Here is a 144,179-nt window from a genome sequence, read left to right as displayed (position 1 = left end):
GACTGGTGTGCTGCAGTCCTTGGGGTCTCAAAGACTGAGTGACTGAACTGAACTGAAGAACTGGTTTACTGTTGGAGACTTCAGCAGCAGGTATTCCTGAATATTTCAAAATGTCTGGGTTAGTCTAAATTTGTACATTCCAGAAAGTATTATTGGTCCAGCATGGATTCAGGTGTTTACTCCCAGAACAAATAATAAAACGACTGATTCTGCAAACCACTTCAATGGTGAGAAAGGGAAATCCAAAATTAGCAAAACAAAACCTAAATTTTGGTATCTGGCTATTATAGAATCCCAAGACAAAAGGGGTAGGAGAAGAGCAGAAAAAAACTTCAGTTAATTCTCTAGGTCTAGGGATTGCACACATATAAGAGATAAACTTCCTTAGCTCTTCCAATTTTCTAAGTATGTAGGGAAAAAAGCATATTCAGTACTGACCCATTCATTGGACTACTCTGCATGAAGCATTTTAATCTAGTACTGTACATTAAGAATTCTATGTATGATGGCAAGCATTTTTCAATGTTAAAACATTAGTACAATTATGTAGAACACTTGGATAGGTTGTATAATTGTGTTCCCTGAATGACTTGGTTAATATGCTAGTACGTCCTTTCATAAATTTTATATTCCAATACGTGGTACAGAAAAAATGATTGGGACAAAAACATGACCTATCTGAATGATTTTTAAAGATCAAAGCATTATTCTCATTTATAATATATGTACATGTTTACTATTCAAATTGATACTTTATGCCATGGATAAGTTTGTTGAAATAGACTGTGATTAGAGCTATGAATCATATAATTCTGCTGTATTACAATGATTACAAGACTGCAAGTTCATTTAAAAATATTTACTAATTCTTTGTTTACAAATTTTGCAAATTGTTGCCATTTGAGTTTGTTGTCTCAACTTTGGCATATGTTTTTTCTTTTTAAAATGCAATTAAAAATTGTTATGCAAAATATTTTAATTATTGAATAGTCATATTTATCAGTCCTTTTAAATAGAAGCTATTAAATAAATCTTTTATATTTTAAAAGCCCCTTCCTTATTGTTAATTAAGACACTATTAAATGCTGTTATTTTTCATTCTCCTGAACATTTCAGCATACTTATAAAGAGTATATTATACTTCTACTAACTGACAGAATCTATATATATCTGTCTATGTAAAACACACAAACGTAAGATTTACCATTTAAATCATTTTAAAGTACATAATGAGCAGCATTTAGTACATTCACAATTTTTTGCAGCCATCACCATTACCTAGTTCTAGAACATCTGCATTATCCCCCTAATAAACCATACCTATTAAACACACACCCCTATTTCCTCCTCCCCTCAGCACTCAGAAACCACTAATCAGCTCCCCATCTCTAAGGATTTGCATATTCTGGTAATTCCATATAAATGGAAACATACATTCTGTGTCTGGTTTCTATCATTTAGTGCAGTGTTTTATTTTTAAAAAAGCAAACAAAAAACAAGACACAATGTTCACTGGAATTTAAACATACTTTTTGAAAAAGTAAATTCTTATGCTGACAAAAACTGCAGTAGGGATAATAAAGTTGATACAAGAACATGCTTATTCTAAATATCTTTGTGTGTGTGTGTGTGTGTGTGTGTGTGTGTGCGCGTGTGTGTTTGTGCATGCATATAAGTAGAGAAAAAGCACTTTTGATTTATATCTGGTAAACCGTAGTAGATGTCCTTATTGTCAATGACATCGTGGGATAAATTATTTCTTCTTTTTTTTCCAGTCTTATTTTTGTACCAACCAGGCAATAAGAAAATGAGAATTCACTCTTTGATGGCTTAACTATAAAGTGCTTTCTAATATTCCTGTCATTGCAAAACTCTACCTATTGGCCACTTGCATTTTAAAATATACAAATAAACTACTTTAAGGTAAAAGTGTAAATAGATAACTGATATGCAACTTCCAGATAAATACAAAAGAAAATGTCTCAGAAGATAAGCAAGAAATACAGCTCTGTATTTATAAAAATATGGCTAGCATTATTTGTGACACTACCTCAGCTATGAAAAAGTGGTATCCAGCCTATATTGTCAAAGAAGTTTGGAAAGTTTTGTGTTATCTCTACTATTTACTTGTTTACTTGTCTAATAACTTACTATTTTTGCACTTTATTGATAAGATTGTGTGCTTGTGCATGTGCTCAGTTGTGCCCAACTCTTTGGGATTCCAAGGACTGTAGCCTGCCAGGCTCCTCTGCCCACAGGATTTTCCAGAATTTGGCAAGAACATGGGAACAGGTTGCCATTTCCTACTTCAGGGGTTTTCCTGACCCAGGAATCAAACCCATGTTTCCTGTGTCTCCTGCGTTGGCAGGTGTATTATTTATCACTGAGCCACCAGGGAAACCACGTAAGACTGTGATAACAAAAATAATGGTTTTAAACTGATGACTATCTACTTTTTTCTACTTTGTGAGGTTGTATTTTGCAATTAAAATGTTTCAAAGGCATCAGTATTAGAACAGAATCCAAAATGAGATCTGCATTTCCTGTATTCTTATCCCTAAATCTCAACCCTGAGGATGTCAGTTTTATCCCTAAACTCTAAAGTGCTTTTTTAAAGTGTATTTCTAAATAATACAACTCACACAAAAGAAAAAAATACAACCACATATGATGAACAATTAAGAAGTGGCACAAAAAGGAATTTTCTAACTTGAAGATAAAATAATTTTGTGAGCCAGATTAATAAAATCAGTGTGTGAAAATCTAAGAAAGTTATTTTAGTTAAAATTCATAGAAATGAAAGGTGATATTTCACAAATTAGAAAAAGAATATTAAAAATTATTTGAGACAGTAATCAACTCATACTTGAAAAGGGGTTTAGGTAAAAGAAACATCTACCTAATAAATTGCATCAGCAGATTTTAGAAAGAATTCCAACATGATAATACTTTTAAGCAAAAGGCTTAGATAAGGCGGGGTGCTGTATGATTTTATTTTTAGTCATAATTTTAAATGAGACACTAATATGTGTAAGTATTGCAGTTTTCCCTAAGTCAGAAAAAGTTCAGCATGCCTTGTTGTCACTTGAATGAAACGTTAGTCAAGATGATTTGGTTCTCTGATGGTTTTGATGTCTTACTTACTGACAACTTTCCCTAATACTCACTAATGTTTTTAATTTAAGCTAATCAGTTTATAAAATTCAAATAATTTTTTGAACTTTGTATTAAACTAAAAGTGTTTAATAATCCTATTGGAATTATCATGGTTCCACTTTTCAGGGGGAGATCCTTTCTTTTGCTGTTGAATATGAAGAGGATATATGCAAATCCAATGGCAACTTCCATGTACATAAAGGGACACTTCCTAGGGATGAAGAAATGATTGAAAACAAGAGACTGAAAATCTGAGAGAATATGCATTCTCATTGGCATATATAACTCTCAGACTCTCCTATTATTCTAACCATTTTTCCTTTGAACTCCAAATACAAAGAGCTATCAAATTCCCCATTTATGTAATCCAGTGTGAACTAAAGCTGAGAGTGAGGTAATTACTTCTCAATGAGTACATTCACTTGGGCAGAAATTTTGACTGTCCACAACAGTATACAATTGTCTCCTTCCTCTTTCCTGTATCAAAATATTGACTAAAGTTGCATTTTCTTCTCTATCTTGCAGTTAAGCATGGACATATATCTAGGTCCTGGCCAATGTGATACCAGCAGTAATACATTATTGGAGCAGAAGGTAAGAACATTTTAAAGAAAGGAATTCTTATCCTTTCTCCCTTCTGCTTTTTCTGATATGTAGATATAAAGCTACAGCCTTGAGGACACGTGTTTTACTTTATGAAGACATATGGGAAAGGACAAAGCAGTTGTGTTGTCACCAGATATTCATAACTGATTAGATGCTGATGATTTTTCACATGAGAGGGAAATAAATTTCTACTTTTTAGTTTTGAGTTTATGTATGGAAAGTCAAAACTGTTCATAGCTTACACTGAACAACAACAAAAATTGATTATTATTTGTGGTTATTTTAAAAAATAGGATTAAAATGTTCTATATATACTTCTATTACTATTTATTCATGAGTGTCCTGTACATTTGATTATGTGAATCTGTCCAACCACGGAACTCTATTAGTATCCATGCTCCGAAACTAATCTCCATCTTTCAGCTGTGTGACCTTGGGAGGATACTGAACTTCATTGGGATTTGTTTCCTCATTGTATCGCCAACAATGCATGCAAGCAACTCCTGTGTACAAACAGAAATCCTTTGATATATACTGCTGCTGCCACTAAGTCACTTCAGTTGTGTCCGACTCTGTGCAACCCCACAGATGGCAGCCCACCAGGCTCCTCTGTCCCTGGGATTCTCCAGGCAAGAACACTGGAGTGGGTTGCCATTTCCTTCTCCAATGCATGCATGCATGCTAAGCCGCTTCAGTCATGTCTGACTCTGGGCACCCTATGGACACAGCCCACCAGGCTCCTCCGTCCACAGGATTTTCTAGGCAAGAATACTGGAGTGAGTTGCCATTTCCTTCTCCATTGATACATGTTAGATGTTGCTATTTTAAGACTTGGGAGAAAAGCCAAATGATGCTGACTCAAGTGAATTCTTGACCATTCTGAGCAAGCAACTGATGTTCCACCACAGTTCACACAATTCTAAATTATATTGATTCCAAGAAGTGAAGAAAAATGTGGCTCTTCAAATATTCTACCCTGAGGTAAGGTATTCTAAAGAATTAAAATATTTTTACTGAAATGTAATTATTTTAAAGGATTTAAATATTTTTACTGAATTACTTTGCTATACACTTGAAACTAACACAACACTGCAAACTACATGCATACTTCAGTTAAAAAAATAAGTATTTTAAATAAAAAGTCCAAGCATTTAAATATAGTTCCCATAATAAGCAGAATTGATAGCATCTCATCCAGAGTGCAGAATTTTATGAGGAAGTAAATATTGCTAATAATGGGGGGAAAGTGAGGATAAAGGAGTACGATAGGCAGATTTCTAAGATTGTCCCTGTATTACTTTCTAGGGCTACTCTAAGAAGCTACCACAAACGGGACGGCTTAAGAGACATTTATTTTCTCAGTTCTGGAGGCTATTAGTCTAAAATCAAGGTGTTGGTAGGGTAGGTTCCAGCTGAAGACTGCAAAAGAAAAATCTGTTCCAAGCCTTTCTTGTCAGCGGACAGATGACTGTCTTCATATAAATAAAGCATTCTCCTTGGGTCTGTGTCCAAATATCCCCTACTTGTAAGGACACCTAACATATTGGATTAGAACCCACCCTAATGAACTCATTTTATCTTCATTACAAAGATTCTATTAATATCTCCAAATAAGGTCACATCCTGAAGTACTGGAGTAAAGATTTCAAAACATAGGAATTTTGATATGACACAATTCAACTGATAACATACAAGATCCCAGTCCCCAGTACATGTGTTCTGCACTAACCCATGCTCTAACTGTAACATGAGTAGCATGGGATAGCCACTCCCTTTGTTAGGTAATATTATACGGCAAAAAAAAAAAAAAAAAAGGAACTTTTCAGATCTCCTTGAGGTTTCTAGTTGACTGAATTTATCTTAATCAAAACAGAAATAATTCCATGAGAGTCTGACCTAATTAGCTTAGTATTTTAAAAGAGCATCTAAAGATCAGAGGCAGAGATGCTCTTTAAAGAATACTTTAGTTTACCTTGGAAAAGCAAATTGCCATGTTGTGGGAGAGGGTCAAATGACAGTGAATGGTGAGCAGACTCGAGCACTCAAGACCTTAGTGTTTTACCTGCAAGAAACTGAATTCTTCCAACAAAGAATATAGTGAGAAAATCCTGAAACTTTGAGATATGAGCCTCAACACACACCTTGATTTCAGCCTGGCTGGATAATGTGCAGAACACCCAGCTAACCTGCACCTAAGCTCCTGACACATGGAAAATGTGAGATAATACATCTGTGTTGTTTTAAGCTGCTAAACTATGGGAACTTGTTAAAACAAAGCAAAAAGTAAACTAATAAAGAGAAAGCATATGTTCAACAAGTACATACCATATGAAAGGTCATACATTTTTGAAAACATATTTTACATCAAAATGAATATACTTTACCAAGATATATATACTTTACCAGATGGTAAAGCATCTGCCCACAATGCAGGAGACCTGGGTTTGATCCCTGTGTCAGGAAGATCCCCTGGAGAAGGGAATGGCAACCCACTCCAGTACTCTTGCCTAGAAAATTCCATGGATGGAGAAGTCTGGTGAGCTATAGTCCATGGGGTCACAGACTCGGACACGACTGAGTGACTTCACTTTCTTACCAGGAAAAGTCCCATTTTCAGCACATGATAAGCCTACAGATTCATGTTCAGAGCGCAGGAGCTTATTTACGTACAGAATAGATTTAGTATGGGAAAGGGGGTACTGGGTATTTGGGTAAAAAGTTGATGCTTGCTTCATACAATATATTTCATGATTATATCAGATATATATTTTATCTATTTTTCATGGAAAGGTATTTTATTTTAAATATAGTAGTTTGCACATGTCAGTCCCAAACTTCCAAAATAGCCCTCCCCCACAACCTTCTTTAAGTCTGTGAGTCTATTTTGTAAAATAAGTTCATTTGTATCATTTCTTTTTAGATTCCACATAGAAGTGATATCATATGATATTTGTCTTTCTCTGACTTACTTCACTTATTATGATATTTTAGATTATAAACAAAATGGGGTAAAGGATGATACATGCCAACATGCAAACAGAACTTATCTTTGAGATATCAGATAATTGGTTGAAAAGTAAGAAGAGAGGGAGAAGACAATGATGATTATGATTATTACATTTTTGAAACTAGAAATTTGTTCATTATTAATTTGACTAATTAGGAACTCTGTTAGTAGAACTGACTTTAACCAAGTACTGACAAAAGAAATCAAAGCTATAAGATTAAAAAACAAAATCTGTACAGTATCACTGAGAAGAATCTGTTTCAAGATCAACCAGATTTTGTTTTTCAGCACTAGATTCTAAATTAGTTCTAGATACTAAATTTAGTAATAGATTACTGGTTGGTATGAAATTCATTTCTACCTATTGGCAAAGGAATTAGGGAAAAACAGAGTATTCCAAGGAATATGATAGGCTTGCCTCAAGCCCTCATTGGCATGTGATTTAATTCACAAACTATGAAATCTACACTTTAATATGTCACACTTTTTAGACTTTAGTTCAGTCACTCAGTCGTGTCTGACTCTTTGCAACCCCATGGACTGCAGCACACCAGGCCTCCCTGTCCATCACGAATCCCAGATTTACTTAAAATTTGTCCATCGAGTCAGTGATGTAATCCAACCATCTCATCCCCTGTCATTCCCTTCTACTCCTGCCTTCAGTCTTTCTCGGCATCAGGGTCTTTTCCAATGAGTCAGTTCTTCACATCAGATGGTCAAAGTATTGGAGCTTCAGCATCAGTCCTTCCAATGAATATTCAGGACTGATTTCCTTTAAATTGGACTGATAGGATCTCCTTGCAATCCAAGGGATACTCAAGAGTCTTCTCCAACACCACAGTTCAAAAGCATCAATTCTATGGTGCTTAGCTTTTTTATAGTCCAACTCTCACATCCATACATAGTACTGGGAAAATCAGTACTTTGACTAGATGGACCTTTGTTGGCAAAGTAATGTCTCTTCTTTTTAATATGCTGTCTAGTTTGGTCATAAGTTTTCTTCCAAGGAGAAAGTGTTTTTTAATTTCATGGCTGCAGTCAAAATCTGCAGTGATTTTGGAGCCCCCCAAATTAAAGTCCCTCGCTGTTTCCACTGTTTCCCCATCTATTACCCATGAAGTGATGGGCCCAGATGCCAAGATCTTAGTTTTCTGAATGTTGAGCTTTAAGTCAACTTTTTCACTCTCCTCTTTCAATCAAGAGGCTCTTTAGTTCTTCTTCACTTTTGGCCGTAAGGGTGGTGTCATCTGTATATCTGAGGTGATTGATATTTCTCCCGGCAATCTTGATTACAGCTTGTGCTTCTTCCAGCCCAGCGTTTCTCATGATGTACTCTGCACAGTAGTTAAATAAGCAGGGTGACAATATACAGCCTTGATGTACTCCTTTCCCTATTTGGAACCAGTCTGTTGTTCCATGTCCAGTTCTAACTGCTGCTTTCTAACCTGCATACAGATTTCTCAAGAGGCAAGTCAGGTGGTCTGATATTCCCATCTCTTTCAGAATTTTCCAGAGTTTGTTGTGGTCCACACAGTCAAAGGCTTTGGTATAGTCAATAAAGCAGAAGTAGATGTTTTTCTGGAACTCTTTTGCTTTTTCGATGGGATCTGATAGACTGCCTGATGAACTATGGACAGAGCTTCGTGACATTGTACAGGAGACAGGGATCAAGACCATCCCCATGGAAAAGAAATGCAAAAAGCAAAATGGCTGTCTGGAGAGGCCTTACAAACAGCTGTGAAAAGAAGTGAAAAGCAAAGGAAAAAACAAAAGATATAAGCATCTGAATGCAGATTTCCAAAGAATAGCAAGAAGAGATAAGAAAGCCTTCCTCAGCAACCAATGCAAAGAAATAGAGGAAAACAACAGCATGGGAAAGACTAGAGATCTCTTCAAGAAAATTAGAGATACCAAGGGAACATTTCATGCAAAGATGGGCTTGATAAAGGACAGAAATGGTATGGACCTATCAGAAGCAGAAGATATTAAGAAGAGATGGCAAGAATACACAGAAGAACTGTACAAAAAAGATCCTCACCACCCAGATAATCACAATGGTGTGATCACTCACCTAGAGCCAGACATCATGGAATGTGAAATCAAGTGGGCCTTAGAAAGCATCTGTATGGACAAAGCAAGTGGAGGTGATGGAATTCCAGTTGAGTTATTTCAAATCCTGAAAGATGATGCTGTGAAAGTGCTGCACTCAAAATGCCAGCAAAGTTGGAAAACTCAGCAGTGGCCACAGGACTGGAAAAGGTCAATTTTCATTCCAATCCCAAAGAAAGGCAATGCCAAAGAATGCTCAAACTACCGCACAATTGCGCTCATCTCACACGCTAGTAAAGTAATCCTCAAAATTCTCTAAGCCAGGCTTCAGTAATACAGATGTTCAAGCTGGTTTTAGAAAAGGCAGAGAAACCAGAGATCAAATTGCCAACATGTGCTGGATCATGGAAAAAGCAAGAGAGTTCCAGAAAAATATCTACTTCTCCTTTATTGACTATGCCAAAGCCTTTGACTGTGTGGACCACAACAAACTCTGGAATATTCTGAAAGAGATGGGAAAACCAGACCACCTGACCTGCCTCTTGAAAAATCTGTATGCAGGTCAGGAAGCAACAGTTAGAACTGGACATGGAACAACAGACAGGTTCCAAATAGGAAAAGGAGTACATAAAGGCTGTATATTGTCACCCTGCTTATTTAACTTCTATGCAGGGTACATCATGAGAAACGCTGGGCTGGAAGAAGCACAAGCTGGAATCAAGATTGCCTGGAGAAATATCAATAACCTCAGATATGCAGATGACACCACCCTTATGGCAGAAAGTGAAGAGGCACTCAAAAGTCTCCTGATGAAAGTGAAAGAGGAGAGTGAAAACGCTGGCTTAAAGCTTAACATTCAGAAAACTAAGATCATGGCTTCTGGGCCCATCACTTCATGGGAAATAGATGGGGAAACAAGGGAAACCGTGACAGACTATTTTTTTGGGCTCCAAAATAACTGCAGATGGTGATTGCAGTCATGAAATTAAAAGACACTTACTCCTTGGAAGAAAAGTTATGATCAACCTAGATAGCATATTCAAAAGCAGAGACATTACTTTGCCAACAAAGGTCCTTCTAGTCAAGACTATGGTTTTTCCAGTCATCATGTATGGATGTGAGAGTTGGACTGTGAAGAAAGCTGGGTGCCGAAGAATTGATGGTTTTGAACTGTGGTGATGGAGAAGACTCTTGAGAGTGCCTTGGACTGCATGGAGATCAAACAAGTCAATCCTAAAGGAAATCATTCCTGAATATTCATTAAAGGACTGATGTCTAAGTTTAAGCACCAATACTTTGGTCATCTGATGCAAAGAGCCCACTCATTGGAAAAGACCCTGATGCTGGGAGGGATTGGGGGCAGGAGGAGAAGGGGATGATAGAGAATGAGATGGCTGGATGACATCACTGACTCAACGGACATGAGTTTGGGTGAACTCCGGGAGTTGGTGATAGCTAGGGAGGCCTGCGTGCTGCAATTCATGGGGTCACAAAGAGTCAGACATGACTGAGCGACTGAAATGAAGTGAACTGAGCAGATGTTGTCAATTTGATCTCTGGTTCCTCTGCCTTTTCTAAATCCAGCTTGAATGTCTGGAAATTCATGGCTCATGTATTGTTGAAGCCTGGGTTGGAGAGTTTTGAGCATTACTTTACTCGCGTGTGAGAGGAGTGCAATTGTGCGGTAGTTTGAGCATTCTTTAGTGTTGCCTTGGTTTGGGATTGGATGATAAACTGACCTTTTCCAGTCTGTGGCCACTGCTAACTTCAGAAAGCCATTTTATTCTCAAGTTCAGTGAGGGTCATTTCATTCTTAAAGTGTAAGGTTCATGTTTTATTTAGCCTTGCTGGCATAGACTGAAATCAGAAAAAAATGAAAATTTCTTTACTCCTCAAATATTTCTGTTAGTTTTCTTATTTTTAATCTTTTTCAATATGGCTGTGGTTCTCAATGGGTTTTGAAGATGGCTCAGTGGATAAGGAATCCACCTGTAATGCAGGAGGCAAAGGAGACGCGGGTTTGATCCTTGTGTTGGGAAGATTTCCTAGAGGACAAAATGGTAACCTACTCCACTATTCTTGCCTGAGAACTCCATGGACAGAGGAGCCTGGTAGGCTATAGTTCACAGGGTGGCAAAGATTTGGACATGACTGAATATATGACACATGTTTCTGGTGACTAGTTTTTCAATCCAGTGCACACCTCACCAATACCAAAATTGTACACTCTTACACTCTCATGCAATTCAATGTTGGATCAAGAGAGAATGGATATTTTAGAATGAAGTTTTCCTCCCCAACTTCTGCCATATACCATTCTCTTCTCCCTGCAAGAACTAAATGGGAGAGGACAGGACCCAGTCATGTGTGAAGATATTTACAAGACTTTGAAGTGATTCTTAATGCTCAGAAGTGGGGTAAAAATAATACCCAGTGAAACAGAATAAATGCTATGCCATCTTTCAGGATTTTTTCTCACCTAAAACCTTTATTTTCAATATTTTCAAATACTGTTTCTTCTTAAATTCATCCCCACTTCCCCCAACCCACCCCATAGGCAGTCACGTTTTTGACCTTCTGGTTTTAGAAAATAATTCTCTTATAACCTCTTACTTTTCTTATAATGTGTGCATACTGGACTCAAGGCATTCCTATTAAAATTAATACACTAACATTTCACAGAATTTGGTTTATAATTTTCACATTTTATTAGAAATAGAAACTCCATCTCACTAACATCAACAATGCTTTAAAAAAAAATAAAGTAACTAAGCACACTTTTTAAGCCATCAGCTTTCAAGATAGCTAAAGCTCTTAGCTATTTAAAAAGCTTTCCAGCCCATTTTCTATTTGATCAATTTTCTTGGTAACATATTTTCTATTATACCAGTTGATAATTATAGCAGTACAACATAATCTTTTAATCACGGACATTAACTGAATACCTATTCTGGTCCATTCTGAAGTTAATATTACTTAATGCTAATCTGTTTGTATATGTTCTTCATTTCTAAAAGGACTGCATTGTCTTGCTTTATTTCCTTAAGTTCTGCAACACCTCTTTGGAAAATGCAAAATTATATCCTTACAGATAAAAATATGAAACTTCAAATACATACACTACATTGTTTTATAAATTACATTATGATTTAACACTTGAAGTACAAAACATTTTTCTTCAACTTTCACTGTTTCTTCTCTTTCATGAACAATAATGAAAAAGATAGTCACAAGAATATTTCATTCATTCTTCTTGATTTAAAATCTTATTCCAATTGACAATATAACTGCTAAGAATATAGATAAATCAAAAGCAGAAGGGATATGTAAATGATTTGTCCTAAGTTCATCTCAAAGTGAATCACCCAGCCTTCAGTATTTTATAGCTAATAGCCATTTTTTGTTTGATATGAATCTTCCATGACAGCTAAGTCATCTAGGAATGGGCATATTTCCCAAGGGCAGTCCAACCAAATTTCAAGGGAATCAATTTGTGCTGGTTAGTAAAGAGCTGAAGTGGAAGAGTCAGGATCCTTAATGAGCCAGGCAGGAGTGTTTGCAATTTCTTGTAATTAAAATGCCTAAGTAGAAAACTGAATAATGTTATTATCATTTATCTAAAATAATGCATAATTTAAAACTATTTGCCTCATAAAAAATTAAAACTAGAAAGTGTTAGAATCTTTAATCCATTAAGTAGAGTTCAAATACTTTTTGATTTCTTTTAAAGTTAATATTAAATATTCTTCTTATAGAACACATTTATAAAATACATATGTGATAGTTGAGACACAAAACTATTACATATAAGCTGGTATACATTACATATAAGCTGGCACATACACACATATGTATGTGTGTGTGTGTGTGTGTGTGTGTGCGTGTGTGTGTGTGTATATATAAATGGATGTATACATAGATGGATCATGAATAGTTTGAAAAGAATATCTGCACAGAGATATATCTATTATAACTCTATGTACTTATATTTTCAAGCCTTTTCCATTAATGACCTGTAACTAACATATCAGTTTGGTCTGTCCCACAAAGATGTTGTCAATTCATCTGGAACTGTGCTCCTTATTTTAGGGACACTAGTTTCTCAATTTTTAAAATTTCCTTTCAGGTTTCTTTTTCAATAGATAGATATGGTTTATATGTCATAAGATCTTATTCCCTGTTCAAAGCAAGATTATGAGATAAATATGTATAGTTTTATAATCTTTCTCTTACCATGTCTTAAATCATATATAATAAATCATGATAGAGATGTCAACTGGGAAATTTGAAAGCAAGAAGATCAATCAGTTAAGGATTGTTGAAGCATAGCTTTAAGCCAGTATTCTAGCAGATGTGAGAATTCTTATGCAGGAAAAAAGAAGTATGTTGTGATAGAACCAAATTTGGGGATTACAATAGAGAAATAGGATGGCAGTTAGAGGCATAATGGGTTGAATAAAAAATACTCATAGTGCTCTGCAATGTACTTTACTTTTTTCAAAAATTTATCATGCACATATAAAAAACCTTTTTGTTGCTTTGACTGAGTACTGGAAACCTATAATTTATATAAGTGATCCTCTATTGCTGGACATCTAGATAGGGTTCATCTAAATTCATGTTACAATAACTACTGTACATATATGACACCGACATATGCACATACGTCAATGTCTACGACTAAGGCTATATTTACAATGATCCATGTCTGTACTCACATACAGTAGGACAGTATCCATGATCTATGTTCCACTTGCTCCCATTTCACTTTTCCACTATTTCCTGACACTGCTGTGAAACAGATTCTTCAGGATAGAATTGATTTTAGGAAAAAAACTGATTAGTATAATACATCAGCTTGGAGAAATTATCACCATTGGTAAAAATAAACTTTAAGCACCCTAAGTCTATAATTACCACTAATTTGTTACCATAGTAATAATATTTAAAATAGCATCTATGTTTACTGAAAAGTATCATTAATTGCATGTTTATTTGGTAAGCCAGAAGAGGATTATGGTCTTTTTCCTCTTTTCCACATGTGTGACATTTGGAAAGAATGGGCTCATAGAAATTAGTAATAGACACCTAGAAGATATGAAGTTTAGTAAGAAAAGTAAATGTACTTAAATTCAGATAGATTGGAAAAAATTCCACAAAATGGCTTAAACCATTTACATTCCTATTAATAGTACATGAGGGGGTAACCTTCCCACACTAAGTACCCTTCCACTATATGAAGGGTACATAAGTACCCTTCCCAACTTATGTATATGTATGGCTGAGTCACTGCAGGACACCTAAAACTATCACAACATTGTTAATCAACTCTACTCCAATATAAAATAAGAGGTTAATAAATGAATAAAATTTAAAGAATTAAGGAAAAATAAATCAAGGAAGGCTTAAGGAAGGCTTTTGTAGAAACTGTATGTTTGTCTTTGTTAAAGGCTTTAAAATAGATATATTATCAGAAATAAAGATGTGATAAGAAATAAATCAGTAAAACATAATATGATAGAAGCCGAGAGAGGAGAAAATTAAAAGCAGTAAAGTGCATTTGACAATGCAGTGGAAGAGACAAGTGGACAAGACATAGATTGAGAAAATTGTACTGAATTCAGCAATTTTTAGGCTGTTCATTAAGGTAAGAGGTAATATCTCTTTTCTGGCAAGCTAGATACTAGACCTAAAGAGATTAAAAGCAAATTTAGAAGTTAGACATATATAAGTTTATACATATATATGAAAACTTTTTTACAGAAGCATAACTTACATACAGAAAACTGCAGAAATTATAAGTATACAATCAGAAAACTCCCCTTGTATCCTCTTCAAATCATTACCATTCTTTTTAATCAAAATTTAACTTCTTACTACTTTGACTTTTAATACTAGGATTTGTTTTGTCCATTTTGGAATTTCATATAAAATGAAAAGGACTACGTATATTATTTGATGTTTGGCTTCTGTTGCCCAGTATTATGAGATTCATCAGTATTTTTGCAGGTAACATAGATTATTTGGGGCATTCCTAGTAGCTGAGATGATAAAGAATCTGCTTGCAATGCTGGAGACCCAGGTTTGATCCCTGGGTGGGGAAGACTGTTTATTTTTCATACCTGTATAGTTTTCCACTCTATGAATGCCTTGCAATTTGTTTTTCATTGTACCACTGGTGGATATTTAAGTTATTGAACAGCATATACCTACTCTATTTCCCCTCAGATCATCTAAGTTTTCCTGTGCCTGTAAACTCTCTCTGGCTTGCTAAAGATTTCTCAGCTTGAGCTCCTCAAATTTGTATTTCTTCTCTACTGGAGGGCCTCTGTGACACTGAGGGAACTTGCACAGCTATGCACAGGCCCCATCTAGGAATGGAGGGAAATATACGCCACTGGAGCAACTCTCAAACCATGGGGAGTGGAAACTAGTAGAAATATATGCCACTGGAGCAACTCTTAAACCATGGGCAGTGGAAACTAGTAGAAAATGCTCCAGTTTTCTTATCTTTCTGAGGAATAATTCTGAGCTATCACCCACATGTCACAGAGGGTCCCTGGACGGCTGGTCTCTAGTGTTTACTATTCTAAATTCTATTAGCTTCCCTTTCTTCCTTCGCTCACTTTCACCAAGCACATTCTTGTTTGTGTTTCATAAGTAATCTGCCTCATCCATGTGCTTCACAGTGTGTCTGGTTTGGTGCTGGAGTGGGTAGGGCTAGGGGTGGGGGGAATCTAAGACTAGAGCAGCTAGTTATGGAACTTTCCTTAGAAAAAGGACATTAATATTTGATTCTGGAATGTTAATGATCAAGTGGGAGCAAAAAACACACTGCTGGTAGAAGTTAGGTTGACAGCAATATCTGGCATTCTGTCACAATACTGTCATTAAGACCTTCAGTTTTGGTGGACAGGGATGAATAGTAAGTGGACAAGTGAGTATTTGTTATGCAAAAGTTCTGGCAATAACAGATTTAAGGCAGAGAGTAAACGGATGGCTGGCTTATGTTAACTTCTCCAGAAGCTGTGAAGGAAGAGAATGCCATGTGTTAACTTTTTTCTCATATTCTTTTCTGTGCTTCCCACATTTTTGTCTCTATTTACTTGAACATGAGTATTTAACTACAAAATATTGTTCAAAAAACTAACTTTCTCTTTAGCTGTACCGAAAAACTACTAAACACATCTTCAGTTCAGTCACTCAAACACATCTTACATAAAGTTGTTTTCTAGTTCTTAAATTTCCATTTGATTTATCTTTGTAGTCCTTATTTTACTCCTGAAGTTCTCCACCTATGTTTTATTTCCTTGATTACACTATTTCAAAATCTGTATCCCAAATTCTCATTAGTTTTATTCCGTTTGTGTGTCAAATTACTGTGGTTTTCTTGAATTGTTAAAGTTCTCTTGCATATTTCATGGGTTTTGGATTAATGGTTTCAAAAGGTATATGAATACTTTCATACATCATTTTAGTTCAGACAAGAATATCCTTTTATATTTTGTTAAGAATGTTAGACTAGGTGACAAGCATATTAAGCCAATCAAAAACTGAAATGATGGTGAGCCTGATTTCAATTCTTGTGAGAAATGGTCTATTTCACAGATACAAGTAGAACATTCCTCTTCTAGATCCTTGCTAGAAACATAACATGATTTGCCAGCTTCTTCACAGATCCTGCACTTCTTTATTTGTTACCTATCTGTATGAAAGTGAAAGTGAAGTCGCTCAGTCCTGTCTGACTCTTTGCGACCCCATGGACTGTAGCCTACCAGGCTCCTCCATCCACGGAATTCTCCAGGCAAGACTACTGGAGTGGGTTGCCATTTCCTTCTCCAGGGGATCTTCCCGACCCAGGGATCGAACCTGGGTCTCCCGAAATCCAGGCAGACACTTTAACCGCTGACCCACCAGGGAAGCCCTATCTGTATAAGAGTGCAGAAATATCTGCTCAAGGTATTCTTGCCTTGAGAATCCCATGAACATGTAATATATTTATATATGCCCTTGCTTTTATTGAAGATATTTAGAGACTGGTAGTTTTTCCTTCACATCTTAATAAATAATCCTGTATGATAAACTCTCAATACTATTAGTATATTGATAAAAACTATATTTTTGTTGCTTTTGTGTATTGGTCTTTGTTCCCTTGATCCTCTTAAGCTAATGCTAAAATTGGATCTGTTCCAATTTAGCTAGATTTTTCTTGGTAATAAAAAGGATTTATTTTCATTTTACTCATCACTTTTCACTTCCTGATTTGCAGTTATAGAATCACATGTTATTTATCAAATTATAAAATATTTTTAGATGGCTTCAGCATTTGCTAATAACAGCCTACAATGATATCTACCACATTTGACTCACTTGCAAATTGTTTTTCTTATATGAAATATTCCATTAATAATAGCCTAATCCACCCTGCTGCTGCTGCTGCTGCTAAGTCGCTTCAGTCGTGTCCGACTCTGTATGACCCCATAGACGGCAGCCCACCAGGCTCCCCCGTCCCTGGGATTCTCCAGGCAAGAGTACTGGAGTGGGTTGCCATTGCCTTCTCTGAGGAAACAAAACAGTAGCCCTTAAATTGCACTTCCTAGGAGGCAATGGCAACCCACTCCAGTACTCTTGCCTGGAAAATCCCATGAGTGGAGGAGCCTGGTGGGCTGCAGTCCATGGGGTCGAGAAGAGTCGGACACGATTGAGCCACTTCACTTTCACTTTTCCCTTTCATGCATTGGAGAAGGAGATGGCAACCCACTCCAGTGTTCTTGCCTGGAGAATCCCAGGGACGGGGGAGCCTGGTGGGCTGCCGTCTATGGGGTCGCACAGAGTCGGACACGACTGAAGCGACTTAGCAGCAGCAGCAGTTTTGTTTCCTGAGAGGAAAAATTATTCCACTTTAAGATTCCAGGCAGTGCATGATGCAATCACCTGAAACTTTATACCTACTGGGTTTTATTATCGAAAAAAATCGAGCCAATTCTTAAATAATCTGAAGAATATGAACATAACAAAATTAGAATTGATAACTACTGTTCTAAGGACAACTAGCTTCTACTGCCTTTCAACAAAGTAACATGTATGTCAGTATGATATTCTAAAACTATTAAAATTATCCCACAAAAGATATAGTATTATATAAATTAAATGTTTAAGAGTGACTCAACAATGTTAATTTTATAACTTTCTTTAAAAGAAAGTTATTTTTGCAATATTTTATACCATTTAAAAACATTTTTTATCTTTAATAAATTTAGATATCTTAGATATCAACCTAAACTTTTTCTGCCTTAAGACATAAACTGTAAGTTTTATACATATTTCATGTAATTTGAGGTGAGATACATTGGATATATTCCTCTTAAAGATCTGCTTTAAAGGTAACTATTAATTACTAAATATTTATTTTATTATAGCCACTCATCTTCAAGGTAAATTGCTTGGATATATTTTTAAATAAAATTTCTTCAAGCATAACTTATTATAGTATGCCCATTTTAAATACACAGAGCAATACATTAAAAAAAACACATTTAGCTTTAGCTGTTTACTACTGCTGCAACTTCTCTGTTGACTATCCCCTTAGTCCCTTCGTAATCAATCAACTCTAGTCTATCAATGATCTGCTTTATACTATGATAAATTGTAGTTATGTCCTCTCTAGAAATTTCTAAAAATTATATTATGTAATATGCACACTTTTTCATCTGCCATCTTTACTCAACTTACTTTTTTTGAGGGTAAAACTCTGTTTTAAATGTAATTATTTTAAATACTATACTAAAAATCTTTCAATAAATATATTAATTATGATATATACCTTCCTATACTCAAAATATGGGAGAAGGAAATGGCAACAACTCCACTATTCTTGCCTGGAGAAACCCAGGGACAGAGGAGCCTGGTGGGCTGCTGTCTATGGGGTCACATAGAGTTGGACACGACTGAAGTGAGTTAGCAGAAGAAGCAGCATACTCAAAATAAACAACAGTTAGAACCAAACAGATCAACAGACTGGTTCAAAATTGGGAAAGGACCACATCAAGCCTGTATATTGTCACCCTGCTTATTTAACTTACATGCAAAGCACATCATGAGAAATGCTGGGCTGGATGAATTACAACCTGGAATCAAGATTGCCAGGAGAAATATCAATAACCTCAGATATACAGGTCTTCCCTTGTGGCTCAGCTGGTGAAGAATCTGCCTGCAATGCAGGACATCTGGGTTTGATCCTTGGGTTGGGAAGATCCCCTGGAGAAGGGAAAGGCTACTTACTCCAGTATTCTGGCCTGGAGAATTCCATAGATTCTATATTTCATGGGGTCGCAAAGAATCAGACATGACTGAGGGACTTTCACTTATCACTTCAGATATGCAGATGATACCACCCTATGGCAGAAAGTGAAGAGGAACTAAAGAGTCTCTTGATAAAGGTGAAAGAGAGTGAATAAGTTGGCTCAAAACTCAACATTCAAAAAACTGAGGTCATGGCATCTGGCCCCATCATTTCACGGCATATAGATGGGGCAACAATGGAAGCAGTGACAGGCTTTATTTTCTTGGGCTCCAAAATCACTGCAGGCAGTGACTACAACCATGAAATTAAAAGACTCTTGCTCCTTGGAGGAAAAGCTATGATAAACCTAAACAGTGTATTAAAAAGCATAGACATTACTTTGCCAACAAAGGTCTATATAGTCAAAGCTATGATTTAGCCAGTACTCCTGTATGGATGTGAGAGTTGGACCATAAAGAAGGCTGGGTTCCAAAGAATTGATGCTTTTGAACTGTGGTGTTCGAGAAGACTCTTGAGAGTCCATTCAACTGCAGGGAGATTAAACCAGTCAATCCTAAATGAAATCAACTCTGAATATTCACTGGAAGGACTGATGCTGAAGCTGAAGTTCACATACTTAGGCCACCTGATGGGAAAAGCAGATTCATTAGAAAAGACTCTGACACCAGAAAAAGTAGAAGGTTGGAGGAGAAGGGAATTATACAGGATAAGATGATTAGAAAGACTCTGAATTTGGGAAAGATAGAGGAGAGGAGGAGAAGGGAACGACAGAGGATGAGATGGTTGGATGGCATCACCGACTCAATGGACATGAGTCTGAGCAAACTCCAGGAGATGGTGAAGGACATGGAAGCCTGGTGTGCTGCAGTGCATGGGGTTGAAAAAGTTGGATACAACTGAGTAACTGAACAACAACAGCCATACTCAAAATATGAATTATAATATTTAGCTACTTAGAACTCATTTGTTTCTTGGTTAAGGACACATGCTGACTTGTTTGATCACAATTCTACATTTTTATATTTTATTTTTACTATATATAGTCTTTCTCAACATACTTTATTTTCCTTTCTTTTGGCATATATTTTTTCATGAAAGATATATTTTAGTTTTGTACTTTGTGTATGTATATGTATTCATCCAAATATACAACTTTTAAGTAAGTATAATTTTTCTGAATTACAGGTATAAGTTCATTTACCACTGATCATCTAGTATATATTTCCAGTTAAACATTAATATTTTCTTTTTTATAATGTTAGTTAAAGCTCCACAATCGAAAAAACATTGAAAAAATACTGTTACTAACATATGATTTATGCTGCTGCTGTTGCTAAGTCGCTTCAGTCATGTCCGACTCTGTGTGACCCCATAGATGGCAGCCAACCAGGCTCCCCCGTCCCTGGGATTCTCCAGGCAAGAACACTGGAGTGGGCTGCCATTTCCTTCTCCAACGCATGAAAGTGAAAAGTGAAAGTCAAGTCGCTCAGTCGTGTCCGACTCTTGGCGACCCCATGGACTGCAGCCTACCAGGCTCCTCCACTCATGGGATTTTCCAGGCAAGAGTACTGGAGTGGGGTGCCATTGCCTTCTCTGACATATGGATTTATATTTAGACATTAATAACTGTCACTGTAATGGCCTTGGTAAATAAAAGTCAAAGTATATTCATAGTTTGCTGGGTTTTTCTTCTAAGTATAAAAGCAAAAGAAAAACAGTATTTGCTCATTTGTACAAATACAGGAAGACAATAAAAACATAATGAAGTAGGCTACAAGAAAGAAGTGAAAAGATGCAGCATTAAAAGTATATCAGGAAAAAAAATGCAAGAATAATATTTGCAATATAGCTTTCTCTAGTTCTGACTTTTAGAATCATGATAATCTTCCATATAATGAATATAGAATGAAAATCAGTATGGACAACATGGAGAGGACAATATGGAGAGGATGTGGAGAAAAGCAAACCCTACTTCACTCTTGATGGAAATGTAAATTGGTACAGCCACTATGGAGAACAGTATGAAGATTCCTTAATGAACTACCAATAATTCTACCATGTTACCCAGCAATCCCGCGACTGGGCATACACCCTGAGAAAACCACAATTCAAAAGAACATAAGCATTCCAGTATTTAGTGTAGCACTATTTACAATAGCCAGGAAATGAAAGCAACTTTGATGTCCATTGATGGATGAATGAAAAAACAAATTGTCGTGCATATATACAATGGAATATTCAGTTCAGTTCAGTCGCTCAGTCGTGTCCGACTCTTTGCAACCCCATGGACTTCAGCACGCCAGGCTTCCTTGTCCATCACCAACTCCCAATGCTTGCTCAAACACATGTCCGTTAAGTCAGTGATGCCATCCAACCATCTCAGCCTCTGTTGTCCCCTTCTCCTTCTGCCTTCAGTCTTTCCAGGATCAGGGTATTTTTCAATGAATTGGTTATTCACATAGGTTGTCAAAGCACTGGAGTTTCAGCTTCAGCATCAGTCCTTCCAATGAATATTCAGGACTGATTTCCTTTAGGATGGACTGGTTGGATCTCCTTGCAGTCCAAGGGACTCTCAAGAGTCTTTTCCAAAACCACAGTTCAAAAGCATCAATTCTTTGGTGCTCAGCCTTTTTTATGGTCCAACTCTCATATCCATACATGACTACTGGAAAAACCATAGCTTTGACTAAATGGGCTTTTGTCAGCAAAGTAATGCCTCTGCTTTTGAATATGCTGTCTAGGTTGGTCATGGCTTTTCTTCCAAGGAGCAAGTGTCTTTTAATTTCATGCCTGCGGTCACCATCTGCAGTGGTTTTGGAGCTCAAGAAAATAAAGTCTGTCACTGTTTCCACTGTTTCCCCATCTATTTCCTATGAAGTGATAGGACTGGATGCCATGATCTTAATTTTCTGAGTGTTGAGTTTTAAGCCAACTTTTTCAGTCTCTTCTTTCACTTTCATTGAGGCTTTTTAGTTCCTCTTCACTTTCTGCCATAAGTGTAGTATCATCTGTGTATCTAAGGTTATTGACATTTCTCCCAGCAATCTTGATTTCAGCTTGTGCTTCATCCAGCCCTGAATTTTGCATAATATACTCTTCATAAAAGTTAAATAAGCAGGGTGATAATATACTGCCTTGACATACTCCTTTCCCAATGTGGAACTAGTCTGTTCCATGTCTGGTTCTAACTTTTGCTTCTTGACCTGCATACAGCTTTCTCATGAGGCAGGTACGCTGGTCTGGTATTCCCATTTCTTGAAGAATTTTCCACAGTTTGTTGTGATCTATACAGTCAAAGGCTTTGGTGTAATCAATAAAGCAGAAGTAGATGTTTTTCTGGAATTCTATTGTTTTGTTTTGCTTTTTCTATGATCCAGTGGATGTTGGCAATTTGATCTGTGGTTCTTCTGCTTTTTCTAAAACCAGGTTGAACTTCTGGAAGTTCCTGGTTAATGTAGTGTTCAAGCCTGGCTTGGAGGATTTTGAGCATTACTTTCCTAGTGTGTGAGATAAATGCAATTGTGTGGTACTTTGAGCATTCTTTGGCATTGCCTTTCTTTGGGATTGTAATGAAAACTGACTTTTTCCAGTCCTGTGACCACTGCTGAGTTTTCCAAATTTGTTGGCATATTGAGTGCAGCACTTTAATAATGGAATTTTACTCAGCCTGAGTAAATTCAAAGGAATGAATTTGAATCAGTTGCATTGAGGTGGAGGAATCTACAGCCTGTTATACATTGTGAAGCAAAAAAGAGAAAAGTAACATTGTAAATTAATGCATACATATGGGATCTAGAAAAATGGTATTGATGAACCTATTTAGAGAGAAGAAATGGAGATACAGAGATAAAGAATAGACTCGTGAACACAATGGGCGAAGGAGAGTCTAGGAGGAATTGAGAATGTAACAATGTCATATATACACTATCACATGTAAAATGGATAACTAGAGAGAAACTGCTATATAACACAGGGAGCTCAGACTGGTGCTCTGTGATGACCTAGAGGGGTGGCATGGGAGTGGGGCTCCCATGGCTCAACTGGGAGGGAATATATAAGTGTATATTATATATATTTTGTGTGTGTGTGCATGCGTGTGTAAACTAAGAGCAGAGCATCTGGTCCCATTACTTTATGGCAAATAGAAAGGGAAAAAGTGGAAACAGGGACAGTTTTTAACTTGGGCTCCAAAATTACTGCAAACAGTGACTGTAGCTACAAAAGTAAAAGCTGCTTGCTCCTCAGAATGAAAACTATGACAAACCTAGACAGCATATTAAAAACCAAGAGACATGAGACATTACTTTTCTGACAAAGGTTCATACAGTCAAAGCTATGGTTTTTCCAGTAGTCATGTACAGATGTGAGAATTGGACCATAAAGAAGGCTGAGGGTTGAAGAATTGATGTTTCGAATTGTGGTGCTGGAGAAGGCTGTTCAGAGTTCTTTGGACTGCAAGGAGATTAAACCAGTCAGTCCTAAAGGAAATCAACCCTGAATATTCATTGGAAATTAGAGAGCTAATTGTTAGGTAGGTTGATAAGGAGTCCAGGGTTCTCAAGGAGGTGAAAGGGGTCTGGGACCCTCAAAAGGAGAAAGGGACAAACTTTTTTTTTTCCTACATTCCTTAGACTTTGTCACATAAGATTTAGTCACATATTTTCTTTAAGCCCAGAGCTAATGATTACACAACAAAACTCATCTTGCTCAAGGGTATATTTTTCCTTAAGCTCTGTACTAATGATTATACAACAACAATTTATCTTGCTCAAGGATATGTTTCTCCTTATTAACAAGAATCTTCTGACTCACCTTGTTATATTAAAACATATGTTGTGGGAGTGGGTCTGGTAAGACCTTTCTATTGTTAATTCTAATCTTGTTAATTTAAGATGTATGTTGTGGGAGTGGGCCTGGTAAAAGTATAGAAGGCCTTCATAAGACTAGCACTCTCCATCCCCCTTCTGATGTCTATGTCAGAAGCTTTCTTTGTCCCTTTTATACTTTAATAAAATTCTGCTACACAAAAGCTCTTGAGTGATCAAGCCTGGTCCCTGGTCCTGAAGCTAAATCTTCTTCAGAGATCATGAATTGGACACCATTCACCATAAGCTATCAGAAGGACTGATGCTGAAGCTGAAGCTCCTATAATTTGGCCACCTGCCATGAAGAGCCAACTCATTGGAAAAGATCCTGAAGCTGGGAAAGACTGAGGGCAGGAAGAGAAGGGGGCAACAGAGGAAATATAATTATGAATTTATTAGTTTAATATAAATGTATGTAGACAAATCTATATAGAACTGTTTATATGCATAAATCACATATACCTATTTATATGTTTCAATGTATTAAATGTACACATGTGTATGTGTGTGTGTATACACACACACACACACAGACACACATATATTTGATTATGACTATACATGGATACCCCTTGTCCCTGGGGGCTCAGTAGTATAGAATCTACCTGCCAATGCAGAAGATGCAGGTTTGCTCCCTGGGATGAGAAGGTGCCCTGTAGAAGGAAATAGCAACTCACTCTAGTATTCTTGCCTGGACAGAGAAGCCTGGTGGGCTGAAGTCCATGGGATCACAAAAAGGGGGTCAAACACAACTTAGTGACTAAACATCAATAAATGGATATATGAATAAAGAATGGTTAAAGAGTGTCTGAAAATTATATTTTTTAATTTTTCTAAGCTTGAAAATATATTAAATGAAAAGCTTTTCAATATCCTACTCAACTCATATTATTTTAAAATATTCTCCAAATTCTTTTTCCCTTTCTATGCAGATTCCTAAGCAAAAGTGAAACATAAACCCCCCTTTTCTTTCCTTCAAAATATTTTGCCTCTTTTAGTCTGTTCTGTGATGAAGCATTTCCTGTAGTTTCTCAGATTTTTGTTATTTTTCTTTACAACAGAACATATTTGATGAGTTCAAGTAAAATGAGTGATTGAGGCTAAAAAACCACCACTTCTGTCACAATAATTTTCATCTATTTATCAACTGAATTACTATTTATGTCTCTAGCCACTTTTTGCTATAAAATTTATTCATTAAGGTTGATCCATGTCATATTGTGACCATTAAAGTTAAGTATACTTGATATCATTCAGTGAAGATAATGACTTTAGAGTCCTAATAGCTTTTCTTGTCAGTTATGACCAAAGTGACATGACTAAATATGCATCTTTAATACTGCATTTTTCTTCCTGATACACTGCTCTACACTTAATAAATATTTACAATGTCAGTTGTTTGTAACTAACAATTACAGGGCTTGTCCAACAGTTTCATTTCTTCAAAATGTCAATAGCTACTCAGTTTTGTACACAAAATTGTGTAATACTTACCACTGCATTTATAGATGCTTATTACAGATACAGGCAAGTGAATTTAAGGGTGTGTTGGAGCTGGCTTATAGTGGCTCTCAAGACCTGACTGGGTATAACTCTTCCCAACCATAGCAGATATCTCATACTGACAGCTAAAATCACCACGGTGAGCATATTGACAATGTAGGAGGCAGTAAATGGTATCGACCAGCCCCTACCCCTGAACCCCCTTCCCAGGGAAAGTGAAAGTTAAAGTGTTGGTTGCTCAGTTATGTTGGACTCTTTGTAACCCCATGGACTATAGCCCAGCAGCCTCCTCCATCCATGGAATTCTCCAGGCAAGAATACTTGTGGGAGGTCATTTCCTTCTCCAGGGGATTTTCGTGACCCAGGAATTGAACACGGATCTCCTGAATTACAGCAGACTGTTTATTATCTGAATGACCAGGGAAGCCAAGGGAGCCCTTTGCTATATAATTACTAGCACCTTATTGTTCTAAAATCTTGTAGGAATATGGAACATTCCATATTCATAAACTTTAAATGGAAATATAGAGGTCGCCTCTTCATTTCAGCTTCAATTACAGTTTTTGCTGCTTTTCTTAGGAAGTGAAAGTTGCTCAGTCATGTCCAACTCTTTGTGACCCGATGGACTATACAGTCCCTGGAATTCTCCATGCCAGAATACTGGACTGGGTAGCCTTTCCCATTTCCAGGGGATGTTCCCGACCCAGGGATCAAACCCAGGTCTCCTGCATTGCAGGCCAATTCTTTACCAGCTGAGCCACAAGGGAAGCCATTTCTTAGGAAAGTAGGCTCCAAAAGCAAGACTTCTACACTTGCTGTTTCCTCTGCATGGAATAGAATTTGTCCAGATAACTGTTAATGTGTTCCTTACTACCTTCAGTTCTGCTAAAAAGGCATCAGTGAAGCTTCTCCTGTACCCTATGTGAAATAATTTTCCGGTGTACAAGCCTTCAGTAATCCCCTCTCCAAACAATATAAGCTTTATTTTAATCAACAGCAGGTAACACAATATGACGTACTCCTTATTGACTTGCCATTCATTACTACTTATTTATCATCAACCTAGACAGCATATTAAAAAGCAGAGAGATTACTTTGCCAACAAAGGTCCATCTAGTCAAAGCTATGGTTTTTCCAGTAGTCATGTATGGATGTGAGAGTTGGACTATAAAGAAAGCTGAGTGCAGAAGAATTGATGCTTTTGAACTGTGGTGTTGGAGAAGACTCTTGGGAGTCCCTTGGACTGCAAGATCAAACCAGTCAATCCTAAAGGAAATCAGTCCTGAATATTCACTGGAAGGACTAATGTTGAAGCTGAAACTCCAATACTTTGACCACCTATGAGAAGAACTGACTCATTGGAAAAGACTCTGATGCTGGGAAAGATTGAAGGCAGAAGGAGAAGGGGATGACAGAGGATGAGATGGTTGGATGGCATCACTGACTCAATGGACATGACTTAGAGCAAGCTCCATGAATTCGTGATGGACAGGGAAGGCTGGCATGTTGCAGTCCATGGGGTCCCAAAGAGTCAGATATGACTGAGCGACTGAACTGAACTATCACTAAAACAATGCAATCTCCAACAGACTTACCAGCAATTTTTCTTAAATTTCTATCTCTGAGGTATAAAAAATGAGTCACATAAGTGACACTCAAGATATATGTTGAATGAATAACAATAATGAGAATAAAACTGTGAGTAGTATTTTAAAAATACAAATTACGTTTATAAAAATAGTTCAGAAGTATGTATATTACTAAAAATTGGTACTTTAATAACACATATAATTTGTTTTTTATTTATTTCACAATATCATCTATATGTTTTCTTTAGATATTCCTTTATTATGACTTTTTTATCCACATTACTAGATATAAGTATTACATAAATAGACTAGCTATTATAAACATCACATTGAAGAGTTGTTTTGCTCATAAACAAATTTAGGTTATATGTATACCAAACTTTTATGTAAAAAATACATTTCTATGTGTTTTTATGTGTAAAAGCATTGCTAACACTTTCAATACATGCTTTTTTAATCAAGAAAACGTTTAAATTTTCACTAATTGGTAAAATTATGTAATAATTTATAATATAGTATGTTATTATATGGAGAAGGCAATGGCACCCCAACTCCAGCACTCTTACCGGGAAAATCCCATGGATGGAGGAGCCTGGTGGGCTGCAGTCCATGGGGTCGCTGAGGGTCGGACACGACTGAGCGACTTCACTTTCACTTTTTACTTTCATGCATTAGAGAAGGAAATGGCAACCCACTCCAGTGTTCTTGCCTGGAGAATCCCAGGGACGGGGGAGCCTGGTGAGCTGCCGTCTACGGGGTCGCACAGAGTCGGACACGACTGAAGTGACTTAGCAGCATGTTATTATATGTTCATTAATTCTTTCAACAAATTCTCATTGATTAAATACCTTAAACATAGTTTCCTTGTACTAGGAACTTTATATTTTTATTTACATTTTTTATAATACTGAGGTCACAGAACTGAAATTGCGTAAATTTATCATTTTATAATGACTCCTACAATGGGGTTTAGTGTCCCAAACTTATAGGTGATAATATCAAACACCTTTTGACTAATGAATCTGTTTTCCCTGGGGACAAGATGTCTAATTGACTTTCATCTTCCCAGATAATAACATCATAACTGTTAGACAATAAGTGAGAGTTACTATGAATAAATGATTGAATGAATAAATGAATTAATAAACAAATTTTCAGGATACTTGTATTAGAATTTCTAAGAAAGTAACTTTTTAAAGTTACAATGTTGGAAAACAAATGAAGGACTCTTTATTCAAAGATATATAGGAAACAACCTGTTTTTTCTTTTTTAATTGAAAAAATATAAAGACAATTTTTATTTATTTTTTTTAAATTTTATTTTATTTAACTTTACAATATTGTATTGGTTTTGCCATATATCAAAATGAATCTGCCACAGGTATACTTGTGTTCCCCATCCTGAACCCTCCTCCCTCCCCATACCATCCCTTTGGGTCGTCCCAGTGCACCAGCCCCAGGCATCCAGTATCGTGCATCAAACCTGGACTGGCAGCTCGTTTCATATATGATATTATACATATTTCAACGCCATTCTCCCAAATCATCCCACCCTCTCCCTCTCCCACAGAGTCCAAAAGACTGTTCTGTACATCAGTGTCTCTTTTGCTGTCTCGTATACAGGGTTATTATTACCATCTTTCTAAATTCCATATATATGTGTTAGTATACTGTATTGGTGTTTTTCTTTCTGGCTTACTTCACTCTGTATAATAGGCTCCAGTTTCATCCACCTCATTAGAGCTGATTCAAATGTATTCTTTTTAATGGCTGAGTAATACACCATTGTTTTTAAAGCAGGTTTAGATTCACTGCAAAACCACAGCAAAGGCACAGATTTTCCATAAACCTCTTGACCCCAGGCGTGCATACCCCTCTATTTATGAAAGTTCCCCACTAGAACAATATAGCGTTACAACTGACAAATCTGCAGCTACACATCACAAGCACCACAGTCCATAGTTCACATTACTATTCACTCATGGTAATGTGCATTTTTTTGGCTTTGGACAAATTTATAATGACATGTGGGGCTTGCCTGGTGGCTCAGTGGTAAAGAATCTGCCTGCCAAGCAGAAAATGTGGGTGTGATCCCTGGGTTGGGAAGAATCCCTGGAGAAGGAAATGGCAACCCACTTTAATATTCTTGCCTGGAGAATTCCAGGGACAGAGATACCTAGCAGGCTACAGTCCATGGGGTCATAAGAGTCAGACACAACTTGACAACTGAGCACAAACACAGCATTTTCACTGCCCTAAAAATCATCTGTTCTGCCTATACATCCCACCATGCTCTGCTTCCATCTTATAGCAATCACTGGGACAGATTATTCTGATCATACAAGGAAGATAACCAAGGACAACCTATTAAATTTACCTTAAAAAGTACTTACGATGATTCCAAATTCTCTGCCAAAGAGAATAAAAAAAATTTCTAGGTCAGTTCTATAAATGTTACCCAAACATCATTTTTGAATATTTTGGGGACTGAATTCCTAATGTTTATATAACTTGTGTATTTTAACAGGAAATTGTATATTCCAAATAGCCAATCACAGTGTAATACTGGATATTCTTCTACATGTGAAATTAAACTTAGTACAACTTTTTTTATAAAAAAAATAAAATCATATCACATCAAAAAGTATAATATATAGGAATAAAGCTAAACAAGGAGGTGAAGGACCTAAACACTGAGAACTATAACACACTGAAAAAGGAAACTGAAGATGATGCAAAGAAATGGAAAAAATATCTGAATGCTCTTAGACTTGAAAAAGTAATATTGTTAAAATGCCCATACTACCAAAAGCTATCTAATGATTTAATGTGATCCCAATCAAATTAACCATGACATTTTCACAGAACTCAAACAACAATCCTTAAAGTGTGTATGAAACTCCAAAAGACCCAGAATTTCCCAAGCAATGCTGAGGAAAAAGAGCAAAGCTGGAGGCATCTCCAGCCCAGATTTCAGACAACAACACAAAGCTACAATAATGAAACAACGTGGTACTGGCACAAAAATAGAGGTCAGTGAACAGAACACAGAGCCCAGAAATATACCCACACGCCTACTGTCATTAGTCATCAACAAAGCAGACAGGAATAACAATGGAGAAAAGACAGTCTCTTCGGCAAGCAGTGTTGGGAAAGCTGGTCAGCCTCACATAAATCCCTCATACTGTATACAAAAATAAACTCAAAATGATTTAAAAACTTAACTTCAGGCATGCATGCTAAGTCGCTTCCATCATGTCTGACTCTTTGAACCCTATGGACTGTAGCTCGCTAGGCTCCTCTGTCCAGGAGATTCCCCAGGGAAGAATACTGGAGTGGGTTACCGCGCCCTCCTCCAAGGGGATCTTCCTGACCCAGGGATCAAACCGACAACTCTTTATGTCTCCTGCATTGGCAGGCAGCTTCTTTACCACTGGAATCACCTGGAAATACAAGAAATGAAATTATAAAATTCCTAGAGCACAGGCAAAACATTCTCTGACATAAATTGTAGCAATGCTTTCTTAGATAAGGCACAAGAAATAAAAGTACAAATAAACAAGTGGGGCCTAATCACACTTAAAAGCTTTTGCATAGTAAACAAAACCACAAACTAAACAAACAAATCTAATGGACTTCCCTGACAGTCTAGTGGTTAAGACTTTTCCTTCTCATGCAGGGAGGGTGGGCTTGATAGCTGGTTAAGCAGCTAAGAACCCACATGCCTCATGGCCAGAAAAAAAAAAAATAATAATAATAATAAAACAGAAACAACTTTGGAACAAATTCAATAAATAAAGACTTTAAAAAATACATGATGGACTGGGAGAAGATATTAGTAAATAATATGACCAACAAGGGCTTAATTTCTAAAACACACAAATAGTTCATAGAACTCAGTACCAAAAAATGAATAAAAAATAAACAGTCCAATAAAAAATTAGGCAGGAGACCTAAAAAGGTATTTCTCCCAAGATGACATGCAAGTGGCCAAGAGGCACATGAAAAGATGCTCAACATCCCTAATTATTAGAGAAAGGCAAGTCTAAACTACAAAGAGATACACCACTTCACACTGGTCAGAGAGGCCATCATCAAGAAGGCTATAAATTATAAATGCTAGCGAGGGTGTAGAGAAAAGGGAACCCTCCTACACTGTTGGTGGGAATGTAAATTGATACAGACACTGTAGAAAACATTATGGAAGTTCCTTAAAAATCTAAAAATAGATTTACCATATGAGCCAGCAATTCACCCTTGGGAATATATTCTGTAAAGATGAAAGCTCTAATTTGAAAGGATACATGCAACCCAATGGGCTTCCCTTGTGGCTCAGCTGGTAAAGAATCCGCCTGCCATGAGGGAAACCTGGGTTCGACCCCTGGGTTGGGAAGATCCCCTGGAGGAGGGCACAGCAACCCACTCCAGTGTTTTGGCCTGGAAAATTCCATGGACTGTACAGAGTCCAGAGTTGGACACACGAAGTGACTTTCACTTCACTTCACGCACCCCAATGTTCACAGCAGCACTCTTTATAATAGCCAACACATAAAAGCAACCTAAGTGTCCATCAACAGATAATGGAGAAATAAGATATGGTTTATGTATACAATCAAATATTACTTTACCATTAAAGATAATGAGATACTGCCATTTGCAGCAACATGGATGGATCTAGAGAATATCATACTATCTGAAGAAATTCAGAGCAAGATATCATTTATACGTGGAATCTAAAAAGTAATGCAAATGAACTTATTTACAAAATATAAACAGGCTAACAGACATGGAAAACAAACTTTTGGTTATGAAAGGGGAAAGCTGGGGTGAGAGACATTTTAAAAATATTAATTTTTCAAATCCAGATACAAACTATTACATATAAAATAGATAAAACAACAAGGATTAACTGTATGACACAGGGAAGTATATTCAATATATTTTAATAACTGAAAATAGGAAAGAATCTGAAATAAAAAATACATGTAACTGAAGCACTTTGCCATATACCTGAAACTAACAAAATATAAAAATAGAAATTTGTCACTTTGAGCCTCAGTTTCTTCATCTAGAAAGATTATTATTTTGGACAATCCTCTTTTTAAAGAATTTTTGAGAAATAAATTGCCATAAAATTCAACGGCATGAGAAGCATACCCTTGGGTCTCTTACTAGGCACTCATTCAATTTGGGTTCTGATTCTACCTTCACATTGATCACCCTCAGGATTCAAATTTCCAATTGATTTTAGTTTAGCTTTAGTTTAAAAAATGTATTCTTACAAAGGGCAACATAGTTCTATGCTTCTTGTTTATGAGCCTTAAGCCAACTGCAGGAGACATACAGAGAAAGCCACAGGAGACATCTCTTTTTTATTTAAAATTTAGACTAAAATAAATGAAAAGATTTTAGAGGAATTATTTAAGACACAAATATCTGTATGGTTTTTGTTGGAGAAGGCATTACTAATTTGCTCTGGGAACAGCTGCACTTTATTGGACATGATCTTTTTCCCTGTGCAGATTTCCTCTTGCTTAGCCAAGGTATACAAAGAGAATGGCAGTTTAGTGCTCTGGAAAAGGCTGTCAGTTCCTCCTGAGCTCAGCTCCTGCATCTTAATGCAGCATCAGGTTTCTTGTAGACAACCACATTTCAGGCCCTTTGACAAAAGCCATATAAAAAAAAAGATATGATGCTCAAGTAGAGGAGGTGGCTTGAATAATTTAACAGCTACATATAGACCTATGAAATATTAAAGGAACAATAGCGTTCAATGGGAATTTTATAGATTCGGGCTTGACATCCGTCTCTCCCTTACATAACTGGCTATTTGGCTACAGCAATAATTAATATGTTATGATAGAGAGATGGTAATTACAATGGAGTTAATAAGTACTTTAATTAAAGCTAAACCAGCTTACTGACACTCAGGTATCTTAAAAAGTTTTATAAAATTCAAATAATTTAAGCTTTCTTAAGAATACTGAGCTGATATTTAAAAAACAAAACAAAAAAGGAATATTCTATCCCGGCTATTTTAAAATAAATTTGTTCTGAACAAGAACTGTTCAGCTAGCACTTGTATTTCTTTTATAAATATGATGGACTTTAAAAATCCCTTTGTAAAGTGAAAGGCAAGAAAGCAGGCACAGGGTCTCTGAGGTTATTTTGTCACAATGTGAAGAATCAATGCTTATCAATTCATATGGCACCTCCACATAATCTACCCCACTGTATTATCAGGAGCATCTCCATCAGAGACTGATTGTATTGCAGATATCCATATATAGCAGATGGTCTACAGAGGGACTTGCATTTTTCTTAATTGTGAATCTTTAGCTTAGATATCTATAACATTCCCTAAAAGTTTCTTATTGTTTGTAAAATATATTTACCTTTAATTTTCTTCACCTCTTTTGGCATAATAATGTGCTTACTTACAAAAACCTGTAATTAGACCAAAATGTATCGTATGCACTTTAAGTGAAGTAAATGTTGGAGATATCTCATTTAAAAGAAAGGGACCTAATTAATCTTAAAAGCTTTTGCACAACGAAGGAAACTATAAGCAAGGTGAAAAGACAGCCTTCAGAATGGGAGAAAAGAATAGCAAATGAAGCAACTGACAAAGAATCTCAAAAATATATAAGTAGCTTCTGGAGCTCAATTCCAAAAAAAATAAATGGCCTAATCAAAAAATGGGAAAGAACTAAACAGACATTTTTCCAAAGATGACATACAGATGGGTAATAAACACATGAAAAGATGCTCAACATCACTCATTATCAGAGAAATGCAAATCAAAACCACTATGAGGTACCATCTCATGCCAGTCAGAATGGCTGCTATCCAAAAGTCTACAAGCAATAAATGCTGGAGAGGGTGCAGAGAAAAGGGAACCCTCCTACACTGTTGGTGGGAAGGCAAACTAGTACAGCCACTATGGAGAACAGTGTGGAGATTCCTTAAAAAACTGGAAATAGAACTGTCATACGACCCAGCAATCCCACTGCTGGGCATACACACTGAGGAACCAGAAGTGAAAGAGACACGTGCACCCCAATGTTCATCGCAGCACTGTTTACAATAGCCAGGACATGGAAGCAACCTAGATGTCCATCGGCAGATAGCAAAAGAGACACAGATATAAAGAATAGACTTTTGGGCTCTGTGGGAGAAGGTGAGGGTGGGATGATTTGAGAGAAAACCACTGAAACATGTATATTACCATATGTGAAATAGATCACCAGTCCAAGTTCGATGCATGAAACAGGGCACTCAAAGCCAGTGCACTGGGACACCCCTGAGGGATGCGACGGGGAGGGAGGTGGGAGGTGGGTTCAGGATCAGGGAGACATGTACACCCATGGCCGATTCATGTCAGTGTATGGCAAAAACCGTTACAATATTGTGAAGTAGTTATCCTCCAATTAAAATAAATTAGTTAAAAAAAAAGGAAGTATCATGTTATTTTGTTATTGTTTCTAATAGGCCTCAGTTCTTCACTTCTCAATACAGTGTGCTGAGTTTTTGCTTTGAAGAGACACCTAAGCATGAAGGAAGTGGAGGCAAAGGGGCTGGTTTCCCAAAGAGATACTTTTGTGCAATAGCTCCGATAGTGACCTCATTGTTAGAGAGTTTAACTCAGTTTTAGCAGAGATATTGTATTCCCACTGAATACTCATAATACGTTTTAGGTTCTTGCAGTGTTTATGGAAATCTGTAGTGTGACTAGGACTAAATATGAGTCATTCTGTAGAGCCAATGGGTCCACAAAACAATGACTGCTATTCTCGGGACATTAATAGTCTCAGAATAGTCATAAAGTAAACCGCTAACTAGTGAGGTAATTCTGAATCAAAACAGCCCCTTCACAATGTTTTATCATTTTTCAATTGCTTCCTCATATGGAATTTCAAGGGATATATACTTAGCATAAGGCCATAGGGAAGACTCGGAAAGAGGGGCTGCATTCCAGACAGAAGCAGTTCAGCAAACTAGACCTCATCAGTTACTGTGAATTCAGAGGTTACAACATCCTAAAAGATGATGCTGAAAGTGCTATACTCAATATGCCAGCAAGTTTGGAAAATTCAGTGGTGGCCACAGGGCGGGAAAAGGTCAGTTTTGATTCCAATCCCAAAGAAAGGCAATGCTAAAAAATGTTCAAACTACTGCACAATTGCATTCATCTCACACACTAGTAAAGTAATGCTCAAAATTCTACAAGCCAGGCTTCAACAGTATGTGAACCAGGAACTTTCAGATGTTCAAGCTGGTTTCAGAAAAGGCAGAGGAACCAGAGAGCAAATTGCCAACATCCACTGAATCATAAAAAAGGCAAGTCCAGAAAAATTCCAGACATCTATTTCTGGTTCATTGACTACGTTAAACCCTTTGACTGTGTGGATCACATCAAACTGGAAAATTCTTAGAGACAGAAATAACAGATCACCTTACCTGCCTCCAGAGAAATCTGTATGCAGGTCAAGAAGCAACAGTTAGAACCTGACAGGGAACAAGAGACTGTTTGAAAATTTGGAAAGGAGTATGTCAAGGCTGTATATTGTCACCCTGCTTATTTAACTTGTATGCTTATTTAACTTATTTAACTTGTATATCATGCAAAATTCCAGGCTGGATGAAGCACAAGCTGGAATCAAGATTGCTGGGAGAAATATCAATAACCTCAGATATGCAGATGACACCATCCTTATGACAGAGAGTGAAGAAAAACTAAAGATCCTCTTGATGAAAGTGAAAGAGGAGAGTCAAAAAGTTGGCCTAAAACTCAACATTCAAATGAGGTGGATGAAACTGGAGCCTATTATACAGAGTGAAGTAAGCCAGAAAGAAAAACACCAATATAGTATACTAATGCATATATATGGAATTTAGAAAGATGGTAACAATAACCCTGTACACGAGACAGCAAAAGAGACACTGATGTATAGAACAGTCTTGTGGACTCTGTGGGAGAGGGAGAGGGTGGGATGATTTGGGAGAATGGCACTGAAACATGTCATATCATATATGAAACGAGTCACCAGTCCATGTTCGATGAACGATAATGGATGCTTGGGGCTGGTGCACTGGGACGACTCAGAGTGATGGTACGGGGAGGGAGGAGGGAGGAGGATTCAGGATGGGGAACACGTGTATACCTGTGGCATATTCATGTTGATTTATGGCAAAACCAATACAATACTGTAAAGTTAAAAAAAAAAACAAAAAAACTAAGATCATGGCATACGGTCCCATCACTTCATGGTAAATAGATGGGTGAACAATGGAAACAGTGACAGACTTTATTTTCTTGTGCTCCAAAATCACTGTAGATGGTGACTGCAGTCATGAAATTAAAAGACACTTGCTGCTTGGAAGAAAGCTATAACAAACTAGACAGCATGTTAAAAAGCAGAGACATTACTTTGCTGACAAAGGTCCATATAGTCAAAGCTATGGTTTTTCCAGTATGGATGTGAGAGTTGGACAATAAACAAGGCTGAACAAAGAATTGATGCTTTTGAACTGGGGTGTTGGAAAAGACTCTTGAGAGTCCTTTGGACTATGAGGAGATCAAACCAGTCAATCCTAAAGCAAATCAGTCCCAAATATTCATTGGAAGGACTTATGATGAAGCTGAAGCTCCAATACTTTGGCTACCTGATGCAAAGAACTGACTCATTGGAAAAGACCCTGATGCTGAGAAAGATTGAAGGTGAGAGGAGGAGAAGGGGACAACAGAGAATGAGATGGTTGGATGGCATCACTGACTTGATGGACATGAGTTTAAGCAAGCTCCCCGGGAGTTGGTGATGGACAGGGTAGCCTGGCATGCTGCAGTCTATGGGGTCACAAAGAGTCAGACATGACTGAGCAACTGAACAGAACTGATAAAACATGGGACATGTCTTTGGGAGCAAAGCTGCAGAGTTGGAAGAGCTAACTACCTTTGGAATCATTAGTAATTCTGTTTTCTTTTAAACAATACCCAACTTTTCCAGCTTCACTACCACTAGTCTTACCTCTTTTGTTCTAAACTAGTTGAATGGGACACCTGCTGGATTCTATATATTCTCTGTTAATGGTATAGGAAGAAAATTGCCATAACTCATTCCTTGATCTTAGTGAAATAATCAATAATAGGAGTATATCACTGATGTGCTTCAGTAGAGTATTTCCCCAGGTAAACAATACCAATCAGTCAAATCGGCATTTGAAGTGAAATTCAGGCCTACTTTATTCTCACTTTCATCCTTTGACACACTAATTTTCTTGGTCTTAGATACCTCTCACATAGTTCCAGCATGTACTTCATTAAATCATGTTCTGATCTCATTATTTAATAGGATAAACAATTTATTCATTTGAAAGTCTCACACATTACAGAGGTTACTTTGATTTTGTTATACAGTCAGGTTGCTTACATTCTTCTTTAATTTTGACACATTCTGTCCCTAGTCTATTCATTGGCAGGTGAATTCTTTACCACTAGCACCACATATCGTCAATTAGTTTAAAAAACAAATTATAAATTAAAAATACAGAACTACTAACTGGTCAGAGGTTATAAGCTAACATGCTAAGCACGCCACTTTACTCAAAATATTGCTTTAAAAGGAAGATTAAAGAAAGGTAATTGTGATGCTTTTGGTGGGAGAGTAAAGATTTAGGAAAAGCAAGAACATAGTAGGGAACTGGAGAGGTTCTCAAGGATAGAATTATTTTTTTATCAATTCTGACATTTTTACAGCATTCCACAGGCATTCCTTTTATACATTTCAAAACTCATGGTTATAGTCAATTGCTACTCTGGGTCAATTATCACCAGTTACATTTTCATCTATTTCTTTCACTGATCCCTGGAAAGTCGAGCTGTCAAACTGACCTGTTGTGACTGTTCATGGCCAGTGGGAAATGGCTAGTCAAAAGTATGAAACTTCTCCTCCATTTTAAATACCATTTCAAATATGAGTTTTAACCTAAAAGACACATTTGTCTTAAAAATATATATATTCCTGCCCCTCATCTTCAAGTCAATAGTGATTTCCCTATAACATAACCACATGCAATTTCACTACATAATTTTAATACATGCTCAGATTTCTTTATACTCTTTATTCCATTCCTTTTAAATCTAGTACTCGTTACAATCACCTATACAGATGACATTTCAAAGCTTTGTGTCTAAACTGTAAGGTTAGAAATGCATGTTAAATTTTGCAAATGATTTATGAGTTATAGGGTAGAATGATGTATATTATTATATGAGGGGTTCAGGAAGGGCCATTTATGCACAATTAAAGAAAAACAGGTATAACTGTTTTTTCTCAAACCTTGGCCTTTTTCCTTTTAACCTTCTGAAAGTCATTATGTCATATTTCAAAATTCTTATTTTGCTTGAGGGAAAAATTTAAGTCACATAACTAGGCCATAACATTCAAATGTTCAAGGTTTGATTTTTTTTCTGTATGATTTATAATAGTGCATGCTTTCATAATGTGTAATTTATCAGGTATGATGCAAGATTTTATGCCAGTTGTACAATTTATTCCTTAAATCTTTAATGGAAGAAGAGAAATTGATTGTTGAGATTAGAACAAGTTGCCAATAATTTCTTCATGACATCTCTATAAGGCATCCATCACTCATTTCCATTTTTAAGCTGCCAACCTAACTACATTTTTTTATCCCCATGTAGAGATTAGCATAGAAACCCAAGGGTAACTTTTGCAGTTTATTCTGCTCTCAATATACTATTTTCATTATTACCACTGTTGTCATTCTCACTAGCATAATACCTATATAAATTATAGTGCTTCACAGGTTGAAAAATATCATGTCAGTTTCTCTCTACATTTTTTTATGAGGCCCAGCTGGTGTGCAATATTGTATAAGATGCAGGCATACAACATAGTGAATCAATTTTTAAAGGTTATATTTCATAGACATGCTGTGCTATGCTTAGTCACTCAGTTGTGTCCAACTCTTTGTGACCCCATGGATGGCAGCCCGCCAGGCTTCTCTGTCCATGGGGATTCTCCAGGCAAGAATACTGGAGAAGGTTGCCATGCCCTCCTCGAGGGGATCTTCCTGACCCAGGAATTGAACTTGGGTCTCCTGCATTGCAGGTGGATTCTCTACCAGCAGAGCTACCAGGGAAGTCCATGTTCCATATAATTACTACAACATACTGGCAATATTCCTGCATTGTACAATATACCCTTATCAGATCAGATCAGATCAGTCGCTCAGTCGTGTCCGACTGTTTGCGACCCCATGAACCGTGCACGCCAGGCTTCCCTGTCCATCACCAACTCCCGGAGTTCACCCAGACTCACGTCCATCAAGTCAGTGATGCCATCCAGCCATCTCATCCTCTGTCGTCCCCTTCTCCTCCTGTCCCCAATCCCTCCCAGCATCAGAGTCTTTTCCAATGAGTCAACTCTTTGCATGAGGTGGCCAAAGTACTGGAGTTTCAGCTTTAGCATCATTCCTTCCAAAGAAATTCCAGGGCTGATCTCCTTCAGAATGGACTGGTTGGATCTCCTTGCAGTCCAAGGGACTCTCAAGAATATTCTCCAACACCACAGTTCAAAAGCATCAATTCTTTGGCACTCAGCTTTCTATATAGTCCAACTCTCACATCCATACATGACCACTGGAAAAACCATAGCCTTGACTAGATGGACCTTTATTGGCAAAGTAATGTCTCTGCTTTTCAGTATGCTATCCAGGTTGGTCATAACTTTGATTCCAAGGAGTAAGCAACTTTTAATTTCATGGCTGCAGTCACCATCTGCAGTGATTTTGGAGTCCAGAAAAATAAAGTCTGACACTGTTTCCACTGTTTCCCCATCTATTTCCCATGAAGTGATGGGGCCAGATGCCATGATCTTTGTTTTCTGAATGTTGAGTTTTAAGCCAACTTTTTCAGTCTCCTCTTTCACCTTCATCAAGAGGCTTTTTAGCTCCTCTTCACTTTCTGCCATAAGGGTGGTGTCATCTGCATCTATTCAAATCTATTCTTTAGCTCATTTTTAAGTTGGGTTGTTCATTTTTCTGATGTTGAGTTACATGAGCTATTTGCATATTTCAGATAGTAACCCCTTCTCGGTCATATCATTTCCAAGTATTTTCTCCCATTCAGTAGGTTTTATTTTCATTTTGTCAATAGTTTCCTTTGCTGTGCAAAAGCTTTTAAGTTTTACTATATTAGGTACTATTTATTTATTTTGGATTCTATTTGCTTTAGGAGATAGATGTAAAAAAAATATTCCTATAATTTATATCAGGGAGCATTCTGCCTCTGTTTTCCTCTGATTTTATTTTTCCTTCTGGCTGGAAGCCATCACATCCATTAAGAGGGCCTTCACTGAACATCTGATTAGGAAAAAATACTATCTTTGAGCTCCTATGGTTAGTCAGTCTCATGTGAACTTTGCTATATAACGGGCAATGTTTTAGTTGTGGCTAAAGTTATGACATTGCTCTTTACGTGATTACATGAATGATGAAGTGATGATACTAATGTAGAGGGCAAAGACCACGAGTAATAACTCAGTTATCAAAGATTCCTTGAAGCACTGTAAGTATTTGCCAATATCAATTACTATATATATATAAATAAGTAGCTCAGCAACTTTCTTTTAACATATCTATTGAAGGGTAAATCACATGCAATGCTACTAACTTTTTAAAGTATAAGACTCAATGGTTTCTCATATGTTTTCAGTTCTAGGACCAAAAGGAACAAAATTCAGCCAACACCCTGAATGATCAAAGAAATGGAAACTGTCTTAGAGCAGTCATAATGAAACACAGCCTGCTAACATGGTGATTTTAGACAGTGAGGACCACTGAAAAATGGAGGCATAAGATAAGATATTGGTATGGTTTAAGACGCAAATATGTGGTAATTTGGCCAGTAAGTTTCCACCAAATTTGGCCAGTAAGTTTCCACCAAATTTTTTTCTGATAGTTCCATAAGGGTTCCCCTCAGGTATAACAAGTTGCATAACAGACCCCAATTATTTGATCAACAAACATATAACTCTAACCAAGATACTTAAAATGAAGTCAAGCATCTAAGATAATTCAAGTGTTCAAAGATTGGGACTGTACCATTTTATGTTATTGTTCAGTCACTAAGCTGTGTCCAACTCTTTGTGACCCCATGGACTGCAGTATGCAAGGCTCCTCTGTCCTTCACTATCTCCTAAAGTTTGCTCAAACTCATGTCCATTGCATCAGAGATGCTATCTAACCATCGTATCCTCTGCTGCCTCCCCTTCTTTTGCCTTCAATCTTCCCCAGCATCAGGGTTTCTTCCCAGTGAGTCAGCTCTTCACATCAGGTGGCCAAAGTGTTGGAGCTTGAGCTTTAGCACCAGTACTTCTAATGAATATTCAGGGTTGATTTCCATTTGATCTCCATGCAGTCCAAGAGACTCTCAATAGTCTTCTTCAACACAATTCAAAAGCATCAGTTCTTCAGCACTCAGCCTTCTTTATGGATCAACTCTCACATCTATACATGACTACTGGAAAAGTCATAGCTTTGACTATATATCCCTTTGTCTGAGAAGCGATAAACCTCAATATTAAAGGCAGCTAGACCATGGAAATTAAACATGAATAAAGGGAAGTTTACTTCTTTTTACTCTGGATTAGTAAAATATCTGACTGTGATTTGGGAAACACAATGTCCTGTGTGATATTAGAGTCCACTCTGATATGAATTAGCCACATGTGGTTAACGGAGAACCATTCTGGTGCCTGATAACATTGCCCTGAGAAAGTGGCAGTACTGCTATATTTAGTTGTTAATCTATTTCAGTCCATCAATTTGAATATTCATTAAACATGTCAGCAAGATAAAATGCAAATAAATAAGACGACAATTTGCAAGGGTGTTGATAAATGTGTGACACTGATAAAATAACAACATAAAATTTATTAAACAAGCTTAGATCCAATTAAAATCTTTCTAAGATTTTCGATGTTATTTCTCAAGGCATTTCTGTGTTCAGGAGGATGCAAGCCCATTTGTTTAGCTCTCCATTTCCTCCTTAGAGTCTACCTTCATATCTACAATACATAATGTCTTTAGGAAGAATTTTTTTAATCATTACCGGCTATCATTATGCAGAAAACACTCAGGTTTATGTCTCTCAATTTGATAATTTAGCTTTGGCTGCAGATGATCTGATTCAGAGTCCATCTACAGTGAATAATTGAATGTCAGAAATGTTTTAAATTAAATTCCAACAAAGATGAAATGCTTTGTGGAGGAATCTTAATGTTTGTTAAGTTCCTGTCCTCCTTTTCATGGCCTCTTAATGGCTGCAATCTTGTATCCACTTTTCCAAAGAAAAGTCAGCACACTATTTAAGAGTCTGTGGTGGGAGCCTTCAGTCATATTAAATTTCTGCCTCCGTGTTCTTTCACCATCTTAAGTACACTGTAAGCATAAAATAAAAAGTATAGCAATGGAAGAGGGTTTTTGACTGGGTGGCATAATTAATGTCATTACGTATTTCATTTCCTGTTAATGGATGTAGATATAAGAAATAGGTCTGGTTAATGTTCTCTCATGGATAAATATAAATAAGATTCTGGTGGAATTCAGGAGCAGTGGTCCTCTGATATACTCAATAGTCAACTGAGTTACCAATTGATATTGTAGAACTAGTAGGTAACTTACACATATGTGCACTTCGATTTGTAGATTCAATATATATTCTTATGGAATTGAAGTACAGGGAAATTTGAGGTGTGCTGGCACTAATTTGGTTTAGAGACAAAATATAAACTTTAGATAAAACTGACTTGGATTTAATTTCTAGCTGTTACTCTTTATTATTTATGTGACACTGGGAAAGTTACTAAATAATCTTCAATTTCCTCATTCATAAACTGAGAGGGAATTATATTACCCTAATTTATTAATTCAAGCAATACAATATTTACTGTATATACATAATGAGCTAGTCATAACCAGCAAAGGACAAAAGATTAGACAACAAACCAAATTTATACCCATATGGGCCTTAAATTCTAGTGAGACAATGAATGAGAAAATGAAATGTGTTAGATAATTATAAATATTAAGAAGTAAGAGAGAAATGATGTGAAAGTGGGTCAGGGGATATGTGTATATACTGTGTGTATGTACACATGCCTTTCCCCAGTTGTTTAATCAAGCAGTGTTCACACATACAGTTTGGAGATTATATATATATATATATATATATAAAATATAGTTTGCATGTATATAGCTTCCCTGGTGGATCAGTTGGTAAAGAATCTGCCTGCACTGCAGGAGACCTGGGTTCAGTCCCTAGTTTGGAAAGATCCCCTGGAGCAGGGCGTGGTAATCCACTCCAGTATTCTTGCCTGGAGAATCTACATGGACAGATGAGCCTGGTGGACTATAGTCCATGGGGTGACAGAGAGTCAAAAACGACTGAGCGATTAAGCACAGCACAGCATTATATGTAACATCTGGGAACAGAACAGTCAGCTATTATTTATTGGTCAAATAAACATTTAATGTTGGAAAAACAGCTCCAATTTCATATTTCCTGCAAAACAGGAATCAGGTGTCTTATGACACCAGAAAGGAAGACATAAAATTTCTAGATTCAAATGTGTTCTGTTTAATTATTAAAATACACATGAAGGGATGCTGATCACACAAGAAATGTTACTGAAGGCAGGAAAAACTGTCAAATTCCTGTGACTAAATATGCTAGGTCTAGCATGTGCTATGATGTTTTTTTGTAACCTAAGAGGATTTTCAAGAAGAAAGCTTGACCCTGTCTGCAATTCTTCACCTGCTTCAGTTTCTTTGCTGTTCCCAAGAAGTGTGACTTAGTAAGTACATCCTGCTTAACATGAAACTGGTGTCTTTCCTTCCAAAACCCTCTATGAAATGGCTAACTCATTGCTACTTGCACCCCTTTACAAAAAATCATTGCTGTAAGAACACATAAAATTTCAATACAGTGTTTCTCATTGTTATGGATTTTTGATGACCTGACTTTAAATTTTGTATGTTTTGGCTTTTTTATTGAATTAACAGACTAGTAAATCACCAGACACATATTTATCATCATTAAAAACATCTCCACATTTTCTTCTTACTTGTTCCTGTAAATATATTCATGTTTTATGTGATTGAAAGTCACAACATATAGGATCATCATATCTAAAAATGTATGTGGAGGGAAAAAATCCTTAAGTCATTGGTATTGTGCATGATTTTTATTTTTATTAATACTGTCCTATATTTTTTTAAAAAATAAATATTAGATTTTTAAAAAGTCTGTTCTCCACTGTGCTCAGTTATATCGACTTTTTGCAACTCCATGTACTTTGGCCCACCAGGTACTTCTGTCCATGAGATTCTTCCAGGCAAGGATACTGGAATGGGTTGCTATCACCTTTTTTGGGAGAATTTCCCAATCCAGGAATTAAACCCACATCTCTTGCATCTCCTGCATTGGCAGGCAGATTTTTTTTTTTTAAGCCACAGGTTAGAGAAAACAATTTTATATATACCAAATACTCTAAAATAAAAAAGGATACTAAGATAAGAAACTATCTCATCTAAAATATGAAACCATTTCATGTAAAATGAAATTCTCTAGAAGAACTAGGAGTGGTAATTGCTTTCACTACTGTTTTCTTGTCTGATAACTTCTCCATAGTAAGAATACATCACCTTTACATCAAAAAAAAGTTTCATCTTAATAGCAAATTTTATTTTATATTATTTATCTGGATAGATGTCTTAAATGAGTTAGGTTCAATAATGTGCTATGATGATTCTCTCTCCACTATCTAAATGCTACAACTTAGGATATTTTAAACTTTGATAGATCATTGTCATTCACCAATAATAGCTTTAAAATATGTATTTTATTAATTATATTGAGAATAGATTCCCAGATGCAGAATGTATCTCTAACACCAATGCTACTTCCACTGCCTAACCACCTGCTTCATCTCCAACAGGAGTTGCCCGCTATTGATTTTGGTCAGTATCGGCAAAGAGAAGGTCCCCAAGCCAGAGATTAAGAACAACACCAGTGTCATTTTCAAAGATCGACTACATCCAGGCCTTAGAAATAAACAGAGTGCCTGTGAGGGTCTTGGAATTTGGAGTACTAATCTGTACATAGGGTCTGTGGCGTCTTCTTCAGTGCCTCTTGGGTCTAGGAATTTATCCAGGAGTAACCCATTTCAAACTAGAACAAGCCTGACACCCCAGAAGGAACACAAGCAAAGAACTACAGAGGTGGCAGTCAATCAGCTGGAGGTGCAATTGGTGGGACTGAAATTTGTATGTTCTCAGGCTCCATTGGGTTCACCTACCAGGTCATCTGGATTCAGGGGAATTCCCACACTGGTGTTTCTAAGCCAGACCTGCCCAGGGTGTCTAAGCCTGATATCCAGGGTCTGCAGGAACCTGCATGCAGGCAAGAATGGAAGCCTCCTGTTAGGTGAACAGGTGGATAGAATTTGACAACCTTCTGTGGGGACAGCTCTTAATATCTGTTGGATCTAAATGATTCTCCAAGAACATCCATAACTAAGAGAGATCTGTCCACATTTCCAGGTTTGCAAACTGGCTCTGAAAGGAGCAAAATTGCGTCCCCCAATAAGAGTTTAGGGTGCTCTGGCAGCACTTACCTGACCCCAGGCTTATGAGGCTAGGGCTTTACTATTACTGGGAAAAGACCCAGAGATTCTACAGTCAGGGAAGGACTGTCTACTTATCCACCCATTCTCCTGCCACATGCTTCTCAGCTCTGAATTTTATTTCCCTTCACAACCTTGGATGGGTGATATGAGAAACTAGAAGATCCTGGCCATATCTAAGTTGTATTCAGAGGCATCCCAATGTGAAATAAAAGAAAGTACACAGACAAGAAATGTGACCCATCTTCTTACATGTACACTTATCCTTGAATGTGTACTCCAAATTTGTTTTTACTGGTTTGGAAATAAAATTAACTGAGAAACCCTCTTCACCATTCCTTTTTACAGGAAGCTCCCCCCCGACCACCGCCATTCTTTTTTTGTCAAGTACGAGATGAGTAATTTTTTATTTAGTGACTTTCTTTCCTATTGTTGTTGTTGTTCAGTCATTAAGTCCTGTTTGACTTTTTGCGACCCCACAGACTGCAGTGCACCAGGCCTCCCTGTCCCTCACCATTTCTTGGAGTTTGCCCAAGTTCATGTCCATTGAACTGGTGATGTCATCCAACCATTTTATCCTCTGTTGCCCTCTTCTCCTTCTGCATTCAATCTTTCCCAGCATCAGGGTCCTTTCCATGAGTTGGCTCTTCTCATCAGGTGGCCAAAGTATTGGAGTTTCAGGTTCAGCATCAGTTCTTCCAATGAATATTCAGGACCGATTTCCTTTAGGACTGACTAGTGTGATTTCCTTGCTGTCCAAGTGAGTCTCAGGAGTCTTCTCCAGCCCCACATTTCAAAAGCATCAATTCTCTGGTGCTATGCCTTCTTTGTGGTCCAACTCTCATATCCATGTATGATTAATGAAAATACCATAGCCTTGACTGTATGGACCTTTGTCAGCAAAGCGATGTCTTTAATATGCTATGTTTTTTGTTTTTTTTTTATAGCTTTCCTTCCAAGAAGCAATCGTCTTCTTGTGCATGATTGTGCATTCTTTTCTAATACATGTATGTATTTGAAAGGGCATAATAAATTTTAGAATCAAGCTTCTAGGTTTCACTTTTTTTAAGTTCTTAGAGTTCTGATTATTATTTACAGATTGATTAAGACACTTTGACTATCTTTACCAAGATGAGTATTCTTTTCCAGACACCTGACATGCCATTCCATTTACTAAGGCATGTCTAGACTTACATATGTTTTGAAAGTTTTTATAGGTTTACAGATTTTTAATTACAGCGATCCTTCAGTTTATTTGTTAAAAAATTCAGTGAGTATTTATATTCTATTGCCATCAGTCATGTCTTTTTATTAGCCTCCAAAGCTCTTGTCTTTTTTTTTTTTCTTTTTACTATTGATGCTATAATTGACATACATTTTATTAGTTTTCAGTCTACAACACAGTGATTAGACTTCTATGTATGTTGACCTCATCACAATAAGTTTAATTATCATCTGTCATTATTTAAAGTTATTGCAGTCTGATTGACTGTATTCCCTATTCTGTGTATTATGTTTCCATGACTTATTTTATCACTAGAAGTTTGTGCCACTAAATCCCTTTCACCTACTGACTTGAAAAAAGTGTTTAATTTTTAAATGGGTTATATGTGCCCACTGTAAACATTTCAAGAAGTGCTTTCATTTATATGATGTTATAAACAGGATCTGTCATTTCTTTCTTTTTAAACCATTTTGTACATTTGAAAGTCTTTTGTACATAAATTTAAAATCCTTATATTGCTTATTTTAATTTCATTTACTATACTTTCAAGTAGAAAACTCAAAGACTGCTAATAATACTCACTCTACATAATCTTCCTGAGTTTAGCAGTAATGCCTATTACAGTGCTATACATGATTTTCATTTATGAATTAATTTTATGTTTACATATTCATCATTTTTATTTGTGTGTATTTGTGCTCAATTGTGTCTGACTCTCTGTGACTCCACACACTGCAGCCTGTCAGGTTCCTCTATTCATGGAATTTTCCAGGCAACAGTACTGGAGTGAGTTGCCATGTCCTATTCTACTTTACCTTCCAGACTCAAAGATTGAATCTGCATCTCTTGCGTCTCCTGCAGATTCTTTACAACTGTACCACCTGAAGCAGTTTTTAAATGTTTTGAACTTCATAAGTTTTCAAGGAAATTATTCTATAAATTTTATGCTGGCCTATTAATATGATGAACTGTATTAATATATTTCATAATAGTGAATCATGTTACATTCTTGAATTAAATTTGTATGCTGAATTTTTAGCAATAATTTTATACCAATATTAATAGTACGTCTGGTTTTGATATCTTCTCATTGCAAGAAGCTTATAAATGTATTATTAATGCTTTCTGATTTCAAAAGATAATATAGATAATTTCCCTGGTAGCTCAGGTGGTAAAGAATCTGCCTGCAATACAAAAGACTCAGGTTCTATCCCTGGGTTGGGAAGATGCCCTGGAGAGGGAAATAGCAACCACTCCAGTATTCTTGCCTGGAGAATCCTACAGAAAGAGGAGAATTTTTCCTGCTTGAAAATACATGTATCTGGTGAATGTTGAGCTGTTACCAGTGCATTTTGAAACAAAGTTTGTAATGGAGATTTATTAATGCTTTTAAAAATATTATTGATTTATATGATTGGCTTGGTTGCTTTTGTTATATTTTTAGTTTTGGAAAGTTATGTATCTAAGTATCCATCTAGTTAACATGAAAGTATGCTGTTTCTATGTACATTAAGTTGAGATGCTTCCATAATAATTATTTCCATCTAAAGTCTCAGTATTAACTCTGATACCTATTTCATGTTGATTTTGAAATCAAAGTGACAGAACTTTATGGACTTTTAATATGCATATTCTCTTCATATTTTTTCTAAGCAAATCCTTATTTGCATTCTACCTAGAGCATTTTAAAGTCATTCTCTTCAAACGAAAGTGGCATTATTCATTTCCTTGTATCTTAAGAAGTCAAATTGTATGAAGGAAATAAATTTCAGGGACTGATACTTTTCTTGAAACTATATATGAGAAATGCCAAGAAATTCATGGTTTGAATATAATAGTACAGAGTTACATGATCTGGTATATTCTGCATAGACAAATCAATATTTTATATATATATATATATATATATATATATATATATATATATTTCTTTTCTTTTTTTTTTTTCATTGCCTCATGATCCACACATGTGTCCTGTGTGATTTCTGCCTTGGGACAAAAAAAGTTGCAATTTCACTGTAGCCAAATTACATGGATAAGTTATGTCAGTTATCAAGTGTCTCAAAGAATATTCACTTTTCTCTTGAGCATGCAGCTTATATATGTTTAAAGGAAGCCTGCTAGTTATGATATTTAAATACTCTGTCAGTTCAGTTCAGTCACTCAGTCGTGTCCGACTCCTTGTGACCCCATGAACCGCAGCATGCCAGGCCTCCATGTCCATCACCAACTCCCAGAGTCCACCCAAACCCATGTCCATCAAGTCGGTGATGCCATCCAACCATCTCATCCTCTGTCATCCCCTTTTTCTCCTGCTCTCAATCTTTCCCAGCATCATTTTCTATTTTGCTGCTTCATTTAGAATCTCTATGCCAAAGCAAAATGTAAAAATAGTGGCACTATAATAAATATTTAGGAAGGTTTCCATTATTTTAAACTTTATATTTACATCTTTTTATTTTATTCCTTTAGAAATTGAGTGATATTTAATGTGATATTTTGACTTTTTAAAAAAATCATTGGTTAAATGTAGTAGATTGAATTGAGGCCATAGCTTGACTCATGAGATATGTAGGACAAGTAAGAATTAACAAAGAGGAATGCACAGATAAATGGAAGCCCAGAATTGATGTGCCTTTCATTTGTATTCAGTTCAGTTCAGTCGCTCAGTCGTGTCCGACTCTTTGCGACCCCATGAATCGCAGCACGCCAGGCCTCCCTGTCCATCACCAACTCCCGGAGTTCACTCAGACTCACGTCCATCGAGTCAGTGATGCCATCCAGCCATCTCATCCTCTGTCGTCCCCTTCTCCTCCTGCCCCCAATCCCTCCCAGCATCAGAGTCTTTTCCGATGAGTCAACTCTTTGCATGAGGTGGCCAAAGTACTGGAGTTTCAGCTTTAACATACAAAGTGATAGGTTGTTTTGTTGAGTCTAGGATGATACTCTCTGTATGGCAGAATCTCAGACTTCAGGCTGTCATTAACTTTCTCTGTGAGAGGAAAGCAACACTCTTGTAAGGTAGTTCATTTCAAGCCTAGCTGAACTCCAAGGCATTTACCACAGGTGGTTATAATCTGCTCTGCCCTGTCCTGACAGGAAACAGATTAGCTAGCTTTTAACATTTTCTTCTCAGAATCTGTATTCTAATTGTAAAGATTTAAATATTCAGTCCCTAAATTGCCCTACAACAATCGTAGAAAGCCTATATAAGCATTTACTGTGTAAGTGTAAAATTAAAGATTTATTAATATGGCTAACATGTATGGATTTATGTTTCTTATTTCACTAAGATGTTGACTTACAAGTAAATATTCATGTCTATAGACTCCAGGTGCCTCACTGAGCTACCCTCTGACAAGTAGGCTGGTTCTGCTAACTTAGGGAATTATTCAAGAAGCCTTCTTAAAATTAGTCATTATGTTCAACTACAGGACTGGAAAAGGTCAGTTTTCATTCCAATCCCAAAGAAGGGCAATTTCAAAGATTATTTAAACTACCACACAATTGCAATCATTTATGCTACCAAGGTAATGCTCAAAATCCTCCAAATAGGCTTCAACCGTACATGAACCAAAAACTTTCAGATGTTCAAGGCGGATTTAGAAAAGGCAGAGGAACCAAAGATTAAATTGCCAACATCCACTGGATCATAGAAAAAGGAAGAGAATTTCAGAAAAAAAAAAATCTACCTCTTATTCATTGACTACGCTAAAGCCTTTGACTGCATGAATCACAACAACTGTGGAAAATTCTTAGAGATAGGAATATCAGACTGCCTAACCTGACTCCTGAAAAATCTGTATGCAGGTCAAAAAGCAACAGTTAGAAATGGACCTGGAACAACAGACTGGTTCAAAATTGAGAAGAGAGTACATCAAGGCTACATATTGTCATCCTGTTTCTTCAACTTATATGCAGAGTACATCATGCAAAGTGCCAGGCTGGATGAAACACAAGCCAGAATCAAGATTTCTGGGAGAAATATCAATAACCTCAGGTATCCAAATGACACCACCATCATGGCAGAAAGCAAAGAGGAATTAAAGAGCCTCTTGAAGGTGAAAAAGGAGAGTGAAAAAGCTGGCTTAAAACTCAACATTCAAAAAATGAAGATCATGGCATCCAGTCCCATCATTTCATGGCAAATAGATGGGGAAACAATGGAAACGGTGACAGACTTTATTTCCTTGGGCTCCAAAATCACTGTGGATGGTGAATGCAGCCATGAAATTAAAAAGATGCTTGCTCCTTGGAAGAAAAGCTATGACCAACCTAGACAGCATATTAAAAAGCAGAGGCATTATTTCACCAACAAATTTCTGTATAGTCAAAGCTATGTTTTTGTTTTTTTTTTTTCCAGTAGTCATGTATGGATGTGAGAGTTGGACTATAAAGAAGGCTGAACACTGAAGACTTGATATTTTTGAGTAGTGGTGTTGGAAAAGACTCGAGAGTCCCTTGGACTGCAAGGAGATCAAACCAATTAATCCTAAAGGAAATCAACCCTGAATATTAACTGGAAGGACTGATGCTCAAGCTGAAATTCCAATACTTTGGCCACCTGATGCAAACAGCCCAGCTTAACTCTGTTGCTGGGAAAGATTGAAGGCTGGAGGGTAAGGGGTCTACAGAGGATGAGATGACTGGATGTCATCACTGACTTAATGGACATGAATTTGAGCAAGCTCTGAGAGATGATGAAGGACAGGGAAGCCTGGTATGTTTCAGTCCATGGGTCACAAAGAATTGGACACAACTCAGCGAATGAACAAAACCAACAAGAATAATTTTAGAAGTTTATGAGTCTTTAATTTTCTCAAGATGAGGTTGAATTACAGGTACAGTTTTTTAAAACTCAAGTCTTAGCCACATTTTCTTGTTAATGCTGTGCTCCTGATAGAGGTTTTCTTGCCTGTTACTTTAGCCAGTATTGACTTTTTGTTTATAATGGCATATATATATATATATATGTATGTTCATCCAGTAAGAATCCTTGACATATACAGAGTATGACTGACTACTACTTTCCTGAAGTTTTATGATATTAGAGTGTGGTTAAATCAATTTCTAGTTAAAAGGGAAATAGTATGAGTTACTGGCACTTGTCACCAGCACACATGGGGCTCGTGCATTGGCTGCTGATAAAATAGTGACTAATCACATGAAACTCTTTTTTTAAAATCTTGAGTGTGGCAGTCACTAAAACTGTAAACTAAAGGCAACTGTTATCCCAGAGTGTTAGCTTTAGCTTTCCAGTAACTTCACCAGGTTTCCACACTGTTGTACATTTTATCTAACGTCATCTTTCTGAGACTAATGCTATGCTGTATTTTATGAGTGCTATGGTGGCTCAGACGGTAAAGCGTCTGTCTACAATGTGGGAGACCCAGGTTCGATCCCTGGGTCGGGAAGATCCCCTGGAGAAGGAAATGGCAATCCACTCCAGTACTATTGCCTGGAAAATCCCATGGACAGAGGAGCCTGGTAGGCTAGTCCATGGGGTCTCAAAGAGTCAGACATGACTGAGTGACTTCACATACTTATCACTAGTATATGACACTCATTAGAAGTACAATTGAAGTGAAGTTTTATTACATATCCAAATAATATTTCAAGAAATCTACTTAAGTATGTTGGTGAATGCTTCCTGATATTTACAGTAAGTATGCTGCTGCTCAGTCACTCAGTTGTGTCTGACTCTGCGACTCCATGGACTGTAAGCACACCAGGCTCCTTGGTCCATGTGATTTTCCAGGAAAGAATACTGGAGTGGGTTGCCATTTCATTTTCCAGGGGATCTTCCCGACCTGGGGATCAAACCCAAGTCTCCTGCACTGCGGGCAGATTCTTTATCATCTGAGCCACCAGGGGAGCCAGTTTGTATATAAAATACTTTTCTCTGGAATTCTATAGAATATATCAAAGGAAATGGCAATCCACTCCAGTACTTTTGCCTGGAAAATCCCATGGATGGAGGAGCTTGGTAGGCTACAGTCCCTGGGGTTGCAAAAAATTGGGCATGACTGAGTGACTTCTCTTTCTTTCCAACATAAAACCCCAAACTCCATCTATTGGTATAATATTTAGATTTTGGTTATGATAGTTTGATTCAAATTGTTTGATGATGACGACAACGATACTTTTGCAAGCTTTTTCAACAAAACATCACTATTTCATCTGACACTTTCTTGCAAATAGCATGGACTTTAAAAACCATGAATGTGATGGATCTTTAAAACTATATTGTCTGTAATTTTAAAATGCTATTAGGGTAAACAGACTGAAGGATAATAGGTGTATAGACAACTATGCCTCACAAAATGTAAAAATTAATTTGAGAAAGGTTTATCACCATGGCATTTGATTATGCTTGTATTTCTCTCAAGTCTGAGAGAAGGCAGTCCAACGATAGCCTATCATTAGGTCAGATTAAGATTAGCTTTAAATATAATTATTTTCATTCAGAGACACACTTTCTTTACCCTCCACCCAAACTCCTAATTCAAGAAGGCAATTAATTCAAATTTATGTAAGTATGGGATTTTAAAAGATGATGGTTTTGGAGACATATACACTTCCAGGTACTTCTGGCATAAGAAAGATCACACACGTGCTAATATACTAATTTACATCTTAAGCTTGAACACTGGACACTATTTTCATGCTGCTGCTGCTGCTGCTAAGTCGCTTCAGTCGTGTCCAACTTTGTGCGACCCCAGAGATGGAAGCCCACCAGGCTCCCCCGTCCCTGGGATTCTCAAGGCAAGAACACTGGAGTAGGTTGCCATTTCCTTCTCCAATGCATGAGAGTGAAAAATGAAAGTGAAGTCACTCAGTCGTGTCCGACTCTTAGCCACCCCATGCACTGTAGCCCACCAGGCTCCACCACCCATGGGATTTTCCAGGCAAAAGTACTGGAGTGGGGTGCCATTGCCTTTTCCGACTATCTTCATAGTGGTGGGCAATTACTTTTTAACATAAGACTAAGGAGTAATGAAAATGCTTCAAACTTGTACTGAGCTGTTTGAAGTATTACTATAATTCTAACATGATGTATGGGCTTCACTGGTGGCTCAGTGGTAAAGAATTCCCCTGCCAAGGCAGGAGATATGGTTTGATCCCTGGGTCACCAAGATCCCCTAGAGGAGGAAATGGCAACCAATTTCAGTATACTTGCCTGGAAATCCCATGGACAGAGGAGCCTGATGGGCTATAGTCCAAGGGGCCACAAAAGAGTTGGACACAATTTAGTGACTCAGTTCAGTTCAGTTGCTCAGTCATGTCCAACTCTTTGTGACCCTATGAATCACAGCATGCCAGGCCTCTGTGTCCATCACCAACTCCCGGAGTTCACTCAGACTCACATCATTTGAGTCAGTGATGCCATGCACCCATCTCATCCACCATCGTCCCCTTCTCCTCCTGCCCCCAAACCCTCCCAGCATCAGAGTCTTTTCCAATGAGTCAACTCTTCGCATGAGGTGGCCAAAGTACTGGAGTTTCAGCTTTAGCATCATTCCTTCCAAAGAAATCCCAGGGCTGACCTCCTTCAGAATGGACTGGTTGGATCTCCTTGCAGTCTAAGGGACTCTCAAGAGTCTTCTCCAACACCACAGTTCAAAGGCACAAGATGGTTTTAGAAAAGGCAGAGGAACCAGAGATCAAATTGCCAACATCCACTGGATCATCGAAAAAGCAAGAGAGTTCCGTAAAACATCTATTTCTGCTTCATTGACTATGCCAGAGCCTTTGACTGTGTGGATCACAATAAACTGGAAAATTCTGAAAAAGATGGGAATACAAGACCACCTGACCTGCCTCTTGAGAAATCTGTATGCAGGTCAGGAAGCAACTGTTAGAACAGGACATGGAACAACAGACTGGTTCCAAAGAGCAAAAGTAGTACGTCAAGGCTGTATATTGTCACCCTGCTTATTTAAATTATATGCAGAGTACATCATGAGAAACTCTGGGCTGGATGAAGCACAAGCTGGAATCAAGATTGCCGGGAGAAATATCAATCACCTCAGATATGCAGATGACACCACCCTTATGACAGAAAGTGAAGAGGAACTAAAAAGCTTCTTGATGAAAGTGAAAGTGGAGAGTGAAAAAGTTGGCTTAAAGCTCAACATTCAGAAAACGAAGATCATGGCATCTGGTCCCATTACTTCATGGGAAATAGATGGGGAAACAGTGGAAACAGTATCAGACTTTATTTTGGGCTCCAAAATCACTGCAGATGGTGACTGCAGCTGTGAAATTAAAAGACGTTTACTCCTTTGAAGAAAAGTTATGACCAACCTAGACAGCATATTCAAAAGCAGAGACATTACTTTGCCAACAAAGGTCTGTTTATTCAAGGCTATGGTTTTTGCAGTGGTCATGTATGGATGTGAGAGTTGGACTGTGAAGAAAGCAGAGCGTGGAAGAATTTAGTGACTACAATGTAACAAAATATGATGTATAATTATATTGTTTTACAATCAGGAAATAAATAGAAGTGATCCTTTATGAATTTCCTAGAATACACTCTCTGTATGTCCTAGCTAGCCCTCACTGAATGAGTGATTTCCATAGTACATGGTGACACAGCAAAAATGACAAAAGTAACACTTAGTACTTGCTAATGACAACTTTTTTTCCATATAGAGGAAGAAGGAATACATATAAACCAAAATTAGCATGTTAAAAAAGCAGTAGAAATTAATAAATGGCAGTAAAGAGACGAAACAAGAATAATGTGGATGGGAAAACTGCAATTTAAAAGTACGTTCTAATACATGAGACATCAAATTGCAAACATGGAAACAAATATTAAAATGTCTTTCTTTTAAAATGAAATGACAAAGTTAAAAATAAGACCCAGCCTTACAGAAAAGAGCACATTTAATCACTAAATGGAACTCAAGATAGCTGTAGTAAATTCCTGTTTTTTTGTTCTTTTTCTTTAATGTTCAGGGGGAAAAATTACTACTAATAGAGTCATGCTGGGATAAAAGTATGCTAAACCGTTAGTTTCTACACTTCAGAGGAAAACATCAAGGATTTATTCTTTTTTTAATTTTCTGACAAATATTTCCAAACAAGTATTGGTATTTTATTATCCAACATAGTATTTTATCTGTTATTTTATGTATTGTTCATTTACTTTGTGTATTTGTAGACTATTTTTACATCTAATGTCTACAATTTACTTTAGTTCTGTACACATTTTACAATTGTTGTGGAGGAAAATCTAATATCTCTGAAAACCCCTTGCTGCTGCTGCTGCTGCTGTTAAGTCGCTTCAGTCGTGTCCAACTCTGTGCGACCTCATAGACAGCAGCCCACTAGGCTCCCTGTCCCTGGGATTCTGCAGGCAAGAACACTGGAGTGGGTTGCCATTTCCTTCTCCAATTCATGAAAGTGAAAAGTGAAAGTTAAGTCACTCAGTCGTGTCCGACTCTTAGTGACCCCGTGGACTGCAGCCTTCCAGGCTCCTCCATCCATGGGATTTTCCAGGCAAGAGTACTGGAGTGGGGTGCCATTGCCTTCTCCACTGAAAACCCCTTATTTGTCACTATTTTTTTTAGGATATATAAAATACATTCTAATGGGGCTTCCCTGGTGGCTCAGTGGTAAAGTATCTGCTTGCCAATGCAGGAGACAAGGGTGTGAACCCTGATCCAGGAAAATCCCACATGCTGTAGAGTACCTAAGTCTGCACACCACTACTACTGAGCTCTTGTCCTGTAACTACTGAAGCACGTACACCCTAGGGCAGGGGCTCTGCAACAAGAGAAGCCGCCCCACCACAAGGAGAAGTCAGCACTGCAACCAGAGAGTAGCCTCCCACTCTCCACAACCAGAGAAAAGTCTGCGCACCAATGAAGACCCAGCACAGCCGAGAATAAATAAATAAAATTAAAAGAAATCTTAAAAAATATACATTCCAACTTGAATTAGTCAAGACTTGTTCAATGTTCTGTCTTATGAATTTAATTTTATATGAAATTTGTATCTAAAAATGTATGCATAATCATCAAATCTAGACAAGTATATAGAAAATTTTTGCACTAAAAAATAATCATTTTGGCAAATAACTAAATTGGGTCAGAGTTTTGGCTAGACCACTGAATAAACAGAAACAGAAAGAGGCATGGAAACTGCCTAATATTTTGTGAAATTGATTCTGGTGATAATAAACTGCCACTTCCCTAATCAACATCCCAAAATTATCACAATGTAGATTTTGTGATCAGGAAACTCACTTAACCACCAGTTTATTATTCTAACTTGGAAAACACTCAAGATCTGAAGGTGTTAAACAGCTTTTGAAACACATATGTGCTATGGATTGAATTGCATGGCGCTGGAGCAGCAGCGGTAAGATACCCAGTGTCCCAGGTGAGGAGCAGCAGTGCTCAGCACTGGAGCAAGCGGCACTGAGGAGATACCCCAAGTCCAAGTTCAGAGAAACCCCGGTAAGATGGTAGGTGCTGGAGCAGCTATGAGGAGACACCCCACATCCAGGGGCAAAGGAGAAGCCCTAGCAAGATGGTAGGAGGGGCAATTTGCATTCAGAATCAAACCCCATTCCCGCCAGATTCTCAGAGGGCTCAAACAAACCTTGTACGCACCAGGACCCAGAGACCCCACAGAGACTGAGATAGAACTGTGCTTGAGCATCTCCTGGGGAGATACGGGCCAGCAGTGGACTGCCACAGGGACAGGGGCTCTGGGCACAGCAGACTTGGGTATGCCATTAGACCTCTTTGAGAAGGTCACCAGTAACCCCACCACAGAGCTACCAGAACTTACACAGGACCGGAAAATAGACTCTTGGAGGGCATAAACAGAACCTTGAGTGCACCAGGACCCAGGAGAAAGGAACAGTGAACCCACAAGAGACTGGCCCAGACTTGCCAGTGAGTGTCCAGGAGTCTCCAGCAGAGGTGTGGGTTGGGGGTGGCCTGCTGCAGGGTTGGGGACACTGAGTATAACAGTACACGCATGGGACCTTTTGAAGGAGGTCACCATTATCTTCATTAACTCCACCATAGTTTCAATTCAGTTCAGGTGCTTATTATGTCTGACTCTTTGTGATCCAAAGGACTGAAGCATGCCAGGCATCCCTGTCCATCACCAGCTCCCAGAGTCCACTCAAATTAATGTCCATCGAGTTGATGATGCCATCCAACAATCTCATTCTCTGGCATCTCCTTCTCCTCCTGCCTTCAAACTTTCCCAACATCAGGGTCTTTTCAAATGAGTCAGCTCATCAGATTGGAGCTTCAGCTTGAGCATCAGTCTTTCCAAAGAACATTCAGGACAGATCTCCTTTCGGAAGGACTGGTTGGATTTTAGGACAGACTAGTTGGACCTCGTTGCAGTCCAAGGGACTCTCAAGAATATTCTCCAACACCACAGTTCAAAAGCATCAATTCTTTGGCACTCAGCTTTCTATATAGTCCAACTCTCACATCCATACATGACCACTGGAAAAACCATACCCTTGACTAGATGGACCTTTGTTGGCAAAGTAATGTCTCTGCTTTTGAATATGCTATCTAGGTTGGTCATAACTTTCCTTCCAAGGAGTAAGCGTCTTTTAATTTCATGGCTGCAGTCATCATCTGCAGTGATTTTGGAACCCCCAAAATGAAGTCTGCCACTGTTTCCACAGTTTCCCAACAGTTTCCCCATCTATTTACCATGAATTGATGGGACCAGATGCCATGATCTTAATTTTCTGAATGTTCAGCTTTAAGCCAACTTTTTCACTCTCCTCTCTGACTTTCATCAAGAAGCTGTTTGGTTTTCCTTCACTTTCTCCCATAAGAGTGGTGTCATCTGCCATATCTGAGGTTATTGATATTTTCCCCGGCAATTTTGATTCCAGCTTGTGCTTCATCCAGCCCAGTGTTTCTCCTGATGTACTCTGTTAAATAAGCAGGGTGACAATATACAGCTTTGACGTACTCCTTTCCAAATTTGGAACCAGTCTGTTGTTTCATGTCCAGTTCTAACTGTTGCTTACTGACCTGCATACACATTTCTCAAGCAGCAAGTCAGGCAGTCTGGTATTCCCATCTCTTTCAGAATTTTCCACAGTTTATTGCGATCCACACAGACAAAGGCTTTGGCATAGTCAATGAAGCAGAAATACATGTTTTTCTGGAACTCTCTTGCTTTTTTGATGATCCAGCAGATGTTGGCAATTTGATCTCTGGTTCCTCTGCCTTTTCTAAAACCAGCTTGAACATCTGGAAGTTCACAGTTCATGTATTGCTGAAGCCTGGCTTAGAGAATTTTGAGCATTACTTTACTAGCGTGTGAGATGAGTGCAGTTGTGCGGTAGTTTGAGCATTCTTTGGCATTGCCTTTCTTTGGGATTGGAATGAAAACTGACCTTTTCCAGTCCTGTGGCCACTGCTGAGTTTTCCAAATTTGCTGGCATTTTGAGTGCAGCACTTTCACAGCATCATCTTTTAGGATTTGGAATAGCTCAACTGGAATTCCATCACCTCCACTAGCTTCGTTCACCGTGATGCTTCCTAAGGCCCACTTGACTTCACATTCCAGGATGTCTAGCTCTAGGTGAGTGATCACACCATTGTGATTATCTGGGTCGTGAAGTTCTTTTTTATATAGTTCTTCTGTGTATTCTTGCCTCCTCGTCTTAATATCTTCTGCTTCTGTTAGGTCCATACCATTTCTGTCCTTTATCGAGCCCATCTTTGCATGAAATGTTCCCTTGGTATCTCTAATTTTCTTGAAGAGATCTCTAGTCTTTCCCATTCTATTGTTTTCCTCTATTTCTTTGCATTGATCTCTGAGGAAGGCTTTCTTATCTCTCCTTGCTATTCTTTAGAACTCTGCATTATTTAGGGACATCTTTCCCTTTCTCCTTTGCTTTTCGCTCCTCTCTTTTCACAGCTATTTGTAAGGCCTCTTCAGACAGCCATTTTGCTTTTTTGCATTTCTTTTTCTTGGGCATGGTCTTGACCCCCATCTCGTCTACAATGTCATGAATCTCCGTCCATAGTTCACCAGGCACTCTGTCTATCAGATTTAGTCCCTTAAATCTATTTATCACTTCCACTGTATAATAATAAGGGATTTGATTTAGGTCATACCTGAATGGTCTAGTGGTTTCCCCCAGTTTCTTCAATTTAAGTCTGAATTTGGCAATAAGGAGTTCGTGATCTGACCCGCAGTCAGCTCCTGGTCTTGTTTTTGCTGACTTTATAGAGCCTCTCCACCTTTGGCTGCAAATAATATAATCAACCTGTTTTCAGGGTTGACCATCTGGTGATGTCCATGTGTAGACATCAACACATGCTGATGGACTACATGTGTTAAAATTTATATATATATAAATGTTGATCAGTTTCAATTCTTTATCTACGTTTGTATGCTCAGTAGGATTAAAAAAAATCATATTTTGTGATTGTGTGTGTAAAAATGTTTTGAGTGTGTAAATGCATATGTTTATATGTGTGGGGTATGCAGGAATATACTCACTATAATTTTAGTTCCACACAACTCTTCAGTTGTTACCGACTAATTTGTTTGGGTCACTGATGCGATTATTCCACAGCTATTTTTAAGTTATTTTTTAGGAGTGCTACTTTTCTTTTCAAGCGTTCCTGATTGTTTTAACTGCTGTTATGATCTCTGATTTATACAACTATTACAAAAATAAATCAAATGAGAAAAAAGTAGGTTAAAATTTCTATATAATGGATGAAATTAAATAATGAGGATTAAACTTACTCCTTAATAAATCAAAATGTATCTATTATGTAACAACCATTATACTCACTACTCTAAAAGCTATTACACAATTTTAAAGCATAACTGCTACCATGAAAGGTCTTACAATTTAACTCAAAAAACAAGGATACATAATAATTCAATTCTAAGCTCTGAACTCTATATATAATAATTCTAAACTATGACAAAGTATAATAGCAACACAGGGAATGGAGAGTTATTACATTTCTGAATTAAAATCATTGGTAAATAGTTATTTGAAAGGTTTGAAATTTTGTTATTTAGAGGGAAGAAATGCTAATATTTATGTTTTGTAACCTTTGGTAGTCTTCAGTGCTACGTCTCTTCAGTCCTGTCTCACTCCTTGCGACCCCTCAGACTGCAGCCCGCCAGGCTCCTCTGTCCGTGGGATTCTCCAGGCAAGAATATTGGAGTGGGTTGCTACTACCTTCTCCAGGGGATCTTCCCAACCCAGGGGTCTAACCTGTGTCCCTTTTGTCTCCTGCAAGGGCTGTCGAGTTCTTTACCACTAGCACCACCTAAGAAGCCCTGATAATCTTCAGGCAAAGTGCGATAATTAGATATTTAACAATCATACACAAACAAAGAGCAGAGGAGGAATCTTGCTGTGATAGGCTCTGTTTATTTAGTTCCTGCATCAATTAACAGAATTTGTAATAACAAACTTAGCAATACTTTGGTAAATCTCAAGCATTGCATTAATTTGAATATGCATATCTTGAGCTAAAACCAATATACAGTATTAATTTATTCTAATGGAAATATTTTGAGTTATGCCTCATAGTTCTATTTTTTAAGGGCTTCCCTTGTGGTTCAGCTGGTAAAGAATCCACCTGCAAGGCAGGAGACCTGGGTTTGATCCCTGGGTTTTTCCATAATTCCATAGATTAGTTTTTATAGAATTGTTAAGTCCAATTTTATATGTAGTATTTTGCCATTTCATTATCTAAGAGTAAGAAAATAATATTTAATGTATCAAATGAAATATATTAAATCACATTAGAAATTATAGTTAATAAGTGATCAAATAATAGACATTGTTTAGTGACCATTACAAAATGATCACTAAATCACTTTTATAAATCAGTTTTATAAACCAGCTATTTTTCTAGGCATCACACATACTATATCCTATTTTTCCTCATACAAGTATCAAATTTGAAATTATTATATACAAAGGAAAAATTGGGAAACAGTTTCAAGTATTTTAAAAACTTGACCTATTAATATGAAAGCATGATTTATACTGTTTTCTTGGACTCCAAAGCCTGTCATACAGCAGAGCTAAAGTAATGTGTTCAGATTAAAGTTTAGTGTTTAAAAAATAAAAAATCTTAAATGTTACCAGATTATGTTCTAGAGCCATTTCTTCTTTGCTGTCTTTTTGGCAAAGTATACAAACAATTTCCTCATGGCTTCAATTAATTTTATACATTCAACTCTGAATTTTTTTTTTAATTCAAATCCATAAAGCAAACTGATCTCAACTTGGAGAAATCTATTACTTGATATATCTATCACTGAATCTTTGAACTTCTATTTCCCCAAACTTGCTCCTTTGGTATTGATATATCATTCAGTAATTGTACACCTCATACATTATCCAGAGGAAGCCATGATATCAACATTGTCTTAATTGTCCACTGTTTTCACTGTTAATTCTAACTCCTATGTATCTTATTAATCCTTTTCATCCTTTTTATGACAATAGCACTACCCTGTAGGTCATTAATACCTAAAGTCTGAATTAAAACAGTTGAATGTAATTCTGCTTACTGGGAATCCACAATGAACTCAGAATGACCTTTCTACAACAAAAATTAGATCAAGTTACCTCCAGCTTTAAATGTTTTCAGAATCTCTCCATTACCTTAATAAAAGCTCTGTTCCTTACAAGATTTGCAAGATTCATCATCTGGCTCAACTTTCTTTTTTTTTCAACTTTCAACTTACTTTTTATTCTGACCTAAATTACATGCTGAAACTGTATTTTGTGATAGTCGCTCAGTTGTGTCCGACTCTGTGTGACCCCATGGACTGTAGCCCGTCAGACTTCTCTCTCCATGGGGATTTTCCAGGCAAGAATGCCCTTCTCCACAAACTATATTTTACTACTTTTAAAATTGGAAATCCCATGTTCTCTCTTCCCTGCATTCTTTGACATATGACAGTTTTTCTACCAGTGTGAGACCTTCTTGCCTCTTATTTATTGTGCTGCTTTCTCACAGCTACTACCAAATTTTTATTTTTGTTTTTTTTTAATTGATGGTTTACACTTTTTTTTTGGTGACACTGCATGACAGAACTCTGAAATGGGTCCGAATGGGCTACAGTCATGCTGTTGGCAGGGCTGCACTGCTTTAGAAAGTTATAGTACAGAATGTCCTTGCCTCCTTGAAACTTCCAGGGCCTGCCTGCAGGTCCTTAGCTTGTTACTCTTTCTATCCCCAAGCCAATATGGCTGATACAGTGTTGTTCACATCATTTCCTTCTGACATTGAGGATCCTGCCTCCATCTTTTATTTACTAGAGCTTTTGTAATTACATAGGTCCACCCAGATAATCCAGGGTAATCTTCCAATCTCAAACTGCTTAATCATATTTGCAAATTCCCTTCTTTCCAAGTAAGGTAACATGTTCATAGATTCACAAGATTAGGATGGAACATCCTTAGGGGTCATTATTTTGCCTTCAGTATTGATTCTTGAGTTTCCAGATTAAAGGTAAATTCTCCCCCAAAGCTCCATGTTAGAGTTACATGCCATTCCTATGTGTTAGCATAACTTCTTAGTGTTTTTACCAGGCAAAAGTAAACAAGACAATCACTGACCCTATGTAATTTATAATCTACTGAATTATAAGGAAGATTAAATAAGTATGCACACAATGTCAGGAATTTGGGTCACTACTGTATTCCCAGTGACCATCAAAATTTATTCCATCTGGTATGTTTAAGTATCTTAGATATTTAAATATTTTGAATGAATGAGTGAATAAGTAAGTAGAAAATATATTTTCTACTTAAATATATTTAATACACCTCACAAAACATCTTCTGATCATTAATTTTATGTGTATTTGTAAAGATTTTTTTTAAACAAAATCTCATCCAGCCTTCAAGTCTTGTCTACACTGTTTTCATTCTCTTTCTCTAGAAAAGGTATGCATTACCCAAAACACTGATGATTTTGTACATCTGCCTGATTAAAAAACAAACATTTAATTAGGAAAACAATCTTCCTATACAATCTTTCATACACTCATACAGTCTTTCTGTATACTTGCAATGAACAACCTTGAAAATAAGAACACATTTCATAGTAAGATGAAAAAGGAAAGGAATAAAAACTAGGCATACACTTAACAAACGAAGTAAAAATCTTGCATAATATGAAAACCACAAAATATCTCGAGAAATTAAATGATACCTAAATACTGGAAGTACAATCCATGCTCATGACTGAAAGATTTATCCTGTTAAAATAGCAACACTCCCCAATTTTATCTATAAGTTCAACACATTCCCCATAACAATGCCAGATGACTTCATTACTGAAATGGACAAGCTGATTGTAAAATTCACATAAAATTATAAGTAACCAGAAGAGCCAAAACTGAAAAATAAACACAATATATGACCTCACATTTTCCTACTTCAAAGATGGTAATCAAGACAGTATGAAACTCAAACTGGAACAGAGATAAAGTTCAATGGAGAGAATGAGATCTCCCACAGGCCATCAGAGAGAGAGAGAGAAAGAGAGTGTGAGAGTGTGTACTCAGTCATGTCCAGCTCTTTGCAGCCCCCTGACCCTGCCAGGCTCCTCTTTCCATGAAATTTCCCAAGCAAGAACACTGTAGTGGGTGGCCATTTTCTACTCTAGGGGATCTACCTGACCTAGGATAGAACTTTCATCTCCTGGGCCTCCTGCATTGGCTGGCAGATTCTTTACCACTAATGCTATCTGGGATGCCAGTTAAATGGACAAAAACAAAAAATCCACACACATATAGCCAAATGATTTTCTACAAAGGTGCCATGATCATCCAAAGAGAAAACAAGAGTCTTTACAACGACTGATACTAAATAGCCACATGCAAAAACATCAAGATGGGCCCTTGCCCTATAGCTTATTTAAAAATTAAATAAAAATTGATCCAGGACCTAAATATATGAGCTAAAGCTACAAAACTCTTTGAAGAAAACACAAGAGTAAATCTCTTTTACCTCAGATTTGGCAAAGGATTCTTATAAATGACACAAAAACATGGGCAATAAACAAAACAGAAAAACTGGATTAATCAATGTTAACAACTTATTGCTTCAAAGGCACCACCAAGGAAGTGAAAACATACAGAATAGGGGAAATATTTGCAAGTCATGTGTCTGATAAAGGACTTGTATCAAAAATATATTAAAAAATTTTTACAACTATAATAAAAACACAAAAAATTAAAAGATGAATAAATGTTTTGAATATTATTAATATTTCTTCCAGGCAGATATACAAATATTTGGCCACTGAGCACATGAAAAGATGCTTGACATCATTAGTCATCATAAAAATGCAAATCCAGAACACAGTGTGATATTACTTCGTATCTGCTAGGATAAAGTATTACAGGAAAATAACAATGTATGATGGTGAGAAAATAGAGAAATTGGAACACTGATACACTGCTGGTGGGAATATAAAATATTACAGCCACTTTGGAAAACAGACTGATAGTCCTCTAATGATTAAAGGTAGAGTTTTCCTATGGCCCAGCAATTCTACTCCTAAGTATATGCCCAAGAGGAATAAATATATATGTTCACACCAAAAACTGTATATGAATATTTAAACAGCATTATTCATATAAACAAAAGGTGAAAACAACATATATCCATCAACTGCAGGATGAACAAACAACATATGGTATGCCCATACAAGAGAATATTCAACTATAAAAGCAATGAAGTACTGACACATACAAGACAAATGAATCTTGAGACTATATGGTAAAGAAACTAGTCAAAAATATCACAACTTTTATGAATGCACTCACATAAAATGATTAGAAAATAAAAGTATAGAGACTGAAAAACAATTGCTTAGGGATAGGTATAGAGACAAAGGATTAAAAAGATGATAGTCACAAGATATGGGGTTTCCTTTTGAGGTGATAAAATGTTTTATAATTGACTGCAGATTACTGCACGTATCTGTGAATATACTAAAACACACACACACACAAAATGAATTGCAAGCTTTGAATCGGTGAATTGCATGGCATGTGAGTCACATCTCAATAAAATTGTTGAAAAATAGTCAACTAATACAAATTTCATTGTATAATAAATGTAAAAAGGTCTTTAACATTTTATCTCTCAAATTCTAAAGAATAAAGGAGAAAAATACATGACAATCCCACTATTTAAGGTAAATATATTTTTCTAAAGCACTTAGGTGTTGCTTAATTTGCTCAGTGCCTGTGACATCACCAGTATCTTTAAACAGACAAAAATGGAGACCAGTTTGGAAAATTCCCTGAGCAGATGAAACCAGTTTAGTGCTATAAGCAAAGCTTAATTTAGCTCATTTTGCTAGATTAACATGACCTGGGTCACTTTTTATTTACACATCTTGAAATCATAAACAAAACTGTTTCTCAAAATCTATAAGAGACAACCACCATTTCATATCATTTAAAGAAATTCTAGTATTACAACCAATCTCTGAGAAGGACACTCACTGTCTCCTCACTATAAAAAAAAAAAAAAAAAAGAAAAGAAAAAAAAAAAGCTTAATAACGATACACCCCTGAGCCTCATTCATATTTGGATTGAGTGCTTCTGGTTCACAAACAATCTTTTTGCTGTGTGCGCAATAAACTTTACTAAGAACTGCTTTGGTGATTCATTGGTTTTACCCCTGTTATTTCTGAACTTTTGACAGCGCCAACTATAGTGTCCCTTACTGATAGTCAAAAGCTCCTTAAAGCTCTCATGTAGGTGCTTGGAAATCAATTTCCATTCCTCTTTTACTAAATGATACACACTTATACCAAGCTAATATACTTAGGTGAAGAGAGACATTCCAATTTGTAGCTGTTTTGTCTTTGTGCCTCTAATACTCTTTCTTTTATTCCTATTTAAGCTAATACATCACTTTATTCTAGTGTGTGTGTGTATATAATATAATGAAACATCATAAATATCTTGAGAGAGTAAGCACAATGCAAGGTTATTTCAATAGAACCTAGAATAAAGGTCTGCCCCAAGAAGAGGGAGAAAATACGGAACTTACTTGTCACAGGTTGACTTCTTTCAGAAGCAGCCTCTGAAGCAGAAAGCGGGAGGCTGTGTTCTCTTGGGGTCATCAGCCATGGATGAGAACAAAGGAAGTTGAACAAGAGGAAGACATCAAGCTGCAAGGCAGTTTCAATGGAAGGTTCCAGTCATCTCTGCACCGAGTACTGAGAATGGGATGACCTATCCAAGTGGTTCCCGGACTATGGATGAGAAAGCAGGGCAGTTTTACTCCTGTAAGCAATCACTGAATATGGACCAATCAGAGGTGGGGTCATGACCTTTGTGATAATCATGTTTAGTTGAGGCAATCATGAAGCATGATGGTAGTAATCTCTTATAAGAGCTGACAGCTGAGTGCTGGATGCCAGCACCAGTCACATCAGCTGGGATAAATGGATCGTATCTCAAGACCATCACCCTATGAAAAAAAATATTATCTTAAATAGTATGGTATCTAAATTAATACTTAATAAACTAATTATAAGCAGACTGAAATAAAGCATAAAAACACAATAACTTCACATACAATTTTTATTTTGAAAATGCATCTGTCAATCTTATTATTGTGCATATGAGGTCCTATTTCCCCCACCCCCCCTTGGCTGCTTTTCAGACTTTTGTTTTTTTAGCAATTTTCAATGACTTTTCTAGACTTGGTTTTCTCTGTGTTCATTGTATTTGGGGGCGTGGAACTATTCTTAAATCCTGGGTGTTTTTCTTCCCTTTGCCCTGCCTCACTCCACTCAGGCCAATCTCCCAGTACTTTAATTAGGATAATTGACTTTCATTTTTGTCTCAAATGTTTCTTACGCTCTTTTCTCCCTTTTTCATGCATTTTTCTCTTCAGATTGTACTGACCTATATTATACCTTACTGATTCTCTTTTTGTTCATCCAATCTGCTGTTAAAACCATTTACGGAGATAGCAATCACTATATTGTATTTTCTTTTGTCTAATCCAACTGTTATCTCCTATGTATGAACTCTCCTATGAAAATTTCATCTTGTCAGGTACAGTTAGTTATGGTTCTTTTAATGTTTTTAATAACATATCTTGATTGTATGTGTGTCTATTTTTGTTGACTTTTTTGTGTTGGTTTTAAATAATTTAGTACTGTATTTAGATGTGTCTCATAATTTTAGATGTAATAGTAGTCACTGTGTGTTAAAAAAAAAAAAAAAGTTTTAGAAGTGTAGCTTTTATCTTCCCCCAAAAGGATTTAATGTTCTGCTGATAATTATGTGTACTAGGATTCAGACTTCATAGGGACTGGCCTATTTATGGTTTACTTTTATTAGTAGAACATAGATTTTTAGGAGAAGGCAATGGCACCCCACTCCAGTACTCTTGCCTGGAAAATCCCGTGGACGGAGGAGCCTGGTAGGCTGCAGTCCATGGGATCGCTGAGAGTTGGACACGACTGAGCGACTTCACTTTCACTTTTCACTTTCATGCATTGGAGAAGGAAATAGCAACCCACTCCAGCGTTCTTGCCTGCAGAATCCCAGGGACAGGGGAGCCTGGTGGGCTGCCGTCTATGGGATCGCACAGAGTTGGACACAACTGAAGGGACTTAGCAGCAGCAGTAGCAGTTTTTTAGGGGACTCAGCTACAAATCTAATATATTCACTGCTGCTGCTGCTGCTGCTAAGTCGCTTCAGGCGTGTCCTACTCTGTGCGATCCCATAGACGGCAGCCCACCAGGCTACCCCGTCCCTGGGATTCTCCAGGCAAGAATGCTGGAGTGGGTTGCCATTTCCTTCTCCAACACAGAAAAGTGAAAAGTGAAAGTGAAGTCGCCCAGTCGTGTCTGACTCTCAGCGACTGCATGGACTGCAGCCAACCAGGCTTCTCTGTCCATGGGACCCTCCAGGCAAGAGCACTGGAGTGGGGTGCAATTGCCTTCTCCGAAATATTCACTAGAGCTACTCATATTGGGTATGGCCTACACTCCACATTCTAAAACCCAAATACTACAAGACAATCACAAATTCTGATTAGCTTTCAGGACTCTTGGCTTCAGGTTTCTGTTTGCCTTCCTGGCCTCTTAATCCATGCAATAAATATGAAAATGCTTTCAGAGGATACATGGCATAGACTATTAAGCTAATCTCTTTGCTTTTTTTGTTTGTTTGTTTTTTCTTCTTCAGAACAGGCATCCCTCAGCTTTTGCTCTACCTTTGAATCTCTGAACTTCAGAGATTCTTGTGTTCTAACCCTAGGACACCAGTAAAAGCACTGGGCTGCTACTCTCTTCTTGGACTGCTCTCTGTTGCCTATAGATAAACAAAGGGGGGGGGTGACAGTCAAGGCTTGTTGCAACTTATTAAATCTCCCATTGAAGAAAATCAATCAATAAATAAATTTGAATTTTCCATGAGACTAGTAAAAGTGTTTGTGAGCTATCCTGGGCTTTGAAGCAGAAATAAGCAATGCAAAAAGGTAGAGGATACAGAAGGAGTGGAAGTCACAGCAACAGCCAGGCTACAGGGTCCCATTATGTCCATCTTCTTTGGCAGCACTGCCGTGATTCCCACACAGATGATGTGTCTAGCGTCCCTAGTACTGAGGCAGCTGAATCAAGTGCTCAGAGACCTGAGCAGTTCTGTTTTTGCAAGGCTGATCCTATGAAATGTTTTTCGCATGGTCCTGATGATGAGTAGCCTTTAAACTTCTCAATATTTTCAGCAATTTAGTGAGATATCTAGTAAAGTCTCAAATTATTGTCTGCTGTTTGTGCAGAATGAATTATATTGCATTCAACCAATTTATACTGTCACCAATGATGTTTACAAGTGTATCCCAGCACTCATCATACTTTCAGGTTGCTGTCCACTGAATAAGTGAAAAGTATATTTCATTATTATTTTACATTTTATTTAATTGAAATATGAGTAAACACAATCATAATTTTGTATTTTTAAAAAACAACCATAATGTATCGATTGCTTGGTATGTGCCACTAGTTTGTGAAGTCTTTTATATTAATCTTCCAATTTAACACTTGGACTTCCCTGGTGGCTCAGATAGTAAAGCTTCTGCCTACAATGCGGGACACCCAGACTCGATCCCTGGGTTGGGAAGATCCTCTGGAGAAGGGAATGGCAACCCACTCCAGTATTCCTGTCTGGAGAATCCCATGGACAGAGGAGCCTGGTAGGCTACACTCCATGGGGTCGCAAAGAGTCAGACATGACTGAGCGACTTCACTTTCACTTTTTTTCTCATTTAACACTTACCAACAGTAACACTTACAGTTATATAAATTCTATAACTCTATATAAGTTCTATAGTTATATAGGTTCTATAGTAATAATTCATTTTTATTGTCTTCATTATGATTATAAAATAAGATTCACCTTTTTGTTTTCTTATTGGAAAAATATGACAATTTTAAGTCAAATGAACAAATAAAAATATTTTATATCAATATTAAGTGGAAGTGCTGAAGCATATTAAAATGTGGTGTATTACATTGATTGATTTGCGGATATTGAAGAATCCTTGCATCCCTGGGATAAAGCCCACTTGGTCATGGTGTATGATCTTTTTAATGTGTTGTTGGATTCTGATTGCTAAAATTTTGTTTAGGATTTTTGCATCTATATTCATCAGTGATATTGGCCTATAGTTTTCTTTTTTTGTGGGATCTTTGTCAGGTTTTGGTATTAGGGTGATGGTGGCCTCATAGAATGAGTTTGGAAGTTTACCTTCCTCTGCAATTTTCTGGAAGAGTTTGAGCAGGATAGGTGTTAGCTCTTCTCTAAATTTTTGGTAGAATTCAGCTGTGAAGCCGTCTGGACATGGGCTTTTGTTTGCTGGAAGATTTTTGATTACAGTTTCAATTTCCGTGCTTGTGATGGGTCTGTTAAGGTTTTCTATTTCTTCCTGGTCGAGTTTTGGAAAGTTGTACTTTTCTAAGAATTTGTCCATTTCTTCCTCGTTGTCCATTTTATTGGCATATAATTGTTGATAATAGTCTCTTATGATCCTTTGTATTTCTGTGTTGTCTGTTGTGATCTCTCCATTTTCGTTTCTAATTTTATTGATTTGATTTTTCTCCCTTTGTTTCTTGATGAGTCTGGCTAATGGTTTATCAATTTTATTTATCCTTTCAAAGAACCAGCTTTTGGCTTTGTTGATTTTTGCTATGGTCTCTTTTGTTTCTTTTGCATTTATTTCTGCTCTAATTTTTAAGATTTCTTTCCTTCTACTAACCCTGGGGTTCTTCATTTCTTCCTTTTCAAGTTGCTTTAGGTGTAGAGTTAGGTTATTTATTTGACTTTTTTCTTGTTTCTTGAGGTGTGCCTGTATTGCTATGAATTTTCCCCTTAGGACTGCTTTTACTGTGTCCCACAGGTTTTGGGTTGTTGTGTTTTCATTTTCATTCGTTAACAAATTGAAAAACAAAAACCATATGATTATCTCAATAGATGCAGAGAAAGCCTTTGACAAAATTCAACACCCATTTATGATAAAAACTCTCCAGAAAGCAGGAATAGAAGGAATATACCTCAACATAATAAAAGCTATATATGACAAACCCACAGCAAACATTATCCTCAATGGTGAAAAATTGAAAGCATTTCCTCTAAAGTCAGGAACAAGACAAGGGTGCCCACTTTCACCATTACTATTCAACATAGTTTTGGAAGTTTTGGCCACAGCGATCAGAGCAGAAAAAAAAAAAATAAAAAAAATAAAAATAATTTTTAAAAAGTTATATAATAACACAAATAGTGAAGAATGTTTTTAAAAACACTAAAGTGAAACAAGCCAAACAAAAGACACAGCCTGAAAATATTTCTTATGGGCTGGTCTTAAACAAATTATCTACTTTGCTACAGAAACCACCTGTAACAGGAATTTGTTGGTCTCTAAATCAAGACTATGTAATCCTCTACATTGGAATCAAAAGTGATACTAGTCACATTTGATTAACTGGCCCTACATGATGGAATAAAATATGAATATGTTCTCCAAAGGTATTTCCACTCCTTAATGAATTGCTAATGGATGCTATATGTGTTTACATTTTTTATCTGTGTCCTAAAATCATCTTGGGGTTATCCTGATGCAATATAATTCTTATAATGTTTGTCCATTGTTAAAATTCTGAGAGTAGTATCCAGAATAATATCTCAATTTTGTTATCCTTTTCACATCATTTTCCTTTCTTTGAACATTTCTGACATTCACACCCAAAGCTTTGTACTATGATAAGCACCAAAGGTATATTATGTTTGCAGATTGGTAATTTTTTGAAAATATGATCATTGCTATTGGTATGACATAGTTTTCTCTTTGGACTACTACATTTATGGGCTTCCCTGGTGGCTCAGCTGGTAAAGAATCCACCTGCAATGCGGGAGATGTGGGTTCAATCCCTGGGTTGGGAAGATCCCCTGGAGAAGGGAAAGGATACCCACTGCAATGTTGTGGCCTGGAGAATTCCATGGACTGTATAGTTCATGGGGTCGCAATGAGTCAGACACAACTGAGTAACTTTCACTTAAATACTTACTACATTTATATCTCCATATTTGAAGAAAAAAATAATCTGCTGCCCATTAGCATACTAACTCCTCTTCCCAATTCATACATTAAATGTACTCTTCCTTTTGGCCATAATTCTACCAGTTTTTTATTTCCGGGTTTTAATAAAAAGAGAAAGTGCAAGGAAACATGACTTGAACACATAGTTGAGTGGAAGGAAATATATTTTCTATCTCTCTTGAGAATAATAAGTTCCTGTCTTCCTAGGAAAATATTGATAGTTACTTATTGCTATGGCCAGAAACAATCTGAGTCAGGTTTAAGGCATCAGATTTGACCCATGTTTGTTCCTCCAACAGCATACTTCTTTGAATTAGTCAAGCAGCAACAACCTTATTCTGCTGCCCAGACTTCTAAGCATCAACCAATCAGAAAGAGCTACATTTAATAACATGCTCTCACAGAAGTTGTTCAGCCAATCCCTAAACAGGACCACTTTTCAAAGTCCTCCAGTCCATGAGAATTCTACTTTCTTTAACTCTTTACAAGATCAGATCACTATTCTTTCTCTCTTTCTAGGAAAAGACTGATTGCTAAAACAAAAGAATGCAATCTTTCTTTCAGGCAGTGAATGAAGGTCTCTCTACTTCTTTATTCTTCAATGAAAATGTAACTAAATACTCTTTACTGTTAATGTCAGATTCTGAAGAGAGAGAGAGAGACAGAGAAAACAAAGATAACCTTGATGGATTTACTAACAACTGAGATGAAAGAATTCACAGGTGGAGCAAGTTTATGGGGATAAGATGCGGAGCTCAACTAGACATGCTGAGTTAACATAATTAGTTAAACAAGAGTAGATTATGGCTCAACAAACATGTCTTGATTTTAGTCTGGAGAAAATAGAAAATCTATAAAGAATCAATATATAAATAGAACTTTTAGTGATCATAAAAAAGAGATAAAGACCAACTACTGAGATCTGAGGCACTCCAACTTCAAGAGATTCCTAAAATCTGGAGCCTTCTAAAGAGACTGAGAAGAAGCTACTGATCTGGCAAGAAGAAAACCAGGAGAGTGGGTCCCAGAAGCCAAGAGAAGGACTTTCCCACCCATGTATGAAGAAGAGAGGGAGTGTACCAGATATGGCTTAGATATCACAGAAGATGGTACTCCTGAAATATCCATTAAATCTAATAACTTGAAGGTCATGGAAAATTTTGATAAAAACAGATCTGATGGTCTCAGAGTATGAGCAGGAGTATTAAAGGCTCTTTTGGGGAGTTAAAAGCGATATCAGTGAAAAGTATACATTTCTCAAGTGAATTTGATCAATGTCATCTTAACATTGAACATGTCTTTTTTGAATAAACCTAAACTGACATTCTTGGAGGTGGGGTAGGTCCTCCCGGCCGCTGCCCCTAGCCTCAGGCATGGGGTAGCTATAGGTGAACCCTGAACTTCCAGATGTTCAAGCTGCTTTTAGAAAAGGCAGAGGAACCAGAGACCAAATTGCCAACATCTGCTGGATCATGGAAAAAGCAAAAGAGTTCCAGAAAAACATGTATTTCTGCTTTATTGACTATGCCAAAGCCTTTGACTGTGTGGATCACAATAAACTGTGGAAAATTCTGAAAGAGATGGGAATACCAGACCACCTGACCTGCCTCTTGAGAAATCTGTATGCAGGTCAGGAAGCAACAGTTAGAACAGGACATGGAACAACAGACTGGTTCCAAATAGGAAAAGGAGTACGTCAAGGCTGTATATTGTCACCCTGCTTATTTAACTTATATGCAGAGTACATCATGAGAAACGCTGGACTGGAAGAAGCACAAGCTGGAATCAAGATTGCCGGGAGAAATATCAATAACCTCAGATATGCAGATGACACCACCCTAAGGCAGAAAGTGAAGAGGAACTAAAAAGCCTCTTGTTGAAGGTGAAAGAGGACAGTGAAAAAGCTGGCTTAAAGCTCAACATTCCGGAAATGAAGATCATGGCATCTGGTCCCATCACTTCATGGGAAATAGATGGGGAACAGTGAAAACAATGTCAGACTTTATTTTGGGGGGGGGGGGCTCCAAAATCACTGCAGATGGTGACTGCAGCCATGAAATTAAAAGACGCTTACTCCTTGGAAGAAAAGTTATGTCCAACCTAGATAGCATATTGAAAAGCAGAGCCATTACTTTGCCAACAAAGGTCCGTCTAGTCAAGGTTATGGTTTTTCCAGTGGTCATGTATGGATGTGAGAGTTGGACTGTGAAGAAAGCTGAGTGCCAAAGAATTGATGCTTTTGAACTGTGGTGTTGGAGAAGACTCTTGAGAGTCCCTTGGACTGCAAGGAGATCCAACCAGTCCATTCTGAAGGAGATCAGCCCCGGGTTTTCTTTGGAAGGAATGATGCTAAAGCAGAAACTCCAGTACTTTGGCCACCTCATGCGAAGAGTTGACTCATTGGAAAAGACTCTGATGCTGGGAGGGATTGGGGGCAGGAGGAGAAGGGGACGACAGAGGATGAGATGGCTGGATGGCATCACTGACTCGATGGACGTGAGTCTGAGTGGACTCTGGGAGTTGGTGATGGACAGGGAGGCCTGGTATGCTACAATTCACAAGGTCTCAAAGAGTTGGACATGACTGAGCAACTGAACTGAAAATGACATTCTAATATACAAATGTTATGGATTTCTCAAGGGCTTAGAGTAAGCAGCTCTGGCCAAAGAATGATAGAAGCCTTTTATTTTATAAAATATTTGTAGACTTAGTGTCCTATATATTTTGAAACTATAATATAGTTACTCATGCCTCTGGATTTTAAGAAAATTACACTAAAAAGGATTGATAGTGTAAAACTAATTTAAGTACTCAGGGTTTTATAATTTTGCTTAACTGACTTTGTACTTATGGACTTCCAAAGTGACTCAGTGGTAAAGAATCCACCTGCCAATGCAAGAGATATGGGTTTGATCCCTGGGTTGGGAAGATTCCCTGGAGAAGGAAATGGCAACCCAATCCAGTATTCTTATTGGGAAACCCCATGGAGAGAGGAGCCTAGTGGGCTACATTTCAAATAGCTGAACATGACTTAGTGGCTATTTACTTAGATGTTCTTAAATTGGCATGCCAAGTCATATCTAATGACTTATGTCTAATGACTCATGTCTAATGTCCTTATTTAATTACTCTAAATCAATTATATTTATGCCCCTAAATTCCTGAATTTAAATAATACTTTTAGGTCTTCCTAAATAATGGTATCTAAGCAAAACAGAAACAACCAGATTGAAAGTAGTCTCTTAGTTCCTCAACTAGGAAGACAGCTAATAAAATGTCTGATGAAATGACATTTAATAATTTCACACTATAACTGCAGCAATCCTTCACTGAATCCCTTAAGATTTACTACTATCAAGGTCATGGATTTTCCTTCTTCCCTAAATTAAATACATACAATGTATGACTTTGGAAAAGGAAATGGCAACCTACTCCAGTATTCTTGCCTGGAGAATTCCATGGACAGAGGAGCCTAGTGGGCTACAGTCCATGGGGTTGCAAAGAATCAGACATGACTAAAACGACTTAGCACAACGTATGACTTCTCATGAGATGTACTAGTTTTAAAATTGCAGTTCTGTTATTCAAGGCAGGAGTGCATAATTGTGTTTCTAACAGCATATAGTTTGCAATGCCCTAATATCTCCAATAGAGTCAATTTTTACCTGTTTAGGAAATTGAAGGGAAAGCTGTTATTCGTTAGGAAAAAGTACAATCCATTTATTCATGTATACAAATATGTGAGTTTATTCTATGAATATAGATCCTTCTGAAGCATATGGAATACATATTACACCATATAATAATTTGTTGTTGTTGTTCAGTCGCTCAGTCCTGTCTTAATCTTTGTGACCCCATGGACTGCAGCATGCCAGGCTTCCCTGTCCTTCACTATCTCCTGGAGTTTGCTCAAACTGACATCCATTGAGTCGATGATGCCATCCAACCATCTCATCCTCTGTCACCCCTTTCTCCTCCTGCCCTCAGTCTTTCCCAGTAACAGAGTCTTTTCCAAGGAGTTGGCTCTTCAGATCAGTTGGCCAAAGTATTGGAGCTTCAGCTTCAGCATCAGTCCTTCCAATGAATATTCAGTGTTGTTGTCCTTTAGGAATGGTTGGTTTGATTTCCTTGCTGTCCAAGGGACTCTCAAGAGTCTTCTCCAGTATCACAGTTCAAAAGCATAAACTTTTCCACTCTCAACCTTCTTTATGGTTCAACTCTCACATCCATATATGACTCCTGGAAAAACTATAGCTTTGACTATATGGACCTTTGTTCACAAAGTATGTCTCTGCTTTTTAATACTCTGTCTAGGTTCATCATGGCTGTTCTCCCAAGGAGCTTTGTAATAATAATAATAGCCCTTTAATGAAGGCATTATTCTAATTTAACATGAAAAGAACTGAAGGGAAAATAATATTTAAATTTTGCAATGTTCAACATCACATCAATATTTTGGTATATATTGGTTGCCTATCCTTGTTACCAAATTTATTGCCTAAAAAATACAATTTTAAGTTTGTCCCATTATTGGAAGATACATATTTCATGGGTTTATCCCAAGACTAAAGATTTAAATGCTAATACTATAAATCAATCTTGACAATTCTAGTGACATAATCTAAATTCATAAGACAGAATGAAGACTCTTATGACTGTTTTTCCTGCTTTTAACAAATGACACACAATAAATATCATCTTGTAGGCTTTCCATACATTTTTGTAGGACACGATGCTGGGAATTACTGTACTCAAGTAGCAAATAAGATACATTTCAAGACACACAGAAGTTTATCAGACTTTTGCATTATTGAGTCACTGTATTAACTTGTTTTATAACAGCTTACCTCTGGACTTGCGGTTATTTGAGATAATAAATATCCTTAACATTACCTGGATTCCTTTTACTTGCCAAAGGAAATATGTAATCTAGCTGGTAAATGTTAGTAAAGTAATTTAAAACCATGACCTGTGATTCAAATTACTGGCTTCTTGCCATTGCAAAATCTGAAATATTTACAAACTTACAAATTTAACATTTAAGTCTATTGAAATGAAATGGTTACTGAAAATAGTTTTTTTTTTTTTCTGATTTTTAGTTCATATAGTACAATCAGAGAATATGCAGCATCAGAAAACAGTAAACAAGTAATATCCTCCCCAAGTTCTCTGGACCAGGAATCTGGGAGCAGGTTAACTGGCTGGTTCTGGCTCAGGGTCTGGCTCAGCTACTCATACTGTAGATGGGGTGTGTGTGGACTAGGGCTTGCAGTCATCTGGAGACTTGACTAAACCTGGAGGATCTGATTCAAGGAGGCTCACTCACTGGCAATCAGTGCAGATCAGGGTCATGAGGGGCACAGAGACTAGTCACTGGACCTCTCTACAGAGATGCTTACATGTCTCATGACATAGTACTTGGATTCCCCCAAAGCAGGAGTTGGACCATAAAGAAGGCTGAGCACTGAAGAATTGATGCCTTTGAACTGTGGTATTTGAGAAGACTCTAGAGAGTCCCTTGGACTTCAAGGAGGTCAATTCTAAAGGAAACCTGATCGCTGAGCACTGAAGAAACCCTGAATATTCATTGGAAAGACTGATGCCAAAGCTGAAGCTCTAATACTTATGCCCATCTCATGTGAAGAGCAGACTCATTGGAAAAGACCCTGATGCCAAGAAAGATGAAGGCAGAAGGAGAAGGCAGAGGATGAGATGGTTAGATGGCATCATCAACTCAACAGACATGAGTTTGAGCAAACTCTGGGAGATGGTGAAGGATAGGGAAGACTGTTGTGCTGCAGTCCATGGGGTCACAAAGAGTCAGACAAAACTTAGCAATTGAACAACAACAACAAGGCAAGAAATCTAAAAGAGTGAAGCAAGCATGAAGATGCAGTGCCTTTTACAACCTAATCGAGGAATTTACACATTTCTGTCTTAGGCTATTCACTACAAGCCATCCCCCTGCTGCTGCTGCTAAGTTGCTTCAGTCATATCCAACTCCGTGCGACCCCATAGACGGCAGCCCACCAGGCTCCCCCGTCCCTGGGATTCTCATCCCCCTAGTCCACTTTAAACCTCTGATAAGGGGTATCTAAGTCCTATCTCTCAAAAGGAAAAATAGCAAAAGATCACAAACATACTGTTAAACCACTAAAGGATCTGTATGGCTTTATTTAATCTAGATTTTCTACAAGTCACTTGACTTAGAATTCTAAAGTAAGAATGGTTATAAGAATGGTTATAAGAATTCTCTGTGAGTACTCTTGACACAATAGAATTCTATGTGGCTTAATTTGAATAAATAAATGTGAAAATTTTGTCATGCAAAAGTAAAGAGTTTTAGTATTTCTTAAATATTTAACCAGCTTGACAGCTTGTTTTTAAAGACTTTCTTGAATGATATTTGTAGTATTCACTTGCTTCTAATAATTTCTAACCACTGATTGTGATCTGAATTGGCAACCAAGATTTTTGAATGATACAAATGGACATAACTATAGATTTTGGAGACATTTTCTAAATGCAACTTGGCATATACTGTTAATTTTTTTAGGTTTTAAATGGTTAAGACCTTTATTCTGGAATGTGGTGCTGTTCTAAGGAGGAGTGAAGTAATTTGTTTTTAAGTGAAATTTGTCTGTTTCCTCATTAGCTATTATATTGGCAAAATGGGATATTTTTTAATAAATACGCTCCTTACTAAAAGCCTGAATCACACTCAGAGGAATGGAACCTCAAAGAGTTCCTCAACCCTGACTGTAATAAAGGATTTATAAGCAAAGCTATAAAGGTCTCTCAAAGATTTAACATATCCAGCCTAGTTCCTTTGAGTAGGCAAGTACATAGGAACTTAAACAAATGCCCTAGTCATGAATAATGGGCTTCAGGCAGCTTGAGTACCTCATATATGTCTCTCTAAGGTTTAAATATCAACAAAGTCAGAGTTACTTGAGGTCCAGGATCTTTTAAGATATACTTAATATCTGCCATCATCAGTAAATTGCAAGATAATAACCAGAAAAACAGCAAGAGATAAGATACAGAAACATAAGTATGCTCACACACAGGATGCACTTCTGGGAACACAGAGAAAATAAAACACAGAGCTTCATATTTGTTTTGTAGAGAAAACAGGACATGAGAAAGCCAACTGTTAGAGTTGAACTCTCCTTAGATTGCAGTTGCTTTCTTTATCTACTGTTTTGTTCTATACTCAGATTTCAGCTGTTCTGTATCCCATGTAGCCCCAGCATAAAGAGTTGGACCTCTGGGAAATGACAATTTTCCACAAGAGCAATTTTTATGTCAAAAAGACAACGGAAATATGAGAAGAATGGCTGTTGCTGTTAAAGTGTGTCCTCAGGATTATAAACTACATTATGCAGTCATGAACTTCTGTATTAATGTCATTTAACCTCTGGCAATATTAGTCTAGAGAGGATCTTGTGAAGGATGGTACATTAACTTTTAGAAGTGATGGGCTGTGATATTCCTGCTGTGATGTGGAATGGCATAGGCTGAACTTCAACACAGCCTTCTAAAGGCCTATTTTCTTTCTACAGGGCAAACATAATGTGGGCAGAACTGTGAATTCAGACAGCTCAACCTGTCCTTTGAACAGGAAGACATAATGGTACAATTTTTTAAAGGATTCTATAATATAGCCCACTTTCCTGGTTTCTGACCACTATATTTTTAACTCTTTCATCAATCAATTCATTCTATAAATAGATACTAGGAGGCTGCCATGTATATATTAAGATATTATTTCCCCACAAATTCTAGACACAAATATTTAGCTTTAAATGTAGCTTGTGTAAATTACTGAGATAAATGAAAACATACCTATCTGACTAGATCAAGGGGTAAAAGCAAGCACTCCTCCTGGGGAGAATAAACACCAAGGTGATAGTTGGGGGAAAAGAAGAAGACAATGAATATGGAACGGAACCCAGATCCAAATAAAGCTCTTGCATTCTGGAACACTGACTTGACCTTTGCACTTTGGCAACAAGCAGAGGCTAGAAGGCAGTGGGCAGGCAGACTTGAAGAAAACTGGAAAAGCACTGCAGTAAATGCTTCTGAAAGACAGGGGAAAAGTGACCATTTTTAGATACTCTATACTAGTAAAACACTTCTAAATGCTCCTTGAGATATCCTGGTTATAAACTAACTTTTAAAATCTTCTGCTCTTGCTTTTCCTGCACTTCTGGAATGTTTTATTTCAAAATTGGTTAAAACAAGGAGGCTTAAATTTGCTCCAAAAATAAAACCCTTACTCTTCTATTTTTACCAGTGACTTTTGACCTACATGACATCTCAGTCATCTTATACTTCTAACAAATACCCGCCTTCTTCATCTTTATGTCCTAGAAGCAACTCAAATGCATGTGCCCAAAATTTGTTCAAAATGAATATTTCTAAAACCTATTACATTTTCTGTGAAAGTATGTACCTCTTGATGTAACCCAAACCTGATGAAATGTATCTCCATTTACTGGTTCCATTCACATATTCTAGAAATTTAATAAAACTCTATGCACTACTAAGTATGTTCTAAATATTTCTCTGCATACCCTCTTTTTGCTCCATCCCTTGTGGCTTGGTGCAGACTTTCAGCATTTCACGCTTAAGTGAGCACAAATTTCCAACTGGGCAGTTCGATAAAAGTTGTCCTGCCACATAGCTCATTCCCCAACACGTGATTCACATGATTTCCGTCTGATTCTATAATTTTTGCCCGGAAACTGACTAACTGCCAGTTGTTTTCATGATGTAGTCAACACTTATTAACTTAGCAAAATAAAGATTCTATTTTGATTCTTCCTAGCTGTTTTTGTTGCTTCTTTTAAAGATTCAGTTTTTGTCACTGTGGTTTATGAGCAATCTTACTTATTATATATTAAGCTTTTTGTAGCTTTATCTAGGTATAATTAATATACACAAAACTGCACCTAATCATTATATATAATTTGATTAATTTGGACATATGTTTGTAATACCATCACTATAGACAAATATCCATGGCCTTCCAAAATTTCTTTGGGTCACTTTGGCCCCCTCCACTTCTTTAAATCCTCTTCTGCTACAAACACTCCCTAATGCAACAGCAATAATAATAATCTGAAATACCTACTATTTATTAATTGCCTTCTGTCAGGCACTCTAATAAGTATTTTACCAACATTTCCTACTCAAAAGGAGTTTATAATCTAGTGCATAGAGTTACCCTAATTTCATAGCTGAAACCGAAGTGCATCAATTTAGTGAGGGACTACACAGCAAGCAATTGGAGAACTCAGAATTGAATGTAGGTAATTTAGAGTTCTTAGTTGTAATGTACATCACTGTATGTACACTGCTTTGTGGTTCTTTGAATATCTTTTTTTTTAACAATCATATGATTGTTCATGTGTTCCTCCTGATAAGACATTACTGTAGTTCTACTTACACCAAACATTCACAATTGAATTTAAACACCTTCTCAAAAGAGTGTTTTTTTTATTGCCTGTCTCATTGATACTGAGATCTATGCAGATCTCTATTGCAGTCTCTAGTAATCCTGAGAGCAGGATTCCTTTTCATCTCATATTATACAGTAAATTCTATCTAAATATTTGCTGAGTTGATTTAGCAAATGATTATACAACTTTTACAGAATCATGTTAACTTATTTATATCACATACTTATTAACCATCTCCCTATATGTTCTCCAAAAACCCATTCAGTCCTTTTCCACACAACTAGATAATTCTTACAAAGTGTGAGTCAAATCATATATTTCCAGTTTAATATATATGATACAAAATTGTTACTGCTCATTTATAACAAAGTATGAACTACTTATTTTGTCTTTTGAAAATGACAGCACACAGTCTCTGCCACTTTCTCACCTCCTCACACCTTTCATCACAAGTTGTGAAATACTACAAATAAATTTTATGCTGTTACTGGGCAATTAGGGATGAGAATGACAGGGAATATACAGTTATGGAAAAAAATGCTGTTTGATCTTTTTTAGGCAAAGAATCAATTTAAAAGTGATGTTAACAAGTACTGACACAATAAAATGTACAGGAAGCTCTAGCTCTTAAAGGCTTAAACAAGTATTCAAAATAAACACCATTTGAGAGGAAATATATTCTTCTATTTCTCTGTGTTAAAATGTAATGCTTACAGCTTATGGAGGAATTTAGCCAAAAGTAAGAAATAGTAAAAGAAAAGAAAAGTATGATCCTAAGGAATCGTGTTATAAAGATGACTTTGAAGTCTCTATATTCAAGTCTAAAAACAAAAATTAGAACAATTCTCTTAATAAGAATGATAAGACTATTTTTATTTCAAATCAATTATTATCAAACCAATACAACATTGTAAAGCAATTATCCACCAAAAATAAATTTAAAAAAATTTGAAATAAAAGTAGAAATTTCTATTATCTGGAGACTGGGCTGAATTACCAGAGTGGTTATTCGCAGTAACTAATTAATATTTAGCTAATTAAAATGACTAAAACTGATGTGTAAGTAGCCCAACTTGTGATAATTGTTTCTATGTCTTGAGAGTAGCTGAACACTTCAAAGGACTGACAAAAGTTTCCATTAGTTAGTGTTTGTAAAGTGCTCCCTAGGAGTCAGGGCTCAGACTTTGGTGAGATGAAGTAAAACCTCACCTAGAGATGAACTCTGAAGCAAATAAAAAATAAAACCAAGAATGTATATAACAAAACAGAAACAGACTCACAGATAAAAACTAGTGGTTGCCAGCAGGGAGACAGTAGAGGGAAGGGGCAAAATAAGGGTAAGGGATTAAGAGGTGTAAATACTATGTATAAGATAGATGAGGCACTAAGGCACATATACATATCATACAGCACTGGGAAATATAGCCTTTTTTTTTGTAATAGTTATAAATGGAGTATAATCTATAAAATATTGAATTACTATGTTCTAAAACTGAAACTAACATTATACAACAACTATACTTAAAATAATGCTAATTACTATATTAATATCTTAGACATAACAGTAATCATTGAATTGATAAATTTGTTTTATTTTTTAAGCCAAGTTTTAAAACTTGTTGACCATATATCTATCTTTTGTTCATTTAACAACTCCTATTGCTGCTGCTGCTAAGTCGCCTCAGTCGTGTCCGACTCTGTGCGACCCCATAGACGGCAGCCCACCAGGCCCCGCCGTCCCTGGGGTTCTCCAGGCAAGAACACTGGAGTGGGTTGCCATTTCCTTCTCCAGTGCACGAAAGTGAAAAGGGAAAGTGAAGTCGCTCAGTCATGTCTGACTCTTCTTACCCCTCTATAATTGCATTTGACAGAAATATTTGACAAAAGTTAAGCAATCAAATTTTTTAAAAAATCATCAAAATTGTTAGAAAATCTATTCGTGGATTCCAGTTAGAAGTTTATTTGTAATCTTCTTGACTTATTTCATTAACTTTTCCTATGTCTTCACCTTATTGCCTCCTGCATCTCTGCTTTGCTATGTGTTCTCAACATTTTCATATAAGCCCAGATTTCTTTTATCGTAAGTGTAGAATTTTAACATGAGCCTAAAGGATCCTAGTTTCCCAAATTGTTTCCCTCTCCATTTGCATAACACATGACTGAACAGTGTGTAAATGCAATTTTTATAGAAAACAGTGCTCATTCCTCAATAGATAACTCTCAACAAAGTCAAAACAGACCAAAGTTTCCATTCAAGCTCGTCTCCCCATTCATGCCTACACAGAAACCTATGAATAGATGGCAGGCCATTCATTATGCTCTGAAGACATCATAGCTATTCAGTTTTTTAGGTCTTAATATTTGCCTTCTCCTGCCTTGCAGTAGTCTCCTACTTCACATATCCATATCCTCCATGCACAGCTTTATTCAAATCTAACTCTGACTCATAACTCTGACTCATGTCTTCTTTCTCTGAATTTATAGTACATTTTTCTATGCCAAGTAGTTGGCCTTTAAATAGGCTTTGCTTGCTCTATCTATGTGACTATTTCTTTATAGCGTTTCTTGCATTTTAAAGCACTTATCTTTAAATAAATCTACTTCTAGGAGTTTATCAATCCAGAGTTTACTTATTTGTATTCATTTATTAAAACAAACATCATCAGGAATGTAATATAACTTTTCCAAAATGTCTCTTGAAAATTTAAAGATAAAACAATCTCTTTCCTACTTTCTGAGAGCTCACAGTCTAAGAGTAGAGATAAGAAAAAACAGATAATCACACTGCATTATACTTCCTTGTCACAGAGCAATGCATATATGAGGTAATTAATCACTCTATACAGGGAGTAACAAACAATTATTAGAGTCCTTATTTCCAGGCACTAAGTCATTTTTAGATAAATAACACATTAAATTAATAAACATAGTCCATAAATAATCCAAGAAGGTCTGTTTACAAAACTTAAATTTTAACTATCATCAGTGCTAGTTTAGTTATTCCATTCAATATTCCTATAAGGTAGGAAGGCATTTCTATCTTTTGAGATAAGGAGAATGGGCATATGTATAATTATATAAAATTATTTAACTTTATGGTCATTGAAGTAGTATGTAATAAATCTAGAATTTAAACTCATCATCTTCATTCTAGGATCTGTAGTTTTCCAGTAAATAAACTTGACAAATGATTTTTCTCTCACTGCATTATTAAAAAGTAAGAGTGTGGTTGGATAAGGACCATATTATGCTCATACAAAGTGAACTTAAAATTTCTTGGTCTGTCATTTCATTTTTCAACCAAGAGGCAAAGAATGAAAATATGAATATTAAGAGTGTGGCTGCTTTATTTTTTCCCCTTAGACTTTAACCCGACTATACGGTTCAATCATACAGAGGTTCATTTAGTTTGCTCTGAAAACAGTAGGTGTTATTTGAAGAAATTTAACAGGGAGGTAAAAGGCAAGATTGACTTAAACAATGAGTATTGTCCACTTACAGCATTTTAACTCAAAAGCTTGTATTTGAAGCTAGTACTTAAGACTTTTAAATGCTGAGATTATCAGTTAATTTTCCACACATTTTAGAGAATGTGTGGGTCAGCCAGGGAAATTCCTGTCCAATGGGGCCTTCTTTTCAATAATGCACCATTTGCAGTCTCTCTGAATGAGCCTCAAAATGTTAAAAGTCCTCAGCACTACCGACTGGCACAGCCTAGACAATCAGTACTGTCTAAACGATTCATTATGCTGCTGCTGCGTCACTTTAGTCGTGTCTGACTCTGTGCGACCCCATAGACGGCAGCCCACCAGGCTCCCCCGTCCCTGGGATTCTCCAGGCAAGAACACTGGAGTGGGGTGCCATTTCCTTCTCCAACGCAGGAAAGTGAAAAGTGAAAGTGAAGTCGCTCAGTCGTGTCCGACTCTAGCGACCCCATGGACTGCAGCCTACCAGGCTCCTCCATCCATGGGATTCTCCAGGCAAGAGTACTGGAGTGGGGTGCCATTGCCTTCTCCCAAACGATTCATTATAATCCATCATAAATCTGAAAATGAGTAGAGTGAATTTATTAGTTTCATCCAACAGTGAGACCATAATAGACTTTGTGTCTTTCTCATAATTACCACCATCACATGCATAGTATATATGCTGCTAAGTAACTTCAGTCGTGTCCGACTCTGTGCAACCCCATAGACGGTAGCCCACCAGGCTCCACTGTCCCTGGGATTCTCCAGGCAAGAACACTGGAGTGGGTTGTCATTTCCTTCTCCAATGCATGAAAGTGAAAAGTGGAAGTGAAGTCGCTCAGTCGTGTCTGACTCTTCAAGACCCCATGGACTGCAGCCTACCAGGCTCCTCCGTCCATGGGATTTTCCAGGCAAGAGTACTGGAGTGGGGTGCCATTGCCTTCTCCAATAGTGTATATAGTTACCATTAATAACAGTTACCAATAATGTACTTCAGGCCATGCCACACGTTAAACTGTATTAAGCAATTTATATACACAATCTCAATTTTATTAACTCTGTAAGGTAGTTATCACAGTTTTCTACCCTTTGGCACATAAAGAAACTTAGCCTTAGGTTAGGATATATAATCTAATACTTGGCAGAGCCTAGCTGTGAGCCATAATTGTTGACACTGGCACTGCAACCCTTAACCAGTTCTAGATACTGTTTATAAATACAGCTAGTTGGGAATGTAGGTCTAGAAGATAAAACAGGATGTCAAATAAGAAAAATAACGTCTTTTAAAACTGCAGTCTCAGCTACAGTTTTATTTATTTCATATTATGATATTTATCTAAATTATTCAACAGAAGTAACCATGGTAATCTCTGCTATTTTCATACATACTTTTTCTTAGAGGACTCATATACCAGTTGAGTCTGCCGGAGAACTTTTCCCTGGTTCCTTGATCTTTGGGATTTCTGAATCTCTGGTGAAGAGTCAGCTGTATTTTTATTAGAAATACGGGAAATTGAAGATTTGTTCTTTATCAAATGGGATCAAAAGTTATTGAGAAACATGTCGTGTTTTTATGACTTGCCTTATGAGATTCAACTCGTAGTATCCAGCATGATAAAAGTATATTCATTCTGTATCAACATCTTTGGGGCTATATGCCACACAAATCCAAAACAAATAAGAAGGTAGAGTTTTGAGTTTGTTTTCTTTTTTTTTTCCTATGCGTCATTAACAGACAGAAAACTCTCTTTGAAGAAAAGCATCAAAATACAGTTTCCCTACTGATTATCACTCAAGGTTATAGGTGTATGCCTAGGTTTTTCTCATAATCAACCTCTGGCTCTAAATGGTTTGAAGGAAAATTTGACAACACAGCACACTTCAAGAACTGTGGTATTATTATTGGAGGTTTACAATAAGCAAAGAGCATTGCTAATTTTTATGTATAAATATGAATGTCTAATTTTTCTCAATTGTTCATTCAGGAAAAAATTGATTTCTATCATCCTTGTTCTGTTGCTGTTCTTAGTTGCTCAGTCGTGTCTGAGTCTTTGTGACCCTATGGACTGTAACTCACCAGACTCGTCTGTCCATGCAAATTCTCCAGGCAAGAATACTGGAAGCCATGCCCTCCTGCAGGGGGTCCTCCCAACCCAGGGATCTAACCCAGGTCTCCTGCATTACAGGCAGATTCTTTACCACCTGAGCCACCAGGAAATCAGCCTTATCCCCAAATGTTGTGTAAAATATTACACAACAACATGCTGTTCGCAATGCTTTTTTTTCTTAATGAGAACTTAAAAAGCACTACACATAAATGAAATGTAAATCTGGGAAACTTAGCTTCCTAAATAAATATAATTATATGCATTTTCATAGTTTCATGTTTATAAATTGATTTCATATCTTTTACCTTATTTACTTTTCACAACAGCTTGTCAGCCAGACAAGGCATAAGTCAAAATCATTTTACAGCAATTACGAATGCTCAGAGGAGTGAAGGGACCTCCCTGCCATGCATGAAAACAAATACTAGGATCCAGACTCCAATTTTCTCACCTCTTCATTACTTCAATGCATTTATTCATCTATTTTCCAATACCAGCCTAAAGAACAAGTTCCTTGTATAATGAATATGCAACACTTATTACTTTGGGATATCAAAATGTATGTCTTAAGTCTAGCCATCTCATAATTTTTTGCATAGTTAAGAGTCAAAGCAATATTTTTTAGCTCCTTTCAAACTTGAAAAAGAATGTGCATTAACTATCAGAGTGAGAGGTGTAATTGGCTGATCTGTTCTATGATATGGGCACAAATTAGGCTTTATATATTAAAAACTTAATCTATTTATGCTGTACTCAGTGGGCATAAACAACTATTTTGAAACCTCAGAGATATATAAATGTATAAGTGTATAAATGTATACACTTTACTTAGCTTTTAGAACTTAGTACTTAATAAATCCTTGTCTTATTTTCCATATACTAAGAAAGGAGAACCTCAATATTTTTTAAATATGCTCTGAACTGAATAAATATAAAGTTTAAAAGTTTATATAAGAATTTCAATATAAAGGCATCACAAGATATGCACTTTTGGATGTTGCTTAAACTACAGTTATAAAACACTATACGGAGACACAAAGAACAGACTTGTGGACACAATGAGGGAAGGAAAGGGAGAGATGGACTGAAAAAGTAACATTGAAACATGCACATTACCATATGTAAAACAGTCAGTGCAGGGGAAATAACTGTATATTTTATACAGTATAAAAATATAAATATAATGAAAATGGCACTATGGATATATATATATATATATATTTGAGTATATATCTGTATATGCACATGTTTATGCATATGTATATGTATGAATGTATATATTTGAATATATGTACATATATTTATATACATATGTATATTTATATATAAACATGTGTGTATATATTTGAATATCAGAAAAACAATTTAAAAAGTAACAATCGCCCTTTTACTTTGGGATAGATGCAGCAGTTGTGGCAGAAAACAAGTTTGTATTCTAAAATATTACAAATATCAATGTTTTTGAAAGCTGATGGGGCGACAAAGAGAAAAGGAGCTGTAATTATTTAGAGGACAAAGTTTTCATGATGTGATATATGATTATCAGGTATTTTTTCACCAGGGCAATCTGTAGATTAAGGGAAAATACAAGATACTGACATGCTCTACAAAGAAAGAGGATGACTATCATTGGATAGGAAACCAGTTGTGAATGATAATTTCATGGAGAAGACATACATTGGAGATTTCTACAACATCAAATTTCACCAAAATTTCCCTCAAGAAACATAAATTCTACAGCACTGCAGGATAGAAGCAAAAATACAAAACCCTGAAAAGCAGAGTGGTGTTTTCTCATGCTTTACTGGGCTGTGGAAAAAAGGTTTAGAGCTTGGGATCCATCAATAGGAAGGGACAGAATGAAATAAAATAATCTCTTGACTAAAAAAAAGCTCTGGAAGATCACGCCTTCCAGGAAGGGTGACTCAGAATAATGTTAAAATCTAATAGGGAATACTTTCAGCCAAGCTGGAAATAAATAAGGACTGGATTTCCTTTTCTCCTCAAAAACAACTTTAAAAAAGTGACAAAGTAGAGGAAACAAACATTCTCAGACATTGGACATCAGCCAACCAAGTCAATGGTCCTAGCAGAGATGTAGCAGATGAGGTTAAGTCCTACAATCAACACCACTTACTGAAGAGAGTGATACCAGGACAAAGAACAGGAAGGGGAAAGCCAGGGAGAATCTAGTGCAGCAGCAAAGACTGAGTGAGGATTTCAGGGAGTCCAAGGAGCTAAAATTCTCAGAGTAGACTACTGGAGAAGACAGAACTGCAGAGAAAAACAGAGGGTGGGGAATGGAGTTCCGGATATCAGCAGAAGATGCTGAGTAGTAAGCATACATGTGTGTGAGGAAACTACCCAACATGGTCTTAAACAAAGGAAGAGAGGGACCTATCCCTGAGGCTCTACAGGTTTAAGAATAATGTGAATTCATATCAGCAGAGCAGAAAAACTTAGAATTTACGGCACACTGGGAAGAATACTCAGAAAGAAACTACTTCAATAGTAAAATACTTGACTCGAGGTTGTTCTGAAAATTCTAACATTTACCAGAATTGCCTTGCTAGAGTTGGACATTACTGAGCAACTAAATGAGAACAACACATTTCTTGTTTGGGGAGGTTCTAAGAATAATTCTCTTGTGGGAGTTGGAGGACTCAGGCAAGGGAGTAGCCATTCTGATGCAGACACATGCACTGTTGTTAATCTGCTGACTCACTTCCTTGACCCAGAGTAGCAAGTAGGCCTGTGGTTGCTAACTCTTCTTTCTGGATCTTCATTCAGTTTCTCTGACTCCCAGGCCTTAGTTACATGAAGGGCACTGACTTAGCAGGATACCTTTCTCAATTAGGTCAGAGAAAAGGAAAAGGACATGAGTTTTAGCTAATCATTGTGTTTCCAGTTCATGGGGTTCCAGGCTGCTCCCAAGCTTCTGTCAGACTGTCTACCTTGTAAACATATGAGCTCCAGCATTAGATACAGAAATAGCCTTGTAGAAACTACTTACCCAACCCCTGTAAATGAGTAAGCCAATTCATTCATTTCCTACTTATGTATTCATCCTTCATTCTAATGGTTTTGCTATTTATCTGGCTGGACCCTAAATGACACATACCTGAACAGACTTGTGGAAACAGGGTGGGAGGCAGGAAGGAGAGGGTGGAATGTATGGAGAGAGTAACATGGAAACTTACATTACCATATGTAAAACAGACAGCCAATGGGATTTTGCTATATGACCCAGGGAACTCAAACCAGCACTCTGCAACAACCTAGAGGGGTGGGATGAAGAGGGAGATGGAAGGAAGGTTTAAGAGGAAGGGAATATATGTATATCTATGGCTGATTAATGTCGATGTTTGGCAGGAAGCCATACAATACTGAAAAGCAATTATCACTCAATTTAAATAAATAAATAAATTTAAAAATGAAAAACAAACAAACAAACAAGCTGTTACCAAGAAATTTGACTGCACCAGAGAACAAGCCTCAAGTGTATTTACAGGAATATGGAAGTATCTATCACCCAAAAAGATCAATTGCATAATTTTTGTCATTCAATAAAAAAACCACCAGACACAAGATGAAGGAAAAAACAATCAATAGGAACAGAGCAAGAATAACAGATGACAGAATTAATTGTTAAAGACATTGAAATAGTTACTATTACTAAATACCATATAGACAAGAAGATAGGAAAGATATCGGGAATATTAAGCAGGAATAAGAAAGATATTTTAAAAGACCTAATCAACCTTCTGGGGGTGGAAAATATGTCTAAAATGAGAAATACACTGGATGGGACTAATAGAAGATTGCATACTGCAGGAGAAAAGATTAGTGAGCTTGAAATAAATCAGTAGAAACTATATGCAATGAAACACTGACTCAAACATTTATGATACAGAAATGAAATGTGTGTGAAAGAGAAAGACTGTACACAAATGTTGATAGAACTTCATTTGTAATTGCCCCAAACTGGAAATAGTCCAAATACTTTCAATGGCTGAATGGTTTGCAAACTGTTATATCCATACCATGGACTACTCTGTGTGTGTGTGTGTGTGTGTGTTAGTTGCTTAGTCATGTCCGATTCTTTGCAACCCCATAGACTGTAACCCACCAGGCCCCTCTGTCCATGGGATTCCTCAGGCAAGAACACTGGAGTGGATTGCCAGTTCCTTCTCCAAAAGGAACTATAGAGAGAAAGAAAGTGAAGTTGCTAGCCTACCAGGCTCTTTCATCCATGGAATTTGCCAGGCAAGAGTACTGGAGTGGGTTGTGATTTCCTTCACCACGGACTACACTCAGCACTAAAAATAAGAATCTACTGCTGCATGTAACAACTTGCTGCTGCTAAGTCACTTCAGTCGTGTCTGACTCTGTGCGACCCCATAGACGGCAGCCCACCAGGCTCCCCCATCCCTGGGACTCTCAAGGCAAGAACACTGGAGTGGGTTGCCATTTCCTTCTCCAGCATGTAACAACTTAGATGGACATTAATGGAATTATTCTCAGTGAAAATGAGAAATCTCAAAAAATACATTCTGTATGCTATCATTTATAGAATATTTATGAAATGAAAAATAATTACAAAGATAGAGAATAACAGAGTAGTGGTTGTCAGGGGTTAGAGATTTAGACCAGAGTGAGGAATGAGGTTGTAAAGGAGTGGTCAGTTCTGTATCTTCACTGTACTGGTAGTTACATGAAGCTATGCACTAATATTCAGTATAAATACATACAGACACACACAATACACAAAAGAATAAATACATAATTTACAATCTGAGTAAGCTCTCTTAGTTATACTATGCCAGTGTCTTGGTTATGATACTGGATTATCAATACAGAGTTATGAAAGATAGCAGCACTTGAGGAAGCAGAATGGAGGGATCATTAAATTTCCCTGAATGTTTGTCATTTCCTATCACCCTACAATTATTTCAAAATAAAATTTTAAAAAATGAAATGGAGAAAAAAGAAGTAAATTACTACAGTTGGCCTAGTGCACCCATAGGCCTGAAGACACTGAAGGAGACACTAAAGGAGTAGGGCTGGAAGCATGGGGAAAAGAGGTCTTTGGAAAAATAATCACTGAAAACTTTTCAAACTTCATGAAAGTATAAACCACAGGAAAAGCAATGTCAACCAACCTAAACAATAAATATAAAGAAAAATACTGTGACTTACAATTCTAAACCCAGTCAATAGCTATTTCAGAAATAGGAGAAATAAAGACTTCCTCTGACATATAAAAGTTGATGAATTATTACTATAAGAAATGTTAAAGTCAGTCCTTTAGGCAAAAGGAAAATTATGTCAGTGGGGAAAATATATCTATGCAAAGAAACCTGGAAAGCAAAATAAACTGTAAATATGAGAGTAAATGTAAAGGATTTTTTTTTTACTCTATCAGTTCAGTTCAGTTCAGTTCAGTCACTCAGTCGTGTCCGACTCTTTGCGACCCCATGAATCGAAGCACGCCAGGCCTCCCTGTCCATTACCAACTCCTGGAGTTCACTGAGACTCACGTCCATCGAGTCAGTGATGCCATCCAGCCATCTCATCCTCTGTCGTCCCCTTCTCCTCCTGTCCCCAATCCCTCCCAGCATCAGAGTCTTTTCCAACGAGTCAACTCTTCACATGAGGTGGCCAAAGTACTGGAGTTTCAGCTTTAGCATCAGTCCTTCCAAAGAAAACCCAGGGCTGATTTTACATATTTATAAATACACTCTCTATATAAACACACACACTCACAGACACACACACACATATATAGATAGATAGATAGATAGATATTATTCAGCCTTGAAAAAAAAGGATATCTTGACATTTACAGTAACATGAACATGGATGGAATTTGAAGTCACTATGCTAACTGAAGCAAGTCAGACGGAGTGAGAAATATGGCATGGTGACACGTATATGTGGAATCTTTGGGGGGAAAAAGCCAAGTCATATAAACAGAGTAGAATAATGCTAGGGGCTGTAGTGTGGTTAGGGAGAGGTTGGTAACAAAGTATAAACTTTCAGTAATAAGAATGCTAACTTCTGAGGATCTACTGTGTAATATCTCTATGACAGTTGACACACTGCATTGTGTAACTAAAATCGCGAAGAGAATAGTACTTCAGTGTTTTCAAACACACAAGAAGCTAAATATGTGAGGTGATGAATGTGTTAATTAACTATTTAAGGGAAAGCTATTCACAATGTGTACATATATTAATTCATCATGATGCACATTGTAAATGTCTTCCAATATTATTTGTCAATTGTACCTTTGATAAAGCTGAAACATTTTTAAATTACCAAGAACCTCTTTGCATTCACATTTATATTTTTCTTTCTTTTCTGTACTTCCTCCATATCGCGTGCATGCATGCAAAGCTGCTTCCGTCACGTCCGAATCTGTGCGACCCTATGGACAGCAGCCCACCAGGCTCCTCTGCCCACAGGATTCTCTAGGCGAGAATACTGGAGTGGGTTGCCATTTCCTTCTCCATTCCTCCATATTGCCTTTGCCCTTTCGCATATGTGTTTGTCTTCTATGTCTCAGCTTCCTCATTTGTTACTTGAGAATACACATGGATTCAGCTCATGGAAAGTACTTAAAATGGTGACTAGGACAAAATAAGCACTCAAAATACTGGTTATTATAATTAACAGTATTATCATACATTATTTTAACAAAAACATTTTTTCACAATTCTACTGTGGTAAAATAGCAACTGAGACTATTTTTCTATGTTCCTTTCTAATTCTTATCTATTTACATATGTAATGTTCATAAAAATTGTTATGAAAAGATTAAACTTCAAACCAGGTAGCAAATTGAAGCTTTTATTACCACTTGCTATGACTTTCCTAAATGTATGCTCATTTACTCAGTTTTTGAGGGGGATTATAGAAGAGCTAGGGAGACAGATTCCATATTAAAATTTAACAATAATAAATGAGTTTAAATTTATCAGAAATATACATGCATGCTAACATTATATAATAGTTATTACTGAATCCCTAATTAAAGTAGTTTATAAAACTCTTAAAAAAAGTAATCAATGTTATTTACAGATTATTTTATAACACTTTTTTTTTTACAATAATGTTCAAACAATCATGCAATAGTGCGGGATATTCTGAAGCCATCTGTAACACAGATAAGAAGAATTAGGGGTACATCTGTTTAATTCAGTTGCTCAGTCGTGTCTGACCCTTTGTGACCCAATGGACTGCAGCACACCAGGCCTCCCTGTCCATGATCAACTCCCAGAGTTTACCCAAACTCATGTCCATTGAGTTGTTGATACCATCCAACCATTTAATCCTCTGTCGTCCCCTTCTTCTCCCCCATTCAATCTTTCCCAGCATCAGGGTCTTTTCAAAAGAGTCAGCTCTTCACATCAGGTGGCCAAAGTACTGAAGTTTCAGCTTCAACATCAGTTCTTCCAATGAACATCAAGGACTGATTTCCTTTCGCACGGACTGGTTGGATCTCCTTGCAATCAAAGGGACTCTCAAGAGTCTTCTCCAAAACCACAGTTCAAAAGCATCAATTCTTTGGTGCTTAGCTTTCTTTATAGTAAAACTTTCACATCCATACATGACTACTGGAAAAACCATAGCCTTGACTAGACAGACTTTTGTTGGCAAAGTAATGTCTCTGCTTTTTAATATGCTGTCTAGGCTGGTCATAACTTTTCTTCCATGGAGTAAGTGTCTTTTAATTTCATGGCTGCCGTCACCATCTGCAGTGATGTTGGAGCCAAAAAAAATAAAGTCAGCAACTGTTTCCACTGTTTCCCCATCTATTTGCCATGAAGTGATGGGACCAATGCCATGATCTTCGTTTTCTGAAAGTTGAGTTTTAAGCCAACTTTTCACTCTCTTCTTTCACTTTCATCAAGAGGCTTTTTAGTTCTTCCTCACTTTCGGCCATAAGGGTGGTGTCATCTGCATATCTGAGGTTATTGATATTTCTTCTGGTAATCTTGATTCCAGCTTGTGCTTCTTCCAGCCCAGCGTTTCTCATGATGTACTCTGCATAGAAGTTAAATAAGCAGGTGACAATATACAGCCTTGACGTACTCCTTTCCCTATTCAGAACCAGCCTGTTGCTCCACGTCCAGTTCTAACTGTTGGTTCCTGACCTGTATGTTGGTTCCTGTTGGTTCCTGAGGTTTCTCAAGAGGCAGTTCAGGTGGTCTGGTATTCCCATCTCTTTCAGAATTTTCCACAGTTTATTGTGATCCACACAGTCAAAGGCTTTGGCATAGTCAATGAAGCACAAATAGATGTTTTTTTTGGAACTCTCTTGCTTTTTCGATGATCCAACTGATGTTGGCAATTAGATCTCTGGTTCCTCTGCCTTTTCTAAATTCAGTTTGAACATCTAGAAGTTCATGGTTCACATATTTTTGAAGCCTAGCTTGGGGAATTTTGAGCATTACTTTGCTAGCAAATGAGATGAGTGCAATTGTGCCGTAGTTTGAGCATTTTTTGGCATTGCCTTTCTTTGGAATTGGAATGAAAACTGACCTTTTCCAGTCCTGTAGCCACTGCTGAGTTTTTCAAATTTGCTGGCATATTGAGTGCAGCACTTTCACAGCATCATCTTTCAGGATTTGAAATAGCTCAACTGGAATTCCATCACCTCCACTAGCTTTGTTTGTAGTGATGCTTTCTAAGGCCCACTTGACTTCACATTTCAGGACGTCTGGCTCTAGGTGAGTGATCACACCATGGTGATTATCTTTGTTGTGAAGATCTTTTTTGTACAGTCTTCTGTGTATTCTCACCACCTCTTCTTAATATCTTCTGCTTCTGTTAGGTCCATACCATTTCTGTGCTTTATCGAGCCCATCTTTGCATGAAACGTTCCTTTGGCATTTCTAATTTTCTTGAAGAGATCTCTAGTCTTTCCCATTCTATTGTTTTCCTTTATTTCTTTGCACTGATCACTGAGGAAGGCTTTCTAACCTCTTCTTGCTATTCTTGGGAACTCTGCATTCAAATGAGTATACCTTTCATTTTCTCCTTTGTTTTTTGCTTCTCTTCTTTTCACAGCTATTTGTAAGGCCTCCTCAGACAGCCATTTGCTTTTTTGCATTTCGTTTTCTTGGGGATGATCTTGCTCCCTGTCTCCTGTACAATGTCATGAACCTCTGTCCATAGTTCATCAGGCACTCTGTCTATCAGATCTAGTGCCTTAAATCTATTTCTCACTTCCACTATATAATCGTTAGGGATTTGATTTAGGTCATACCTGAATTGTCTAGTGGTTTTCCCTGCTGCTGCTGCTGTTAAGTCACTTCAGTCGTGTTCGACTCTGTGCGACCCCATAGATGGCAGCCCACCAGGCTCCCCCGTCCCTGGGATTTTCCAGGCAAGAGTACTGGAGTGGGATGCCATTGCCTTCTCCAGTGGTTTTCCCTACTTTCTTCAATTTAAGTCTGAATTTGGCAATAAGGAGTTCATGATATGAGCCACAGTCAGCTCCCCATCTTGTTTTTGCTGACTGTATAGAGCTTTTCCACCTTTGGCTGCAAATAACGTAATCAATCTGATTTTGGTTTTGACCATCTGGTGATGTCCTGTGTAGAGTCCTCTCTTGTTTGTTGGAAGAAGTTATTTGCTATGACCAGTGCATTCTCTTGGCAGAACTCTATTAGCCTTTTCCTGCTTCATTCTGTACTCCAAGGCCTAATTTACCTGTTACTCCAGGTTTTTCTTAACTTCCTACTTTTGCATTCCAGTTCCCTAAAATGAAAAGGGCATTTTTTGGGGGGGGGATGTTAATTCTAGAAGGTCTTGTAGGTCTTCATAGAACCATTCAACTTCAGCTTCTTCATCATTACTGGTTGGGGCATAGACTTGGATTACCATGATATTAAATGGTTTGCCTTGAATCCGAACAGAGATCATTCCTGTCATTTGAGATTGCATCCAAGTACTGCATTTTGGACCTTTTTGTTGCCTATGATGGCTACTCCATTTCTTCTATGGAATTCTTGCCCACAGTAGTAGATATAATGGTCTGAGTTAAATTCACCCATTCCATTCCATTTTAGTTGGCTGATTCCTAAAATGTCGACTTTCACTCTTGCCATTTCCTGTAGGACCACTTCCAATTTGCCTTGATTCATGGACCTACTATTCCAGGCCCTATGCAATATTGCTCTTTACAGAATCAGACTTTGCCTCTATCACCAGTCACATCCACAACTGGGTGTTGTTTTTGCTTTGGCTCCATCTCTTCATTCTTTCTGGATTTGTTTCTCCACTGATCTCCAGTAGCATATTGGGCACCTACTGACCTGGGGAGTTCATCTTTCAGTGTCCTATCTTTTGCCTTTCATACTGTTGATAGGGTTTTCAAGGCAGGAATACTGAAGTGGTTTGTCATTCCATTCTCCAGTGGACCACATTTTGTCAGAATTCTCCACCATGACCCATCCATCTTGGGTGGCCCTATATGGATGGCATGTCTCAGAGCTCATAGTACATACATGCAGTTAAGGAAGGCTTTCCTTTTGGACAAGAAAGTTGAGAGTATTCTGTAGTTAATGAATAAGAAAAATTAGAAGGAATGCTATTTTATTCTGCTAGTGTGACATGGATTTCTTTAGTGGGATAACTTAGAAACTGATCACTTAAAAAGTTGAGAATAATTCATCATTTTAAAAACCTGAGCAGAATTAGTTTTCTCAAAACACCTTTCATTACTTCGTTCTACAAAATTTTTAGGTATCAAATGCATTTCCTTGTTAGCACTATATTAGCTATTAACAAGTTAAATATGTCCCCTTTCAAGTATATTTTCCTCATAGCTCAGCTGGTAAAGAATCCATCTGCAATGCAGGAGACCCCGGTTCAATTCCTGCGTTGGGAAGATCTGCTGGAGAAGGGATAGACTACCCACTCCAGTATTCTTGGGCTTCCCTTGTGGCTCAGGTAGTAAAGAATCCGCCTGCAGTGAGGGAGGCCTGGGTTCGATCCCTGGGTTGGGAAGATCCCCTGGAGAAGGGAACAGCTATCCACCCCAGTATTCTGGCCTGGACAATTCCATGGGCTGTGTAGTCTATAGGGTTGCAAAGAGTTAGACACAACTGAACAACTTTCACTTTCAAAATATATTAACGAATCTTCATGGTACATCAAAATTTAAATTTTTTCATGCAGTGTAACGATCAGGACCAGAAATAGAAATTAAATATATTTTAGGACATTTATGAGCAATATTTATTAGAGAACCTGTATGTGTTACATCATGGCTACATGTAGTTTAAATGTATTTAAGATCATAATTTAGTGATAGTTTCACAGTTTTTTTTAGCAGTATATTAAAAACTTTTCCTAGGTTTTAAAATGAAATTTATAATTAAAAATTTACATAATTGTTTATAAAGGATTTATCAGTTTTTTACTGGGGCACTTATAACCAGTTTTTAACTTACTTTCTCTGTATTCCATATATATTGCTAAGAATTCACAGGTTTGTATAACTGAATGGAATTGCAGAATTTCCTGGTGTATACTCATATCTGGCCTTTGAAAGGATACAGTACACCACTGGAAATCTAAGAGATATACAGCTACTAGCTCCTGAAGTTCATTCTTACTCACACAAGAACCAACTTCATCTCCCCAATATTGATTTCAGAGAGTTTATAGTTTATAATTATGAGGTCCTTTACAATTCTCTGGTCAGCTAGCAAAGCCAAACAGGCAAATTGGTTATGCCAAGGGAAAGTAATTAATAAATTGTCCTTGGGTACCACCCACCAGAAGCATGCAAGATTGTAAATAGTGATTAAAAATCATTATAAATCATAGTTACCCTGTCCCGGCCAAAAATTGAAACATGACATTTAGTTTGTCCTGGTCCAGCTTAAAATACTATTCCATCTAATGACCCACAGATTTCCAGTTAGAAATTATAGTATGATTATTCATGCTTGTACAATTTCTTTCCTTTGAATTCTTTTACTAAGATAAATTCACAAATGTAGGGAATGTAAAAGAATAAGCTTAATGATTCTTGATAGACAAGCTATGCATAAAGGAATATGCTAATTTTGTCCTAACTGTACCAGTATTAGCTCATATATTTTTATAATAATCAACTTTTTCTTGATTACAAATGATATTGCATTGTTTCATATGTTTCATATGGATTATTAAAATAAGCAGTATGAAATGAAATAAAAATTAAACTATCAAAATGGTCATTTGTAAAATGAAGTAGGTATTTTTGAAATGGTAATTCATGTAGCTCCCATTATTTTTTGAGGAGTGATGGCATCTTTGGTTTACTCAACCCATACTCTCATTTAAAAGTATTTGTGACCACTGCCACACACCTGAATGGATGGTGCTATATGTAAAGTCTGTACATCAAGATCTTAATTTCATTAGCAGAGTTTTCACACCAAAAGAGCTAAATATACATGTCCTTTTAAAATGCCATGTATGAGAAAGTTTTATATTTCTCATAAATGTGATCCTATGTACGAGGATCAAAAATGTGATCCTACTTTTATGAACCTCTTGCAGATTTGTCTCAATCCATTTCATAATGTCACATCATTGCTCTCCAATAAGACAATTTATATAATTTTTCCTATCATTTATTAATTCCTCTTTTCCTCTTTAGTCTCCTATTTTACCTAATTCTATCTTCTTGTTTTCTGCAATTATACCTGTCTCATATATTTTAAAAAATGTAGGCTATGTTTCCAAAAATTAACCATTTAAACTCCATTTTTCTACACGCTTTAGTTTTAACTCCTCTCTAAACTATCTTACTCATCTTACAACCCTCTATATTGTGCCAAAAGGATGCCAGATTGAGAACCAAAAACTTGAGTAAACACATACATACATATGTGAGCTGAGAAATCCACTTTATTTATTTTATGAGATTTGATGTAAGAACCTGAATATAAAGTACCATTCTCCCCCAAACCCAATAGATAAGGCTTCTCCTTGAGTGTTTTTAAAATATTTTTCTGTTGTGGAATTTTCACTGTCTTAATGAAATATAAATATCACTGTGAACATGAAAAGATCTCAAGTGAATTATGACAGTAAAATTTTGAAATTCAGGAAAAATCAAGGTTTATAATCTAAATGTCAGGCACGATAATTAAGAGAAAAAGAAACCAACACCTTCCTGCCATATGATTTATTCACAACATTCTCATCATGAGGATGGAGACTTCCCTGGTGGCTGAGTCAGTAAAGAGTCTGCCTGCAGTGCCCAAGCCTCAGGTTCAATCCCTGGGTGGGGAAGACTCCCTGGAGAAGGGAATGGCTGCCCACTTCAATATTCTTGCCTGAACAATCCCATGAACAGAGAAGCCTGGCAGGCTACAAGTCCATGGAGTCACAAAGATTTGGATGGGATTGAGTGACTAAATGAAGGTTAACTCACAAGGGTGAGTGAATTCTGAATATATCCCAAAATTCTTGTGTTGTGGAGGGTGGAAAAGTATGGGATAATAAAGTAGTCTTATAGGAAATGAATTACAAGAACGATGGAAGGAAAATAAAATTTTAGTCTAGGTCTTCATGTCTTCCAATATTCAACTTTGGGTCAAGTTGCAGAACCTGGAACTTAATGATAAATCTCAGGAATTTAAACATAATTTTGAATGTTGCCTGAACAAAAGATATACACTCCTTTAACCACTAATTGGACAAGTTCTAATCTATGATAAAGAAATTTAAGTTAAAGCACAGGGTTTCAGAAACACTGCCTATATGAACATTGCTTCGAAATCGTTAGGAACCTATTAGTATAAAGTTAGCAAAATCAAATTATACAACAGATAACAGTTACAGAAATTTTACCTCACTTAAATGTTACTAAAAATCAACATGCAACTGGGAAATATGGCTTAAGTAAATGTAAAAGTAATTTAGTGGGCTTGTTTTCAAAGATGAGTTTGATGAGTATATGATATTATCATTGGGATAAACTTCAATGTAATCTGTACCATACCTAACACACTTTCATATGGCGTTGATTTTGTCAGCCTGGCCTTTTTGTGCTTTCCTCTGGGAATCCTTATGATATAATAAGACACAACAGACACAGTAAAATAATACAAGGAAGAATTAACAACTCTTTCAGACACGACTGAGCGACCTCACTTTCAATTTTAACCTTCATACACTGGAGAAGGCAATAGCACCCCACTCCAGTACTCTTGCCTGGAAAATCCCATGGACAGAGGAGCCTGGTAGGCTGCAGTCCATGGGGTCGCGAAATGTCAGACATGACTGAATGACTTCACTTTCACTTTCCTGCATTGGAGAAGGAAATGGCAACCCACTCCAATGTTCTTGCCTGGAGAATCCCAGGGACAGGGGAGCCTGGTGGGCTGCTGTCTATGTGGTCGCACAGAGTCGGACACCACTGAAGCAACTTAGCAGCAGCAGCAGCATGTAGGATGTGATGTGAGAGTTGAACTATAAAGAAAGCTGAGCACTGAAGAATCGATGCTTTTGAACTGTGGAGGTGAAGACTCTTGTAAGTCTCTTGGACTGCAAGGAGATCCAACTAGTCCATCCTAAAGGAATCAGTCCTGAATATTCATTGGAAGAACTGATGCTGAAGCTGAAACTCCAATACTCTGGGCACCTGATATGAAGAACTGACTCATCTGAAAAGACTCTGATGCTGGGAAAGATTGAAGACAGGAGGAGAAAGGGACAACAGAGGATGAGATGGCTGGATGGCATCACTGACTGTATGGACATGAGTTTGAGTAAGTTCCAGGAGTTGGTGATGGACAGGGAAGGCTGGCATGCTGCAGTCCATGGGATTGCAAAGACTCGGACATGACTGAGCGACTGAACTGAACTGAGCATATGGGATTACAAAAAAATATGTCAAGGGCAAAAGAAACCAAAAGGTATACCACATGTTGTTTGGCCTTTTAAATTAATCTTTATGCTGAATTATCCTCTAGGAAAGATTTCCTTCAACATCAGCCTTGACTCCCATGAAACCAGTGAGTATACAGTTAGAATGAAAATGATGAGTTCATGCTTACCAAAGAAAACAATAAATATTTGTAGGTGTCCTATTACACTTGGAAAACTCTTTAAGTGCTTGAAGTCTTAACATCATACAAAATGAAAACTGTATCCATGCCCAAGATGCTTACTTTGGGAAAATAAAGGAATTAAGTGCTCACATAGAAATGCAATTATTAAAAAAAAAATTATCCTCTAAAGGAAATAGAATGTCATGGGCATAAAGTCTCTTACATCTTTTAGGATGCTATTTTAACCAGGAACTAATTGTAAGTATTCAGAATCAAGTTGATTGATTTTATCTAGTTGATTCAGTTTAAAATTCAGAGGAAGAATTTGAGAGAGAACATTATATACAAAGGCCATCAGGTGATAAACATATCAGAGTATTTGAAGAACTGATAGTGGGTTGTAGTGATTACACTATACTCAGAGAAGGCAATGGCACCCCACTCCAGTACTCTAGCCTGGAAAATCCCATGGATGGAGGAGCCTGGTGGGCTACAGTCCATGGGGTTGCTAAGAGTCAGACATGACTGAGCGACTTCACTTTCACTTTTCATTTTCATGCATTGGAGAAGGAAATGGCAACCCACTCCTGTGTTCCTGCCTTGAGAATCCCAGGGACAGGGGAGCCTGGTGGGATGCTGTCCATGGGGTCACACAGAGTCAGACACGACTGAAGCAACTTAGCAGCAGCAGAGATGAGTAAGGGGAAAAAAGAATGGTTAAAATAAAAAAAAAAAAAGAGCTAGGAGAAGAAGGCAGGATAAAAATAATTCAGGGTCATGGTAACAAGTTTGAATTTTGTATTGAAACTAAATCCAATTACAGTTTACTAGATAATTGTAAACAAGAGGATACCATAATATCATATAAACTTTTAAAAGACAAATTTAGTATTTCCTCTTCCACCTATTATGTAGACTGCTAGAAAGTTCAATGGCCCTGAAATAACAATAAAAAAGTGTGAACAACACAATTATAGTTTTCTTGAGACCATCAGAGAGCTGACTATACCAGATTACTAAATTAGTTTGAATTCTTAGAAGAATATGAGAGTAAGCAGTATTTGTCCACTTGATCAGGTCACTGAGTACCCAGATATCTGGCTAACCAATTCTTCTGGGTGTGCTTGTTTCTGATTGAGATTAACATTTGAGTCTGTAGACTGAATAAAGCAGATTACTTTCCTGGATGTGGGTGGGCACCATACAATCTGCCGAGGACTAAACAGAATAAAAAAGCAGAGGAAAGAATAATCCACACTGTATCTGATTGGATGAGCTAGGACACTGGCCTTCTCCTGCATTTGGACTGAGATTTATATTAATTACGGCAGTTTCCTTAGCTCTTTGGACTTTGGTCTTGAGCTGGAAGTACAGTAACTTCCTTGGGCCTCCAACTTTCAGATGTCAGATCATGGGACTTCTCAGACCCTATAATCCATTATCTGATTTTATACACACATACACCCCCCCACACATTTAAATATTCATTTTATATATATTGCATATACATAAATTGCTTATATAATGTAGACAGAGGGATGGGTAAATGGCTCAGTTCATTTCAGTTGCTTAATCATGTCTAACGTTTTGCAACCCCATGGACTGCAGTACGCCAGCCTTCCCTGTCCATCACCAACTCCTGGAGTTTACTCAAACTCATGTCCATTGAGTCCGTGATGCCATCCAACCATCTCATCCTCTTTTGTCCCCTTCTCTTCCCGCCGTAAATCTTGCCCAGCATCACAGTCTTGGCAAATGAGTCAGTTCTTCGTATCAGGTGGCAAAAGTATTGGAGTTTCAGCTTCAACGTCAGTCCTTTCAATGAATATTCAGGACTGATGTCCTTTAGGATGGGCTGGTTGGATCTCCTTCCAGTCCAAAGGACTCTCAAGAGTCTTCTCCAACACCACAGTTTAAAAGCATCAATTCTTCTGTACTCAGCTTTCTTTATAGTCCAACTCTCACATCGATACATGACCACTGGAAAAACCATAGCCTTGACTAGATGGACCTTTGTTGGCAAAGTAATGTCTCTGCTTTTTAAAATGCTATCTAGGGTGGTCATAACTTTTCTTCCAAGGAGCAAGCTTCTTTCATGGCTGCAGTCACCATCTGCAGTAAATGGACAGTTAGGTACATAATCAGACAGATAGGGAATCACTTAACCATAGGTTCTGCATTTAAAATTGTAGCTTTGGGGGTTAAAAGGGGCTCTGACAGTATGTTTATTTGATTGAAACATGGACTAAAAGCTGGTTCACAGTGAGTGAGTTGTAAATACTGGAGCTACCTTGTTTTATTGTATATGAGAGGATTCAAGACTTAGGAAGATGGAATGTTTTAGAGTGCACTTGTCATTTAAGACTTGCCTTATGATCCAGTAATCCCACTGCTGGGCATACACACTGAGGAAACCAGAAGGGAAAGAGACACGTGTACCCCAATGTTCATCGCAGCACTGTTTATAATAGACAGGACATGGAAGCAACCTAGATGTCCATCAGCAGATGAATGGATAAGAAAGCAGTGGTACATATACACAATGGAGTATTACTCAGCCATTAAAAAGAATACATTTGAATCAGTTCTAATGAGGTGGATGAAACTGGAGCCTATTATACAGAGTGAAGTAAGCCAGAAGGAAAAACATCAATACAGTGTACTAACGCATATATATGGAATTTAGAAAGATGGTAACAATAACCCGGTGTACGAGACAGCAAAAGAGACACTGATGTATAGAACAGTCTTATGGACTCTGTGGGAGAGGGAGAGGGTGGGAAGATTTGGGAGAATGACATTGAAACATGTAAAATATCATGTAAGAAATGAGTTGCCAGTCCAGGTTCGATGCACGATACTGGATGCTTGGGGCTAATGCACTGGGACGACCCAGAGGGATGGTATGGGGAGGGAAGAGGGAGGAGGGTTCAGGATGGGGAACACATGTATACCTGTGGTGGATTCATTTTGATATATGGCAAAACTAATACAATTATGTAAAGTTTAAAAATAAAATAAAAAAAAAACTGAGATATAATTGACAGAAAAAAAAAAGACTTGCTCACCTAGACTGAAAGGGTCAGAAGATATATTTCATCAACACCATGAAAAACATATTTGTTAGGGAAGCTACATCATCCTGCAGGAGTTCTATGATTTCTCTTCTCTGTAGGCCAGACCTTACAGCAGTATTTGCAGCCACTCAACTGAGAAACTGAAAGGCAGTGGGAGTAATGTGTTCTGGGGTGGCAGGGGTCAAGTCTCAGGATTCAGTCACCAAAGGAAAGGTGGGTATGTCTTCCATAAGGGACAGCAGAGCCAAAGGAGCAATTTGAATTGTCTGATTTATACAGAACCATGGTGTTGGTTAGTAGATCAAGGTGTTCCTAGAACTGAAACAGAGAGGAAGCCTATTCCATTCTCACTTGATATGTATAAGCATAAAAGTCCTATATTAAGGCTAACTTGAGTTATAAAAAAAAAAGAGAGGCAGAATACCTTAATCGAATTCCCAGTATTGAACCAGTGTGCAGACCCAGAACACCCTGAATGAAAGGGAGGCTGAATCCCTTTGAGAAAGAATCCCAGTATACTGACAGAAATGCACACTGTTAATATTTCAGCTTTTCCCAAAGATACCTATAGCCTTTCACCATGCACTGGAGAAAGAAAATAATCAAACCTTCAGGGACTACCGGACACTGACTCTGACCTGACACTGATTCCAGGAGATCCAACGTATTACTCTGGTTCACCAGTCAGAGTGGGTGCTCATGGAGGTCAGTGATCAATGGAATTTTAGCTTAGGTCTATCTCATAGTGGAGCCAGTAGATCATCAAACTGACCCTTTCATTATTTACCCAGTTGTGAATGCATAATTGGAATATACATACATTATGGTTGGCAAAATTCCCATATAGGTTCCCTGATCTGTGGAGTGAGAACTACCACTGTAAGAAAGGCCAAGTGGAAGCCACAAAAACTGCATCTATCTAGGAGTATAGAAAACCAAAAGGGATACTTTTTTTCCCCTGGAGAGATTACAGAGATCAATGCCACAATCAGTGATGTGAAAGATACAGGGGTTGTGATTCCCATCACATCTCCATCCCACCTACTTATGTGGCCTCTGCAGAAGATAGATGGCTCTTGAAGAATGATAGTGGATTATCAGAAGCTTAGGCAGGTGGTAACTACAACTGCAGCTGCATTATCAGATGTTTCCCTTTCAAGCAGATTAACACCTGGTACCTGCTACAACCAAGCTGAGAGGTGGAACAATGAAATTAAAAGATGCCTGCTCCTTGGAAGGAAAGCTATGGCAAAACTAGACAGTACATTAAAAAGCAGAGACATCACTTTACCAACAAAGGCCCATATAGTCAAAGCTACAGCTTTTCTAGTAGTCATGTACCAATGAGAGTTGGATCATAAAGAAAGCTGAGGACCGAAGAATTGATGCTTTCAAATTGCACGGCTGGAGAAGACTCTTGAGAGTTCCCTGGACTTCAAGGAAATCAAACCAGTCAATCATAAAGGAAATCAACCCTGAATATTCATTGTAAGGACTTATGCTAAAGCTGAAACTCTGATACTTTGGCCACCTGATGTGAAAAGAAAAAGACCTTTATGCTGAGAGAGACCAAAGGCAAACAAAGGAGGAGGCAGCACAGGAAGAGACGGTTAGACAGCATCACTGACTCAATGGACATGAATTTGAGGAAACTCTAGGAGACAGTGAAGGACAAGGGACCCTAGTATGCTGCAGTCCATGTGGTCACAAAGAGTCGGACATCACTTAGCATCTGAACACCACCACCAGCTGATGCAAATACTGATTACATGTGCAGTTCACTCCATATCTGTCAATAAAGACCACCGGAAACAGTTTGCTTTCAGCTGGCAAGAGCAGGTATATACCTTCTTTGTCCTACCTCAGAGTTATATCAACTCTCTAGTCATCATTTCGTTTGCAGGAATCATGATCATCATCTTTTCCTTTCACAAGAAATCACACTAGTCTATTATGTTGATGGCATTATGCAGACTGGACCTAGTGAGCAAGCAGCAGCAGTATTCTAGACTCAGTGGCAAGACATTTTCATGTCAGTTGGTGGGAAATAGATTTCATAAAAAGCTGGGGGTTGGGAGTTTTTACTTCAGGAGTTTGAGTCATGTTGAGATATGCTTTCTAAGGAAAAGGGTCAATTTTTGCACCCGGCCACTTCCACCACCAAAACAGAGGCCTAGTGGACTCTGGATTGGAGGCAATATATTTTGAGTGAACTGAAAAGTTGTTAGTTTTAAATGAGGCCCAAGACAAGAGGCCTCTGCAACAGGTCTTGGTAGCTGTGCAAGCTACTCTGATGCTTAGACTACATGATCCAGCAGATTAAACAATACTCAAGTGTCAGGGGCAGAGAGATGCTATCTGGAGTCTTCTGAAAACCCCTATTGGTGAATCACAGCTAAGGCCCTTAGAATTTTGGAGCAAGGCCCTGTCGCCCTCTGCAGATAACTATTTTCATTTTGAGAGACAATTCTTGGCTTACTCCTGGGCCTCAGTAGAAACTAACACTCCACCATGTGCCACCTAGGTACCATGCAACCTGAGAATCCCATCATACACTGGGTGTCACCTGACCCAGCAAACCTTAAAGCTGGGTGTGTACATTTCATCATCCTCAAATAATTGAGCCCAAGACAGCCCTGAAGGCATGAGTCAGTTACATGAAAAGTATATTGAATGCCTGTGGGTCTCCAATCTTGCTAAACTGCAACTTCCCTCCCAGCCTGTACCTACTGTCTCATGTGAATTCACTCACTATCAATTAACAGAGAACAAAAGACTGCGGTCTGGTTTAAAGATGGTTCTGCATGATATTCAGGCAACTCTTGAAAGAGAATAACTGCATCACTCCAGTTCCTTTCCAGGGCATCCCTGAGGGACACTGGTAGAGGAAATTCTTCCAGTGAGAACTTCCAGCAGTGCACTTGGTTGTTGATTTTGCTTGGAAGAAAAAATGGTCAGATGTGCAATTAGATAACAATGAATGGGCCATGGCCAATGATTTGGCTGGAGGGTTAGAGACTTGGAAGGAACAAAGTTGGAACACTGATGATATGAGGGAAGAGGTATGAAGAAGGGAAGAAGACGGAATGAGGGAAGAAGTATGTGGAGAGACTTTTATGAATGGGCTAATATATGAAGGTACTGTGAAGTACCCGTAGGTACTGTGAAGAGAGTTTCTTGTGAAGGTACTGTGTCTTTCCAGAGTTTAGCTATGTTACTCCATTGTACTGCTGCCTCAACAAACATTTTGTTTGGCCAAATGACTTACAGGGACTTTAACCTGACACTAGCTCCCTTATGCAAGTGCACACCCTAGATACTGGTCTACAGAATTATATAAGTTTCTGATATGACCTCCCTAATAGCCTTGCGACCAACAGTTTTCTCTGCTTCCCAGCATCTGTATGCCTTATATAACCATTAGATAAGACTATTATGGGTATTAATACATAATCCCACTTTATTTATTATTTTATTAATAAATAAAACCCACTCTTTGGTTTTAAATCTGTCCCTAGCCTGGGAATCGCAAAGCACTTCACCCATGGGCCTTGATAAATGCATGTGCCCCAGATCCTGCCTCTGCAAACTGCCTTGACCTCCCCTTGTGGCTCCCTGAGGTGTGCTGTGTACTTCTTCCAGGACCTGAGAGTAATAAGCTTCTCTATTTCAGTTTCTCTTGTATTCTGTTGTTGAACCATGGCTCACCATTAGGCAGCCTGTGCTCCACTAAACAATGCTAATTTAACAAAGTCATAGCAGTATTCCATGTGAATGTTCATCAAAGGGTGACCTCAGCAGTGGTGGATTTTAATTATCAACAGGCAAGATACCCCATTTTGTGGATATGAGTCAGCCTCTTTTCCCAGTCACCTTTGTCCGTGCCTAATGGGTTCATGAATAAAGAGACCACGATGGCGGGCGTGGAGGCTATGTATGGGCTCAGCAACAAGGAATTCCACATACCAAGGTCTACCTGGCTATAATCACTGCGGGTGTGGAGGCTATGTATGGGCTCAGCAACAAGGAATTCCACATACCAAGGTCTACCTGGCTATAATCACTGCTTTTGCCCAATCTGCCAACAGGCGTGTCCTATACTGAGTCCCCAATACGGTACCATTTTCCAGGGTGGTGGCAGGTTGATAACACTGAATCATTTCTATCCTGGAAAGCAATGTTCTGTTTTGTTCTTACTGAAATAGACACTTAACTCTGGACAAAGATTTGGCTTCCCTGCATAGACTGCCTCTGCCAAAGCTATACCATCCATGGAATTACACAACAACTTAACCACCATTACCTTATTCCACACAGCATTGCTTCTGATCAACAAACTCACTTCACAGCAAACAAAAGGTGACAACGGGCCCATGCTCATGGAAAAATATGTGTATTCCATGTACTGCCAGTATTAAAATTCCATCCATCTCAATACTGCTCATCACATAACAACCTGCATTCCATCATGATCAGCTCTAACAAAGTATTTCACTGTATGATTTCACATGTGCTCAATCATTCCATGTTATTTTGGAGAGAGGGATCAATCTCAGGCAGTGCCAGAGTTTGCATATTCATATTAATTGTGTATGTGTTATTATTAAGCTATCTTATTAGGTATACTTTTCTGAACCCTTTTAATGGATGAATTTAAATAACTCAAAAAGATCTGTATTTCCATTACTCAAACTGGGCAAAAGTAAGACCCAACTCTATGCTGTTCTTCAAGATGCTAACTTTTATTATGAAGATCTGTATAGTTAATGGTAGAAGGATAGAAAATTATATACTATGTAAACAATAATTAAAATACCAAGGTATAATTAAAATACATAGGCAGCCTTTAAAATGCTCCCTGATGTTTCCCAATTTGTATTCATGCTCTTGTATAATCTCTTCCTCTTGAATTTGGGATGAACTCATTGATTCATTTCTATGTATCGTAGCTAGCAGGAGTAATTGGATGTCACACTGAAATAAAGTTATAAGAGGAATGTGGCTTCAATCTTGCATGTTTTCTCTATTTTGCTCTCTTGCACATCTTCAGGAAGTCAGCTGCCGTGTTCTGATCTGCCCTCTAAAGAGTTGTCCTTGGCAAGGAACTGAAGGAGGATTCTGGCCAAGAGTCAGTGAAAAACTGAATATTGAGTCTATCAACCCGCAAGGAACTGAACATTGCCAAACAGCACATGAATTTGTTTGTAAGCAGATTCCCCCTCAAGCTGAGTCTTCAGATGACACCTTGCCTGCAATCTCAGGATATATTCTGAGGCAAAGTCTTTCAATTAAGCTACTTTTGAGTCTCTGATTAAAACAAACTATAAAAATTGTATTTTTGCTATTTTTAAAGCTCCTAAAATATAAATAAATTGTATATGTGTGTACATGTATATGAAGGTAAAGTGAAAGTGTTAGTTGCACAGTCATAAGGGACTCTTATGAGATCACACAGACTGTAGCCCACCAGGTTCCTCTGTCCATGGGACTCTCCAGGTAAGAATCCTGGAATGGGCAGCGATTCCCTTTTCCAGGGGATCTTGCTGACCTAGGGATTGAACCCCGGTCTCCTGCATTGCAGGCAAATTCTTTACCATCTGAGCCATGGGAAGCCCTACATATATATTCACAAACACACACATATATATGTACATATATATCCCTATATATATATATATATATCTCCCTATGTATGTATGTGTATATATATGTGTGTGTGTGTATACACACACATTTCATGTCAATGATCAAGCCACCAAAATTACATAGGCATAAGTCATTTGATTGCACTTCAGTTAATTGTGCTTGGCAAGTATTGTATATTTCTTTTTTAAAGTTTTGTTAGCATTTTTTTAGCAATAAAGTACTTTAAGGCATTTACATTATTTCTTAGACATATGCTATTGCACATTTAAGAGACTACAGTATACTGTAAGCATAAATTTTATATGCACTGGGAAATAAACAACTCAAGTGACCTGCTTTACTGCAATACTCACCTTATTGTGGTGAGTCTGAATCTGTGGTAGTCTGAAACTGAATCCACAATATCTCTAAGGTATGCCTATATACTAACTGTAAATATATATACATAAAATATCAAGCTGTGATGTATCAAAAAGTTTGAATTTCATTCAGTGATTAAGAAAGGAGCTATTATAAATGAATCTGAAAAACACTGTGGTAAGTGAAAATGCCAAACTCAAAAAGAATGTATAGTATATAATTCCTTTTAGGTAATAGTTTGGAAAAGGATAAAACTATGGGGATAAAATATAGATCAATATTTGCCCAGCACGGAGGGAAATTGTGAATGTGGAAATTGATAATAAGGGGGCAAAAGGGAGAATTTGGGGAATGACAGAAATACCTTCTATCTTGACTGTAATGGTAGTTATATGATTATATAATATATCACAATCTATATAAATTTACATCCAAAATAGTGAATTCTATCATATGGAAATTAAACCTCAATAAACCTGACTAAAACCAAATCAAATACAAAACTATAAATAGATGGTGCTAGCCATTATTGTATGAATGGTAGACTGTATGAAGTATACATAGTCACAAAAGGTTGCTATGGAGGCAGTAATCCAGTGGGAAGATAATGGTAGTCTTGGATAAACTAACATCTTGGAGCCATGTCAGCACCTAAAGGTACTGCATGTTTCAGGCGGGATTTCTACTTTGTTTAGGAAATGAAAATGGGAGAAGGAATGAAGATGTCAGACCAATAGGCTAGGGGCCTATGCTCTACTTCATCTTAGGCTAAATTAGTTACATAGCTCTATATAACTAGCAGAAAAACTCAGAAATAAAGTTTAACCATGGTACCTAGAAGTAAGACAGAGCAGATTGTTTGTGGGAAAACAGACAATCTTAGCTACAGAAACCAATTAATATAGTTTGGTAGAAATATCCAGTTATTAGTAATTAATTTAATCATCATTTATTTAATCATTCTTTTAATTTATTATGAAACATTATCTTCCACCCACTGTGCTTCAGGCACCTCAGAGAGTTTATTATTTGAATAAATAACACTTGAGGTGTCTTCCTCAAAATCCTTTTTTAAAAGAAATGGAGATTTCAAGTAACTATATTCCCTTTCTTCCTCTCCTGAAAATTCCTAAACTATGTATATTCACCAATTTTATATTATCAAAAGATAAAAAAAAAACAGAAAGAAAAATATTTTTCTGGCTAAAATAATATTGGCAATAATTTTTAAAGTATATCAATTATCAACTTCACTTATGATAATACTAAAACATCCATAAAATCAGCACATGAGAAACCTCTCTTGCCAACATATTTTTAAAATATTTTGTATTAAGCTACAAATAAATGTGTAAGATATTTATAAGAAAATTAATAAAAATGTTCTGTAAGACATGAAAGAGAATGCATGAAGAAACAAAACTTTGTCTGGATGAGATAATATAATTCTAAAGACAGATTTTATCTAAATTAAAGCATAAATTTAATGCAATCTTTGTCATTATTTGGAGAAGGAAATGGTCACCCACTCCAGTTTTCTTGCCTGGAGAATTCTATGGACAGAGGAGCCTGGCTGGCTACAGTCCACAGGGTCGCAAAGAGTTGGACACAACTGAGCAACTAAGATTACACTTGTAATCATTAATATAAATCACAATATGGTTTAGCAATTCCAGCAAATGGAAACCTTACACAAAATTTGGAAGCATTTGCGTATGTGTATGTGTGTGTCTGTGTAAGCTATGATAGAAGCTTACACATCTATTAAGTGGGTTATAGAAATGGTGAAACATATTCTATCACTTCCTTTGCATTGAATAACTTATATCTATTTAAATAACTGAATAGACATGAAATAGATACAATATCTGGGCTTCCTTGTGGCTCAGACAGTAAAGAGCCTGCCTGCAGTGTGAGAGACCCAGGTTCAATCCCTGGGTCAGGAAGATTGCCTGGAGAAGGAAATGGTAATGCTCTCCAGTATTCTTGCCTGGAAGATCCCATGGACAGAGGAGCCAGCCAGGCTACAGAGTTGGACACAGCTGAGCGACTTTACTTTCTTTCTAACAAGCATGCATAAATATAAAGAAGAATGCACAGCAAAAAATCATCAATTATACAAACCAGACTGGTAAGTGTTACATTGTCTCTGAATGAAGGGTAAAAATGCATAGGCTGAGAGAGGAGAAATTTAACTTTTTTAATTGACATAGCTTAAATCTTTTAAACAAGAATGTATCATCCTTGATTTTAAAAACAAAAATTCTGAAAGGAGACAGATATTATAACTCTTCTAGTGCAGCTATCTGAGTTTTTCCTTTTTAGTTTGGATTCTTCCAAACTAATACTGTGGATAAGAAGCCATGACGGATTAACCACTTAGGATAGTATTTTTATGACAACAAATAGAATTAGATATACTTCTTTGATCTATGGAACTTATTTGAGGAAGGTTATGGAAGATAGAAAAATAAAGCCTAGGGTAGTATACATCATTCGGAGAAGGCAATGGCACCCTACTCCAGTACTCTTGCCTAGAAAATCCCATGGGTGGAGGAGCCTGGTAGGCTGCAGTCCATGGGGTCGCAAAGAGTCGGACACAACTGAGCGACTTCACTTTCACTTTTCACTTTCGTGCATTGGAGAAGGAAATGGCAACCCACTCCAGTGTTCTTGCCTGGAGAATTCCAGGGACGGGGGAGCCTGGTGGGCTGCCATCTATGGGGTCGCACAGAGTCGGACACGACTGAAGCGACTTAGCAGCAGCAGCAGTATACATCATTATTTTATCTCTTTATAATTAAAGCCTGGTCGGCCAAGGGTGGGGACCTAGGATCTTGAACTGCACCAATCTTATAGATCACTAGATCATGCACCAAAGTTAAAAATCAAGGACAATATTCAACAGGACTTTGTTGATCAGTTAATATCTTTTTGCACCCCTCATATATAATAGATTGGATTTCACAACAGGATCATAACTAGAGCTTTATATTAGGAGGAGCTTCTGCTGCTTCCCTATAGGCCTCATATTTTCAATCTATTGAAGCACTTGATGTATCTTGCAAAATTTCAACCTGTGTATTTTTGCAACAAGCATTCTAAATGCAAATTGAAGCTGGGAAAGGGAAAAAGTAAAACAGTAACAAAGCTCTTATGAAAGTAAGGAAGAAATTTATCTATAAATAAAATATAAAATAAAATAATGCTAAATAGACCAAATTGTGTCATTTACAATATTAACTCAGTATTATTAAAACAGTGAATACTGAAAAGGGTTGAATAAAATTATATCCTTCAATAGAGAGGTTCACTCTTAGATTATGTAAGTGTCATGCACTTCATTTAAACTTTGAGGCAAACCAAAGCACTTCCAAGTAAGTATATTTCCTTTAAGACTCAATGTTATCTGCCATAAGGTTATTACAGGTGATTAAAATAGTATCTTGTCCTATACAATTGGACTTTATTGTTTATCTATTCTACGTATAATAGTTGGCATTTGCTAGCCTCGAGCTCCCAGTCCATCCTTCCCCTCTACCTTTGGAAACCACAAGTCTGTTCTCCACGTCTGCGGTTCTGTTTCAAGTTAAATTGTGTCATATTTTAGATTCCAAATGTAAATGAAATCATAAATACAATACCCTGTGATAAACAATAATGGAAAGGAATAAGAAAAAGAATACATACATATTATAACTGAATCATTTTTCCGTGTAGAAATTAAAACAACACTGTAAATCAACTACACTTCAATAACATAAATAAAATTTTCTTACACAAATTAAAAAAAAATTTAAAAACAAAAAAACAGTATCTCACTGCCACTGTGATTACTTTAGTCATTTGTATGATAGACTGTCTTCTAGGCTCTAGGAATATAGGCAGAAGTAGACAATTAGCTTAGTTTAGTGATTTCAAATTTTCCTAATTTTCCAATTTGTGTGTTTCACATTATACATATTTACCTAAGAACTGTTTCCACTGCATCTCAAAAGTTTTAAGTTCTATTTTCATTTAGTCTATTTTCATTTAATCTATTTTCATTTAGTCTGTCTTTAAACTCCATGTAAGACTCCATTGACCCTGTGTCAATTTTAAGTCTACTGCATAATTTCCAAATAGTTTAGCATTTTCCAGCTATATTTCAGTTATTGATTCTTAGTTCAATCTCATTGTTGTCTCAGAACATATGCTACGTGATTTCCATTCTTCTAATTTTATCAAGGTGTGTTTTACTGCACAATAGATGATCTGTTGTTATAAATAAATGCTTCCTAAGAGCATGAAAAGAACGTGTACTCTTATGGTGTTTACTGAAGCATTTCACAAATGTCAATTAGATTGCATTGATTGATATTGCTTTTCAAATCATTTTTTCTACATGCTTGATCTATCAATTAGTGACGTTGGGTGGATTTGTAGTATTCAACTATTCTGAGTTTACCAATCACTCTTTATTAATTTTTTGCCTCAACTATTTAGATATAATGTTATGTTAATATTCATTTAAGATTGTAATATATTTCTGAAGGATTGATACCTTTGTCATTACATAGCCCTCTTCTTTATCTCTGATAATTTTCCCTGTTATGAAAATTGACTTTTCTGAAATTATTATAACTATTTAGATTTATTTAGAAAGTTTTAGCATGGTGTAACTTTCTTCACCAATTTGAATTTATATTCTCAGAATCTTTATATTTAGGGTATCCTATGCTGGACAACATATAAATGGATTTTGTTGTTTTAAAAAAAATAACCCATTCTAATAATCTCTGTTTTTCAGTTGGTGTTTTTAGACAATCATATTTAGAGCAATAATGCACTTTGATTAACAACTTCCATCTTAATAACTATGATCTACTTATTTCTGGAGGTTTTCAGTTTTAACTAAGCCTTTTGATTCCATTTGATCTCTTCTCTAAGTGGTTCAATTATACTTCATTTTTAAAAATTAGTGGTCAGCATAGAGTTTACTGTATACACTTTTAACTAATCTAAGTCCACCTTCAAGTAATACTTTCTGCTTCATATATAGTGCAGGTACTATGTAATAAAATATTCCCAATTCCTCTCCCCTTTCTTTTGTGCTATTAGTACACATTCATTTCACTTACACACACACACATAATCATCCAACTAATTGTCACTTTCATTAAATCAATTTTGTATAAAATCAGCTACAAATAAGAAAGCTCAACTATTTTATTTCACTTTCATTTATCCCTTTGGCAATGCTCTTTATGCAGATCCTTATTTCTGAACTATACCATTGTTTCTATTGGAAAAACCTCATAACATTCCATGAAGGGCAGGTATCCTACAAATGAAATGCTTTAGTTATTGTCTGATAATGTTTTTATTTGTCCTTAAATTTTTAAAGATAATTTCAATGTATGCACAATATTAAACTAGTATTTATTTTTCTTCCCTCACTTTAAATATACCATATCACTCTCTTCTTCTTTGCAAGATTTTAAATGTAATTTTGATGAAAAGCCCGATATAGTTACTATCATTGTTCCTCTATGGATAAATTCGCCCACCTCCCAACAACTCCTAGCTTTCTTCAAGATTTTCTTTTTCTTTTTGACGTCCTGCAGTCTGACTATAACATGATTAGTGTTTTAGTTTTTGTCTTGTTATTTTAGTGCTTATCTTGCATTCTCTGAACTTCCTGGAACATCTTTTGATGTTTATCATTAATTTGGAAAGTCTCAATCTTGTGGCCTTATGTTGATTTCACTAGAAGTGTGGCTGTGTTTGATACTGCTATAGTTCTCTATATCAGAGGCTAAAAATCTCCTTAGTGTCCTGTTCTGTTCTTTATTTTGGTCTCCTTTTTCATAAGTCAGCTACCCTAATGCTCTTTTTTTTTTTTTTTCTCCAGAGGGTCTGTATCTTGTAGCTCCTCCAGATGCAAATCACTATTATAGTACTGGAACCTTGATGTGGTGGTATGGTGAGGGTAAAGGGCCTCTGTCTCTGGTCTGTGAATTTTATAAGTGTTTCTTTCTTCCTCATTTAGTTGACACAGGAAGACTAGAGGGAGTTGAAGAGAAAGGAATGCTCTTCCCTTACAAGTAAAGGTAAGACTCTGGTCAATCTTTTCTTTAGAACAGTAGGCCTTTCTCAGGTAGAATGATCTCCATGAGGACTACCTTTCCCCTCTCACTGTCAAAGCCACGAGGACTCTTTCTTAAAATTTTACTATGAGAATACAGTAGGTTTCCTGGGGATAAAGTGTGAGTTCTCTCACACATGACCAGAAACCCCAGGAATATCTTCTCTCACTCAAAGTTCCACACTCTGCTTCCCGATTTTGACAAAATTACTATTTAAGTTGTCCAAACATTTTATTTCTCCAGCAGTTTCTGCTCTAGGTAAACAGATCTTAGCTCTCACTCTCTGTATTTATCTGTCTCAGAAAATACTTTGCTGTGCAAACTCAGTTCTTTGATAGATCAAAAAAAAAAAAAAATTCCCTGACTTTTGGTTTCTTCCCCTTTTTTCTTTTTTTAAGGATGGGAAGGACAACTTTCAAACTCTACACTGGGAAGCCTAAAGTTTCACTAATTTACTTATTATAATGAAGAAAAGCCTCATTAAGCAGATGCTATTTTATTTGAGATCTTTATGACAAAGCAGTTCTAACCTTGTGATAATAAAGGGGGAAGTATTTTATGCAAAGCAAACATCATATTCAAGGCCTCTGAGATAGAATGGCCTAGTAGATTCAAGTCTAGTGTGGCTGGAACATGAAAAATCAGTGAAAGTATGCTAGAGAAGTAAGTAGAAATGCAGAAGCAGGCAAGAAGAGATTTTACTCTGGGTCATGATAACAAATACGATAGTCTTCTAAATATATTGAAAAGTTACTGGAAGTTTTATGCAGAAGGATGACATAGTCCAATTCACTTTACAAAAAAAAAAAAAAAAAGGCTCTATTTTGTAGGAGTAACAATTGTTCTGGGGTAAGAGCTGGTGAAAGAAGACCCTTTGGGAGTCTACTGGAATAGCTTCATTAAGAAGAGAGTTGAACTAGAGTTGTAGGATTGAAAAGGAAAAGAAGTAGCTAAATTGGGAATTTTTTAAGAGATAGAAGCAGATGACTTTCTGACATAATTTGTTGGGAAGCATAGGAACAAGCTGAAGCCAAATTGTGAACATTATTATAGGAAAATGACCTAGGTGACTCATAGATTAATTAATCCATTCCCACATTAATCAAACAGCCCAGAACGAGTACAAAAATTGCCTAATGATACAAAGCTAGCATGATCAAGGCCTGGAATTAGATGACTCTCATAACAGGCCTTTTAGTCATCATGACAGTTTTGTTCACTCTTTGTTTTCTGAATGTTTTTATTTATGCAAAAATAATATATTTCTACTTCAAATTTATCTATATGTGGCATCTCCTTTCCCAACTTTTTAAAAAGGGATGCAAGCCAGACTTTAATTTCTTTAAAAGTTTGCCAACTGTCATGTAATTATTTCAAAACTCACACATGAACATATTTGCTAAAATTGAACTGAAAATAAGACAAAGGCTCAGCCAGTTAAAATTTTAACTGTAGAACGGTAATGATAGCTCAGCTAGAAACATTAATTTTATACTACATTATCAGGTGACTGTCTTAAAATTATATCATAGTGATCCTATCCAATTAGTTTTTAGAGGGAAGAGTATAATCACACCCCAATGTAAATTCAAATGTACCTAGGTGTCTTAATTGAATAAATTAAATGTGCAGGCATATGTAAAAGTATAAGACATAAAACTCCAACTTGCAACACTTTTAAAAAGTATCTGTCTTTAACTTCTACTAAATCTTGACACCTATTTTTGAGGACTGAGCCTTATATTGCAGTGTTTTAAATGAGGTGCTAGCATAGTTTTGCCTTTGGAAAAGATGCTAGAAACAATCCTTAGTTTAATAAACAGAAATAGTGATTCTATAGGATTGGTGAAGAATTATTAGTATTTAATTTACTTAATAACCTGAACTTTGTTGTCTTTGAATATAATTAAAACTTTTGAAAAGAGAAAAGCACTAACATTCCAGTTGTACAAAAAAGATAGCTGTTATGTATTATGTGCTATTGGCCAGGCACTCTCAAATATTTTACATGTAGTGCTGGTGGCTCAGATGGTAAAGAATCTGCCTATAATGCAAAAGACCTGGGTCCAATCCCTGGGTTGGGAATATCCCCTGAAGAACGACGTGGCCACCCACCCCAGTATTCTTATCTGGAGAATCCCATGGACAGAGGAGCCTGGCGGGCTACACTCCACAGAACTGCAAAGAATTGGACACAACTGAGCGACTAACACTTTTACTTTTTTCATTTAATTTAAATCTAACCTACTAGAGGATTTTTTAAAATCTTCACATTATACATGAAGAATTTGGGATTTTAACAGACTGTATTACTTCTAAAAGGTTGCATTGCCAGTAATTAAGGACCCAGGATTGAAACCAAGATAATCAGACTCCAGAATCTGTGTTCTCAATTAACTGCTACACTTCCTTCCTGTTACATGATACTGTCCTCTTGTTCTATAATGAAAGTACCCACTTCCTTACACTATTCTTCACAAAGGAAATGAAAAAAAAGTACTAATTTTAAGTACAGTTATTAAATCATAATTTGTATTATTAAATACAAATAGAAATTTGTTGTTGTTGTTCAGAATGTACAATTTTGAGCCTCATCTCAGATCTACCAAATGAGAGCCTGTATTTTACCATGAGCCCAGGGTAATTTATTTATTTTATTTATAAAATAAGTAATTTATTAAATTTCTTTAATAAGTGATTTATTTAATTTATGTATATTGAAGTTAGAGAAGCAGTATTATCAAGACATATACCTTGAATGTTTATGTTTCCATAGACTCCTTGTGCACATTTGATGTTCAGTCACAAAGTCATGTCCAACTTTTTGTGACCCCATGGACTGCAGAATGTCAGGATTCCCTGTCCTTCACTATCTCCACTGAGTTTGCTCAAACTCATGTTCACTGAGTCAGTGATTCCATTCAATCATCTCATCCTCTGTCATCCCCTTTCCCTCCTGCCCTCAGTCTTTCCCAGCATCAGGGTCTTTTCCAATGAGTTGGCTCTTCCCATCAGGTGTCCAAAAATTGGAGCTTCAGCATCAGTCCTTCCAATGAATATTCAGGGTTGATTTCCTTTAGGTTTGACTGGTTTGATCTTCTTGCTGTCCACGGAACTCTCAAGCGTCTTCTCCAGCATCACAGTTTGAAACCATTAACTCTAAGTGCTTAGCCTTCTTTAAGGTCCAACTCTGATATCTGTACACGACTACTAGAAAACGTATAGCATTGACTATGTAGACCGTTGTCGACAAAATGATGTCTCTGCTTTTTAATATGCTGTCTAGTTTTGTCATAGCTTTACTTCCAGGGAGCACCCATATTTTAATTTGATGGCTGGAATCACCGTCCACAATGGTTTTGGAGCCCAAGAAAACAAAATCAGCCACTGTTTCCATCCTTTCCCATGTATTTGCTGTGAAATGATGGGACTGGATGCCATGATCTTAGTTTTTTGAAAGTTGAGTTTTAAGCTAGCATTTTTGCTCTCCTCTTTCACCTTCATCAAGAGGTTTTTTAGTTCCTCCTTGCTTTCTGCCATTAGGTAGTATTATCTGCATATCTGAGGTTTTTGATACTTCTCCCAAAAAATCTTGATTCCAGCTTATGCTTCATCCAGTGAATATGTAGCTTGTTAAAGCTCCCTCTAGGATTCATTCCTGTCACTACTATGTCTTTGGGGGCCCACAATTAGTCCCACTCAAACTTGGACTAGTTGATATTGCTTAACTGTAGAATGTAGTACAAGAATGATTTCTGACAAGCATTTGGTCTTTTTACATTTGGCATTGAGTTCAGAATTTACTATTATACAAGATGATAAAAATGGAGAAAGCAATGGCACCCCACTCCAGTACTCTTGCCTGGAAAATCCCATGGATGAAGGAGCCTGGTAGGCTGCAGTCCATGGGGTCGCTGAGTCAGACATGACTGAGCGACTTCACTTTCACTTTTCACTGTCATGCATTGGAGAAGGAAATGGCAACCCACTCCAGTGTTCTTGCCTGGAGAATCCCAGGGATGGGGGAGCCTGGTGGGCTGCTGTCTGTGGGGTCGCACAGAGTCGGACACAACTGACATGACTTAGCAAGATGATAAAAAAAAAGAGACTGTATGGGAGAGATCCTCATTTGTAAATGAGAAGGCATTTGGGTTGTTCAGAAATTCAGTAGAAGAACATTATTAATAACAGGGTTCAGAAAATTATACACAATGATTAGCTAGCGAAGTGATGAGAGATACAGAATTAATATACAGACTCCATCACCTTAGACTCCATCATCCTTACTACAAAACATTGTGGAACGATTGAAAGTGTGTGACATCATACAATGGCCATTTTAAAGACTAGATCTCATCATTGTAGAACATAGGTTGCTGTTTGATAAAAGATGCTAAGGTAGAGGGTATTTTAATGTGGGCAGTGCTTAAAATCCCCAGATTTCTACAAAAGTTTATTACTAATACTATGAGCCGTCCTTGGGTTGACTTCTTAGAAACTGCCATACTATCTGTGTGGTCAATGTCAATAAAACAGAATTTCCAAATCAGCATGGCCTTGCCACAATGAATTCTTCTACTATGTTTAAATTATAACAAAACTTGAAAGGCAAAAAGAACAAGATATTAAGGATATATTACTGGAAAACTAAGCTCTAAAGATAAAAATATGCTAAAATCGATTCTCAGACTCCTAGTCCCAAGATAAACTTCCCTGACCTCTCATGTATTTTCATAAGAAACTCTATTAACTATACAAAATTTCCAGTAATACACTGTAGAGATATTAGAGTTGAAGTGTCAGAAGCTAAGCGAAAAAAAGAATGAAACAGTCAAGAAAGAATTTGTTAGAGAATATTCACGTTGCGAAGAGTAGACTCTGACACATAGTGGAGTTAATAAGAATCTTTTATTCTGTGAAATTTGAGAGTCAAAAACAATTAAATAAACCCTTATTCCCCTACAAGTATATATATCAAATTATTTCTGCTAAAACGGTAATAACAACATACATAAAAATAAGTGGTATACCTTACAGAATGTTTTCATATGCTACTGCTGCTGCTAAGTCACTTCAGTCGTATCCGACTCTATGCGACCCCATAGACGGCAGCCCACCAGGCTCCCCCATCCCTGGGATTCTCCAGGCAAGAACACTGGAGTGGGTTGCCATTTCCTTCTTCAATGCATGAAAGTGAAAAGTGAAAGTGAAGTCGCTCAGTTGTGTCCGACTCTTCGCGACCCCATGGACTTCAGCCTTTCAGGCTCCTCCATCCATGGGTTTTCCAGGCAAGAGTACTGGAGTGGGGTGCCATTGCCTTCTCCATTTTCATATGAATTGTACATAATTAATTGTGAACAACAAATAATTAGTTTGTTATACTATATTAATTTATCTCGACTATGGAAGTTGACAGTATATTAGAAAGTCAAAGGTTTTATTGTTAGACAGACCTCAAATTTATCATTCTGTTATTTTTTAGGGTGTGAGATCTTAATGAACATCTCAATTTTTCATCTATAGTTTGAGGTAATAATCTCTACCTTGAGAGCCAGGTTTTCAAAATATAAACCAACTCAAAAGGTTTAAGAGACCTTGAGAGAGTATGCACGTGCTGGCTCTTAGTCATCGATTCTCATCTGCTAATAAAATTATTCATATTCTGAGCTATCATCTGAATTTTCTCCCTGGATTACAATCAAATACACGAACACATCAGTTCCCTTTCCTCCTCTACTTTGGTGTGTGTGTCTGGTGCCCTTGTGTTTCTTCCAAAATGGGAACTGCTTCTTCTTCACATAAGTGGTCATTCACCTTTGAGCCAAGGAAATATTGCTCACCAGAATAATATTTAGTCTGAGTACCACTTTCAAAGAATTCAGGACAGTGCTATCTGTCACTGAGAAAGTGGATTAAATGTGAGGATTCTTACTACTGTAAGAGTTATGTTAGAAGGAGTTATTGATTTACTGTCAACAGATACAAACTCATGTTGAGAGCACCTGGAAATCAATTTCATCATCTCTAAACACAGTTTCTCAAAAAGGAATGTGCAATTGATATAGAGAACACAAATTGTAGAGTGCAACATATACATGCTAATTTGAGAATACACTCTTTGTCCTAAATGTTTTCATATTCATTAGTACTATGATCATTTCTGTGGTAGTTTCTTTATTGAAAATCATCTGTCTACTTTCTATGCCATAGATAAAATACAGTGACAAGAACTTTTGGTTTAGCTCTAACTAAACGTTCTTGTTGATGTATTTTATCCATGGCATATAATACACATATTACGTCCATCCATATATATATTTATTTATGCATACAATGCAAAAACACAGATATACCTATACTATATATTTTATATAAAAGTATATTCAAATATTGCTGCTGCTGCTGCTGCTAAGTCGCTTCAGTTGTGTCCGACTCTGTGCAACCCCATGGACTGCAGCCTGTGAGGCTTCTCCGTCCATGGGATTCTCCAGGCAAGAACACTGGAGTGGGTTGCCATTTCCTTCTCCAATGCATGAAAGTGGAAAGTGAAAGTGAAGTTGCTCAGTTGTGTCTGACTCTTAGTGACCCTATGGACTGCAGCCTACCAGGCTCCTCCATCCATGGGATTTTCCGGGCAAGAGTACTGGAGTGGGGTGCCATTGCCTTCTCCCACATTCAAATATTACTTATCTAATTAAATGAGATTTCATAAAATTTAGAAACAGGAAAATAAAAATAGAGGAATAAAGAAATGTAACCACAAAAGTAAGAGCTCAACATTTTTTCTGTTTCTCAGTATGAAGAATAAGATCTTCTAATTTTCAGAACTGGCTCAGAGTCACTGTGAATTGGCAAGAGAGCTGCCTAAGAGAATAATTAGAGTCGAAGGACAGGGAGGCCTGGCGTGCTGTGATTCATGGGGTCGCAAAGAGTCGGACACGACTGAGCGACTGAACTGAACGGAATTGAACTGAACTGAAATAGTACATGAAGCACAAAAGCACATGGTCAATCTTTAGTTGCTTTGTTTATAGAAGAAAATGTTGTTGACCCATTCAGTGTACTTATTTTTCTTATTTCACTACTAAATATTTACACTATCTAGTAAATAAATCACTCATTCTCTACTAAAGTAAAAAATACCAGGAATAATCCTACATATATGTGACTTTTTATTCTGTACTATTAAAATTATTTTCCTTATTGTCTGGAATTTAAATACACATCAGTTCACTTGGGTCATTAACATACTTAAATAACCATCAGAAATGTTCATATTTCTAGACAGACTACCTGGAAAATATTACCAAACTACCATAAGCATAATGAGATACAAATACCTATGATAGAAAGTAGCTGGTGAAGTCTTCCACAAGCTCATACATTTTCATAATACAAAAGTTACAGATATATATATATCAAAATATAAGAATATTTTGATAGGGATGATTCTGGAAATAATTTCTAGGAAAATTAATATCATTTCTGATGTGTTCTTAATTCAGGTAAATTATTGGTAGTTAAAGCTAGAACTGTAATATAGAGGAAACTTCACAAAATCTATTACAAGTTAATCACTAATGATGTTGCTTATACAAGTAAATTACACATAATGACCCATCTCTGGGAACCCTGTCTCTCAGATAATCAGCATTATATGAAGATACTTTTATTTGGCTCACAGGAAACATCCTAACCAGCCCCACCTGTTGAATTGCTGCAGGCAGAAAGAAATTAAGACATCTCCAACAGAAATTGGCTGGAACAGGACTTTACCCTCTCCTCTTTTAGTATAAAAGCAGCCTGAATTCTAACTTATAGAAGATGGTTTTGTTTGAGACACTAGTCCAGCATCTTCTCTGTCTGCTGAGAATAAAGCCGTTATTCGTTGTCCTCAAAGTTCATTTCTTGATTTACTGACAAACTTGGAAATAATAATGGCAGTATGGATTTCATTTCAGTAGATAAGAGAATATAGATAAAAGTATAACATTGGTAAATATACATATGTAATCTTAGAAAGTCTAAAATTCTTTAAGCCTGTATACTCTAAGTTTTTTTATAAAGATAAAATTCACAGAGAGGGCAATAGGATTAGATAACTGGGAGAACCAATGAATAACAGTAACAGTTTGGCTTACTTAGAAAGTCCAGCAAAATGGATAAAACAGAGAATCCAAACTAAAGCAGAATACTAATTCTAGTATCAGGGATACTAACTGATGAGTGGCTACTAATATTTTGTCCTGTCACATTCAGCAGAGAACATGACACCTGGACTCATGACTGCCAGTGAATCTGCCTTTCCAATGGTTTCCTTTTTCAGCATCATGTGTTTTTTACTTTTATTTTAAAGCTATGAATATAGAGAAAATTGTACACCTCCCAAATTTTACAGATAGCTTTATAGAGTAAGTTAAGATAACCAAACAGAGAATCTCATGGTCTGGGCTGAGAAGAAGTACAAAAAATGCTTCAATGCCCTGCTCCAGAAAGTACACTCAAGGAGGAAAGGCTCTGATTGTTTGAGTTTGTTCCTGAAATTTTGCATACATATATAGGGGAGACGTGTTCACAGGGTGATTTAAGAGGAAAAAGGATAAGGAGAGACAACTATATTTTAGAATCTTGGGCCATGATAGTTTAAACATAGATATATTTGTATCGCTTGATAATTTCAGTGTGAAAGCAAAAAATAAAAAGTGAAGTAGTTACTAACAGAAGTAAAGGAACATTAATAAAAGCAGAACTGCAGAAAGTTCAGTATGCAAACCAGGTGGAGTTTAGAATGAATCACTTGGTATTGATGCAAATTTCATCTTTTCTAGTGTAATAATAGATAAATCATGATGAGCTGTCTCAGGACATTAAACCGAGACTTAATTCTATAGACTTACCATAGGCCAAAAACGATTCTAAGATTTTATTTATATTGATGAATACTTTACCACAATTTTATAAAACACAGACTCACTGAATAGTTTGAGTGTCTAGGCAGTAAGAGATTCCTATCTAGCCTGAAGTTGAACAGCTTCAACATGGCAGGTGCAGCACTCCAACGCAGTGTGCTGAAGGTTGAAGAGATGTGGACTCAAATTCCATGCTGTGAATTGCTATGCTGACTTTTCCTTTCATGCATTGGAGAAGGAAATGGCAACCCACTCCAGTGTTCTTGCCTGGAGAATCCCAGGGATGGGGCAGCCTGGTGGGCTGCCGTCTATGGGGTCGCACAGAGTCGGACACGACTGAAGCGACTTAGCAGCAGCAGCAGCAGCAGCAACTCTGATGGAACAGAGCTATTTCTATTTCTTCACCAGCTCCATTATGGTGGAATACTGGATTAACACAGCTTGTGCCTAGGTTTCCCTAAGTCATCAAAAGTAAATATAGTGGAAGATATAAATATCACAAGACATTTAGCAAAAATCATTATTCTCATACACACCCTTTTGAGATAAAGTAAGTAAAATCGCTCAGTCGTGTCCAACTCTTTGTGACTCCATGGACTGTAGCCTACCAGGCTCCTCCCATGGGATTTTCCAGGCAAGAGTACTGGAGTGGCTTGCCATTTCCTTCTCCAGAGGATCTTCCCCACCCAGGGATCGAACCTGGGTCTCCCGCATTGTAGGGAGACACTTAAGCGTCTGAGCCACTAGGGAAGAAATAACACAAAATTCAGCATTTTAACCATTTGAAAGGTGTATGATTCAGTAGTTTTTAGAACATCACAATGTTATGCAGCTATAATCACTATCTAGTTCTAGAGTATTTCATCACCCTAAAAGAAATTCCATATCCATTAAGCACTCACTCCATGGTCTCCTCTCCCCTGTATCCCTTGACAAATAGAAATCTGATTTCTGCCTCTAAATATTTGCCTATTTTGAATTTACACAATGAATTTGAATCATATAAATGGACTTGGGGGTCTGACTTCTTTCATTTAGCATCATGTTTTCAAGGTACTTACCTCTAATGTGTACTAACATTCCATTCCTTTTTACTGCTGAATAATATTGTATCAAATGGATATACTACATTTGCTCACCTTTTCATCAGCTGATGAATAGTAAGCCTGGTGTTATTTTGGTTACTGTGAATAGTGCTTCTATACATACTTGTGTTTGTCGTCTTTTAAATTCTTTGGGGTATATACCTAGCAGTGCAGTTGGCAGGATAATATGATAATTCTGTGTTTAACTTTTTGAAGTATTGCCAGTTTTATACAGTGGCTGTACCATTTTACATCCACCCCTAACTACATATAAGAGGTCTAACTTTTTCATATACTCATCCACACCTGTTGTTTTCCCTATTTTGCATTACAGCCATTCTATTGCGTATGAAGTGTTATTTCCTTATGACTGTAGAAGTTCATTTATGACTAATTGCACTGATCATGTTTTAATGGGTTTATTGGTCATTTGTGTGTGTGTGTGTGTGTGTGTGTGTGTGTGTATGTATATTGTTTGGAAAAACATCTATTTAATCCCCTTGGCCTATTTTTAAAAATTGCTTAGTTTTCTTCTTGTTTTTGAGTTGTAATCACTCTTTACATATTTCAGACTTATATATATTTTATAAATATTTTCTCTCATTTTGTAGGTTACATTTTTTGGATTTTTTATAATGCCCTTTGATATATAAAACTTTTTAAATTTGATGAAGGTAAAAATTTCTTTTGTGGCCTTCATTTTTGGTGTCAAATCAAATAAGCCATATCCAAATTCAAGATCATGATTTACTGGTTTTTTCCCTATTTCAGAATTTTAGGATTTAAGCTTGTGTCTTAATCAATTTTAATTAATTTTTATATTTGATCTGAGATAGACTGTCAGCTTCATCCTTTTACATGTGGAAACCAGTTGCCCCAGCACCATTTGTTGAAAAGAATATTTTTTTCCCAGTTGAATGGTTTGAGCATTTTGTCAAAAATCTGTTGGCCATAGATGTATAGGTTTATTTCAGGATTGTCAATTACATTCCTTTTATATGTATGTTTATTCTTATACTGCTACTGCTGCTGCTGCTAAGTTGCTTCAGTCATGTCCAACTCTGTGCGACCCCATAGACAGAGTCTACCAGGCTCCCCCATCCCTGGGATTCTCCAGGCAAGAATACTATTTACATTCTATTCTGATACCTGTATGTTTGCAGTAATTTTTGAAACCAAGAATTATGAGGCCTCCAATTTCACTTGTTATTCAAGATTGTTTTAGCTATTTGGGATCCCTTGAATTTTCATATGAATTTTAGTATCAATTTGGCCATTTCTGTAAAACACATAATTAGGATTTAGATCAGGATTGCAACAAATCTATGAACACCTTGGGGAGTAATGCCACCTTAACAGTATTATTTCCAAACCACAAACATAGAATATATTTTATTTATATCTTTTAAAATTTCTTTCTAAAATGTTTTGTAGTTTGCAATGTACAATTTCTAAATCTATTTATTTGAATTTTTATTTTATTATTTAAAATGTTGATGATAATCAACATTAGATAATATTACGTAGATACATTAGATAATTCGATCATATGATAATTCTGTGTTTAGCTTTTGAAGTGTTGCCAGTTTTATACAGTGGCTCTCTTATTTTACATCCGCCCCTGACTATATATAAGAGGTCTAACTTTTTCATATAGTCATCCACATCTGTTATTTTCCCTTGCATTATAGCCATTCTAGTGTGTATGAAGTGTTATTTCATTACAGTAATGAAGTTCATTTATGACTAAATGCACTATTTAAAATGTTAATGATGTTATGGTAAGCAAATTTTTTTAAATTTCTTTTTCAGTTTGTTCATTGCTAGTGTATAGAATGCAGCTTCTTTCTGTATACCGATCTTGTGTGTATGTGTTCAGTTGCTCAGCCGTGTCTGACTTGGCAACCCTGTGCACTGTAGCCCATCAGGCTCCTTTGTCCATGGGATTCTCCAGGCAAGAACACTGGAGTGGTAGCCATCTCCTTCACCAATGCTGATCTTGTAACCTGAACTCTGCAGCATTCATGTCATGGTCCTATAGTGCATGTGTGCTTCTGTGTGTAAGTGTTTCTGTGTGTGCGTGTTCTGCGAAAAATTTCACCTCTTTCCAGTATGAAGGTCTTTTAATTATTTTTCATATCTCATTGTTCTGTTAGAACTTCTAATACAGTGTTGAACAGAATGGGTAGAAAGCAGGCATCATCTTGGTCCCGATCTTTGGGAAAAAGCTTTCAGTCTTTTACCATTACATACTATATTATCTATGAGTTTCTCATAAATACCTTTTATAATGTTGCAAAAGTTATCTGAATTTCCTATTTTTATACACTGGCTATTACTATGATCCAAAAGTGGTGAACATATATGTATTCCTTTCATTTCAAGAGTTGACAGTCTCTTCAAAGTAAATATTCTGTATGGCTCTTTTCAATATGACTGTTTTTCTAGTCTAATCATTTTATGTTTTCTCATTGTTCATGTACCTAAAGTAATCTAGAAATTCTTATAAACATATCTAAAGCATAAATTGATACAAAAGAAGAGTAAGGTGTGTAATTAAGCTCAATTAGTTTAAGAGAAGGGTAAATGTTTGCTGATTACCTGGAATAATGTAGTACCCCAATTCTATTCAGACTCTTCATTAAGTCAAAAGAATTAAAAATCAAAAACAGAATTTCTGATAAAAATAATTTAAACTAAAAATCATTATCAAAGTTAATTTTGGAGGGCACAGGTGCTAACCACACCATTAATAATATTTGTAGCTACCTTTAAATGATATCCCAACACACATAATTCTTTTTGTAAAATTTTAGTATTATTTATCACATTAGGCAAAGCCCCTTCTCCCAAAGAGTGCTGAAATGTAAATAATATGGAGGTACAAGGAGATTTTCATAATTCATAAATAAGTGCCTTCAACTTTCGTGCTTGTTAGTCACAGTGGGTATTACTGAAAAGATCACACTAGCTCAGTGTGTCCTATGGGTTTATCTAGCACTAATTACTCAAGTGACCTTCGAGCTCACAAAGTCAAAATGTCACATTAACACTGGTATTTCCTGTGATGTGCTTGCCAGACTTAGACGTGCTCAGTGCTGTGAACTGCACAAATGCGCTTCATACACACCCCTTTCCAGGGGCTGAGCAGGGACGGTTTTTTGACACATTTTAAAGTTAACTAATAAAAGCATTAACACAAAGGTTTAAGACAAAGCCCACTGAAAGGAAAGCAGAACAACACATTTTAAAAGATTTCCCCTCCCAAATGAACTTCAGAGTTTACACCAGTAATAACCTCAGATAATAAGAGTACTCTGCCTAAGAAAACAATTTCTTTCTACATACATAGAATTTAAAAAAAAGACTAACCCTAGGAAAAAGGCACTGATTTCTGTATAGAGACAGAGACGATGTCTTGTTAGAAAACTCCTTTTCTTGGCAGTCATGGCTCTACGCCTGCTGCCCTTTTTAGTGCCAATAGACAGCTGCCAAGGGACATTTTGCTGAAAGAACAAAAGATGTATTCTTCAGCTGCAATGAGTTTGCTATTTAACTCGAATGCTTAGATAATGACTAAATATATCTCCCCTGCTACAAGTCAGAATAGCTGAAGAATTCACAGGAAATTTCTTTACAAAGTCTTTGTGGAGGATGGGGATGGTGATGCAGGGGTGAGGAATTTTTGTCGTCAAGACATTTAAAACGAGACAGGATCTCTCAGTGGAATTCAAAGACGTGATGGTTCTAATTTTAATGCAAGTCATTTTAAAGTCTTCATTAGAACCCTGGAGTTTCAAAACTGAACTTTGCACTTCTTACCACCACATTCATCAGATAAGTACCTGAAGACAGATTTTTTTTATTAATTAAATCTTTAAAGCTATAAACTGGAACTCCAAAAGTTATCACTCCCTTAAATACGAGCTATTTACACTATACAGATAGACTCCAAATATTAACGGCAGGATTTTTCTCCCTCTCTTTTGTTTCACTACAATGGAACAAATTTATCATTAGGTTGTCTCTGCTGTTTTCTGACCCATTTTGAACTCAAACAAGAAATTGCTCAAATTTGCTTTATTGTCTAACATTATTTCCTTAGTCTAAATTAAATTATAAAATAAACAAGTAATATCATTAGCAAAATAAAAAAATTAAAGCAAGATATGTGCATTAAAATGAAGTATAACATAGCCACATTTATTTAAGAATGCATTCTCATATCAAATGTCATGTTTCAACTATGCAAAAACTGTAATTACTTTTGCACCAATCTAATACCACCATCTGGGCTTCCCTGATGGCTTAGAGGTTAAAGCATCTGCCTGCAATGTGGGAGACATGGGTTCGATCCCTGGGTTGGGAAGATCCCCTGGAGAAGGAAATGGCAACCCACTCCAGTACTCTTGCCTAGAGAATCCCATGGATGGAGGAGTCTGGTGGGTTACAGTCCACGGGGTCGCAAAGAGTTGGACACGACTGAGAGAATCCTTAGTACTAATATCACCATCTATGGGGCTTCCCAGGCAGCATTAGTGGTAAAGAAGCAACCTGCTGATGCAGGAGACAGAAGAGATGCAGTTCTGACCCATGTGTTGGGGAGATCCCCTGGAGAAAGAACTGGCAACCCACTCCAATACTCTTGCCTTGGAAATTCCATGGACAGAGGAGGCTGGAGGTCTATAAAGTTCAGGGTTGCAAAGAGCTGGACGTGACTGACCATCTGAGTTCATTAACAACTCATTCCATTACAGATTATAACAGAAAACTGCAAAGGTGAAAGAGTCAAAGAGCACCAAGGTAGGGAGATGAATGTTGAAAGCATTTTCTTGGTCTAATCTCCAAGCCTAACATTCTATACTCAAGGAAAAGATCAGAGTAAGAAGGAATAGTGTGAGTGGTTAGGCTCTAATATTATTTGAGAAGATACAGATTGCCTCAGTAGTTTTTGTAATTCCATGTGTAGTATCTTAGAAGAGTGAGAGAGCAGATGGAAGACTGATATTACATATCACATAGTAGAATACCATTGATTCTTAAATCTTCAAAAAATAGCAATGCATGTGAATGCAGATGTTTACAATAGAAGTATGAAATAACTAGCTTTGTGTGTAATTCATCACAGTGATTGCCTCCAGGGAGAAAAAGAGGACTGTGAAGATAAGGGTAACATAAAGGACTTAACATTTATTCTCAACATTTTACTTCTTAATAATTAATAAGTGAATCAACTGTTAATACAGTAATAACATTTATTCTGGGTGGATTCAGAACGAGTGTTTGCAACTATACTCATGATTCATAGTGATTTCTTCAAATAAAAAGATAAGGCGCACTGTCAGTTAGGGGACAAGATGCCATACACTCACTTTTCCCTGTCCTTCTACTTACTCTAAATATGAGTAAGCACTCTGGGAGTATTCAGGACTTGTAGAAAGTGGAAAAATAGAAAGGATCTAGAAGGTGGAAAGAAGACGTTTGACTGGAAAGGACTTAAAGAACAAAACTGTGACAAGTTCTGTGGTTTTCTGTTTGCTACTTTGCTTTTCTTTTTTAATCTCCTACATAACTCAAACTGAGTGCCAGAGAGACCTGCAAGTACTGATGTGCTCAGTTGTGTCTAACCCTTTGCAACCCCATGGACTGTAGCCCGTCTAATAGGCTCCCCTCTCCTTGGGATTGTCCTGGCAAGAGTACAGGAGTGGGCTGGCATTTCTTCCTCCAAGGAATCTTCCTGACACAGGAAACAGATCTGCATATCTTGCCTCTGAGCCACTGGAGAAGAACCCCAAAACTATAAAGGTACAATAGAATACAGGCAAGAAAAAAACAAGGAGAAAAAGGGGGAGGAAAAGAGAGAGAAAAGAAAGGAATCATAAAGAAGGGAAGGAAGGAAGAAACAGAAGGAAGAAGGGAGAAACAAAGGATGAGATGAATGAAGGAAGAAAGGAAGAGAGAAAAAACGGGAAGACAGACACAAAGGAAGGAAAAGGAAAAACAATAGAAAAAAGACTTTTTTTCTGTCCAAAAGAATAGGAAAGAGGAACAGAGGACTACGTACACCTAGTGTCAGCAGTGTCTTCAGTTCAGTTCGTCGCTCAGTCGTGTCCGACTCTTTGCGACCCAATGAATCACAGTACGCCAGGCCTCCCTGTCCATCACCAACACCTGGAGTTCACTCAAACTCACGCGCATCGAGTTGGTGATGCCATCCAGGCATTTCATCCTCTGTCGTCCCCTTCTCCTTCTGCCCCCAATCCCTACCAGCATCAGGGTCTTTTCCAATGAGTCAACATGTCACATGAGGTAGCCAAAGTACTGGAGTTTCAGCTTTAGCATCAGTCCTTCCAAAGAACACCCAGGACTGATCTCCTTTAGAATGGACTGGTTGGATCTCCTTGCAGTCCAAGGGACTCTCAAGAGTCTTCTCCAACACCACAGTTCAAAAGCATCAATTCTTGAACACTCAGCTTTCTTCACAGTCTAACTCTCACATTCATACATGACTACTGGAAAAACCATAGCTTTGACTAGACGGACCTTTGTTGGCAAAGTAATGTCTCTGCTTTTGAATATTCTATCTAGGTTGGTCATAACTTTCCTTCCAAGGAGTAAGCGTCTTTTGATTTCATGGCTGCAATCACCATCTGCAGTGATTTTGGAGCCCCAAAAATAAAGTCTGACACTGTTCCCACTGTTTCCCCATCTATTTCCTATGAAGTGATGGGACCAGATGCCATGATCTTCGTTTTCTGAATGTTGAGCTTTAAGCCAACTTTTTCACTCTCCACTTTCACTTTCATCAAGAGGCTTTTTAGTTCCTCTTCACTTTCTGCCATAAGGATGATGTCATCTGCATATCTGAGGTTATTGATATTTCTCCCGGCATTTCCAGCTTGTGCTTATTCCAGCCCAGCATTTCTCATGATGTACTCTGCATATTAGTTAAATAAGCAGGGTGACATGATACAGCCTTGATGTACTCCTTTTCCTATTTGGAACCAGTCTGTTGTTCCATGTCCAGTTTTAACTGTTGCTTCCTGACCTGCATATAGGTTTCTCAAGAGGCAGGTCAGGTGGTCTGGTACTCCCATCTCTTTCAGAATTTTCCACAGTTTATTGTGATCCACACAGTCAAAGGCTTGAATTTGCTTAAATATCAAGGTGTGGCCTTTGCCCCAGGATGAGCTTGTGCCAGCAGCAAATGTAGCAGTGGCAAGCTAACTAACCCATGCCTCACATCCAAAGGCAAAAGACGAGCTCTTATATAACTAAAGATGACAGCTGGCCCACCGTCTTCTGGCCCTCTACCCAGTGACAGAAGGTCATCCAGCTAAGTGCTCCTTCCACCATTGCTATCAGTAAAGATAGAATAGGAAGACCTTTGTTATTGGGTAGTCAGGGAAAAGGTCAAGGTCACCCTGTCATGTAGTTCTGGGATCTAGCACTGTCCCCATCCCCCACCCCATCCAAGGACAGTGTGGATCAGAAAAGTGCCTTCTTTTTCACGGATTGTAGCAGTAGAAATATTAATATAATCTGAGCTCAAGTAAATCCAGGTGATAAAGGCACCATAAGAGCTCAGTAAACTATATTGTCATTGAAACTACACATCAGGTCAAATCTGACTTGTTAAACTTAACCATGGCAATTGTTTAATGAAATACAATATTTAAATGGAACCAAGAATCTCTTAACATGATAGACAAAAGGCATAAAACACACCAAGAACCTGGAGAATCACAACATGAATAAAAAATTCAATCAATGAAAGCATTAAGATGAACTTGAAATTGGAAATATTTGATTAGGAATTTACAGTGAATATACCACAAAAAAGCTTCAGTAATCAATTATGCATATTTCTGAAAGAAAAAAAGTAGAAACTCTTAACAAAGAAAATGTCTTTTTTAAAGGTGGAATGAAACATGTATAATATCATGTATGAAACGAGTCGCCAGTCCAGGTTCGATGCACGATACTGGATGCTTGGGGCTGGTGCAATGGGACGACCCAGAGGGAGGGTATGGGGAGGGAGGAGGGAGGAGGGTTCAGGATGGGGAACATAGGTATACCTGTGGCAGATTCATTTTGATATTTGGCAAAACTAATATAATATTGTAAAGTTTAAAAATAAAATAAAATTTTAAAAAATATAAAATAAAAAAAATAAAGGTGGAATCAAATGCATATCATAGAATCAAAGAAAACTGAATAATACAATCACCAAAATAAAAATATTGTTAAATGGTTCAGTTGTAAAATAAGCAGGCCATAAAAATCAGTGAACTTCATGACAGATCAACAGTAGTTACTTAATTTGAACAAAAGAAAAATAAATAGCATGAAAGGAAAATGAAGAGCCTCAAGGGTCCTGCAAAACATAAGAACTGACATTTATACTTGGGGTCCCAGAAGGAGAGGATAGAGAATGTGAAATTGAAAAAACTATATTAAGAAATAACATCTGAAAACTTTCTAAATTTGATGAAGACATAGAGACACGGGTTCACAAGCTGATAAATCCAAAGAAATTCATGCTAATCCTCATAGTAATTAAACTTTTGGCTAAAGACAAAAAAAAAAAAAAAAAAAAAAAAACCTGCTAAAGTCAACAGAAAGAAATAACACATTACCTATATGAACACACACCAATTTGTATAACAAAGACATCTCATCTGAAATCAAGAAGCCCAGTATGAGAGAGAATAACATTTTCAATAGTTGAACAAAAAGAACATTCAGCACAAAATTATGTGTTTAGCACAGATATCCATCAGGAATAAAAGAAAAGTAAATACAGTTTCAGAAGTACAAAAGCTAAGATAATTTGACACCAGTCAACCTATCTTTAAAGAGTGGCTAACGCAAACTGTCTATCAGAAAAACAATAAGAGAATAAGGTTTGGGAATGACAGAAAGGAAGGAAAGGCAAAAGAATAGGTGACTGTAACCATGAATGTAATAGATGATTCTTTTCATGTGTTTTTAAAATTATACTCAATGATTGAAGCAAATGAAGATATAGGTATGTATATATCACTATATATGTACATATATATATACACATATGATAGTGTATTTAGAGGAATATTGAGAGAAATGTAATTAAGAAATGGAAGGATAAATAAACTAAGTAGAAGTACAATTTCAACATTTACTAAAAGTTGAAAAATATAAAGAAAAGCAGGCTATAATATTAGGTATCTATTTCTGATTTATTGACAATGCCAAAGCCTTTGACTGTGTGGATCACAAGAAACTGTGGAAAATTCTGAAAGAGATGGGAATACCAGACCACCTGACCTGCCTCTTGAGAAACCTATATGCAGGTCAGGAAGCAACAGTTAAAACTGGACATGGAACAGACTGGTTCCAAATAGGAAAAGGAGTATGTCAAAGCTGTATATTGCCACCCTGCTCATTTAACTTCTCTGAAGAGTACATCATGAGAAACGCTGGGCTGGAAGAAGCACAAGCTGGAATCAAGATTGCCAGAAGAAATATCAATAACCTCAGATATGCAGATGACATCACCCTTATGGCAGAAAGTGAAGAGGAACTCAAAGGCCTCTCGATGAAAGGGAAAGAGGAGAGTGAAAAAGTTGGATTAAAGCTCAACATTCAGAAAACAAAGATCATGGCATCTGGTCCCATCACTTCATGGGGAATAGATGGGGAAACGGTGGGAACAGTGTCAGACTTTATTTTTTGGGGCTCCAAAATCAGTGCAGATGGTGATTGCAGCCATGAAATTAAAAGACATTTACTACTTGGAAGGAAAGTTATGACCAACCTAGATAGCATATTGAAAAACAGAGCCATTACTTTGCCAACAAAGGTCCGTCTACTCAAGGCTATGGTTTTTCCAGTGGTCATGTATGGATGTGAGAGTTGGACTGTGAAGAAAGCTGAGTGTCCAAGAATTGATGCTTTTGAACTGTGGTGTTGGAGAAGACTCTTGAGAGTCCCTTGGACTGCAAGGATGTCCAACCAGTCCATTCTAAAGGAGATCAGCCCTGGGATTTCTTTGGAAGGAATGATGCTAAAGCTGAAACTCCAATACTTTGGCCACCTCATGGGAAGAGTTGACTCATTGGAAAAGACCCTGATGCTGGGAGGGATTGGGGGCAGAGGGAGAAGGGGATGACAGAGGATGAGATGGCTGGATATCATCACTGACTCAATGGATGTGAGTCTGAGTGAACTCCGGGAGTTGGTGATGGACAGGGAGGCCTGGCGTGCTGTGATTCATGGGGTTGCAAAGAGTTGGACAGACTGAGCAACTGAACTGAACTGATATGTTTTGTATGCCTAGAGCCACCACTGTAGAAGAAAGAAAATGATAAAAAAAGAACAAGAAATAAAGAAACAAGCAAAATAGTTAATAAAATGTGACAAACCTATCAACAATTACTTTTAATATAAATATTCTAAATACACCAAATATGAGCCAGAGACTGGAAGAGTATATTTAATCTTCCACTCATAATAACCAACACAACTACTAGGCACATAACAAAATTAGTAATTATATAGAAAAACTGAACCACACCATCAACCAATGAAATCTAAATGACATTTATGGAATATTCCAGTAAACAGTTATATATATATAACATATATATATTTCAATCATCCATGGACATTCATTAAAAAGACCATATTTTGGTTCATATATAAATCTTGAAAAATTTTTAGAAATCATGTAAGTCATGTTTTCATCCAAAGTGAAATCAAGTAGAGAAACAACAGAAAAATTTTCAAAAAGGCAGACATTAAACATGCACCTCTAAACAACCGATGGGTCAAATTTTTTTTTTCCAAATGTAATTTTAAAAATCCACAGAACTGAATGTAAACAAAAACACAACATATTACATTTGTGTCATGCAGCTTAAGTAGTTAAAACAAAAATTTATAACACAAAATGCTTAGATAGTAAAAGAGGAAATATTTCAAATCAGTAACGTACATTTCAACCTTTAGAAAAAACAGAATAAAATCAAAGGAATCAGAAAGAAGAAAATATAAAAGAAAGTGATAATACATATAATTTTTCTCCATGATATTCAATATTTCATATATCAACATGTTTATGCAGTGCTAAAAATCATAAAAATACCAAAATGTTTTTATATTTTCCCAGTTCAGTTCAGTTCAGTCACTCAGTTGTGTCTGACTCTGCGATTCCATGAATCACAGCACGCCAAGCCTCCCTGTCCATCACCAACTCCTGGAGTTCACTCAGACTCACGTCCATCGAGTCAGTGATGCCATCCAGCCATCTCATCCTCTGTCATCCCCTTCTCCTCTTGCCCCCAATCCCTCCCAGCATCAGGTTTTTTCCAATGAGTCAACTCCTCGCATGAGGTGGCCAAAGTATTGGAGTTTCTGCTTTAGCATCAGTCCTTCCAATGAACACTCAGGACTGATCTCCTTTAGAATGGACTGGTTGGACATCCTTGCAGTCCAAGGGACTCTCAAGAGTCTTCTCCAACACCACAGTTTAAAAGCATCAATTCTTCAGTGCTCAGCTTTCTTCACAGTCCAACTCTCACATCCATACATGACCACTGGAAAAACCATAGCCTTGACTAGACGGACTTTTGTTGGCAAAGTAATGTCTCTGCTTTTGAATATGCTATCTGGGTAGGTCATAACTTTCTTTCCAAGGAGTAAACGTCTTTTAATTTCATGGCTGCAATCACCATCTACAGTGATTTTGGAGCCCAAAAAATAAAGTCTGACACTGTTCCCACTGTTTCCCCATCTATTTCCCATGAAGTGATGGGACCAGATGCCATGATCTTCGTTTTCTGAATGTTGAGCTTTAAGCCAACTTTCCACTTTCTTCTTTCACTTTCATCAAGAGGCTTTTTAGTTCCTCTTCACTTTCTGCCATAAGGATGATATCAATCTCCTGGCAATCTTGATTCCAGCTTGTGCTTCTTCCAGCCCAGCATTTCTCATGATGTACTCTGCATAGAAGTTAAATAACCAGGGTGACAATATATAGCCTTGACATACTCCTTTTCCTATTTGGAACCAGTCTGTTGTTCCATGTGCAGTTCTAACTGTTGCTTCCTGACCTGCATATAGGTTTCTCAAGAGGCAGGTCAGGTGGTCTGGTATTCCCATCTCTTTCAGAATTTTCCACAGTTTATTGTGATCCACACAGTCAAAGGCTTTGGCATAGTCAATAAGACAGAAATAAATGTTTTTCTGGAACTCTCTTGCTTTTTCCATGATCCAGTGGATGTTGGCAATTTGATCTCTGGTTTCTCTGCCTTTTCTAAAACCAGCTTGAACATCTGGAAGTTCACGGTTCATGTATTACTGAAGCCTGGCTTGGAGAATTTTGAGCATTACTTTACTAGAGTGTGAGATGAGTGCAATTGTGTGGTAGTTTGAGCATTCTTTGGCATTGCCTTTCTTTGGGATTGGAATGAAAACCGACCTTTTCCAGTCCTGTGGCCACTGCTGAGTTTTCCAAATTTGCTGGCATATTGAGTGCAGCACTTACACAGCATCATCTTTCAGGATTTGAAATAGCTCAACTGGGATTCCCAGAGAGATAACCAAATGTGTGGCTTAGAGTGGTTTGCTACACAGTTTATTTATTTTACTTGATTCTATTATGATGCGCTCTTTCACATGTTTTAAAAGGATTGCTATGGATTGACTTTATTTTTTAATTTATTTTAATTGGAGGCTAATAACTTTACAATATTGTAGTGATTTTGCCATACATTGACATGAATCAGCCATGCGTGTATATATGCTCCCATTCTGAACTCCCATTCCATCCCTCAGGGTCATCCCAGTGTACCAGCCCTAAGCACCCTGCTTCATGCATCGAACCTGGACTGGCGATCTGTTTCACATATGGTAATATACATGTTTCAATGCTATTGTTTCAAATCATCCCACCCTCGCCTTTTCCCTCAGAGTCCAAAAGACTGTTCTATACATCAGTGTCTTTTGGTGTCTCGCATATAGGGTCATCGTTACCATCTTTCTAAATTCCATATACATGCGTTAGTATACTGTATTGGTGTTTTTCTTTCTGTCTTACTTCACTCTGTATAACTGAAATTATGTTTTGAAACGGTAGAATAGATGTAACTCCTTGAGAATAATGCCTTTACAATTCTCCTTACTAAATAATTTGAAAGGAAAAATAAGTCTTTCTGAAAATGCTTCATTACATAGTTTAGGAAAATGTTTCTATGTATATACTGCAGCTACAGCTGGAAAGATCAGCTGGAAAGATAATAAAAGTGAGCTTTGAACAGAAAATCGGTTTGTGCCATTTTAGTCAGATGCCCCATCTCCTGAACTAGGGATATAAGATGATTTAAATTTCCCTTTTCTTCACCTAATTTGTTACTACGTTATTTATTTCTTCCCTTGAAAGTTTTCTCAACTAGGTTTATTCATGAAAGCTCCCCCTTCCCCTAGGCCATCCCTTCATCAAGATGAGTCTTCAGAAAGCTCTATTTCTTTATGATCTGTGGCTCAGATCATCAGCTCCCTACTGCAAAATTCAGGCTCAAATTGAAGAAAGTAGGGGAAACCACTTTCTGTTTACTTCTATATCTGTTGACAATATTGGATTTTTGACTTGCTTTTATGAGTCTTCTAATTTCTAAAGAAATGCGAAACATCAGGTATACAAAATAGTAAGTCATAAGATTATTGTTTATGCCCAGAGTCTTCATTTTTAATTATTATTATTGTTGTTTTGATGTTGTTACAGTTGTCATGCTGCCAATGTGGGCAAGGGCAAAGGTTGAGTGACTATTTTTAATCATTGAACTGGGTGGGTTTTGTTGTGGTAGCATCATATTTGGTGAGCCAATATTAAAATTCCTCCAGCAGCAGGCTGTTATTATCTTATGGGAAAGACTAGAGATCCCTTCAAGAAAACTAAAGATACCAAGGGAATATTTCATGCAAAGATGGGCACAATAAAGGACAAAAATGGTATGGACCTAACAGAACCAGAAGATATAAAGAAGAGGTAGCAAGAATATACAGAAGAATACCAAAAAAGATTTTAATGACCCAGATAACCACAATAGTGTAATCACTCACCTAGAGCCAGATAATGTGGAATGTGAAGTCAAGTGGGCCTCAGGAAAGATCACCAGGAACAAAGCTAGTGGAGGTGATGGAATTCCAGCTGAGCTATTTCAAATCCTTAAAGATGATGCGGTTAAAGTGCTGCACTCAGTATGCCAACAAATATGGAAAACTCAGCTGTGGCCACAGGACTGGAAAAGGTCAGTTTTCATTCCAATCCCAAAGAAAAGCAATGCCAAAGAATGTTCAAATGACCATACAATTGAACTCATTTCACATGCTAGCAAGATTATGCTCAAAATCCTTCAAGCTAGGCTTCAGCAGTACATAAACTGAGACCTTTCAGATATACAAGCTGGATTCAGAAAAGGCAGAGGAAACAGAGACCAAATTGTCACCATACTCTGGATCATAGAAAAAAAATAAATTAAAAACAAAAGAACACAATCTACTATAGCATCTTCATTGATTACGCTAAAGCCTTTGACTATATGGAGCACAATGAACTATGGAATATTTCTAAAGAGACGGGAATACCAAACCACCTTACCTGCCTCATGAGAAACCTGTATGCAGGAAAAGAAGCAACAGGTAGAACTAGACATGGAACAACAGACTGGTTAAAAACTGGGGCAAGAGTACGTCAAAGCTGTGCATTGTCATTCTGTTTATTTAACTTATATGCAGGGTACATCACACAAAATGCCAGGCTGGATGATTCACAAGCTGGAATCAAGACTGCCAGGAGAAATATTAAAAACCTCAAATATGAAGATGATACAACTTTAATGGCAGAAAATGAAGAATAACTAAAGAGCTTCAAGATGAAGGTAAAAGAGGAGAGTGAAAAAGCTGGCTTAAAACTCCACATTCAAAAAACAAAGACCATGGCATCTAGTCCTATCACTTCAAGGCAAATAGATGAGGAAAAAGTGGAAACAACATCAGATTTCATTTTCTTGGGCTCCAAAATCAATGCAGATGGTGACTACTGCCACAAAATTAAAAGATGCTTGCTCCTTAGAAGAATACCTATGACAAACATAGACAGAATATTAAAAAGCAGATATATCACTTTGCCAACAAAGGTCCATATAGTCAAAGCTATGTTTTTTTCAGTAGTCATGTATGGATGTGAGAATTGGACCATAAAGAAGACTGAGCACCAAAGAATTGATGCTTTTGGACTGTGCTGCTGGAGAAGACTCTTGAGAGTCTCTTGGATAGCATGGAAATCAAACCAGTCAGCCCTAAAGGAAATCAACCTTGAATATTTACTGAAAGGACTAAAGCCAAAGTTGAAGCTCCAATACTTTGGCCAAGTGACGTGAAGGGCTCACTCACTGGAAAAAAAGATTCTGAAGGTAGGAAAGATTGAGGGCAAGAGGTGACAGAGGATGAGGTGGTTGGATGGTATCAATGACTGAATGGACATGAGTTTGAGCAAACTCTGGGAGATGGTGAAGGACAGGGAAGCCTGCTGTGCTGTAGTCCATGGGGTCACACTGAGTTGGACATGACTATGCAACTGAACAGCAATGATTTTCTCCAATTTCTATCTTGTCCTATGCCTAAAATATTCATACAACCAATAAACTAATCTTAAAAGCCTCCTACTGTCCTGTCATTCCCCGAACTGTGTGTACAATGTGCCCTTCTCCCCTTGACAACAGTATTGCATCCAAACACATCCCTCCCATTCCATTCAGTTGTGCAGCATTATTTTCACACAGAATGCACTTTTTCTACTCCTTTCTCTCGCTCCTCCACTCAGTGATGCCTTATGTATTATTCCTTGTCTACTACACCATGAAAACCAACACTGTCATTCCTGTTTTCTATCATCTCTTCATTCTACAAGGTTAGACCTCACATGAGAGTGCCTGGCATGCAGTTTTCAGTTAGGGTCATTCTGCTTCAGATATAATGCTACACATTCTATTTTCCAAGCTAATGAGACATAGTAATAAAGACGATAAATCCATTCTCTTAAACATATACATTACTGTATTTCATACCCTTTTGTTTATGTCACTGTTCCAATTTAAAATCTGTTATCAGAATATAACCTTTAAAAATTGTGAACCACCCTGCTGCACACCTGAAATATATGATATTATTCATTA

The 144,179-nt window shown here is 37.1% G+C and overlaps 1 long non-coding RNA gene across 1 annotated transcript; it reads right to left on the bottom strand.

Moving 5' to 3' along the window:
• Positions 1-32,364: 32,364 nt before the first annotated feature.
• Positions 32,365-80,606, bottom strand: LOC133253375 (uncharacterized). The gene is made up of 3 exons (XR_009738291.1): positions 80,499-80,606; positions 67,089-67,293; positions 32,365-32,737 (listed from the first exon to the last, which is right to left on the bottom strand). It is a non-coding gene; the product is annotated as an uncharacterized LOC133253375 (long non-coding RNA).
• Between the last annotated feature and the right edge of the window lie 63,573 nt (positions 80,607-144,179).

This window comes from Bos javanicus, chromosome 8 (assembly GCF_032452875.1).
Source record: "Bos javanicus breed banteng chromosome 8, ARS-OSU_banteng_1.0, whole genome shotgun sequence".
In the NCBI taxonomy this organism is placed as follows: Eukaryota; Metazoa; Chordata; class Mammalia; order Artiodactyla; family Bovidae; genus Bos; species Bos javanicus.
The sequence above is the reverse complement of the archived record's forward strand: the minus strand, read 5'-3'. Positions and strand labels throughout refer to the sequence as shown.